This window comes from Cervus canadensis, chromosome 8 (genome assembly GCF_019320065.1).
Source record: "Cervus canadensis isolate Bull #8, Minnesota chromosome 8, ASM1932006v1, whole genome shotgun sequence".
Taxonomy (NCBI): Eukaryota; Metazoa; Chordata; class Mammalia; order Artiodactyla; family Cervidae; genus Cervus; species Cervus canadensis.
The window spans coordinates 25,936,849-26,079,909 of NC_057393.1; the positions used below are offsets into that span (position 1 = coordinate 25,936,849).

The 143,061-nt window shown below is 43.8% G+C and overlaps 5 protein-coding genes and 1 long non-coding RNA gene across 8 annotated transcripts in view; 3 read left to right on the forward strand and 3 right to left on the reverse strand.

Annotated features, from left to right (window-relative positions):
- Nucleotides 1-11,879: 11,879 nt before the first annotated feature.
- On the forward strand, nucleotides 11,880-37,291 carry LOC122445935 (inositol 1,4,5-trisphosphate receptor interacting protein). 2 transcript variants are annotated; one of them, XM_043475500.1, is made up of 2 exons: nucleotides 11,880-12,137; nucleotides 33,463-37,291. In XM_043475500.1, the coding sequence occupies exon 2, from the start codon at nucleotides 33,476-33,478 to the stop codon at nucleotides 35,144-35,146; it is 1,671 nt and encodes a 556-aa protein (XP_043331435.1). In that variant the 5' UTR covers nucleotides 11,880-12,137; nucleotides 33,463-33,475; the 3' UTR covers nucleotides 35,147-37,291. The 2 variants fall into 2 exon arrangements, with proteins under 2 accessions (XP_043331435.1, XP_043331434.1); XM_043475499.1 differs by lacking the exon at nucleotides 11,880-12,137 and adding an exon at nucleotides 12,323-13,723.
- An 11,772-nt stretch (nucleotides 37,292-49,063) lies between these two features.
- Nucleotides 49,064-70,382, reverse strand: GSTO2 (glutathione S-transferase omega 2). The gene is made up of 7 exons (XM_043476176.1): nucleotides 70,300-70,382; nucleotides 64,571-64,792; nucleotides 64,177-64,285; nucleotides 62,115-62,337; nucleotides 61,120-61,221; nucleotides 50,729-50,835; nucleotides 49,064-49,349 (listed from the first exon to the last, which is right to left on the reverse strand). Exons 2-7 carry the CDS (start codon nucleotides 64,602-64,604, stop codon nucleotides 49,190-49,192), a joined length of 735 nt encoding a protein of 244 aa, XP_043332111.1. The 5' UTR covers nucleotides 64,605-64,792; nucleotides 70,300-70,382; the 3' UTR covers nucleotides 49,064-49,189.
- Nucleotides 70,383-71,764: 1,382 nt separating this feature from the next.
- On the reverse strand, nucleotides 71,765-80,650 carry LOC122446364 (glutathione S-transferase omega-1-like). Its single transcript, XM_043476467.1, has 6 exons — nucleotides 80,160-80,650; nucleotides 79,883-79,991; nucleotides 76,164-76,386; nucleotides 75,460-75,558; nucleotides 72,773-72,879; nucleotides 71,765-71,995 (listed from the first exon to the last, which is right to left on the reverse strand). Exons 1-6 carry the CDS (start codon nucleotides 80,191-80,193, stop codon nucleotides 71,842-71,844), a joined length of 726 nt encoding a protein of 241 aa, XP_043332402.1. The 5' UTR covers nucleotides 80,194-80,650; the 3' UTR covers nucleotides 71,765-71,841.
- Nucleotides 80,651-84,256: 3,606 nt separating this feature from the next.
- Nucleotides 84,257-92,367, forward strand: LOC122446019. The gene is made up of 3 exons (XR_006270755.1): nucleotides 84,257-84,506; nucleotides 91,086-91,177; nucleotides 92,195-92,367. It is a non-coding gene; the product is annotated as an uncharacterized LOC122446019 (long non-coding RNA).
- A 143-nt stretch (nucleotides 92,368-92,510) lies between these two features.
- Nucleotides 92,511-104,601, reverse strand: LOC122446015 (glutathione S-transferase omega-1-like). 2 transcript variants are annotated; one of them, XM_043475673.1, is made up of 6 exons: nucleotides 104,322-104,601; nucleotides 104,002-104,110; nucleotides 99,578-99,800; nucleotides 96,772-96,870; nucleotides 94,223-94,329; nucleotides 92,511-93,450 (listed from the first exon to the last, which is right to left on the reverse strand). In XM_043475673.1, exons 1-6 carry the CDS (start codon nucleotides 104,353-104,355, stop codon nucleotides 93,297-93,299), a joined length of 726 nt encoding a protein of 241 aa, XP_043331608.1. In that variant the 5' UTR covers nucleotides 104,356-104,601; the 3' UTR covers nucleotides 92,511-93,296. The 2 variants fall into 2 exon arrangements, with proteins under 2 accessions (XP_043331608.1, XP_043331609.1); XM_043475674.1 differs by having other exon boundaries at nucleotides 104,341-104,463.
- A 3,874-nt stretch (nucleotides 104,602-108,475) lies between these two features.
- The window catches only part of CFAP43 (cilia and flagella associated protein 43), a 105,803-nt gene continuing 71,217 nt past the window's right edge, over nucleotides 108,476-143,061 (forward strand). The window contains exons 1-8 of the mRNA XM_043475678.1: nucleotides 108,476-108,637; nucleotides 110,148-110,401; nucleotides 119,782-119,878; nucleotides 125,886-126,053; nucleotides 128,658-128,808; nucleotides 134,121-134,280; nucleotides 138,701-138,768; nucleotides 140,412-140,543. Of these exons, the coding sequence (XP_043331613.1) occupies nucleotides 108,573-108,637; nucleotides 110,148-110,401; nucleotides 119,782-119,878; nucleotides 125,886-126,053; nucleotides 128,658-128,808; nucleotides 134,121-134,280; nucleotides 138,701-138,768; nucleotides 140,412-140,543 (1,095 nt within the window). The 5' untranslated portion in view covers nucleotides 108,476-108,572. The remainder of the gene's footprint in view (nucleotides 108,638-110,147; nucleotides 110,402-119,781; nucleotides 119,879-125,885; nucleotides 126,054-128,657; nucleotides 128,809-134,120; nucleotides 134,281-138,700; nucleotides 138,769-140,411; nucleotides 140,544-143,061) is intronic.

A 143,061-nucleotide genomic window follows, 5' to 3' on the forward strand; every position in this document is an offset into this window, starting at 1 on the left:
ATAAAGAAAGACCTAGCGGGCCCTGGCCACCCGTATCTTGTACTGGGTCACTTGTAGAGAACTATGTGTCTTCCCACTGCCTGGGAATTGCCAATGGGACAGTTTCACAAGCAGATGGCCTGCCAAGGTTGCAGCAGTTCAGTGCAGAAAACACTTTTGTTTAAGCAACTACTACAGAACAACAGCTCCCAAGGCTGGCCATAGGAGCCACAGCAGCGAGTAAGACAGTCAATGCCCTTTGGCTTTGGGGGAAAGAAAGAAAAATCTACAATTAATTCTAACATGATGTGATGGTGTCATTTACAACAGATTCTGTTAACAGCAAGCACTATGAGTGCTCAGGGAATCTAGACACTGATACCCGAGAGTATTATTTATCATGTGGAGACAGAAAGACAGAACACAGACACTCGGAACCACTGGAGGTGGACGGGAACATGACATCTTTAATTCACAGGAAAGAGATGCAGGAGGACATCAAAAAGGATAGATTAGTGAATGAGAGGATGGGTGGCTTGACAATTTATGCTGATGAAAAAAAAATGCTTTGTGTCCCAATTTTCCAGGTTACAGTCGAAGACTACTCACTACCAGGCTCCCCTTTGTTGCTGTAATTAAAAGGAACGCTAGGTGGCATCGTATTACCAAAAGTCCTCACCTTCTAGAGCCTTTGGGAGAAACTCTCCAGACTGGGTCAGCCCCTAATTTAGACAAGAGTGCTTCTGTTAATCTCAGTTCTCACTATACCCACTTAATTTGTTTACTGAGCACCTACTATATACCTTCGCACCATGGAGACCATGAAGGGATCAAGTCTCCCCTCCCTAAAGGAGCAGAAGGGGAAGTAAAACATGCAGTGACCCCTCCTCCACACACAGAAATCAGTCCAAGACACGATGCAGTAAGCACTGAAATGAGGCTGTCAGGACAGAACATCCTGTGTAATCTGGTCCCGTCAGCCGTCTGCTGCCTTCTCCCACCACTCACTTCTTGCTGCAATAGCTTCTTTTGATTCCTTGGATATGTCATGTTCTTCCCTGCTACCAATCTGGAATAATCGACCTTCCCTCTTCAACCTGGCTGACTCCCACCCATCCTTCCTTCAGATCTAACTTAGAGGACATTCCTGACCTGCTCCCAACACCACACTACCTTTTCAAGTACCTCTTTTTCTGCTTCTTGGACCATCCCATAATGGTAATTAACTATGGATTCATGGAAATAGTTGTTTCATATCTGTCCTTGCTGAACCCAAGTTCATGTCCCTAATGCACAGTGAGGCCAAACAAACTGAAATATCAGAATCTCCTTATTTAATGGGCAGACCACGCTCAGAAAGCCAGAACTCCCTGATGATCTGGGGGGCAGGGGCAGGCTACAAAGTGTGTGACTTTTTTCTGATTGGTTGGTGATGAGGTAACAAAGGTAGTGTTCCAGGAATCTCAATTATCAACCTTCAGGTTCCAACCAGTCTGGGTTCCTCCTGTTTGTGTTTAGACAGAAGTTACAATCCCCTACCTGGGTGGATGCCCTAGTTCCAGTAGAAGAGATCAGATACATTATTATGTATACCATTTGAGGAGGACCTAGAACCCTGCTTTATGGCTGTGATATTGTTTCTCTTTTGTTTCTGAATTCCCTCCACTCCCCAGTTGGTAACTGTTTGAATCTGCCCTTTAGTACTCAGGGAAGGTCTAGGAGTCTGAAGCCTTTTTCCTACATTTAAGAAAGGAGAGAGAGGCTTTTGTATCCAGGAGGGTCCTGCTGTTTCATCTTTTCTACCAGGCTGTCAAACAACAAGAGAACAAGTGTCACTTTCTTTCTTGTTCAGCCTGTCTCTATTGGTGTTATGGGCTAAACTGGATCTCCCTAAAATTCATATGTTGAATCCCTAACCCCCAGTACCTCGGAATGTGACTGTATTTGAGAAATACGGTCTTTGAAGAGGTGAATAAGTTAAAATGAGGCCATTAGGGTGGGCCTGAATGGCCAAATCTGACTCCTGTTCTTATAAGAAAAGGAAATCTGGGCACACAAAGAGACACACAGATGAAAGATACAGCAAGAAAGCGACCATCTGCAAGCCAAGTGGAGAGGTCACAGGAGAAACCAAAACCTCAGACACCTTGATCTGGGATGTCCAGCCTCTAGAACTGTGAGCAAATGTCTATTGTTTAAGCCACCCAGTCTGTGGTTCTTTATGGCAGCCCCAGTAAACTAATACAAACGGCCATCACGCCTCTCAGTACTTAACTATTAAGTGAACGACTATTGAATGAGTTCTGAAATAAGGAAGACCTGTGAAGGATGGATGGTATTAGTAAGGAAAGGTACATGGTAGATGTGGTTCTTAAACTTGACTGTAAGTGATACATGGAGACATGGAAAAGAGAAAGAATCCCAAGTGTGGAAAATAGCACAGGGCAGATTCCCAGGTAAAAATGCAAAAATCCTGCTCCAGGAAGGGTGGGGTCCATATCAGAGACTCGTGGACATCAATGTTGATATGAGGGTCTGGGTGAATGTGGAGCCTTTGGAAGACTAGCAGAAACATATCTATAAACTCAAGGACCAGGGACAGCAAAGGATGCACCCATTTGCTCTGCTAAATAATTTAAGTGTATGATCATGATCTGTAATACATATGCAAAGCCCCTTGTTTAAACCTGGATATCATTGTTGTTGAGTCACTCAGTTGTGTCCAACTCTTTGTGACCCCAAGGACTGCAGCCCTCCAGGATCTTCTGTCCTCCATCGTCTCCTGGAGTTTGCTCAAATTCATGTCCACTGAGTTGGTGATACTATCTAACCATCTCATCCTCTGCCGCTCCCTTCTCCTTTTGCCTTCAATCTTTCCCAGCATCAGGGTCTCTTCCAGTGAGTCAGCTCTTCTCATCAAGTGGCCAAAGTATTGGAGCTTCAGCTTCAGCATCAGACCTTCCAATGTATATTCAGGGTTGATTTCCTTTAGGATTGACAGGTTTGATCTCCTTACAGCCCAAGGGATTCTCAAGAGTCTTCTCTAGCACTACAATTTGAAAGCATCAATTCTTTGGCACTCAGCCTGCTTTATGGTCCAACTCTCACATCTGTACATGACTACTGGAAACCATAGCTTTGAAACCTGGATATAGCACCTCTTGTTTAGCTTCCTTAGGACTTGCTGTGTGCTGTGACTCAGTAATAAAAATAGCATTTTCTGTACATAGTGCTCACCTCTTCAACAGCATTCCATGAGGCCATGAAGTGAAACTCCAGAAAAGCAGAAAGAAACATGGATATGCACCTCCACATGGAAATTCCAGCCTGCAATACAAAATGACTGTGTCCTAAAAGAAACCTAATCCTCCAGTGGATCAGAGGGCTCCTAGAAGCAGTTTGGAGGGAGTCTGTGGGGCCTAGAATCCCCATCCAGAAATATGTTCCTCCCACCTCCCCACTCCACCTCTGGCCATAGCTGAAAGGGTCAGGAGTGGAGACTTAACCCACGTGACCAATTATCTTTCCTGGGAATTTATAATTAGTACCAAAAGTTGCAAGTCGCTCATTGTAGAACCTGGAACTGAGTATGTACCACCCAAAAGAGGCAGAGAAAGGCAGGCTGCATAGAGGGAAGAATAAATGAACAAGAAGGGGATGCCACAGGCTCAAGAGAGGAAGGAAGAATTGGGGGAGGGGCTCCCTTGGTTGTTGATGCCTTTTCAGATGCTGGGTGCAGTCCCTGAGGGGGCCCAGCACACCTGCTCTCTTGGTTTCTGCCAGATATTTTGCATCCTCCTAACAAATTCACCTTATTTGTTTGAGCAGCAAGTTTCCACTATTTATCTCCCCACCCCAACCCCACCAAAAGAAAAAGACAAAATAGGACCAACACAGGTCCTATTTGCACAGGCATTGTGATGTCGCTGGATTTAATATCCATGAAATCTAATCACTGCATTTGGGGCTGAAAACAACATGGAAAAAACTGCTCCAGTCATCAGAGCTTTTCCTCCAGGCTTTTGGGAAGATTAACAGCCCACGTGTTACAGAAAATTGTTATCATTTATCAGATGACCCCATGCTCACCTTAAATGACAAAACAGAGTCCCAGCTGGCTAGTACTCTCCAAAACTGTTTGGGCCATATTTTATTCCTTTAATCTGCTTCTTTTCCACACTGCTGCAGACCTAACTTAACAGAACATTTGCTGAGCATTTGACATCGATTCCCAAAGGGTCTTCATACAAATGCCTCTCTTGATACCCTAGGAGGCAGCAAAGCTCAGGCAGATTTATTAGGAAGATTGAAAGGTCGGGCACAAGGTGGAAGCAGTGGGCAATCTCCACTGCCTGGGATCATTTTTACAAGGAGACTGAGTCACAACCCAGTCATCTTAACTGCCCCTCTCCCACTGGGTCAAATTCCTTCTGGATGTGACTGGATAGGTAAGCTAGCTCACTCAGGGGGTGCTTCTTCCCCAAGAGGCCAGGCCAAGGTTGCAGTTTGACGTCCTACCTAAAACTAATGAAGATCTACACAGACCAACCAGCTAACCTAACCAACTTGCTGAAAAAAACTGAATCGATCCACATAACCTGTTTCCACTACAAATAAACAAATACACTAAATGAATGAAGAAGTAAATAAGAATTCTGAATAAACAGAATTTTTAAAATCACCTTAAGAGAGAGAACTGTAAGAAAAAAAAAAAAAAAATCAAGGCCCAAATCCCTTTGATGATGGGCCAGTGCTCTTGTTTTCTACTACCCCCTGAAAACATCATATTTTCAAATAGCTCTAGTCTTTACATATGCTGGTACCTTGTCTAAAATATCCTATGTCTCCTTTGTCCAGTGAGTTTTTTCAAGAGTCAACTCTGTGCCACCTCCCCAAGGAAGTCTTCCCTTGTTTGGCACACCTTCTCTGTATTACTAGAAAATCTGAGCATCCCTCTATCAATGCACTGTATTGTAATCATGTGTTTATATTTATGTCTGGAAAGGCCAGTCTTTTCTTTAATACATCTATGGTGCTGACCCATAAGAGACATTCAAAACAGAAAGTTTGTTAAAGGAAGGAAAAATGGAAAGAAGGGAGAGAGGAAGGAAGAAAGGAAAAATAGAATCAGCTTATGCACTCAGGCACACAGCAATCACTCTTGGGACTGATTAGTAACTAGCTAAAACCTATTGGAACATAAACATTTAAGATTCTAAGGTAATTAAATAAAATCATCTCCAAGTATACACTAGGCCCTCCAATAGAAATATTAAGTATCTCATTTCTCTTCCCATCTTTGATGCAAGTGTCAAAGAACCAAGGCTGCTCTTTTTAACCACAGGGTTCAATGCACAGTAGGCACTCAACAAAAGTTACCATTTGCTTCTCTTAGCAGTGAAGATAAGCATCTGTAAAGTGAAACTCTTCCCTATCTTAAAGGAATAAATTCTTTCTACCTTGTAGATAGGTTGCTTTATTTCCAATATCTGCTGCCAAATCTACCTAACGAAAAGTGCCTGCTGAGCATCTACTGTGAGCAGGTGTTCTCTGAGGCGGTGCAAGGGAGGCAAAAAACCTCCACACCTCCCCCTCCAATGCTACCAAAGGAACTCGAAACACAGCATAAGCTAAATAGGACAATGCAAACAACCAGGATGGTAGAGACCAGCCTAGAATACCATTGTGTTCTAGATTCTAGCACCATAATCTGCAAACTAGGTCTATAAAGAACCAGATTAAGAAATATTTTGGCCTTCACCAGGCCACACATTTTCTGTAGTAGCTATTTTCACTCTGCCATAAGCACAGAAGCAGCCACAGATGAAACATAAATGAATGGGCTTGGTTGTGATCCAAGAAAACCTTATTTACAGAAACAGGTGGCACTGTGGAGTTGGCCTGCCAGCCAGAGTTTGCCAACTCCTGATTAGCACAATGCCTGACATATAGTAGGTGCCCACATATCGAATGAATGAATGAATGAGGGAATGAAGATTTTTCTAAGGTAACGGCATGGTGATTTGTCTTAAAGCGTTCATGTACCATCATTAGACATTAACTACAAGGAGAGCAATGAATACCTCCTGGCCAGAAATACGCTTGATAGAAATTATCTGACAGTCTTTCCCACTCCAAGTGGTGTCTGTGGATGGAAACTTAACAAGTAAAACCACTAACAGCTTTCATAACAGAGATGTGAACCAGAAGATCAGTTTAAAGAGGTATTTTTTCCAAACCACAGATCATGACTCTTGAGTAAGTTGTAGCCTGCGTTTTTTTTTTTTTTTTTTTTTTCAAAGAAGGATAAGAGATGCAAGGAGAAAAAGAAGAGGGAATACACCAGGGTCTAGTACATGTAGTAAGCATAAGGATTGTGTCTAAGGTAACTGTCTTTCACTTGTAAAGTACTTGTATGTGAGAGTATTCACATACATGGTAGAATACATGGTAGAATGTATTTCCAAAAAATGTTGGGAAAATGTTCTATTATAATCTCATTCTATTATAATCCCATTCTTGGGGAAATTCAGTGTATTTGTACATTTGAAGGGGATTTACTTCTTCATAGCAAAGTAGTTGAAGGCAAGATTCTGGAGCAAATTTCCTGGTTCAAATCCTGACTCTCACTTGTTAGCTGTGTGATCTTGGATAAGCTAATTAGCTTCTCTGGGCCTCAGTTTCTTTACCTGTGAAATGGGAATGCAAATGATACCTATTATTGTTGTTTAGTTGCTAAGTCATATTTGACTCTTTTGTGACACCATGCACTATAGCCCACCAGGCTTCTCTGTCCTTGCGATTTCCCAGGCAAGGATACTGGAGTGGGTTGCCATTTCCTTCTCCATGGGATCTTCTCAACCCAGGGATCAGACCTGAGTCTCCTGTGTTGCAGGTGGATTCTTGATCTCTGAACCACCAAGGCTCTCCAATAATACCTATTACGGTTATTATGAGAATTAAACAAGTTATCATATGTGAAGTGTTTAGAGCACCATCTAACACGGAGTATAAATTTTAGCTATTACTATGTGGCCTTCCCAGGTGGCCCTAATGATAAAGAACATGCCTGCCAATGCAGGAGACATAAGAGACACGGGTTCGATCCCTGGGTTGGGAAGATCCCCTGGAGGAGGAAAATGGCAACCTGCTCCAGTATTCTTGCCTGGAGAATCCCATGGACTGAGGAGCCTGGGGGGCTACAGTGCATAGCGTCGCAGAGTCGGACACAACTGAGGCAACTTAACACGTACACATGTATGCTGTCACTAACCAATAATGTGACCTTGAGTACATGACCTAAATTCTCTTGGTTTCATTTTTGTTGGTAAAAAGATCTCCAAAGGCCTTGCTGGCAGCAACATTCCAAGAAGGGATAGGAAGTGGTTTCCCAACACAAACCTGGAGGAAAGCAAATGCAAATCATCTGTCCTGTACAACGACACATTGGAGGTCTCAGCAAAGCAGCCTGTTTTAGAGAAAAAACCCTGTAAGCCAATTTGTTGTTATCTCTCAAAACTGCATGCACAGGTGAATTCAGGATGGTGAGAGATTGACCAAATCAAAGAAAAAGCTCTTCTTTCCATCCATCAGACCCTGCATGACTAGCATTAGCTTCCTGTCGCTTCCACTATCATGTATTTTATTCCAAACACTGTGATAACCACAGCTGGGGGTGAACAGGACATCTGTCCCCAAGTTTGTTTGGCTTTTTTGTTTCCAACATTCCTGGCTGTGAAGTATAGTGTGAGGCTGCTCTGCAATTGTTCTGGGGTTGATCACAAGTCACCTTTCACTGTGGAATTTGAAGCCCCGTTTAGCGCCAAAGATCATTAAAAAAAAATTCCATTTACTTTCACACATACAAAAGAAGTCAACAGAAAAACAGGTGAAGTTATTACTGATTACTCACAAACAAAATGGTCAGTAATAACGTTCTGTTTAGCCCCATCTATAATTAAAGAAATGCACAGCAAGACATTGAGATATTTTTTACCTATAAGAGGCAAACTAATTAAAGTCAAAAAATAGTCAATGCAGAAAAAGATGCAGGGACACATACATTCTCACGCTTTCATGAGAGTCTAAATTGGTGAAACTTCTTTGCAGGACAATTTTGCAATAAATAGCAAAACAGTAAATATGTATAACCTTTGACCAGCCCAGAAACTAGGAAGGTATTGAACAAAAGCAGCCTATACAGAGACTTCTCCTTTGAGAAAAATAAAGCCCTATCTGTTTAATTTCTTATCTTAGACACACATAAAATTATAGTCAGGTAATCTATTCCTTGTAACCTAACACATTCCTAATTGACAAATCTAAAAAAGAGGAGGGGGGTGGTAAGAGGACATTTTATCTTGCACTAATTTTAACATTTCCCAATAAGCATAATATTGGCTTTGGAGAAGAATTTCACTCTCTACTTTTATCATAGTACAGAAATGTTTATCTGTATTTTGATGATGAATTTTTTCTAATGGCTTTTCAGATCTTAGTGATGGTCTTTCAGTTTTTCATTTTTGATCTATTTGTGATGTAACATTATTTTGATGTGCTATGGAATCCTGTGTTAATATTTTATTTAGAATTTATAAAACAGTATTCACAAGTGAAATTAGTATGTTACTTTTCTTTATTTCCCCCTTTTTAATGAGTTCTTTTCATTGGATTTTTGCTGGATATATTACCACTGACTTAAGAAAAAAAAAGAATTCTGCCCATAGAGGGTTTTTAAAATGTAAATGACTAAAATTTTATTTCTAAATATTATGTTTGTACTTTTCCAAATCTGCCCTATTTTTTCATAGTGGTATGTTCTATCCTTCCGTCTCTGTAATTATGCTGAACATAACTATTTTAGTCTTTTTCAAGTTGTTCTACTGCCTCAAGTTCTTAAGGAGCTAATTCTCCTGATTATCACCAATCCAGTCCCTCATGTGGTTCATTTCCTAGTTGGGTTTATAATTTCTTATTATAAACTCTATCTCCAATGGGAGTTTTTTAATTTGTCAGAGATCAGAAAAAAAATTGTGTTTTGCATTTGCTTCTGACAGGACTGGGGGATTCATCACTTTGGAATCAGCTTCTGTATTCTCTCTGGACTCCAGGGTTCTCTCAACACATGGGTAATATTGGGACCTCACAACTAACCATGGCAAAGGCAGGCTAGTGGTTTCAGTCTCTATAGCACATATTTTAAAATTCATCCAGAGGCCCCAAACAAACCACAAACTTCTTTGGTGTGGCCCTGGAAGAGTGGGAGACTTTTTTCTCCTAAGATCCTTCCCAGGGTGTCAGCCTTAGGCAGGAGTCTCAAGTCCAGATCTCTGCTTTTCTAGAACCCAAGGTTTGTTTGGGTACCAACCCCAGTCCTTAGCCATTTGTGCTCATATTCATGTCAAACCCATTCATAACCCTATTTGCCTTTGGGTTCCTTCTTCCTGTCTCACACCCAGTGATCCCCCTTTCTTTCTTTCAATTGTTGATTTTTGACCCAGCATTTCTGTATTCAGCAGAGGTTCCCTGAATTCTTGGCCCCTCACATTCCCAGAAGTTGAATCTTTGTACATTCCTGTCTTTTTAAAATATTTATTTTTAAAACTTTACTTACGTGGCTGTGCCAGGGCTTAGTTGCAGCATGCAGGAATCTTCATTGTGACATGCAGGATCTTTTTTTTTTTTTTTTTTTAACCTGTAGGATCTTTTTTTTTTTTAACTTGGGCTTTCCTGGTGGCTCAGTGGTAAAAAATCTGCCAGCCAGTGCAGGAGACATGGGTTTGATTCCTGGGTTGGGAAGATCCCCTGGAAAAGGAAATGGCAACCCGCCCCATTCTTGCCTGGGAAATCCCACAGACTGAGGAGCCTGGCAGCAGTCCATGGGGGTAGCAAAAGAGTTGGACCAATTTAGCAACTAAACAACAACTTGGGATCTTTAGTTGTGGCATGCAAACTATTAGCTGTGGCATGTGGGATCTAGTTCCCTGAGGAGGCATCCAACCAGGGCCCCCTGCACCGGGAGCTTGGAGTCTTAGCCACTGGACCACCAGGGAAGTCCCTACACTTTCCTGTCTTTTAAAAACCTTTTCTAGAATAAGCACAAGGTGTTATGGAAACTACATAGGGGAGGGGAGTGTCTAACCCAGGCGTGGGGTTCAAGGAAGACTTCCTAGAGAAGATATCACCTATTTGGAGACCTTAAGACTGAGCACACATTAGTGATGCAAAAAAAAAAAGTGTGTGTACATGGGGGATGACAGGTTGGAGGAAGAGGTGGCGTGAAGGTTGCAAACAGAAGATAGAGCCCATGTGAACACCCAAGGGGGAAAAACAAACCTCACATCACATTCGGAGAAGCACAAGTTCCAAGAACTACAAGAAGTTTGGTGTGGAAAATGGAATGAGATATGTTTGGTAAGATAAGTATTAAGAGAGGCCAATTCAAGAACGACTCATGTGCCTAGATAGGAAAGTGGACTTAATGCTGAGAACAGAGTGGTGCTGAAGGTGACCACGAGGTCGCGGAGAGTGAAATCAACAGGTCTGAAAGAAAAACAAATGTAATAGATTTGTTGCCCCATCAGTAAATATAAACCACCCTTAGAAAATGCTGAAACAACTTCGCATATAGGACAATCCCAGAGGGCATTCAAGCACTATTCTTGGCATTCTACCCTACATAATATAACCCTGATTTCTACTCGAAAGATTACAAGGCAGGGTAGTGGTGCTCAGTCCAGGGTCCCCGCCTCCCAGGAATTTCCCCCCCTACTTGGGGGATGGGTGGCTGAACACCTCACCCATCCAACTGGCAGACATTTTCAAAATCACCAGCCTTTCAGGAAGGTTTCCACAGATCACCCCATTCCTCACCTCTCCCCAGCAGCCCCCCAAAACTCTACCATAACTGTCTCTGATATAACGAAAGAACTGTGAGCAGCAGCAGCAGCTTGAAAACAAGAGTAACCTGGGCCAAGGGCCAGGGGGTCTATTTTTAGAACTTGTTCTCATTGCCTGTTTATCTTTCAGACTCAGCCTAATGTCTTCCAGGCGACTGTGAAAGCTATTTGGCTGGCTTGCGGAGGAGAGGAAGAAGGTGATCTAAAACCAAACAGCAGTGGCAATGGTGATAATCATTCAGACAGTGTGTTCTCATAATTTCCCCCAATGTACCCTCAGTGGCGTTTAATTCCTGCAAAGCCACTTACCTAGGATTTATTCAAGCCCTTCCCAGCCACTTCTAATGGCTGTGGATTTGGGGCAAGTCACAAAGAGAAGACAATAGGTTATGGATTTCATAACCCATCAAGTCTGACCAGGGTACTTACAGACCGTCCTGGCCTCAGTTCCTTCTTCTAAAATAGTGATCTAACATCCCAACTGTAAACACGCTTTGGACACTAAAGCGCCCTCTACAGATGAAAGTATTTAGTAACGATGCTCCTTTGTGCCTACTCACTCAGGAAAAGGCAAAGATGCACTCAATTATCATAGAATTTGGTGAGTTATTTTAATCCACTTAGAAGTCGAAAAGAAGGACCGGCGTTGTGTCTCAACTTACATTTCCCTCCAAAGGACAAAATAAGTGGCCCCTGGAATTCCACCGCTCGTAAAACGCGCCGCGGAAAACCCTTTGTCGGCGTGCAGGGACTTAACTCCTTCCTTTCCGCCCGCGCAGACAGACTTTTAAGGGCGTCCTCTCCTGACTCCCTGTCCATTCGCTCCAGTTTAAATCCAGCAGCCACATTCCGTCTTGCCCGATCACCCTCCAGTTCTGCTGGCCCCTCTGGAGTTTCTGGGGTGGTCGATGGGCAGATCTCCGCGGCGGACGCTGGGTCAGCCGCCCCCTAACCCTCACGGTCCACCTTAAGGAGCCTCCGCGGCAGGGAGGAGAGGCGGGTGTTTTGTTCTTATAAGGAGGAAAAGTTTCTTTGACATCTAGGAAATGAGTAACTCTGAAGTCCTCTAGAGCCCGGCGGATGGGGGCCAGAAGGCGGGAGCCGACCGAGGTATCGCCGCCCCCGTCCCTCTAATTGTCGGGCGGGACGCTCAGCAGCAGCCGCGGCCAGACAGCGGATTCTGGGGCCCCCGGGACCCGCGAGCGCAGCCGGGACTCGCGCGATCCCTCCCGCCTTGGGGAGCGGGAACCGAAGCCGAAGGTAAGTAGTGGGCCCGTGGCCGCGAGGCTCTGCGTCCTCCCGAAGCATCTCGTGCGCTGGAAGGAAGAGGGACCAGGCGGAGCTGCGCCGGAGATGGGGGCGGATTGGAGCGGCGCGCCCGCTCGGCCCCCCGGGTTGGGACTGACTTGGGGGACTGGGGTATGGCGCCCGAGCACAGGCGGGGGTGGGGGTGGGGGCCTGTCCTCTCTCTCTTCGCGCCGTGCGGGGTCCTGCATCCCAGCCTCTCCTCTCTGGCTTCTCCCCGGCCGCGGAGACCCCAGTGGGCGCTGCATTGGAGCCCCGCACGGCGGCAGCCTCTCCTCCCGGCTCACTGAACCGCGATGCCGGAAGCGGGACCGCGTTATTGTTTCTACCGCCCCGAAGATCCGTTACTTTGGACCGTGTGAGCAGAGCTCTGGAGCTGAAAGAGTAGTCGAGTCGCCCAGCTTCTTAGCCAGCTCCCTTCCATCCTTCCTTCCCCCTCCTGGAAGGAGAGAGTAGCTATGAAGTCTTTGTTTTCTAGGTTTAACGTAGTGAAGCCATGAGGTTGCTGGAGGCGGGATAAAGCCCCCGCCGCTTCCTCTTTCTGGGCTATTAGTGGAGGAGACCCCACGCAGTGCAGAATTTCCTCTTGGGGCTGCTGCTGGCCTCCACCTGACCTCTAGTAGCATCCCAGACCCTTTCCCAGAGTTTCCAACTTCCGGCTGCGATTTGGAGGAACTCTGATGCTCCAGGTCTGGGCTTCCCATCCAAAACGCTCCTTTTCTTGAAAAACAAAAGTGCTGTGTCCCAGGAAGGGCAAGTATTTTACTGAACCCCTCAGGGACCACACTTCGCCTTTTGCTCCTCTGAAAGCTGTGAGAACCACCCCTCCTTACACTCCGCCCCCCCTCCCAGACTAGAAGAGTACCAGGTACTGGTGGATCCTTTTGAATGTAAATCAGTTCAGAGTCCTATTTTGGTGGGGAGGAGGGAGTGGGGAGTGGGGGGGTTCTTCTTTTGGATTTGACCCAGGGTTCTTCCCTTTCATAAACTAGTTCTACTGCTGAGTGGCTGCCAAGTAAAGCAAACCTGTGCAGGGTGCAGTCCCAGGTCCAAGCCAGCCTTGCAAAAAGGCCTGGTGCACAGGTAGAATTGCTGCCTTTCACCCCTCGTCTATAGCATAATGGCTGTGCTTTTGAGTCCTCTCTCCAGCCTACAAGCCTGAAGTGGCTTTCATTGTTTGCTAATTCCCTGTGTGCTGCTGCTGCTGCTCCAGGCCATCCTGCCCTCATATTTTCCACTTGTGGGTAACCGTAAAGTGGTTAGGCTGACTCTCCAATGGAAAGAGTTTTGTTCAAGTGCCATCCTCCAGCTCGGCAATTTTCAAAGATGCAGCAGTTTCAAGCTCCAACTTTCGGGTGGCAAGGATCTGAACTTTTAACCTCATGCCATCAGCCCAGAAGTTGTCACCAAGAACGCCTCCCAGCTCCTGCAGCACGCATGAGAGAAACAAAGACAGGGTGTGTGGGTGAACTTTTTATCTGCGGGCAAAAAGTGGAGGAACTTCTGGTAGAGTCTTCTAGCAAAATTGCCCACCTGAAAAGGTATTGTCTGGGAGGAACCTGGTCTTGTGTTTTTTTGCTTCTTGGACCCCCCCTGGGATCAATAAAGGGAAAAAGATGGAGGATTCTGTCTGGAGGAGAAGTATCTCTGGGTGGAGGGCTGGAGTACACAGCCCTGTTCTCACTTGTCCTCAAGGGAGAGAATGGAATGCCATGAGAGTTGGGAAAGTGTTTCTTGTCAGGGAGAAGGGAATGACTGGCCGTATTTCCTCCATTGATGAGAAACCTAGGGGACGGTGGCTCTGGCCTTCAGGAATCTCCAACTTTGTCACTCGAGAGAAGGAGGAGACTTGCTCTGTCTAGTCTCAGAGATTCACAGGGTGAGAGAAGCAGGAGTTGGATTTTACTTACTCAGAAATAAGGAGGAACTTGCTGACAACTGGAGCGCCTCAGTAGTTAAGGCGCTGCCATCACTGTCAGGAGACAGGTGGCCATCAACAATTATGAAGGAGATGGTCCCTCCAGAGTCCCAGACTCTGTGGCTCCATGTTTGGGGTGCAGAGTCCCCTCAATTGGAGGGCAGCCCTGGGGGGCCCTTGGGGAAAGCTTTACCCCACGAGCCTGCTAAGGGAGGGATAAGTGCACCAGATGTGCTAGACAGCTGAGGAGCAGGACCTTACTTGTGGCTGGGACTAATCTTGTCTAGCTGGGGAAGGGGATGGAGCCGAGAGAGTGCTAAGAGCTGACAATAATAACCTCCAAGACTGCTGCTAGCCTGTTCGATCATCTGCATGAGTTAGAACAAGGTGCTTCCTCTTAACAAGAAGATGGCACCTTGGTATCATTTAGAAAACAGGGGCTTCATCTGGGTGGACAGAGCCAAGGCACATAGCTATGCAAACTGGCATGTGAGCTTGATTCATCCTTACCACTCTCCCAGCCAGATCTTCTTGAACAATATACCACCCATACAACCATACACAGCAGCCTGATAACCAATTATTGAAGGCTTAACATTTGCCAGGCTTTTTTCCCCCCAAAATCACTTTGCCTATATTAACTCATTTAATCTTCTCAGTAGCCCAGTGACATAGGTATTGGTATCGCCATTCTATAGTTAAGCAAACTAAGTCACAGAGAGGTATAGTGTTCAGAAGCCTGGAAGTCACTGAGCATTCACAGAGCAAGAAGCAAGTGAAGTTTCAAAAGCTAGTTTGGTTGGGGCCCCTCCTGAGAAAGAGATAAGAGTGATTGCTTTTTTCTTTGTCAGAGGAAGGAAACCCACTATCAGCTCAGATGGAGGAAGATGGAAAACTTACCTGGCAGCTGAAAGAAAGGAAAGAGAGAGGCAGGCCTGGTCCAAGCCTCAGATGTCTTTCCTTTTTAATCACTGGGCAGTGTGACATCGCACATCCAGTCTGGGGCCTGTCCTGAGGGTGATGAGTAAGTGCTGCCTGGGTGTGGTGCAGAGGAAAGGGGCCATGCAGGGTCCCTGACCTGGGCAGAGAATGCCTGAGCGAATGGACGATGGAAGAAGTATCTGAACACTGTCCTGACACTTGCAAGCTCTACAGCCCCTATCCCTGTCCAGTGCTGTTCGTCTGTAAACGCCCTTCCCAAGCTCATCCAGAAAGACTTTCCAAAACTGCATTTCACAGCTCTGTATATGTGGTCACTTATTTTTCACCCTATGCATTACAGCACTTAATTAGCTGGAATGGAGCATTTTACTATCTGCTGTCTATAGACAGTATTTTAAACAAAATAGACTTCTCAGCTAATGGGAAATTCATCATGGCCTTGGAAAGGGTCGACTGGTGCCTAGACGATTTCCCACGTCATGTAAACTGTCCCAGAATCTGGCTCTTAACTGCGCACATTTAGAAACCCTATCTCTACAATTTTCAGAACAGTTTGGACTTGAGCTACTGAGTCATCTACAGAGAACTCTTGTACACTACAAAGTGTACAAATAAAATTGCTAGCGTATTAATTTGCAAGAAGACTGTAACCATTGTAGAGCCAGTGATACTGGCTTCTTAAGTCCTGGGAAAGCCAATGGGGAACTAAAAATCAGAAGGCAGCTTGTGCTTGGCACAGCTGGATTCAGGTCAGGGGAGGCAGAAGGCAGGGGCAGCAATGGTCCAATAGCATGGACTCTGTTCACTTCTGTGACCCCATCACCAATGGAGAGATGCCTGCCAGGTAGATCAGCAGTCCTATATGTTATGTGTCTCTCCTTAGCCAGTCCCTCAAGGGCAGTGTTTGCCAGTAGGATGTCCCCCGTCCTCTTTCAGAATTTAGCATTTTTTATTTTATGTACTTATTTTATTTAGTGCTTTCTAAGCAGTAGCTCCCAGCTACGTTAAGTTGTATTTGCATAAGTTAAATAACTACTATAAAATTTCAGGGCTGTAGGTTCAGGCCACAGGGGTAAATGCAAATGAAGGAGATGGTCAGGTGGCCTGGATGGGTCAACAAGAAGTCAAGTATAGAGCAAAGAAACATGGTCCTTAGTCAACACAGATACTCAGCGAACTGGAAGGGCCAGGACTGACCACTTACTGCAGCCCCAGTGTGAACATGAGGGTGATACAGTCCTAAGCCCTTCTTTGGCTGTCTGAACCACCTGGTCTGCCCAGCTGGCCACTTTAGATTTAAAGGGTTCTCCCTGGTCTCGGTCCAGGCCCCCTCATGGCTCTTCTTTAGAAAGCCACAGCCTCCAGGTTCCCCAGAGCCAAGGAGGTATGACTCACATCGACTTTTGACTTAGGGCAGGCTTGGGTTGAGTCCTGGCTCCAGACCTCAGGAGTTGGGCAAGTGCTTTGACTGTTCCAAGCCTCGGCTCTGTCATTAGTGAAATGTGGACAACCTCTCACAGGGCCTGCTTATAAACCGCTGTGATGGTGCCTGGTGCAGACCAGTCTCTGGCTGGTATGAGCCCTTAAAGACAGTGGAGGTCAATGGAGGATCAGCATTCTCTGCCAGATTGGGACCTCACTTCCCCACTGCTTCCTCCTCTTAGCTCTGGGCAAAGGGCAAGGCCACAGGGACCCGGCCTCTCCCAGATGGTGAGAAGGAGATTGGTGCCCTGGTATGGGGTTCATTCAGAGCTGAGGGTACAGCTACCCATCCCGACCTTTTCACCAACACTAGGAGAGGGAAAGCCAGGTTTGAGGCATGGCCTGAACAGGCCCCCAGAGGGGAGAGAGGGGGAGGTTTTTCTGGGACAGGAAGAGGATCATTTGGTTGTGCCCACGAGGTGTACAGGGTCCACCTAGGCAGTTTGGAACCTGGGACGGCTTCCTGTAGGAAGCTCAAGTCCCTTCATCCACGTGGCCCACCCCATGACATCAGCAGAATGGAAGCACCTCACCAGTGACATCACTGTTGCCCAAGGCAACAGACACCTCCACCTTAAGTTATACTGGGAGGAACAAGAACCACCTAACTGTAAGACACATGCTGAAGAGAAGAAGCGCTGAAAGTGCCACATCCACAGGTGTGTTCCTCGGGATGGGCTTGGGGAAGAGGGCAAGGCTGCAAGGCCGAGGTTTAGGCTATGAGCCTTTTGGTGGAGGGTCTTCGGGCCTTGGGTTTGCTCCAGGCCCGAAGTACTGACAGCTGCCTTCTTGTTTGGGTCTCTGAGCTGCAACTCAGAACAAGAAGGATGCCTCCTGAGGGGCTTCTTGTGGCTTCCATGGCTCTGGGCCTCCCTTCTACAACCTGAATCAGTCCGCTAAGGGAATAGGGCGAGAGCAGACAGGAGTAGTGATGGGGAGGTCAGAAAAGGGGCTTTCCCTTCTTCACTTCCTCCCCCTAAAGGAAAGTAAGAAACATGGCCTCCTTCCTGGGGAGACTGACCTAAGAGAGAACCTTCATTCATTGATGGAACAAGTATGCTCTTACTGTGTACCTACAAAGTGCTTGACACTGTGCTGGGGCTTCAGTAGCCTCACGGGGCCTTGTGATCAGATACACACAGAGGAAGATTATGCAGAATCCACTGCCCCAGGGGTGGCTACCAACTGGAAATAGAAACAAGGTCTCTGAGTCTGCCTCTCACCCAGCTCTGGCATGCCCCATGGAATTCTAAGTGGGTTACATGAGACCTGTGGAATCTTTTCCTCCCCAGCAGTTTATGTAGGAATCTGAGGGTGTCTGAGATATACTGGAGAGTTGGTGAGAGGTGTTAGCGAGGACAGCCGTGGATGTCCATAGTGTCCTGCCTAAGGACAGAATCTGACAAAGTCTGAGTGTTAATGGTGAGAGGACAACAGGAAGACTGCCAACCCCAGGTCTCTCTTGCTCTGTGATATTGACACACAGGACTCAGTTTCTCTGTCTGTTTAATGGGGACAGTAACAACCAGAAGCAGATAATATTCAGTGCACTTGAGATCCTCTGATGGAACTCCTAAGAAAAAAATTCAAAGCCCACAGTGTTGAACAGACTCACTTCCAGGTGAAGAGCACAGCGGAACCCTTGCTGTGCCCAGGAGGAGGGGCTCCCCTTTGTAGCTCTCCTGAGCTTCCTCCCTCCAGGTCCCTTCCCTGCAGCGCAGATGCAGGAGGGTCTCCTACCCCTACCTCAAACCACAGGGAGGGCGTTGTCCTCATCATTGCCCCGCCGGTTGAAGCAAAACCACGTGCTCATAACAAACAGTTCTCCTGGGAGCTTGTTTCAATAGCCTTCTTAGTAGCAGTCTGGGGACCCGCCTGGAGTTCCTGAAAAGGTCCTTTGTTTGCTGACTTTGTTTCAGAGTCGCTGAGGAGGTAGGCATGCCTGGGCCAGAGGGGAAGAGAGCGGGGATGCCTGGGCTCCACCCTTGTGTGCCTCCTCTGAATGCCCCCATACATCCCTGCCTCTTCCTCCTAATGCCTCACCCCTAAACGCACTGCCCAGGGTCTCAAGAGACCTCACTCCTCTTTGCCCATCCACTGCAGAAGAGGGTTCCCCATCCTTTGAACTGAAAAGCCATCTCAGATATCCAGCGTCACATACCCAGAATCTCTGGATGGAAGGAGCATCGTGGCTTCATTAAGTCCGACTCCTTGCATCATGCTCATATTCCACCTGAATTGTCACCTGTTTTTCCCATGGACAGAAGAGCCGGTGGGCTACAGTCCATGGGGTCGCAAAGAGTCAGACACAACTGAGCACATTGAGCAAGAGAGTTTCGCTAAATGGTACAAGGAAGGAAAGCCCATAAGTGCGTGTCTGATGATTCACGGAAGGACCAGCGGCTTGAAAGTCGGGCAGTCCTGGCTTCAAATCCCAGCTCTGTGGTGTTGGTGTGGGTGACCGCCCCTCTCTGTGCCTCCTTTTGAGGTTCATTGTGAGGATGATATAGCAAAGTAAAGTTTTGCATCATGCTTGAATCTCAATAAATGTAGCGTGTCGGTTGCTATTTACTAAGCCCAGCCCTGGGTGTCAGGGCCCTGCAGCTTGTCTGGTGTCCTCCAGAAAGACCGAGCTGCTTATCACTCTTACCAAGGGTTGCTCTTCTGTTTCTTCCCGTGCCTGACTTGCATCTCACCCTGTCATCCTTCATTTGTCTTCCTTTTCTCCAAGGCTCTCAAGCAAGGAGGTGGATGTCAAAGGGAGAGGTAGCTGAGGGTCAGATAACTTGTGTTGAAGTTCATTCCTGGGACGTCACTGTGGTCGGTGGTGGTGGTTAGCCAGCCTGCAGTTAGCAGAGGGCTGTACAGACCTAAAGTGGCTGTGGTCTGTCCCTAGGGGTGTGCTCACATTTCCCAAGGCACTGACCACTGTTAGGGCTTTACTTTGCTTTTCAGATGGCAGGGTGCCTCCCAGGGGAAAAAAAAAAAAACAACTTAGAATTTACTTTATCCAGGATGCCTCGCTCCACTCCCATTTCAAATTCCTCCTTCAGGGAATACAGGCAGTGAGGTTCTTTTCCTAGTCCTGACTTCATTCATTCATTCAGCAAGCATCCATGCAGCACCTTTAGTTCCGGGTATCAGAGACCAGCACTGGTTTCTCCTTCTAGGTGCTCAGAAATGGTGGAGGAGCTCTCACTGTTGCTGCCAGATGGTCAGGGCGGGGAGCTGTGAACTTCCCAGGCGCCAAACTTCCTGCTGTCCCTTGGTGGCAGCCCCTGGGGCCTTTAGAAGAAAACAGGAGGTAGAGGTGACAACTTTCCCCTGTTCCCGAGCTTCTGGGGTTGCTTCAGGAATGTAGGCTGTCTTACCTCTGCCCAGAGGAGTCCCTAAGATGCACCCAGCAGGATTTAACAAATCAAAACGGAGACCTGGCTTCCTTACCATTACCAATGCCAATAACAATGTCCTTTAAGGAGCACGAGCATGTGACTGCCATGCCATGAAGTAGGTGTTATTGTTACAGCAAGTGGGAGAGCCAGGATTCAAATCCAGGCCTCTGATTCCAGAGTCTGGCCCTTCTCTACAAAGGAAGCCTCTACAAAGTGTTAAGCCCTTCTCAGCTGAAGAGCTTTGGGCTATTTCTTTCTGGGTGGTCTTGGGGTGGCAAGATGTATCAGTGGCAGCTTGCAGTGCATCCCAGCCTGACCCATGTGTACCTGCCATTGGTTCTGGGACACCTACTGTGTGCCAGGTGTAGCCTCGGGCAGAAGCTAGGACAGAGCGTGGGCATCCTCACGACAATATCATCACTCTCAACCCTGTGGCCGGAAAACCGTGTGGTTATAGATGGTGGTTTTGTGTAATTCACAGGGAGGGTGACTGTGTTCCTGGGTGATTCTGGGGGTCATTTTTCTTACAGTTTCCAGGTCCCCCTGGAGGAGGAGGACTGGTTTGCTCTGACTGGTGTGGCCCTGGTGAGGGAGGTCCCTGCAGCGGAGAGCCCAGCCAAGAAGCCAACCGCAGCGCTTATGTTTTTTACAGCTGGGTTGGCCTCCTTCTTGCCTTTGAGTCTCTTGCTGTTCCCCTTTATTAAGATGAAAGGGGTCTTTAGATCTTTGCAGTCACGGGGAGGCGTGACTCTGTGTGTGTGTGTGTGTGTGTGTGTGTGTGCAGAAGGCCTTAGAGCACTTCCGTTCCTCCACCTCTCTCCCCCTCTCCCAACCCAGCTGGGGCCCAGACTGTGTGTCAGGTACGCCCAAGCCTCAGGGACCAGGGTGGGAACACAGCCTGGGATTTCACCGTGGTGGGGGCCAGCACCCCTCTAAGCCTGAACGGAGTAAGAGGCAATGGGGAGGGAGGGGGGAAAAAAAAGGCGGGGAGTGGGGGAACTAGCTGTTCTGGGGCCCATCTCTCATGCCCAGAGAGGCCCAGGTGTCTCCCTGAGCTGGGCTCTTTGTTCCACCCCAGGGAAGGTGGCTGCTGGGCACTGAGAGTCTACTTAATCCCTCCATCCCCTGCTCAGCTCTGAGAGGGGCCAGTGGGTGGGCGGGCCTTCCCTTCCCTTTGTTGTCCTTTGTATTTACTCTCAGCTTCCTGCTCCACCCCCTTGAGTCCCTCCCCTAAGCTTGAGTGTTTGCTGTGGTCTGGAGCCTGCTTCCCGCCCCCTGCTGCAGACCTCCCTCCCTGTCCCAGGGCAAAAGCGGGGTTTGCCCTGAGCATTTGCTGCTGTGCTTGGAAGCCTGGGGTGTAGCAAACACAGGGTGCAGGGAGAGACGGGGGACAGTCTGGGGAGCCCTGGTGTGGCCACCCTCAAGTGAGTATTCATGTTCCCTCCGGGCAGCTGCTCTTGGGAGTGAGATGGGGCCCAGGGGCAGAGGAGACTTCCAGAAACACCAGTTTAAGCCAAGCCAATGTCTGACATTCTGAAGGGCCGCTTCGCTGTGGTACACAGTACTATACTTCTGTTGTTAAAATGCACCATGTAACTTCAAGTCTAGAAACCTGGTGTGGGAATTGGGTTTCAAGGGAAGTCCTTGGGTACACACCTGCTGTAGGAAATGCATGGAGGGTGTTTATAGAAGCCTTTAGAAAGCAAATGTCTCCATATGCAGGGTGTAAGCCAGTGGGTCCCCAAGGTCACCGTGTCCTTGGCACAGTGAGCAGGTGACCCTGCATATGGTCTGTGCCAGGTGCTGTGCAGAATGTCAAGGCACACAGGCCCACCTTGACCCCAGAGGAGCCCAAACCACGGAAGGCAGTGGGATGCGACCAGAGCTCAGGCCAACAGCTCCCTGTGATGACGCAGCAGCCTGGGGTCCACTGGGGAGACCGCAGGGTCCAGAACAGCTGGCCTGGCACAGTGTCTGGCTCCTCTGCTCTCTTCCTACTTGTGTGACCTTGAGCAATTGCTCAATCTCTCGTTGCCTTGGGCTCCTGCCTGGGAAATGGGGCTGCTGCACAGGCAGATGAGCCAAGAACAAAGCCTCGAGGAGCAAGTCTCTGTTGGGTCCCTACTTGGGTCACATATCTGGAGACACCATCTACACTAGTGCCAGATGCCCGCCTGCACTTGAGAGGTTTAGTAAATAGGCTGTCTCTTCCCCTTGTTCATCTGTCCCCTTCAAGAAAAGGATTTGTCTCGAGCGGGGGGAAGAGATGATCCAGAAGACTTTGGGAAGCGGTTTCTGATACGGGCTGACTGTGAGGACTGTACGATGGGGTTAGGTGTGGACGTTGTAGGGAATGGTGGGGAAGTAAGTCTAGGAGGTGTTCAGAGGACAGTAGATAATTTCAAGTGGCCTGGGGAGGAGGGAAGGGAACCGAGGGAGTCCCCTGACTGAACTAGAACTCAGACCTGTGCCTCATGGGCACAGGATCTCCCTGAAGTGGGGCAGGGAGACCTCCAGGGCCAGGGCTACCTGAGGTGTCTGGGAATTAGGGGAGAGCTCAGAGGAGCTGATTCCAAAGGACCACACCCGGCCAGGAGGGAGAGCCCAATAGTGTGGTATCCTCCGCTTGGAATCCCAGGTGATGGCTGGTTTGCTGCTGGTGACCAGCAGAAATGGGAAGGTGGGTGGCCAGGCTGGGATGCGCTGTGAGACTGCATTGGCCACCTAAGGGTTGTTGTAACTGAAGATCACAAACACGGTGGCTTGAAACAACAGGTTTCTGCTCTCTCATAGCTGTGGAGGCCAAAAGTCTGAAATCAAGGTACTCGAAGGACCATGCTCCTTCCAAATGCCCTAAGGAAGAATCCTCTGTTGCCTTTCCAGCTTCCCATGGCTCCAGACCTTCGTGGGCTATGGAGCATTACTCCAACCTCTGCTCCATCTTCCATCACCTTCTCCTCTTTGTCTGTTTTCTCCTTTTCTCTCTCTTTAGAAGGACAGTTGTCTTTGCATTCAGGGTGATCGAGAAGTGTCTCATCTCAAGATGCTTCATTAAATTACATGTATAAAGACCCTTTGTGCAAATTACAGCCCCATTCACAGGGTCTGGGTATGAGCACATGGACTTGTCCTGTTGAGGGCTGCCATCCAACAGCAGTAACCTGTATTCCAGGAGCCTTGTGGAAGATGAATGAGAGAGGAGGGTGTGGGCCCCGACTCAGGGCTGCCAGGGGAGCCCTTCCTTGTCTCTGTGACTGCAGCCTCCTTGTTATCCCTTAGCTTCTGAGACCCCAGGCCTTAGTCTGTCTGTCTGTCTCTCTGTCCCAAGAATTTTACTGTGATTTTCCATGATGCCCTGTGGTTCAGGGCCTCAGTGGTGGGAGAGTCAGGCTGCACAGCTGGACAGAAGGATGCCCTGTCCTTCTTGGGAGACTGATGGCCTCCCTGCCTTGTCCATCCCTTGCCGGCCGAGGGACGTGCATGGGATGCGGTGGAGGAGCGGGAACTGGAGGGATGTGGGCTGTCCCATCCGTCTGGGCAGAGTCCAGGCCACTGTCCTTGCTGCACCCGGGCTGACCGGCTGCTTGACCCCAGTCCAGAGGATGGGGTTGGCATCCTGGTGGCACTGTGGAAGCACCTCCCTCTTCTGAGAGTGAGCCTGGCAGAAACTACACTCTGGCGGGTGTGAGCGGGCTCCCTCAGGGAGTCTGGCCAGTGTGGCCACGTGCGGCCACAGCAGAGTTCCCATCAGGGGAAAGGCCTCTCCCCTCCAGTGTACAGTTCCCCACGGGCCCATCGGTCGGTAGTCCACCTCCCTGGGCGTGGGGGTGGGGGTTCTGCTCTCCCCCTTTTTCTGCCCTGCTCCCCCACCCCCACCAGGGCCAGGGCCAGTCTTGACCCCTGGCGTTTCCCTGGGTTAGGAAGGGGTGGTGAGGGTGCAGCTCTCGGTCCTGGGAACCACAGGCCTTGGACTGTAAGCTGATTGCTGCTCAGTGCCCACCCATTAGACCACAGGGTCACCCTCTTTCCTTCTCGTCCCTGGAGAGGCCGTGGAAGGCACATGTAAGTCCCAGGCACCGGCTGGTTAGGATTAACTGAGGGTGGCTGCTGGGGCCGACTAGAAGACCCTGGAATAGAGTCAGCACTGGACTTGGAGTGAAAAGTTGAGCGGTGGGGCAGGGTATTTCAGGGAGTCCTGGATGCAAAGGCGCTAGCTAGCAGGTGGCGGTGTGGCTGAGGGGGAAAAGTGAGGAGATTCCTGGGGTCCCAGGCAGCCTTGAGTGGAATGCTGTGTGGGGGAGTGGGGGGCGGCAGTGGGAGGGGAGAGGAGGCCTGTGAGGGGCAGCAGACTCTGGGTGGCCCGCTGACACAGTTTATTTGGCTCACATGGATTTCAAAGAATTTTTGACAGAGTGGACAGCAGAGTAAAATTGAGATGTTGGTCAAATGCAGATTTCTGGCTTCTCTTGGAGGAAACAGAACAGATCGTGCCATTTTGGGTGCATCGAACATGCAGTATGGTGGCTTCCCCAGAGAAGGCCTGAGTGGCCCAGGTGTCCAGCACCTGCACTGAGCTATTTACAGTGGGGCAGTGTCCCCTCCCCACTCCATCCCCACATCACCACCACTCCTGCCCCCTGGAAGGCAAAAAAGAGATAAAGGAAGGAGCCCAGTGGCCAAGAAAGTGGCAGGTCTGAGGAAGTGGCAGGCTGAGGCCAAGAAGGAGGTCCTGCCCACCAGTGGGAGGAATTAAAGGTGATGCAGTGGAAGGTGGGGGGTGCTGCAAAGACACTGAAAAGAGGAAGCCCTGGGGGCCCAAAACTGCACCCTTTCTACCCACTTTCTCAACTAATTTTGGTCCTCTTCCTTCCTCTTTGCTTGCCCGCCCCTCCCTCTCCGCCCAGGCCTCAGGCCAGCCAGCACCCAGTTCCCACCCCTAGAGCTGTTCAGTCCCCCTCTCCCTGAAGTTCCCATCCCCCATCCGCTTGCGGGGTGCAGGTGAAGAGACCCCAGCCTGAAATGCACAGGTGGAGGCTGTCTGCCTTGCCCGGGGGGGGACCTCCCTCCTGCAGCGCTGCCCTTACGGCACCGTCTGTGCTGTCTGTCTGTCTGTCCCCTGGCCCAGAGTCAGGCGGCGAGGAAGGAATGTGTGGAGACCCAGCACTCACACAGCCTGCCATTCCTCCCGAGTACGTGATAAGCCAACTCCCACTGACACTGGGCGCCTGCGCCCCGTGTGTGGTGCCCGGAGGAGTGGGGTGGGGATGGAGACGGTGTTCAGCTTCGAGCCCTCGCTGGCACTGCAGGTAGAAAGGCAGGGACACGGCCTAAACCCACACAGTAAAGAGCGGGGATGTGGCCTGACCCACAGGGGTTTGGAAAAGGGCAGGCTCCCCGGAGGAGGGACCCGAGCCGGCCCTGACCGGTGGGTGCTCTTGAACAGCAGGGAAGCTGGTCAGACACCAGCATGCGACATGGCCTCTGCCAAGAGAGAAGAGTGGAATCGGGCATGAGACAGACAGACCAGGCATAAGACAGACAGACTGCGTCACCAGGGCTCAGACAGCCTGCTCCAGGGGCCCAAATTCCAAACCAAGACTCAGGGTCAAACTTGCACTCTGCATTCCACCTCTCTTTGCTTATAGTCCTGTTTTTCCAAGGCCTAGGAAGCTTGGGGTCAGCCAACCTGATGATTTTGATGGTCACCACTGGCAGGGAAGCCAGGGAGGTGTCACCAGGTGGGAGAGGTTTCCTGTCAGCCCCTGGGGGGATGGAAGGAGTAAAGCAGATGGCGGAAGGCAGGCTTCATCAGAGACTGCAGTCCAGGAAATCTTAGAGGCTGCCCAGTGAAGCTCCCTGACCACCAGTCTCTTCACAAGATAGGGATGCCACAACCACCTCTCTGGTGTTCCGAAAATTAAATGACAAATACACGCAGAGTAATTAGCTTCCTGTCAGCTGTTAATGAAAACATCACCTTGCACTAATCCTCTTCTGCCTGTGAGGGTCCATAGTCCGCCTGGACCATTTCCACCTTCACCCACTCTCCCAGTCAAGTGTGTTTCCTCATTATGCCTCAGTTTCCCCATCTGTAAAATGGGGCTTAGATGAGTACCACTCTAAATTCTGACTTTCTTAAATTTGTGGATTTATTTCGCCTTAACAACATGTATCTCATTGGCCAGGACTGTGAAACTCCGGCACAAGCCCAGGGACACAGGAGGGGTTCAGCCCAAACTTTGGACAGTTTGGGTCTCCTTTAGCCACTTCTTTCTTGGCAGGCCCAGAACCTAAGCAACAGGAAAGTGACTCCAGTCACCCCATGGACCTAGGCTGTCAGTGCATTCCCCTGCCATCAGCCAACCTCCTTATTCCATTTTGTAAGGACACATAGGTTCTCCTTTCAGCTCTGAAGATGATGCCAGGGCCTGAGCTACGTCTGCCATGGTAATTAGCAGAGCTGATTGCATCTGAGAGGCTAGGCGCAGGGCAAACCCTTGGCGAGTGCCAGGATCTGGGCTGCAGGAACACTGTGGAGTACCCCCCTCCTCCTCCCTAGAAGCCTGCCTGGCTTGGGAAGGGGTGGGTCTCAGACTGAAGTGGGCATCAGAACCACCTAGAGGTGCTGGCCCCACCCCTGGAATTTCTGATCAGTAGGTCTGGAGCTGCACCTGAAAATTTGCTTTTCTAACAGTTAGAACTGGACATGGAATGATAGACTGGTTCCAAATAGGAAAAGGAGTACGTCAAGGCTGTATATTGTCACCCTACTTATTTAACTTATATTCAGAGTACATCATGAGAAATGCTGGGCTGGAGAAAGCACAGGCTGGAATCAAGATTGCCGGGAGAAATATCAATAACTTGAGATACGCAGATGACACCACCCTTATGGCAGAAAGTGAAGAAGAACTAAAGAGCCTCTTGATGAAAGTGAAAGAGGAGAGTGAAAAAGCTGGCTTAAAAATCAACATTCAGAAAACTAAGATCATGGCATCCGATCCCATCACTTCATGGCAAATAGATGGGGAAACAGTGGCTGACTTTATTTTTCTGGGCTCCAAAATCAGATGGTGCAGATGGTGCAGCAAAATGCAGATGGTGACTGCAGCCATGAAATTAAAAGATGCTTACTCCTTGGAAGGAAAGTTATGACCAACCTAGACAGCATATTAAAAAGTAGAGACATTACATTGCCAACAAAGGTCCATCTAGTCAAGGCTATGGTTTTTCCATTGGTCATGTATGGATGTGAGAGTTGGACTATAAAGAAAGCTGAGCACTGAAGAATTGATGCTTTTGAACTGTGGTGTTGGAGAAGACTCTTGAGAGTCCCTTGGACTGCAAGGAGATCCAACCAGTCCATCCTAAAGAAGATCAGTCCTGGGTGTTCATTGGAAGGACTGATGTTGAAGCTGAAACTCCAATACTTTGGCCACCTGATGCGAAGAGCTGACTCACTGGAAAAGATCCTGATGCTGGGAAAGATTGAGGGCAGGAGGAGAAGGGGACGACAGAGGATGAGATGGTTGGATGGCATCACCGACTCAATGGACATGGGTTTGGGTGGACTCCGGGAGTTGGTAATGGACAGGGAGGCCTGGCGTGCTGCGATTCATGGGGTCGAAAAGAGTCGGACATGACTGAGTGACTGAACTGAACTGAACTGAATATATCTCCAAGTGATGTTAGGGATACTAAGCCACAACCACATTGGAACCACTGTCCCTGGGCTGGCTGGAGGCGGAGGGCCTGGCTGCTGGGCTGCTGAGAAAGGCACCCCCACTGCTGAGGCCACAGTCAGCCAGCCCCAGGTGAGGGCAGGTGGATGACAGAGCCAGGCAGGTGTTGATGAACACATTATAGGGCTGGACACAGGCTCCTGCTGTTCTCGATTTGCTGTTGGAATTCTGCCTGGAAGAAAAGGGGCGTGGTGGATTGGAACCAGGTCGGTGGGAGCAGAGAAGATTTACAGACAAAGAAGTTCCCACAAAGAACAGCAATGAAACTCTCTTCAATTGTAGCCTATTGTTCATTCTGTTTGCCTCTTGCATGGATTGTAGTGTTTTCACTACTGAAGATCATGCCACCCTCATCCTTGTGGGCCCTGTAGCACCCAGCATGTTCCTTGCACAGTATTAAGTGTGGGAAGATCCCCTGGAGGAGGGCATGGCACCATACTCCAGTATTCCTGCCTGGAGAATTCCAACACTTTTACTTAACTAGGATGTGCTGGGCACTGCTCACAGCAACCCCTGTAACTTTCTAAGTGGTGGGTGTTACCCCTGTTTCACAGGTGGGTTAACCAAAGCCCAAGATGAGATGTAATTTTCTAGCCACACAACTAGAAAAGCCACAACTAGGCTGAAAAAGCCTACTCTGACTGTCTCCACCAAAGCACAAGTTGCTTCCACTGTGTTATGTTTGTGCGTGAGTGCTAAGTTGCTTCAGTCCTGTCCAGACTCTTTGCAACCCTATGGACTGCAGCCCCCCAGGCTCCTCTGTCCATGGCATTCTCCAGGCAAGAATACTGGAGAGGGTTGCCATGCCCTCCTCCAGGGGATCTTCCCTACCCAGGGATCAAACCCAGATCTCCTGCATTTCAGGCAGATTGTTTACCATCTGAGCTACCAGGGAAGCCCCACATCCTAGTAAGGGCTTGATAAAATGAAGTGTATCACTGTTTTGTTCTGTTTTGTTTTGGCCATGTGGCATGCAGAATCTTAGTTCCCTGACCAGGGATGGAATCTATGCCCCTGCATTGAGTGCAGAGTCTGAACCACTAGATCGCTAAGGAAGCCCCACTGTTAAACAACTCTTAGTGGCGTTTATTGGATTAAGCTGTGGTGGGGGTGCCTCGGGGGCCAGGGGGATGTGGAAGTGAGGGACCCACAGAAGGAAGGGGAGGTCTTAATTTCTCCCCAGGGTCTGAGGCGTCCAGCCAGGCTCAGAGTAAGGGTTCGAGTAGACCATTGGTCCAGGCTGACCACACGCAGCGCTCCGCCCCAGCCCCTGCTGCCCCAGTGACCCTGGACATTTGCCAGGCTAAGTTTAGCCATGAGCTGCATGGGCTGCCACACTCTGTGGGCAGGGGCGGGGGTGGAGAGGAACTCAGCAGGTTTCCTGCCTGCTTCCTGGAAGCAGACCCACAAGTGACCCAGGTTTATATTCAAAACTGAACCCAGCTGGATGTCTCAGACTACATGTATGGGGCAGCCTTGCAGAGGTAAGAGATTTGGGCTAAGGCAGAGGTGGAATACTTAAATCTGGGGGAAAGGGACCCTTTGGTGAGGAGTGTATGTGTGTGTGTGTGTGTGTGTGTGTGTGTGTGTGTGTGTGTGTACCTGCATGTATCCACAGTTTTGTGAGAGGCTCTAGCTGCTGTCCTGCCCCTGTGGTCTCCAGAAGTCCCAGCATCCAGATTCTCTCCCTCATTCTTCTGACCCCCAAGGACCCTGGGGCATTTCGTGTGACTTGGCTTGGGGAGGGGAAGTAATGGAGGCTTCTAACCCAGCCCCACCTAGTGCGCAGTCAGCAGCCCCGCCCTGTTCCCCATCACTCAGGCCACAGGCAAAGCCAGCCTGCACAAAGGGTATCAGGAGCGAGACAACAGCTGGGATCCCATCCCATCCCCAGGAGGGCGGAGGTGGTTTAAACTAGAAGTGAGTCAGAGGGAACTCTACCTCCAGGAAGATCCAAGGCTCGGAAGGCTTCGCGCACCGCCCCCCCACACACACACACCCCGCCCCCCGTTGCTGGGGGGCAGGGTGGATGGAGTGGTTTACAGAGGATCGGCCAGGCTTAGGGGAGCATTTTGTGCTTTCAGAGCACTTTTGAGCGTGTGTTCCTCCACACCCTTGGGACTGGGGTAAGGTTGGTGTGCTTGACAGGTGAGATAATAAGCCCATAGAGGCCAAGGAGGAAGGAGCTGGTGTTGTAATGTGCTTACCCCATGCTGGGCACTGTGCTCAGCACCTGAGTTGGATGGTCTTGCTTAACCTCCCCTCTCTATGAAGGAGGGCCTGCTGTTAGCTCCATCTCACAGGTAAAGCAGTGGAACCCTAGAGAAGCCAAGTGACTCACCCACAACCCCTCGGCAAGGGACAGAGTCATGGTTCAAACCTGGGCCTGTCTCTACAGCCCAGGGTCCTTTATGATTTCTGCTCCTTTTGAGTCTCCTTCATAACCTTACTATCGCTAGTGTTCCTATGGCTGCCTGTATCCCCTGTAGGGGCATTTGTTTGGCCCACTGCATCTGTAGACCCCTGTAGGCAGGTTCATCTATTATTCCCATCCCATCACAGCTAACCTTTTATATGAAAATTTGCTCAGGGGCAAGCATTTTGGACTTCCCTAGTAGCTCAGATGTTAAACATCCGCCTGCAATACAGGAGACCTGGGTTCCATCCCTGGTTTGGGAAGATCCCCTGGAGGAGAAAATGGCAACCCATATATCCTTGCCTGGAAAATTCCATGGACAGAGGAGCCTGGCGGGCTGTAGTCCATGGGGTCGCAAAGAGTTGGACACGACTGAGTAACTAACACACAAGCATTTTGCTGAGTGCTTTCTGTGCATTATTTCCTTTACAACAGCAGGTGTTATTATTCCCATTTTATAGATGAAAAGACTCAGATTCTGAAAAGTTGAACGGTTTGTCCAGGGTCACATATCTAGTAGTGCACATGCTGGTGCTAACCCAGCCTGTCCCCTCCAGAGTCCATCCTTAGCCTCTCATCGCAGTGTTGACTGCTTCAGTTGATTTGGAGTTTTGAAACTTGCCTGCCCTAGTTTAGCACATCATCTTGCAACAGGCATGAGGACATACACAGGGAGCCCTGTGGAAACTGTTCAATAGAGAAAAGGAGGACTTCCAGTTATAAGACTTAGTGATGGCACCCCACTCCCCAGCTGGTGGCACCCTACCCTGGAAACTGACCTCAAGAATCAGGTGTTGCCAAAGACTTTGGCTGTGACTTGTCAGGACCTGCTTGTGCCCACATGTGGCTGGCTATAGTACAGGCCCTTTAGGGCCTCAAAACACCCAATTATCTCCTGACTGACTGCTGCCTGGTATTCTACTATTATGTATGTTGTATGTATTAGTCGCCTGGTCGTGTCTTACTCTTTGCGACTCCATGGACTGTAGCCGGCCAAGCTCCTCTGTCCATGGGATTTCACAGGCAAGAATACTGGAGTGGGTTGCCATTTCCACTAGTACTCCACACCTTTATCCTAAAGTTCTGATCCATGTTTATCAGCCAGCCTTATAGTTTTATCCTGGACCACCCTGGTCAAATTTTCCACTGATGCTTCTCTAATGTAGAAACCAGGGCTGGCCTGTTCATGCAATTATCCAGCATGCTGCTCCTGGTCTTGGGGCAGAGAAATTGGCTGGCTGCCCCCTGCACTTTTTCCTCACCCTCCCTCCCTCCCAGCCCAACTTCCTCCACTTTCTCCTGTCCTCCATTGACTTCTCAAGTGGAAATGCCTCAGTGTCTCAAAGTTCCCCTCTTGGGCCTGATCATAACTACACTGAATTCTGCTGCTGCTGGACCTCCCCACCCCCAACACTTTTGGTTCCTGCTAATGAGGAGGGGTCACCTCTGAGCAGCAGGTTTTGCCCAAGTGTGAAAACTCAGGCTGTCTACATCCTGGCACTGCCAGGTAGAACCTGCAGAGGTGTCGTTGTTATTCAGCCACCCAGTCGTGTCCAACTCTGTAACCACATGGACTGTAGTATGCCAGGCCTCCCTGTCCCTCACCATCTGCCGGAGTTTGCCCATAGTGATAGATACCTGCTTCTTGGTACCATTAGGGTAAGAACCAGAACATGTGGCTTTCAGGGTGCAAATTCAAGATCAGGGGATGGGGCTCCTATCAGGTCTGTTGGCATGCATTGAGGCAGAGGTGGGGGCTCTTGGTTCTCCAGCAATGACCTCCTTTGTCTATTTGCTTTCCTAGCTGAGGTCCCCAACAGGAAGTGGGTGGGGCAAATGCGGAAAAAGCCAATTGTTACTTCCCAAGATTCCAGCCAGGGTAAAGAGAAGGTATAATATAAGGGTTCTGATGTGAGACAGTCCTTGGAAGACTTTAATGTGGATGGTATTAAAATGCAGATTCTGGTTCCGTGGGTCTGGGGCGGGCCCAAGATTCTGCATTTCTAACAAATTCCCAGGGGATGTTGTAGCTTCACAGTCTGAACAGCAAGTATGATAAGGGGTTAGTCCTTACCCCAAAGTCACTTGAGACCTAAAAATCCTGGAGGAATGGCACGTCTCCTTTCACAATTAAGAAGTCAGGTTAGAAATTCAGATGACTAGTGAAAGGAAAGTCAATGACTCAGTCACTATGGTTGTTCCCTAGATTGTCAGGGGAAAGATCCAGGATCAGCCAGGAGAACAGTGTCTGAATTTGGGGTGGGGTCTTCCAATCAGAAGGAGAGGTTTTCATTGAGGGTATATAAGGGCTCAAGACTGTTTCAGCTATTGCTCAGTAAACATATGCTGTGCGCCGTGCTGTGTAGGTAGTTTGCATGAACAAATGAATTCATTAACATGATGACCTTCTGGGTGCTCTGGCTCTCCTTTTGTACAGTAAGGAAACTGGGGCTCAGAGGGGTGAGTTAACATGCCCAAGGTCACACAGCTAATTCAGTGAGTGACAGGGCTGACTTTGGAACCCAGCCCTTCCATTCTTAACCACTAGGCTATACTGTACTGAGAAATCAGCCATTCACTGAGGGGGAAGAAAGGATGTCTTATACAGGATTATTTTGGTTTCAAGTGTTAGAAAAGAAACTGAATTAAACAAAAAGAGAATATATTGAGAATCCCTGGTTGCCCAGTGGTTAGAATTCTGGGCTTTCGCTGCCAGGCCCAGTTTCAATTCCTGGTCAGGGAACTGAGATCCTGCAAGCCATGTGGTGCAGTCAAAATAAAAAAGGAATGTATTGATTTATATGACCACAAGGTCCAGAGGTAATGGCTTCAGGCACTGCTGGGTCCATGTTGGCATCTCTGTCTGGCAGATCTCCCTTTGAGGTAGCTAGAGAGCCAATAGCAGGTATAATCCCTCAGGGTTCCCTCAGCAACCCTAGGCAACAGGGTGAGTCTTTTCTCCCCATTGGTCCCAACAAATCCTACCTCTGTCTCCCAGGGGCCAGGGCAAGTCATAAACTCATCCAGAAACAACCACTGTCAGGGTGAGGAGGAGTATGAAGTAGTCTTGGGCCAGGGTTATATCCTCACCCCTTGACTGGGGGTGAGTTCATCCCCACCCAAATCATGAGGACTAGGAGTAGAAAAGATTCAGTTCCCAAGGGAAGTGGGTACTGCTATTAGAAAGGACTGTTTAGGCAGACAGAAACAGGTCCACCTCTGTGGTGGTTTAGCCGGGATGCTGGTGTGGGACTTCAGGGTTCTTGTTCCCAACAAGGCTGGGCTGTGGATTGGGTGGGTTGGAGGGCAGTGGAAGGGAACGACAAGGGAGTAAGCGGTGTTGAGGAAAGCTCAGTGTGACCATCAGTGTCTCTCTCTTTGTTCCCAGGAAAGTTGCCGCCATGGCCCTGGGGCTCTTCCGGGTGTGCCTAGTGGTGGTGACGGCCATCATCAACCACCCGCTGCTGTTCCCGCGAGAGAACGCCACGGTCCCCGAGAACGAGGAGGAGATCATCCGCCAGATGCAGGCGCACCAGGAGAAGCTGCAGCTGGAGCAGCTACGGCTGGAGGAGGAGATGGCGCGGCTGGCGGCCGACAAGGAGGCCGAGAAGGAGGCACTGGAGCGGGTGGCGGAGGAGGGCCAGCAGCAGAATGAGAACCGCACCGCCTGGGACCTGTGGAGCACTCTCTGCATGATCCTCTTCCTGGTGATCGAGGTGTGGCGGCAAGACCACCAGGACGCGCCCTCACCCGAGTGCCTGGGCTCGGATGAGGACGAGCTGCCCGACCTGCAGGGCGCCCCGCTCCGGGGCCTCACCCTGCCCAACAGGGCCACGCTCGACCACTTCTACGAGCGCTGCATCCGGGGGGCCACGGCTGACGCCGCCCGCACCCGGGAGTTTGTGGAAGGCTTCGTGGATGACTTGCTGGAAGCCCTGAGGAGCCTGTGCAGCCGGGACTCGGACATGGAGGTGGAGGACTTCATCGGTGTGGACAGCATGTATGAGAACTGGCAGGTGAACAAGCCTCTGCTGTGCGACCTCTTCGTGCCCTTCATGCCCCCGGAGCCCTACCACTTCCACCCAGAGCTCTGGTGCTCCGGCCGCTCCGTGCCTTTGGATCGTCAGGGCTATGGCCAGATCAAGGTGGTCCGGGCCGATGAGGACACGCTGGGCTGTATCTGCGGCAAGACCAAGCTTGGAGAAGACATGCTGTGTCTCCTCCATGGCAGGAACAATGTGGTGCGCCGCGGCAGCAAGGTGGCAGACCGGCTGTGTGCCCCCGACTCCCCATACCTGGACACCATGCGCGTCATGAAGTGGTTCCAGACCGCCCTCACCAGAGCCTGGCGCCGCATCGCCCACAAGTACGAGTTCGACCTGGCCTTTGGCCAGCTGGGCACCCCGGGGTCGCTCAAGATCAGGTTCCGCTCGGGGAAGTTCATGCCCTTCAACCTCATTCCCGTGATCCAGTGTGACGACTCTGACCTGTACTTCGTCTCCCACCTTGCCCGGGAGCCCGGCGAGGGGACCCAGGCACCCAGCACCGATTGGCTCCTGTCCTTCGCTGTCTACGAGCGCCACTTCCTCAGGGTAACTTCGAAGGCGCTGCCCGACGGCGCCTGCCACCTCAGCTGCTTGCAGATCGCCTCCTTCCTGCTCTCAAAGCAGAGCCGCCTGACCGGTCCCAGCGGGTTGGGCAACTACCACCTGAAGACCGCCCTTCTGCACCTCTTGCTCGCCCGGCGGCCTGCCGATTGGAAGGCCGAGCAGCTCGACGCTCGTCTCCACGAGCTGCTGTGCTTCCTGGAGAAGAGCCTGCTAGAGAAGAAGCTCCAGCACTTTTTCATCGGCAACCGCAAGGTGCCAGAGGCCATGGGGCTCCCTGAGGCCGTGCGCAGGGCGGAGCCTCTCAACCTCTTCCGGCCCTTTGTCCTACAGCGAAGTCTCTACCGGAAGACAGTGGACTCCTTCTATGAGATGCTCAAGAATGCCCCAGCACTCATTAGCGAGTACTCCCTCCATATCACCTCAGACCATGTCAGCCTGCCCCCCAAAACTGTCATCTTGTAGAGCATCCACGACACAGAGGGCCAGATCGCAGGGCATCCTATGCGTTTACACCCCTGGGGGCATCTGCAGGCCCTGTCCTGGGAAGACAGCAGGCTTTATAGGGTGCCATGGCTCAGCCTGTCAGGGAAGCCAAACCCTATAACACAGAGGAAATGGAATTCCAAGCCAAAACTGGTTTGCTTTCATGCCGTTGGGACTTGCCAGTTGAAGCTATTGTCTGGGTTTAGGGACTGATCCTCTGCAACTGACTTTTGGATCACTCCCAATGACAAAGATGATGATAAAACTCTATGGATGCTGAGTTACGGGACAATGCAAACGGCACAAACAACGATTTGGGTGTGATTCTTTTTATATCCCAGGTCCAATCTTTACTTGAATATCAACAAAGGATCTACAGGAATGCTAACAGGAACCGGAGTTAAGATCCTGCACCCTGAGTTTCCAGTAACCCTTGGCCGCAGGCATCTGCAGCCAAACAGTGGGCATCAATATGGGAATTTGCAGCGTTCCATCCATAGCCCACACTATAGGGATCCCCACTGTGGCTGCCATTTTTATACTGTTTGGAGAAAAGACTCGGAGAGATTTGCAGCCCGAGTGGCTAACGTCTCTGTTGTACAGAAGTGGGTACCCGGCAGAGAGAAGTTGAAGTTGGCCGTTGTTTCAGCTCCACATCTCGCTCAAGGTGCACCCGTTTCTCTCTGCCCCTTCCCCTTGGATGCTGCATTTTGAACCCTGTATGGGCCACATACCATGTGGGTGCAAGCTCAGTGGCTCCTCACCCTCATCTGTCTCCACAGCTGGTCTCTCCAGCCAGCAATATGTTGGGAGGTGGAGGCACTGAAGGTGGAAGATGAGAGAGAAAGAAGGGCACTCACAGGGTGCCTGGGGTCAAGGGCAGAGCCTGGTACCTGGGGTGCTGGGGTCTGGCCTGAAGTCTGGCTTTCAGAGAAGATGCCCAGTTCAGAGAAGATCATAGAGATGAGGGATGCCATAGCCCTGGGTTTCCCTCAGGGTTCCAATCTTAGAGCAAAGGGTGCCCAGAAGCAAGATCTGTTGTGGAAGCCCAGCTCCACATGCAGGCCCCACATTCCCTTGGTTGGTCATTCCAGTGGGGTTCCCTCAGTGCACAGAACCCCCCTTTCTGGATGGGCTTTGCTGGCCACACAGATGACCAACACCCGAAGAGCCTGACAGAGGCTTGCTTGACTGGGACACACGAAGACAGACTATAGGCACAGCCCACAGGCCTCAGAGAGAGTACCTTGGCACTACTGGGCTGTGGTCCCTAGGCAGGCGCTAGAGCCTGCGGTCAGAGTTGGCCTCCATCTCCAGGCCTGGCTCACGGGGGCTTGAAGCCTCTCCCTCCTCTGTTTGTGGCTTCGCTAGCCCTCTGGGAGCTCTTCTCTTGGCATCGCTTCAGTCACCCTGCAGAGGGCCAAGCAGAAAGCAAGGATGAATGCTCCTTCCCCAGCACACTCTCTCCAGGGCTGAAGCTGCCCATACCTCCCAGACTCATGCCTGATTCCTTGGGGGTGTCAGGCTTACCATGAATGAAGAAAAGATCCTGTCTCTGCCCCAGGAATGCTCTCACCTAGCCTTGGAAATTTCCAGAAGATGGACAGTTTGCCTGACAGGGTTAATTTGCAGTGGTTGGCTTAGCTGTGATGAGGCATTACAGACTGTAGGAAGCTTTCCACGTGAGCTGCGGTCAGACTGAGCAGTGCCTGGGCTTGCCCCTCCCCAGGCCCATATGGTCTCCAGCAATAACCCTAAGTACCCAATCTGTGGGGATTCATTTCCAGAGTTGGGGTGAATTTCCTTATTTATTGTCACCCATGCCTTTACTTTCCAATCTTCATCCTCATCTGATGTACTTTGAAGAGACCCCAGTGACCAAGAACCAATCTCCTTAAGCCAAGATCAAGCTTCAGTCTCCCCCAGCTTCTCCTTTGCTTCCAGGAGAAAATTCACTGAAAAATTACCTCCTGGCCTCTTGTTTATACAGAGACAACAACTGAGCGGGGAAATGGGGATCTTTTATGCACCAGAGCTGCTTCTGAAGCAGGAAGCAGCAGGACTCTTGGTGTTTCATGCTGCCTTATTTATATTAAAGGAAGAATTAAATTCTTGCAAGGAGTAGAAACTGGTAACGGTATTTGTTTTTAACTTCAGGAAATCTGTGAGCTTCCCAGGGCAGAGCTGGGGAGAGGGTGGATTTCCTACTGACAAGAGGAAGCTTTCAGTCCCTTTTTTATTCTTATGCTTTTGGAAAACTTAAAAATTGCAGAATAGAGTATTTCTGGCCCATCTCAGGCAGCCTGCAGAGTTTCAGAAAGGGCCTTTGAAAGCCAGCTATAGGGTGGATTTCAACACAAAACCTTGTTTCACAGAGCTGATTGTGTGCACAGACTGTGGGGGCCTGGGAGGAACATGAAGCTTTTGACTTGAAGAAAACAGATTGCCTTATAAACAGAAGAGTTCTAGGCCTGTAGGGCACTTAGGCCTTTCCACTAAGGACAACTTTCTCCAAGGAATCTCTTTTCTTCCCAAGGATGCTAGACTTTACCCAGTGTCTGCTCACTTGCTATGCCAAATGCCCAGGACTTTTTCTGTGCATCTTGGCAAGTGAAATGAGTAGGGCTGGCCTGAAGCCACAAGGTTGGTTAGGTTGAAGGAGGACCCCTCCCTCCTCAAAACCCCAGCCCCTTTCTCTACTTTGTCAAAGCACAGCTTAAGTTGAGAACCTGCTTTGTGATCAAACCAGCACTGGTTTGTAATCAAGGCTGTCATCAGAATAACATGAAGAGCTAGGTCAAATAACATGAAGAGCTAGGTCAAATACCCAGACACCAACTTGAACCTACAGGGCACCCAGGTAAGGCTCCTAAAGCGCCCTCAAGTGAATGATGATACCCCCTAGTTGAGCATGGCTTTTCACTTCCTTTCTAAAACTGTTAGAACACAGGCCTGGTAGGAGCCAATGAGCCTGCCTGGGATCTGTGGTCCAAGGGGAATCTGGCACCCCACAGGCTTCTGAGAATGCACTATTTGTATGAGAAGCAGAGAGGATGCGGAAGGCAAAGCTGGTGAGCACTCCTTTCTGGCAGGTCAGGTTTGGGTATCACTGGCATGTGGCTTCCTGGGCCACACAGCAGACTTCAGTGGAGTCTCTGAGAGTTCAGGGCAGGAATCTGCCTTCGGCCAAGTTCCCCAGATGATGCTGGAAGTCCAAGAACCCCTGATAACTGGAGAATTAGGGAAGGCCTCATGGTCAGGCACTGCCGGACTGTTTCTCAAAGCTAGGCAGGACTGACCAGGGAAAGCATTTCAGCCAGAACCGTGGAGTAAGAGCAGGAAAGCACCATTTGTGTGTGTGTGTGTGTGTGTGTGTGAGTTGCTCAGTCATATCCAGCTCTGCCTGCCTGGCTCCTCTGTCCATGGAATTCACCAAGCAAGAATACTGGAGTGGGTTGCCATTTTCTCCTCTTGGGGATCTTGCCAACTCAGCGATTGAACCCGGGTCTCCTGCATTGCAGGCAGTTTCTTTACTTTGTGAGCCCTCAGGAAAGCACCGTGGATATAGGCAACATATAAGCAGCCCCTGCTGTGCACCACGCACCCTTCCAGCGCGGGTTTGGTGGCAGCAGTCAGCGAATGTCCCGGAAGTTCTAACTGAAGTCATTCTGCAGAGCGTGATTCAGAATGTTCTCATAACCTGTCTGGTCTCTGCCCCATGGGATAGAGCGGGAAGATTGTTTGGTTTGGCCAGTGGATGACAAGCAGAGAGCCAAGAACCAGCGACAGAGTGTGGGCCTCAGTTCACCTCCCCTGCCCCCTCCCCTGCCTCGCTGCCTCACCCCCTCCCACTACCCTGGAGGGACATCTTTCAGAGTTAACATTTTTCCTCGTCATCCAAAGATAGCTTGTTTTTCCAACTCATGGTTTTTTGGTTTTTTTTTAAACAAAAACAATGTAGTCATGATTCAAAAATGCAGCCACTGACAGAAAAATGAAGTAACATAAAAGCCCCCACTCTTGACTTCTCAGCCCATTTCCCCCAGCATTAACGAATAGGAAGTGTCTTGTGTATGCTTCCAACATCCTTCTGTGTGGGTGCATGTGTGCGTGTTAAGTCACTTCAGTCGTGTCTGGCTTTGCAACCCTTTGGACTATAGCCGCCCCCAGACTCCTCTGATCGTGGGATTCTCCAGGCAAGAATACTGGAGTGGGTTGCCATGCCCTCCTCCAGGGGAGCTTCCCCACCCAGGGATTGAACTTCTCTTACGTTTCCTACATTGGAAACAGATTCTTTACCACTAGCGCCACTTGGGAAGCACGTTTTTCTGTGTATGTATCACATATGCGGATGCATCCCTTCCCTTTTGTTCTTTTTTTTTTTTTGGCCACACTCTTCCTCATACAGCATCCCAGCTTGCCAACTAGGGATCACATTCATGCCCCCTGCATTCAGAGTGTGAAATCTTAACCACTGGACCACAGGGGAAGTCTGCCTTTTGTTCTTTTTCACGTAAATTGAACCACACCATCTAACTTTTCTTGGACATCTTTTTTGACTGTTTGATCTAACTTAGTCTTTAAAATAGCTGCTTGCTTTCTCCCTGTGTGATAGATGTACCCTAATTTACCCACCCTCCCCTGAGAAACACTTAAGTATCCTTTTTTTTTTTTTTTTTTTTTGCTGTTTAAACAACACTGCAGTGAAAATCTCTGTATTAAACCTGCTTTGAGGTGAACCTGTGCTAATAATTGCTATAATCTCTACTCACCAACTTGCTGCATATGGATTTACCACCAAGCATCTTAATTTAAGAATAATCCCCTTATTTATTCTGGGATTTATTTAATCGTCATGACTCTGGAGTGAGGAAAGGGCTTTTTTTTTTTAACCAAGGACTGAGTAACAGCTTGTATTCCACCCTGGGTCAGATGATCTTTAGGAAACAGAAATATAAAACAAGGGGAGGGCTCTTTCCCCAAGGAATTGGGTCTTAGGAAGGTAAGAACAGTGTCCACAAAGTAAGCCGGAGAAAAATGAAGACTGGTAAGTAATTGAAAGTGAAACAATATGGCTCTGAGGCCTGTGCAGGGAGACAGGAATATGAGAGCTACCGGATCAGCTTAGGGTTTGAGCTGTTAAGACAAACATACATCTTTTCATCATTCATCCAGTCACCTATTCATGTATTTGCCCCTTCACAAAACAGTGACTGGCTATCACTGGTATATGCCAGGCACTGTGCCAGCTGCTAGGAAAACCAAGTGTAAGTGAGACTCTTTGTCCTTTTATACAGGAAAATGTGAAGAGCCTCCCCAAAGAAAATCAAATCAGTACGATTGTCGTTCCATCACCAAATGCCTGTGCTAAATTCATCTGAGCCCCGGGGCTGGTTTATTTTCTCCTGCACAATGAGGAACCCCTGCTTTAGAGATGACAGTGGTGTTTTCTATCCCTTTGGTGTTTCTCTACAGCCCCACAAAGAGACCAGAAGATAAAACTGTCAACAACAAATTCCCACCAAGATGGAACCACATAAATCTCAGTGATGTTCAAAGATATTTCTTTTTTCCTAGATCAGAACAGGTAGGTCTTAGAAGTGCAAGGTGAGATTTTCAGGCCGGGAGTGGGGGTGGGGATAGGGAGTCAGGAAGAATTCAAGCCTCATCTGTCTCTTTAAAACCCACTGATCAGTAATATTTAAGGTTTCTCTTAGGGTCAGTTTATTTGAAATAGAAATAGAAAGCAGAGACCCACTTCCTGCCACTTCTTACAAGCTTCCCTTGGGCCTGTCTTCCCGGAGATGACTCACACAGCCCCCAAGCGTCATTTCTCACCTATTGCTGGAGAGAACTGAGCTGTCTTAGACCAGAAGTCTCTTGGGACACTGGTTGGACCTCCAAAGGCTGAAAATGGCCTTGGATCTCTCCCAAAAGGCATGGCTAGTGCTGAATCAGCCCCCAGGAGTTGAACCTCAGGTCTAAGAGCTCCCTGTCAGAGACAAGGAGTTAACCCATACATGCCCCCAATTCCTGATACCCCTAGAATCAGGGCCAGCAGAGGCGGCAGCAAAAACCAGTGGAGCCAGATTCAAGGCCAGAGAAGTGGGTGGCATTCATTCCCCTTGATAACACAGCTGGTGGTGTTCTGGTGGGACCCAGAAGGATTCCTGAGACGCTCTCTCCACACATCTGTCTCCTCACGGTATTTTGTAATCCTTCAGACAGGGAAGCTACTGAAGCCGCACCCCTCCAGAACAGAACAAGACTTCAAGCAGTAAGATTGCTTAGCTGAGTGTTCAACGAACCAGAGAGAGACAGGAAGGGAGGGTCCCCCTGCCCCCTTTCCTTGTGCCTGCTCAGACTGGAGGGCCATAGTGAGGTTTTGCCCCCTGGGGGGCCCAGATTTCTGTGACAAAGTCATGCAAGGACCAATGAGACAGATTCCAGACAGTGCAGATGGCACAGGGGCAAGAGCTTGGGCTCTGTGGTCAAGTCCCAGCAGTGCCACGTCCTGCTCAGCAAGTCAACTAATTTCTACGAGCCATGGCTTTGCCTCCATTTCTTCTGTAAATTGGGAATAATGCTGCCCATCTCGTGGAGTCACTGAGAAGACTGAGTGAACAGGGCACATGGGAAGCACTTAGCTTAGGATTTGATGAGTAATAAACAACAAAACAGAAGCGGTTATTACCCTTGCCCTTAGGAGGGCTCCTTACAGCCAAATTCCTACTTCGTGTCTCCCCCACTGATAATGAGGCTGTCCCTAAGTACCCCCTCTCCACATGTGAGTCTGTCTTCCCTAGGTTCCCTTAGCACACAGTGTGGGGCCTGCAGGACCTGTTTGCTTCACACCTACCTTAGGGCCAGGCGCATGCTCGGAAATTGCCCTTGACCATGGTGTCTGGGGCACTTTCCTTGGCTTCTCTGCCTCCTCTGCTTTCTTGGTCCCTTTGCAGAACAACCAAAGCTTAAACCAGCCGTTGCATAGAAACATTAGAGCCAGAGAGAGGGTAGCAGGCAGAGCATCCCTGTTTCTCGGGAAATCAGGTGCTCTTCTGGACAGCAAAGAGGGGAATCAGCTATGACAGCTGCCTGGAAGCAGCCCCTGGAAGTGGGTGCAGGTTTCTATGTCATCCATACACCCCTTCATTCTGTCATCCATCCAATCACGTCTCTGGCCTTTACAAAACACTGAGTGACTATCACTACTATATGCCGGGCACTGTGCCAGCTGCTAGGAAGTCAAAATTTAAGTGAGATGCTATTCTTACCTTGAGAGAGCTCCCAGTCTAGAGAGGTAAGCAGAAGGAGAAGTCAGGGGAGGGCAGGAGGCAAGTGGGTATGGGTGAAGGCGGAGCGGAGGACTGCAGAGGTTAAGAGCGTGGCATCTGGAGTCTGCTTCCTGCATTCAAACTTGGACTTCACCCATTATTGGCCATGTGACATCTGGACATGTTGCTTCATCTCAAAGCCTCAGTTTACCCATCTGTCAAATGGGGATAATTAGCAGTTACCTCAAAGACTGTGAGGTATCACTAGGATATGTAAAGTGCCTGACATATGGCAGGCAAGCACTCAGTAAATGGAAGATTTTCTGTTGTCTGACTCTACCCTGAGTTCCCTCCTCCACACACCCAAAGCAAGTCTTTGATGAGAGCTTCCTCCAGCGCTTCCTCCACAGAACCTCAGCTAACTCTTCCCCTTGCTTCAGGCTCAGTAGTGCCCGTCCCTGCACCTGGGAAGACTGTGTGTACCCCACCCCCTGCTGCCAGCAGATTACCAGGACAGTGTCCCAGATAAAGACCCCAAGGGGGCCTTTCTATTTAGCACATGAATGGCCAATACTTATTTCAGGATAGAATTTTTAAAATATCTCCTGCTCTGATCATTTATAAGTTTCCTCAGTATTCATCCTGGTACTTTCCTCCTTTGACAGAAATACCCAGAAACACACACACACATACTTTGAGAGGTTTTCCTAAACCCCTGAAGTGTAAATGAAATATTCCACAGCTTTGGAAGTATAAACCCAGATTTAGCAAAGTCTGGGGGCTTCCCAGTGGCACTAGTGGTAAAGAATTCACCTGCCAATGCAAGAGATTCAGGAGACATGGGTTCGATCCCCAGGTTAGGAAGATCCCCTTGAGGAGGACATGGCAATGCACTCCAGTATTCTTGCCTGGAGAAACCCATGGACGGGGGAGCCTTGCAGGCTACAGTCCATGGGGTCACAAAAGAGTTGTACACAACCAAGTGACTTAGCACGCACACCCTTGCTAGCAGACATCCACCCTCCTTGCTTCCCAGCCTCCCATCCTATGCTGCTGGGGAAAGAGTGCTGCACTCAGCCTCCCCAGGGCAGGCAGCACAGAGCCTGCTTCAGTTGCTTGTCCTGCGTGGCCTGTGAATGGCTCTTTCCCACTGGCTCCCAGCCAGGGAGCTGACTGCTGCTCTCCAACCACACCTTCTGAAAAGGCTGTCTGCTACTAACAAAGTAGGCTGAGACCTCTTCCTGTCTGCAAAGGCATTCTTGGTTGTGGTGGATCCTTGGGAGGAAATGACAGGGCAGAGTAGCCCACAGTTGTTGTCTGGAGCACATGGTAATCATCCTTTCCATTAACAGCACGGTCCCAGGTGCTTTTGTGTTCCATGCAACATCCAAGCTGTCTGGTAGCTGGGCAGGCCTTGCAAACCCCTAACACTTTAACCCGTGTAAGGTGGTAACATGCTCCAAGAGGGTAGGGAAGCTGGATTCTGAGTACTCCTCCATAACATGGGAGAGAGTATTTATTTTACCATCATCAGCAACATGGCAAGATTCCAAGATGCATGCTATTAAAACTAGGCTTTAATGCACTGGGTGCACTGAATGGGATTGGGGGAAGGTAGCATTTGAGATTAAACCTACACACCCCAAGTGAAAGTGAAAGTCGCTCAGTCATGTCCGACTCTTTGCGACCCCATGGACTGTATAATCCATGGAATTCTCCAGGCCAGAATACTGGAGTGGGTAGCCTTTCACTTCTCCAGGGGATCTTCCCAACCCAGGGGTTGAACCCAGGTCTCCTGCATTGCAGGCGGATTCTTTACCAGCTGAGCCACAAGGGAAGCCCAAGAATACTGGAATGGGTAGCCTATCCCTTCTCCAGTGGATCTTCTTGACCCAGGAATCGAACCAGGGTCTCCTGCATTGCAGGCGGATTCTTTACCGACTGAGCTATGAGGGAAGCCCCAAAGCCACCTGAAAACAACTCTAAACCATGGATCAAGCTGTGTGCAATCCTGTTTGATGAAGTGTTGGGAGAATGAACTCAGAGTTCATGTTTGACCATCCGCAGAAGCCTCCCTCGCCATGGTAACAGGGTTGTTGTCCATTCACTGAGCATTTCCCTGGCAGATGCTAAGTCCTGACATGGATGATCCCATCATTATTCAACAGCCCTATGGAACAGGTCCTTAGTGATCCCGTGTTACAGATAAGAAACTAAAGCTCAGACAGCTGAAGCAACTTGCCCATGGAATTTAATGAGTGGCCTAGCTAGAATTTGAACCCATTCATCTGACCACACAGGCCTCTTCTTATCCTCTATGGTACACCACCTCTTTGCCCAAAGAAGAATTCTTACCTGAAGTTTGCAAGAGAAAATCTAGTTGCAGAAAAGCACTAGAAGGCTGCTCTGAGGAAGATTAGAGAATAGAGGAAGCAGCATTTGCAAAGGCTCTAGAGGTCTGACAAGGCAGAGGCAAGCAACATGTTGGTCAAGACCAGATGCTCAGCCTTCCAGGGACTCACAGATGTGAACAAAAGGGAAATGGGGCTCCTGGGTGGGCCCAGTGTTCACTGTGTGTGTGAGGGGAGAAAGGGACTGAAGGCTAATCATTGAGAAGCCCCTCGGGCTGGATGGTTGACAGTTAGTATAACTTTTGATAACAAACAGAACCAAGCTGACATGAACCACAGAGGAGCCTAAGGCAGAGCGGTGATGTCCTCTTCCATCAAGAAGACCGTTGACTCCCACAGAGGAGATGAGGACCACGTGGTACATGAGGTGAGAACTTAAGGGAAAGAAACACCCCACCCCAACCTCCACCCGCACCACCAAAGCTCCAACGTGGAGAAGCGTGGAGGTACCTGAGGGGAGTCCCTGTAACAGTGAAGATGCTCCACCTTGGACCTGACCATTTAGATTTAATCCACTCTAACCCAGCCACTCTCCTTGCTGTCTGCCATCAGAGAGGTTTAGAGCTAGAGGGAATCTCAAGTAACCCTTACTCACCATCCCCACCACCCACCACCATAACCACTGCCAGCTATCCTGACCACTCCCCCCCACACTGTGTCAGGATGTAACTGGACTCAGCCCAGATGGGCTTCTGTCCAGAACCGCGAAGAAAAGAAGTCGACATGACTCCTCTGATCGTCAGCTCTGATGTTAACATCATCTATGACAATGAGTCTTTCAATGCGGTGGTTTAAACTATTTTTTTCTAATTTGCTGGACATAGAGGACACATTTCACCTTAAATCCATAGTTCAACATGCTTTTATAAGATATTCTCCACTTGTCAAAAGTGGTTCTCCCTGGGACATGGGATGATGCACAACCTCCTGTTTCTCTTTCACTGAAATTGTTTTAACCCTGATGTATTATTTCTACTTCCCCTACCCCACCAATAAAAGAAGTGGTTATTTTGAAAGCTCCTCATGGAGATGGAGCCTTATTTAATTGTCTCTTTTCTCCAGGCTAAATGTGCCTAGTTTCATCCAGAGGTCAATAATTCAGATCCCTCTGTGGCTCAGACAGATGATATAAAGGAATGAGAAAGAAGTCGTGGAAGGCCCAGCCTGCACACTTCCCCATGGGCACTCTCCTCCATCCTTTATCTCCTGGTTCTCCAAGCTTTCTAAATTAGCACGTAGAGCCTCAGAAGAGAGTATCTTTGGTTTTAGCCATCCAGCGACAGGCCTTTATTTGTTGTCTCAATAGCAGTCTCGGTCCCGTGCCAACTGCTGGCCAGCGCACAGGATTTACACCTGCAAAGATGATCAGTCCTTTAGTCCCAGGAGAGCCATGGAAGCCGAGCAAGCATCCCAAGGAAATGTGACTCGCAGACCTCACTCTGTGTTGGCTCGGGCGCCATGGCAACAGAGCACCCCATCCCGAGCAGATGGCACAGCAGACTGCCCGGTCACGTGGCGCCTGCTCTGGCAGACTGGCTACCTCCCCGAGCTGGCTCGCTCTGTCCAGCTGGCACGGAGTCACACTGGTAACTATTTACATGAGTCAAAATCCACCCAGCGGCAGCAGATGGCCAGGTCAGGATGAGACATGGGGAGTACTGGGCCGGTTTGGGCTGAGTCAGAGGCAGGAGTAGCAGACAGCTCCTCTGTGGGCACTGACAGGTCTAAACATCGCTCCACATCACTCCTGCCACTGCCTGATCTCAGCGTGGCTAGAGGCTGGGAGAAGATCCCACGTGAACAAAGCAAATGATCACAGGCTGATCTGGAGATCCTGAGGTAGAATGGTGTTGGACAGGCCTGTCCCACTCCTGAGGCACCTGTCATCACACCTGGCCATCCTCCAGGGCTCCTGATCATCTCTGGAGGAGGGCACAACTGAAGAAAGCCCGCCAAGGAGCCAGGCCTGGCCAATGGAGGCATTCCAGGATATTGGTGTGGCTGCTCTGTTTCCTTTAGAAACTAAAAAGAGTTACTATATGATCCTGCAATCCCATCCCTGGGCATATATTTGGGAAAAATGAAAACTCTAATTCAAAAGGACACATGCACCCCAATATTCATAGCAGCACTATTTACAATAGCCAAGACATAGAAGCAACTTAAGTGTGGACACTTAGAATAAAGAAGATGTGATATATATAGTTGTTGTTTAGATGCTAAGTGGTGTCCGACCCTTTGTAATGCCATGACTGTAGCCTGTCAGGCTCCTCTGTCCATGGGATTTCCAAGGTAAGAATACAGGAATGGGTTGCCATTTCCTTCTCCATGGGATCTTCCTGACCCAGGGATCGAACCCACGTCTCCAGCAATGGTAGATGGATTCTTTACCACTGAGCCACCAGGGAAGAGTAATGAGCAATATTACTCAGCCATAAAAAGAATAAAATATTGCCATTTGCAGCACCATGAATGGACCTAGAGATTATCATACTAAGTGAAGTAAGTCAGACAGAGAAAGACAAATATTATATATCACTCATGTATAGAATCAAAAGTGCGATACAAATGAACTTAGTTACAAAACAGAAACAGACTCAGAGACATAGAAAACAAGCATGGTTAGCAAAGGGGAAATGGGGGAGGGATAAATTAGGAGTATGGGCTTAGCAGATACACACTGCCAGGCATAAAATAGATAAACCATAAGGACCTACTGTATAATACAGGGAACTGTATTCAATATCTTGTAATAATCTATAATGGAAAAGAATCTGAAAAAGAATATGTATGTATAACTGAATCACTTTTTTTTTTTTCTGAGTCAAAGAATTTAATCACATCACTGTTCACAGCATTCCCTCTCCTTTTCATGTCCATGGGGGAGACGTGGTCGGGGAGTCCCAAGGGGATGGCTGAGAACTGCCCATGGACAGCACAGCAGAATGGCCCCCATGACCAGGCAGCCCATGGGCCCACAGAGCACTGACCCCACCCCACCCAGCTCCCAAAGCCGCACACGTGAATGGGCCAATCCGGGGTCTCCGAGTTCGAGGGAAAGCAGAGGCCATGAGGATAGACTCAGGGAGAGCAATTGCCAGGGGCGATCAGACCCTGGTCCTGCAGTCTGAGGTCCCTGCTCAGCCTCAACTCCCGGGATCTACCCCAGGACACATCAGGTGGCCGCTGCAATAGGAGGGATTAGAGTCAGACCACCAGGAGGACCAGCAGAGATGGTTGCTGATTTCTGGGTGTGTGTGCACATGTGCTCAGTCATGTCTATGCAACCCCATGGATGAGAGCCCGCCAGGCTCCTCTGTCCATGGGGATTCTCCAGACAAAAATACTGGAGTGGGTTGCTATTTCCTTCTCCACTGAATCACTTTTTGTTGTTGTTGTTGCATACCTGAAATGAACACAACATTGTAAATCAACTATACTTCAGTTTAAACAAACTTTTTTAAAAAGAGAAACCTTCCCACTACAAGGCAAGCAGCTCCAAACTCTAGGTTTAAAATCTCAACCAGGATAAGTGAAGAGATCAGGAGCTCTGGTGTCTATGTCATCTTTATCACTCACGTGGCCCAGGCTTGGTACACAACAGGCAATCAGGGGCATATGTTGGGGTGACTTGAAAGCATCTGTGACACAAATCCAACAGAACAACCTTTGCCTGTGACCGGGTTTAGGGCATGTGTAATTTTTTAAGGCAGGATGTCAACTCTAGAACATTTTGTGAGCCATTCTGAGTGCCAAGAGCACCGGTGATATTCTGACGTCATTAGTCCAGGGTGATACTGGGTGTTTCATTTCCTGCTTTGGAATTCTTTCCGTCACAAGACCTCGGTGTCTCCCAGGCCCACAGCCAAAAAGTTGGAGCGAGAGTGAGACTCATGCACGCCCACAAGGACTGCAGCTCTCATCTGCCAAATGGAGAGTATGTGGACTTGAAGTGCTTTCTTCCTTCTCATCTCTCTCACCAGAAAGATATGCAGGGTACCAATCTGTAGCCACAGCATCAGTGATGGGGCGGCGGCCTTGAACCTCAGCACCAGCATCAGCACCAATAACCTGGAGGTCAAACTGGGGCAAAGGTCATCGAGCTGGGAGGCACAGGGTCTCCCTAAACATCTCTGGACATTAACACTGAGATTTCTAGAGAATCACTAGACGCTATGGGCTAGAGGAGTCATAAAATGATTGTCAGAAATGATTCTGTCTCCACGTTTATTTGGAACCTTAAAGAAAATGAAGAGAGACTGACTGCCCCACCAAAAGAAGTGCAGAATCACGACAGGCTTAGGAATTCTGGGTGGTGAAGGGATGGACTGCAAGGCTCAGCAACTTAGCCCGTAATCAAAGGCAGCGGGGTTGTTCTGAAAATAGAGATTCAAGAAGCCCAGGAAGGTGTTCTTATCGGTGAGAAGAGAACAGACTGTGGGATCCTGCTTCATGGCTGCAATCCAGAGCCGGAGCGTGGGGGTGTGGTTCACACAGCTGCAGAACAGGAGAGAAGCATTAGCCATTCTGAAGGTGAAGGGGGACGCAAGTCACTTTTTAGACTACAAGCTACGAGAGATGGGTTTATTGGGGCAACAGAGCTATCTTAGTTACTCCTATCAACTGAGCACAGTCACTGACTGGAGGAAAATCTGATTCTTGAAATGGCCATGTGTTTTTAGAATCACCAAAGTTGTTGTTTTTAACCCTGCAGTTAAAATAACTTGTGGACTGAGTGCTCTGGGGAAATAAGGTGTCTGTTTTTCAGTTTACCAACAAAAAGACACATTCTTCAGCCATTCTCAGATTTTACTTTTGGGGGATTGGGGGAAAAAAAGTTTCCAAAAACACATTTTTAAAGAAATGAGTAAAACAATCATGAAACCTTGAAATAATGGAGCTGACTGGGCCCTTTCAGGGACTGATCAGGACGTGTAGGTCTCAGATCTGTAGTGACTTGCCCAGACGGTAAACTTGTTAATGGAAAATCCAGGAGGAGAGGGTTCCTAATGTGTGGTTCAAGTTCTGTCCCCAGGGGAGACAGGTTTTGGCAAGGTTTATGTTCTGACATGGTTTAAAATATCCAAGTCTGTGACATCTGACCTGCCCTAAATGAGGAGCTCATAAGATGAACCCTGGGTAAACTCAAGCGTGTGCATTATAAAAGTCCCAACACTGGAATGGTCCGGCACCCGCCATGTGACCGGCTGGTGTGAGAGCAAAGCCAGCCCAAGTTTGAGTTCTCCTGTGAGTGTCATGGGAACAAAGAACACGTCTGTCTGGGGCCCCTGTGTGGTCTCCCTCAGTCAACAGGGCAATTGCTTCTACTTCAAGCATCCCTACACTCGTGAGGTGTGTGGCTGGCCATTTTGTTTATTATCTAACATTAAGCATACATTACTTTAAAAATCATTTGTTTTTTAAGGGTATGTCTATCTGGGGAAAGATTCCTCTGGTAACTAAGGTGTCCCGTAAGGGATGTGGGGTCCACTGGGGGACACAGCAGGACCAGGCGGAGGGCCACCGAGGGAGCTGCAGACTAGCCACCAAAACCCTGTGACTGAGACCGTCCACCTGCTTCTGCATTCACCACTGGCTATGCCGGATGGGTGGGGAGGACAGCCAGCAGGCTCTGAAACACGAGGGAGGCTTTTGGATGCAGTCTTAGCAGCAGAAACATGCATAAAGTGTGTGTCTGCCGTTAGTGGCATAAGCGCACAGGTGCATTTTGAACAAGGAAGCACACAGTTTAAAACTCTACATTCCACATTCACATGAAACATGTCCAGAGGAGGACAGATGGCACAGAGATCATTGGAAGCTCTGCTACCCAGTGCGACCCTAGGAATCTATGACCATACAGCTTAATGTCTTACTCGGCTATTCCATATACATCCAGCCGCTCAAACCAGGGCCAAAAGAGGTAATCAATCATGGATATACAATCTCCGCCAAAGAAGACGGTGTTCTGATAGCCAAGAATCTGGAAGTTTAAACAGAGCAAAAGCAAGTTAATTAACCCATCTGCTAATGTATTTATAGGCACTAAATAAAAAAATCAAATTAATTCCCAAAGAAGGAGACCCAAGGCTTGGAGTCGTCTTCCATTTGGTTAGGTGAATGCTTCTTCCCTTTTTCTGAGGTTTCCTCCAGCTCCTTTAGGGTTTGTTCTCCAGGCCACACTTAGCCCCGCCCTCCTTTCAACCCTTGAGTACCCCAGCGGCTCACCTGATTGGAGGATTTGGAAGAACAGCCCCACCTCTCTCAGCTACTCCTTGTTCTAAGCTTTCTAGGGCTCAGCCCCTGGAGAGGGGGCCCTGCCTCTTGACCAGTACTGCCCATTACTGGGAGGGAGGGGCCACATAAGGAACCTCACTTGTTGTGGTCATGCTCCCCCCACCCATTCTCCAGGATCCAGTTTATCTGTAATAAAGGGGACACCATAGTCTCCACATGTCTCCTCTTTAGCCTTATTTTTCAGCCAATTCAAAACTAAGGCAAGGAAGAGCAGGGCTATCTGATGAGCTCTTTCAAATCCCAATACTGTATTTCTATCATATTTTCCTTTTTTATTTGAGCTTTTTGAACTTCATATGTGTTGGCCAATCAACATTATCAAATTTTTACATTAAAACAAAAGTTCTCATTCCCAAATGGGACAAATCAACACAGATAGATGAACCCTCAAGAAAGCAAACTCTTGACAGAGAGCTAGCCAAAGACAGTGGTGGCGGGGGGAGTGGGGACGGGGAGGTACTTGAAAATTTAAAAAGCAATAGTACTTAACAGAGGTTATTGTTGGGCCAGTTCTTCCCATTGAGAAAAGTATGATGCCAATTATCTAGTTAAGTCAAACAAAAGACTCTCTTTGACACACATAACTCATAATCAATTAAATACTTCCCTGTAGCAAAAGATCTAGATCCCTATATCCTTTATCTAGATTCCTATATCCTTTATCTGGGCTTCCCAGGTGGCGCTAGTGGTAAAGAATCCACCTGCCAATGCAGGAGATGAAACAGACGTGATTTCAATCCCTGAGTCAGGAAGATCCCCTGGAGTAGGGAATGGCAACCCACTTCAGTATTCCTGCCTGGAAAATTCTATGGACAGAGGAGCCTGGCGTGCTGCAGTCTGTGGGGCCGCAAAGAGTTGGATACGACTGAGCAATTGAGCCCATGTCCTTTACCTAGATTTCAAACTTCCTCTCTCTCAGGCTTGATTCTTCATCCTTCAGGCCAGCTTGTTGCTTCTATGAGGTAGTCTAGGGGTGGAGTTAAGAATGAACTCTGGGGCTGGCAGACCTGGTCCTCACCTGGCCTCTCATTCAACATGAAACCCAGACAACTTACTCAGCTTCTCCTCTAAGCCTCAGTGCTCTCATTTGTATAATGGTGGTAATGTTAGTGTCCACATTAGAGGTTATGGTAAGGAATGATAGAATCATGCACGAATAAACGTGAGCTCTCATGATGAAAAATTACAGAGACCCCCAGAGGTTACATCTACAGCAAGCAAATCCTTCACCACCACCCTTCTCAGAGGAGAAAGCAAATCTTGGTACCCTAAAGTCTATGTCTTCATTATCTCCCAGCATGGCATAGGCGAGTACCCCTGACTAACCTGAAATAATTGTAGGTGGCATCATTTTGTTTGAAGAAAGTGAAAGTGAAGTCACTCAGTCCTGTCTGACTCTTTGCGATCCCATGGACTGTAGCCTACCAGGCTCTTCCATCCTTGGGATTCTCCAGGCAAGAGTACTGGAGTGGGTTGCCATTTCCTTCTCCATTGTTTGAAGAAGACGGTACTAAACGGCAGAGCCTGGCCAATGAATATTTAAAAGAGGCTATTTTCGATCACATGTAGTAAGACCTGATTTACAAGGAAAAGGAACAATCCAGTTTTTATGAATTCCAGAAAGCCCTAAACCTTCTTTATGTTCAGAATCAGATAATAATTACCCAGACATTTATCACTGGCTTTGAAATGTATATGTCCAGCTTATTATTGGCCTTCATGGCATAAATCAGAATGAATTTAAACTGACTGACTCAGGAACTTTTATATAACTCTTCTGCTTGACAGAGCAGAGATGCTCTTGAGAAAGTCCTTATCAAAACAGACCATATATGGACATTTATTAGAACCCATGATAAGTCCTTTGTTAAGGTGATGAGATATTTTGAAAATGAATAGCTGCTTAGTAATTGATGTTTATTTAGTATATTTTAAAACCTTTCATTTATTCAAAGTAAGAGTATGTCTTTGAATACATATGATCATATAGATGCAATGAAGTTTTAACAGAATGGTACACTTATTCATTCAGACATTAGGAATCATCGAAATTGCTTTACTTCTATTTATCAAGGAAGTCTGTCCTCTGCTTTTTGGGAATATCTTTGTAAAACTACCCTCAGCCGTGTAAACACTCATAGGGACTTCCCTGGCTGTCCAATGGTTAGATTCCACACTTCCACTGTAAGGGGCACGGGTTCAATTCCTGGTCAGGGAACTTAAGATCCTGCATGCCCATGCAGTTTAGTAAAAAAAAAAAAAATTAAAGAAAAAAAAGTGAGTCTTTTAAAAAAAAGCACTCATAATGTAATTCAACCTTTATCAAGGTATTTATTACAATAAAAAGTCAAGATAAGTATATGAATGAAATTGATGTCTTCTGCCAGCCTCTCCCCTGCCCCTGTGATACATTTACACATTCCCTCAGACTTTCTTAAATCCAAATGTGACATCAAAATTCCTTGGAGTTCTTGATACAGCTGCAGATTCCTGAGCCCTGCCTCAAAAAGGCATTTCTCCACTAGATTTCATACAAAGCAAGTCTAAACATCCCAGTAGAAAAGCAGTCTTCCTATAAACCAAAGTCCCGGCTTCTCTACAGACACATCACAGTGACCCGGGGGCACATCCTGGCCAGGCCTCTTTGGAAGCTCATTACCATCTTTGGGACCTTCAGCAGGAGAGCTCCCTTCTCCGCAAACCTGAGACATTCCAGACATGTAAAATGACTTGTCCCCTGAGAATCACAAAACTTCAGTACTGGAAGGGCCCCGGAATTCATCTAGTATAACTCCCGTTCCATTTTTCCATTTATTTATACCATGCTCACTAGACAAAGGATTGGAGGTGCAGTGTACAAAAATGTGTACACTAAAATATTAAATATGAGAAATCATAACACACTAAGAAAGGGAAAAATAAAAGTTAGAACATAAGGTCAAAATAAGGAAGGAAAATGGTCTCAGGCTATCAAGCCAAGGCTCCTGCAGAGTTCCTTAATAAATAAAGCTTTGAATTTGACTTGAGTTTCCTGGCAGTTCAAGCAGAGAGGAAAGCATGCTGGTGAGCTGATTCTTGTCTCCTGTGTGGAAGAGACTCTCGCTTATAGAGAAGGAAACTCCATCCCAGGGAAGTAAGAGGGCTCTCTGGTTAGTGCCAGAACCAAGACAAAGACACCATTCTCCTAAGTCCCAGACTAGTGTCAACCCTGTGTCAGCTTCAAATATGTATGTTTGAGAACTGTAATCACAGAGGCTTTCCCAAGTCTCTTGTGAATTCTTTGTCTGTTCTTTAAACTTAAGTATTAGCAACAAGCTCAGAATCAGCAAACCCTGAAAGCCTCTTTCCTTCTGCCAAGGGCTGGCCCAGCTTTGAGAGTCCTGTGAGGACTCCCCCGACCCCCGCCTTGCAATCTTCTTTTTCATTCTCTCTCAATCAGACAACTAACTGACCGAGAGGTGAGATACAATTATGGCAAAAGAGCTTTTCAAAATTCTCTCCTTCCTGTCTCATTCTGGATAAGACGGTCTTCAGGAAACTTGACTTAAAATAGTTCTTCTGTATCCTCAGTTTAAACTGAGTCCCTTTTGTTGGTGTTCAGTCCCTCAGTTGTGTCCATCTGTTTGCAACCCCACGGACTGCAGCACGCCAGCTTCCCTGTCCTTCACTATCTCCTGGAGTTTGCTCAAACTAATGTCCACTGAGTCGATGATGCCACCCACCCATCTCATCCTCTCGCCACCTTCTCCTCTTGCCCTCAATCTTTCCCAGCATCAGAGTCTTTTCCAATGAGTCGGCTCTTTGCATCAGGTGGCCAAAGTATTGGAGCTTCAGCTTCATCAGTCTTTCCAATGGATATTCAGGGCTGATTTCCTTTAGGATTAACTGGTTTTATCTCCTTGCTGTCCAAGGGACTCTCAAGAGTCTTCTCCAGCACCACAGTTCTAAAGCATCAATTCTTTGGCACTCAGTCTTTTTTATGGCCAACTCCCACATCTTGACAAATTTAGGACAGTCAGAAGTAAAATAAACTGACAGTCTTAATTTCCTATGTCTTATCTTTCCTAAATGTTCTGTCATCAGGACAGGAAGCTGCAGCTTTGCCTCCACCCACTGAGCAGTGGCTACGTTAATAGCCAATGTCTTAAAAAACAAAACAAAACAAAACTCTGTTTTGCTGTATTTCTGTCACCCACCGGTCACATATAGTGATCATGGTTATCCTTAATGTTGAACAACTTTTCTCACAATGGACTCATTCTCAGAAACACTGCCCTTCAAGATGGCCTTCTTAGAAAAGATACTTCCCACCAAGGCCCTAGCCATTCTCAGAAGGCCACACAAGGCCTGGGGAAGAAACTGGGCCTCTAGCTTCAAGCCCTGGGACTTCCTTAATGTATTAACACATCTTTTGTTCAGATTAAGACGTGAGCTATTTTAGGAAAAAGCCATTTGACATTCTGGAATAGTAGAAAATGCTATTTTTTAAATTTCTCTGTTCTCCAGGTCACTGAAAAATGACTACAGATCCTTCTCTTGCTTCTGGATGTGACTCGGAAAAAGGAATGAGCATGCAAATAAACAGGGAGAGACTGGTTGGTGACAGGTGAGTACTCTGTTTCCACCTCTGAATTTGAACCCTGGAAGGGGTGCTTATCTGCCTCGAAGGCCTCTCGGGCTCCCCCAGGCGGACAAAAAGAGGTTCCCTCTAGAGCGCACGTAGAAGGAACGAGCGCGCTGGGCTCCCCCGAGTGGCCATCGTGGTGAGGCGCACTGGCCAAGGCTCTGCAGCCACGAGGTTCACCAAGGAGGAAAAGGAAATCTGCAAAATTTTTTGTGAGGGGCAAGATTATAAAGAGAAGCCCAGACTTCCTCAAACCAGACATCCTAAGAATCTTCAGTCTCCAGTCTTGGGCGCTCAAGTGCAGCGTCAATAACTGCACTTGTGGTCCTAATGCACCACCTGCCCTGCACACAGAGACGTCTCCTGGCTCTAACCAGGACAGCATGCTGGCTCTGACCTGGCTGGAGGAGGAAGTGGTTTTTCTTGATGGAAACAGTTCTTATGAAGCAGAACCAGCCCCCTCCTATAAAATACGCAAAGCCACCTGCTGTTACATCAGCAATGCAGACCCTAACCAGAAGCTGAAATACTCAATCCACTTCAGGGCAGATATCTTTTGAGTTCATACAAGATAAGGGGAGATTCTCAAGATTTCAAATTTCAGGTGTCTGCTCCACTGACATACTATAGCTAAGGCTGCGCTAATGAAGATTAACGGATTCCCTTTAAAACAAACCAAGGATACAGAACAAACTTAGAGTATAGATAAAACCCACTTCTCTGGAAAGAAGCCTGAGAAGCAGGGTCTGTGCCGAACACATCCCTCCTGTTGGTCACCACTTACAACCAGGAGTTCTCCTGTGAAGATTCAGAATGCAACCTGTCAACATTTGGTAGGTGATCAAAGGACCACCCTGAAAATTCTATCCTGGAATTCCTTTCATAGGTTTAATTCTTCTTGTTGCAATATATTTGTAAGATAATAGGGGTGGAAAGCTAGTGAGGCAAGGCTTGACAAGTCAAATATCTTTAAAGTGATGGGTGGTAGATGAAAATATAAAAGCATATTATCAAATTTCTGAAGGGGGGAGAGGATTTCCTATATACAAAAGCAGTGGAAGAAATCACAACAGGAAAGATAGCACAATATTTTTAATGTTAAATTTCTATGTTACAAAAATGACAAAAAGTTAAAGCAAAACAATGTATCTTAAAAACAGGCCAATATCCTTTACATATAAAGTACTCTTAAAAAAATTAACAAGGAAAATCAGGAAGATCTTGACAAACAGATGGGTAGCAGACCATTTTCACAAATAAAACACAAAGAAATGGAATACTTTGGAGAAAATATACCACCTCACTATCAGTCAAAGAAATATACATTAAAGCAACTATGAGAAGCGACTGTTTTAAATGAAATCTCCCGACAGTGAAAAGGGATTGGTTCAAAGGGCAATTTTCCACACACGGAGGGTAGTGGGTATACAGCACAAGTCTTGGGGGAAGCAATTTAGCAACATCCAGCTCTAGCTTCTAAACTGGTCATACCCTTTGATCCGGCAAATCTGTTCCTGGAAGTTTGGCCTAAAGACATATTTTAAAACAGAGATCAGGCTTTTTATGCAAAGGAGCTGCTGTTTCTGGGAGGCATGATTAACAATGATAAGCAACTGAAACAATCTAAATAACCCTAATGAGTGTGCTGGATACATAACTCTGGCTTATGCATATGGCAAATTATGCAGAATGAAAAGTGATTTTTTCCATCTTTAATAATTACACATGTAATAGAGAAAACTGTTCTCATTATTTTAAAAAAAAATTTCAAACATAGAAAGCAGTATAGAAGGCAAAGGCTCTCCCTTCCTATCCTTGCTCTTAACCACTTTTCTTTCCCACCCCCGGGGCTAATCCCCTTCCAGTAGTAGGCACCAGCAGCAGTCTGATGTGCTTCTCTCCAGACATTTTTCTAGGCATTTATTTACATGTGTGCATATAACCTCAGATATGCAGATGATAACACCACCATAACGTGAAGAGGAACTAAAGAGCCTCTTGATGAAGGTGAAAAAAAGAGTGGAAAAGCTGGTTTAAAATTCAACATTCAAAAAACTAAGATCATGGCATCCAGTTCCATAACTTCATGGCAAATAGATGGGGAAAAAATGGAAACGGTGACAGACTTTATTTTCTTGGGCCCCAAAATCACTGTGGATGGTGACTGCAGCCATGAACTTAAAAGATATTTGCTCCTTGGAAGAAACGCTATGACAAACCTAGATAGCATATTAAAAAGGAGAGAGAGACATCACTTTGGTGACAAAGGTCCGTCTAGTCAAACCTATGGTTTTTCCAGTAGTCATGTACGGATGTGAGTTGGAACATAAAGAAGGCTGAGCACTGAAGAATTGATGCTTTAGAATTGTGGTGCTGGAGAAGATTCTTGAGAGTCCCTTGGACAGCAAAGAGATAAAACCAGTCAATCTTAAAAGAAATCAACCCTGAATATTCATTGGAAGGATGGTGCCAAAGCTCCAATGCTTTGGCCACCTGATGCCAAGAGTCGACTCATTGGAAAAGACCCTAATGCTGGGAAAGATTGAAGGCAGGAGGAGAAGAGGGTGACAGAGGATGAGATGGTTGGATGGCATCACTGATTCAATGGACACGAGTTTGAGCAAACTCCAGGAGATGGTGAAGGACAGGGAAGTCCAGCCTCTGCAGTCCATGGGGTCGCAAAGAGTCAGACACAACTAAGCAACTGAACAACAAAAAATGAATCTCAAAGAACTATAAAAATAACATGGAAAAATGAAGCTATATAACAAGCACAAATAAACCTTCAATTTTGATAATACTTGTTTGAAAGAAAAATGTAAAAGTCAAACAGGGCATTTATTTAAAAAGAAGAAAACGTTAGAGTATAAGGCTGCCAACTTAAACTGACCTGTTTGCTTGCAGATAACATGGAATATTATACACTGGTCTCTTGAATTGCTTATCACTCAAGACAACTCATAGATATTTAAAATATTTTCAACTCACAGAAAATTCTGATTGTACAAAATCATGGAGAAAAAATTGTACACATCATCTCTATTAACAGAGAGAAAACATCTCTATTAGAATTATTCTGACAAGTTTCAATTTCACTAGAATCTCCAAGAGTCAATATACTGGTATCAAGAGGAATGTATCAAATAATTCAAGCCCAGGGGGCATCTTTCAGATTCTGATATTACCTATGTTGTAGTTATAATTCCTACTAACATTCTATGGGACAAAAACCAATTCAAATCTGGAACAATATTGCATACTCAGTGGTCCTTAATTAGCCCTGGCTAGCCCTTAACTAGCCAGAATTTCACTGATGCTACTTATTACATCTGAGAGGGTCATTAACAAGATTAAATAAGAGGACGTATGCAAAGCAACTTTAGCATCATGCCCAGCACAAAAATACAGGTTCACTTCCCTAGAAGAACCCAAACAAAGGAACTGTGCCTCCATTGTAATATTGTACATCTACTTAGCAATCTGTAATTTTCAAAGTTCATCCATCATTCAAATGCAGAGTAGGAAGGAGATAGGTCAATGTATGTTTCCAATTATCTTTGAATTTAAAAGATTTTGTTTCAAGGCTCCTTTCCCTAGCCCAGCATTTAACTTGTAAAAAGGTAACCAGACATGATAAAATCAGTTCAGCTAATCTTTGAAAATAAAGACCATAAAAATTCTCTATGGGCAAAAGCTATCAAACTTCTTTTTGAAAGCAAGGTCCCCCTCCCTCTTCAAATTCAAGCTTATTAGATGTCTTGTTAAACACAGTGTTGAAAGCAGGGCTGGTCTGGCTGAAGCAGGGTCTAAAACCACCACCAGACCTCCTCTCACTGGGCGGTCCCTCTGCAAAACTTGTGAACACACCTTTTAAGACTCTTTCATTCTATGAATGTGGAAACGAAGGCACAGAGACGTCCAGAACCTTCATCAAGGTTCTGGAATCCCATAAAGCCAAGCCTAGGATCCAAGACTCTTTCCACCTCATCCTACTTGCCTCCTCAGAGTTAAGACCGCAGTCTGTGTTCTCAGGACCAAAGGCTGACATTTCTTACACATGATGCTGAATCCATAAATGCTGAAACTATATAAATCTAAAACAGGCAGCTGTAACTGTAAATAAATTTAACAGCTTCCACTTCACAAAAGTCAGATGGAAGAATATTAGTAATCAGCCTTCTTTTAAGGGGATAGAAATAGCGTTCCCTGGCTGCCAAAGGATTACAACCCACCCATAGGGGAATTTATCAGTTTCTAGAACAAAGATAAAGGAAGTCAAAGGACCACCTTCCAGAATATAAGAGAGGTACAGGGTAAGTAGCCCTATTACTGCTAGATACATGGAAGATCTAGTAACAGAGATTGCTCCTTGATTACCCATAGACACTTTCCCCTTCTTCTTCTTCTTTTTTTTTTTTTTTAACATTTATTTATTTGGCTGCTCAGGTCTTAGTTGTGGCATGTGAGATATTTTTTGCTGTGGCATGTGGGATCTAGTTCCCTGACCAGGGATAGAACCTGAGCCATCTGTATTGGGAGCATGGAGTTTTAGCCACTGGACCACCAAGGAAGTTTGTCCCCCTTCTTTCTTAATCACAGAACTCTGATTTTATGCAAGGTGGCCCCAGCTAAGAGATTAAATTTCCCAGCCTCCCCTGCAGATACTTACAACTCAATGACTAAGTTCTGGTCAATGAAATTTAAGTAATCATTGGACAGAACTTCTAGGAAAGCCTTTAAAGGAGGATGGCCTTTTGCCAGTTTTTTCCTTTCTGTTGTCCTTTCTATAATCTGGAACTTGGATGTGATAGCTGAAGTTCCAGCCGCTATTTTGTTATTTTGAGGATGTAAGCCTCGCACTGAAAATGACAGAACAGGAAGAGAGAAAAAAGCCTCAGTCCCTGGTAACCTCATAAAGAAGCCATCAAAACGGCCCTATACTACTGTACCTCTAAGTTTATGTGCATGTGTGTGAAAGAATAAATCCTTATAATTTTTTTAATCAATACTAGAAGCCAAACACAACCCCTAACCAATATTGACCTTGGACTCAGAAGCAGAAGCTACAGAATCTGTGCAGAGATAGGTCAGGAATGTGGTGATTCTGGGAAAGGAACAAGTTCATCACATGCCCTCCCCTACCCCTAGCCAGATTTTCAAGAAAAATTCCAGAGGAGGTTAGTGGAGCTCAAGTACCCCCAAGTCAGATGACTAGTAGTTGAACTTACCAAAGTCGGACAGGAAAAGTATATAAGTCTGTGAAAGCGGTGGGTGTCAGGGTGACCAGGGTGTGGACCTGCATCACTTTATCCACCACATCTGGCCAGGAGAGGGCCCCATTTTTACCTCTTCCAGGTTGCAGAACTCCTGACGCAGGGCCAGCTTCAGATCAGCGCAGTCTCTCCCGCATCTCAATGCTACCAGACACTCCTTGGTCAAATGCGGGACCTGATCAGAGGACACAGGTTCTGAGCAGAGAAGGCGGAGGGCACTCCGCGCTCCTGCTTCGCCTGACAATGCAGCCAGAGCTCTGTCCCCCTGCCAACAGCGCCACCTGACGGCGACCTCTGTGGTTTCAGGAATCCACGTGTCACAGCACACTGGTGAACAAGGTTACTTGTTCAGCTATTTCCATACTGTGCCATCTTAGGTGGGGCATTTACCTTCTTTAAGCCTCAGTGTTCTCATCTGAAGAATGGACACAAGAATAGTACCCACCTTAAAGGGCAGTGGTGAGGATTAAACAGATTAACCTTTATAAAATAGTTAGAACAGTGCTTGGCACATCACTAGTGCTCCATAGACACCAGTCACTAATATCATTGAGTCATTTTGGTTTCTTTTAAAAAAAAACTATCATAAAGTTTCTCCATAACATTCTCTCCCAATATCAACAGTTGTCCCCTTTTCTCTCTTCTTCACATTTCCTGGACAGTTGGCACTCTTGTTCCCCATAAAGGGCAATCTCCTTCTGTGCATTACCTTTTTCACACCCCGATATTTTTTTCACCTGAGACCTTGGAAATAGTTCCTTCAAAGTATTTTCACTCTTTCAATATTCCTTGTCTCAAGTTACACAATCATAACTGCCATAATCATAACTCTTGAGGCTGCTAGTTCCACTAGAAAAGTAGCTATTGGCAAAGACTTTAACCTTTAATATCAGAGGTCACAGCTTTACTATAATTCCACACCAGTTATCCTCCTAAGGCACACACAGGTATTAAAACAAATCAATTTCACCAATGATTTGACTTTTAAAATGGATTGGAGTTTGAGAAAGACATACAAAGTAAAATAGAGTGTTAAGTGTTTTTGTTTTTGTTTTTAAATGGATATACCTTATAGAATAGTTCCAATAACATCTTTTGGCGAGCTCGCTCATAAGGGTCATATGGGTACAGCTTCCTTCCAGGATAAGCATCATCCAGGTACTCACAAGCGATGACAGATTCATAGATCAGTTGACATTTGCTGTTCTCCAGGACAGGAATTTGGCCAAAAGGATGTTTTGTAAAGTACCATTCAGGCTTGTTTCTCAGGTTAATGTTGATAACTTCATGTCTTATAAAGCAAAGGGAAAACAGGACAGAACAGAAACGAGAGGATTAGGCAGACACTCATCTTTTTTTTTTTCCAAAGTGCACAAAGACCCCATGTGAGATCTTAGTTTCTAGACCAGGGATCAAACCTGTGCCCCATGTAGTACAAGTACACAGTCTTAACCATTGGACTGCCAGGGAAATCCCCAGACACTCATCTTAAAAGCAGAAACAATCAATCTATAAAATTAAAACTTGCAACAAGTTTTTTAAATTGAGGTTTGTACAAAGAAAAGTGCATAACAACATCATTCTTCTTTTCAGCATTAGGATGTGTTCGATGTTTTCTATGCCTTATCCCATTTGATCTCCATGATTCCCATGAAGTGAACTGGGGAATCATGATGAGGTGCAAACAAGGGAAGGCAAAGAAATCATTTAACACATCCCTTCTGAGAAATAAGGCTCCTTGTGGTTCAATCTCTTGCCCAATATCAACCACCAGGAGGTAGCAGAGCCAAGATGGGAGGCCAGGCAGTCTGACTCAGAGCTCACAAGCTTAACCACGGCACCACAGATTTTAGTACATTTTAAAATCTGAAAGTACAAATCTGATATCTGGAGACATTTTTTCGTTTGCCACAACTGGAGAGAGAGCAATCTACAGGCATCTAATGGGCAGAGGCCAGGGACGCTGCAAGATATCCAACAACACACAGGACAGCTCCTCCCCCTCACCAAACACACACAGCCAAGAACCATCTGCCCCAAATGTCGGCAGTGCTGAGGGTGAGAAACCCCGCCCTAAAGAAGGATTTCCATCAATTCTCAAGCTGCCACGTCATCACTGTAGGTAAACATCAGTCTATTGTTATTTTTCTTTTTTCTTTTTTAAAAAGTAAACTTTGGGCCAACTAGAATTGAGCAAGAGGGAATAACCTGGAAAAAAGCCATAGACACTCCAGAGAGCAGAATTATATAATTTTTTTTAAAAGCCTCTGTAATAGTCTCTGCATCTCTATAACACAAAACTCTGAAGTCATCCCCTAATGATACACATTGGAGGCTGGAGTAACACTTTAGCTTTGAGCTGGCTCCCTGCAGCCTCCCCCATTCCAGTAAAGTTGCCCTGCCTTCAAAATCCAGACCTTTGCAGGAGCTAGTCTTGAAAAATTCCTTCTATGACCGGTGTGCACCCATTTTTCAGGTGTGTGGGAAACCTCTTGATAGCAGTCCTTTCTATTTCTTTGTTTGGAACTATTTGTTCATTCATTCAAAATATAGTTTTAAGTGCCTATTATTGGCCAGGTTCTCTTCTAGCCCATGAATAAGAAAGACAAAGTCCCTGCCTTCAGGAACATACATTTGTGTGTGCATGAGAGAGAGAGAGACTGTGTGAGAGTGTGTGTGTGAGTGTGGGTGTGGGTGTTGGGGGAGGGGGAGGGGCGATAGAAGTGAGGCTGGGGAGTGTGGAGGAAAAACAGATAAGTAAGGAAACGTTGTTAGTGCAATAAACGGAACAGAACTGACCTGAATATACCTGGGGTGGGATCTGGGCTGCATTTCATAGAGCTGTCAGAGAAGGCCTCCGTAGCCTCCGCGGTCCCCTCTTTCACAAACTTTAGGGAAGAAACCCAGCTCACCAGAGCCATCATTTCAGTTTACTCCGAGTGGTCCTAACAGTTTCCTGCAGAGACCTGATTCTGCATTTCAGGATGGCCCACTCAAGAACCCACCTGCCCTCTGCTAACCGTTTACTGACTTCGTCTCAGAAGAAAGTCACAGAGAGCCTGTGACACCTAAGCGGGGCGCCCCATATGGTGAACGTTTCCGAGCGCCTATGGGGCCTCCCGCCGCTCACCTGATGCCTTTGGCCCGGAGGACCAGGCGCGTCCTGTGCGCGTAGGGACAGAACCTCATGCTGTAGAGGCGGATTACGCCTTCAGGGACCGGCCCTGGGGGGCAGCTCCCTGCGGGTGGAGGGGGGTACGGGGAGGCGGATTAGCCCTGTGTGGAGAGGGGCTCACGCGCCTTCCCAGGAGGACCCCACGAGAGTCGCGGGCCTCCGCCTCCCGGGCCCCAGAGAGGACACTTTATTTATTTATTTATTTTGCACGTGGCTTTTTTGTGGAGGAACCGCGATCCTCCTCGCCGCCGCACTGGTCTGCGAGTCGAGGACCGTCAACCGCCTCTCCAGAGTCAACATCCAGCCACCCGGCACCCCCAGCCCGCGGGCAACTGTCAAGAGGACTCACCTTTCCCCAAGGTCCTGGTCGCGTCGTCAGTCATGCTCTCCCGGCGTCTGCGCAACGACCAACGCTCACAGTCTTTGCCGTGAGGCTTGCTGCCGCCGGCGCAGGGTCCAAGGACAGCAGGGTTCCGGCGCGCCCCGCTGGCCCCAAATGCAACTTTGGAGCAACAGGGCCCTGGCGGGGTCGTAAGGAAGTGATCCAGGACGGCAGCTAAGATAATTCAACCTGAGGAGACAGAGCCCCAGATTCAGAAACCAGCGTAGCAGGAGTGGGAAAAACAAACCAACCTGAGAAGTAGCCCTTGCTTTGAACTCACAACATCCTGCGCGGCTTTTTCTCTGCATCAAGAATCTGTGAAGAACAGGCATGTGAATTCCACTTATTCCAAGGGAGTTTAATACAAATTGACCAGGCTGACACTAATGTTTTCTTTCCCATTTGAAGCCCTCCCTCCTGGCCATACTCTGTACATGAGTGTACTTTATCTTAAAATAAGGCAAAGGGTTTCCCTGGTGGCTCAGTGGGACAGGACTTGGATCTCTGATCAGGGAAGATTCCATATGTCCAGAAGCAGCTGAGCCCATGCACCACAACTATTAAGCCTGTGCCCTAGAGCCTGGGAACCACATGCCATCCAACCATCTCATCCTTAAGTGTTAGCTCTTTATTATCATCTGCATCTCTCTCAAGCATAGGCCACATGGATGAGAAGCCCAGGCACAGCAACCAAAGAGTAACCCCTGCCGCTTGCCATCTATGCAGCAATGAAGACCCAGTACAGCCTAAATAAATTAATTCATTATAAAACAAGGCCAAACTTTTTCATCATCTAGCAGATAAGGAGAAAAACTTAGTGTTAAGATCTTGCACAGCCCTAAAGTGTCCCTTTAATTTTATGTCCTCACTATTTAGTTCCAGCCTTAATTTATGAGATTTTACTCATTACGAAAAACTGATAATGAATAGGAAACAAGATATCTGGAGGCAGAGACAAATCTGTGCGCGCTCTTCAACTCCCAGTATACATTTCAGAGCAGACCCTTTTTAATTACCAAGGACATACTGCCAACAGCCCAGCAATACAGAGGTCACTTGGATAGCTCTTCCATCTACATGAGATAAAGGGGGTAACTAGCCTTTGCTCTGACCCTAAATCACTGCAGATGGGGACTGCAGCCATGAAATTAAAAGACGCTTACTCCTTGGAAGGAAAGTTATGACTAAGCTAGACAGCATATAAAAAACAGAGACATTACTTTGTCAACAAAGGTCCATCTAGTCAAGGCTATGGTTTTTCCAGTAGTCATGTATGGATGTGAGAGTTGGACTATAAAGAAAGCTGAGCACAGAAGAATTGATGCTTTTGAACTGTGGTGTTGGAGAAAACTCTTGAGAGCCCCTTGGACTGGAAGATCAAAATAGTCAATCCTAAAGGAAATCAGTCCTGAATATTCATTGGAAGGACTGATGCTAAAGCTGAAACTCCAATACTTTGGCCACCTGATGTGAAGAGCTGACTCATTTGAAAAGACCCTGATGCTGGGAAAGATTGAGGGCAGGAGGAGAAAGGGATGACAGAGGATGAGATGGTTGGATGGCATCACCGTCTTAATGGACATGAGTTTGAGTAAACTCCGGGAGTTGGTGATGGACAGGGAGGCCTGGCATGCTGCAGTCCATGGGGTCGCAAAGAGTCATACATGACTGAGCGACTAACTGAAATGAACTGACTGGTGCATAAAAAAGAAACAGTCAACGTACCCATGTCATGTGAGAGCTTCTGGTAGACAATGAAATGACTCCTGATCAGGTAAATGTGACACTCGCATAAAGGAAGTATAGTATTTCAAATAGTTGACTTTCATATAAACAGATTCTAAAGGGAAAGGTCATATGAGGAATGTGAAACTCTCTAAACTCAAAGTAAATTATACTAACATGTATTTAATGCTTTATGTGTATTAACTCACTAAATCCTTAAAATAATCCTACAAGGGTTCTCTTCTTACCTCATTTAAAAAGACAAGTAAACTGAGGCTAGCAAGGTTAAGTCACTTGTCAAAAGCCTGATAACTAGTAAGAGGTGGAAGGAGGTTTATGAAGCCTGGAAGTTTGATTTCCAGGGCAAGTCACTCCATCTAGAACCTTAATCTATACCAGAGATGGGCAAACTTTTTCTGTTAAGGTCAAGACAGTAAACATTTTAGGCTTCTTAAGCCATCTTGTCTCAGCTACTCACCTCTATCCTCGTAAGGTGAAAATAGCCATAGATAATATGTAAATAAATGGGCATGGCTATGTTCCAATAAACCACTATTTATGAATAGTAAATTTGAATTTCATATACAGGTATATTTTAACAGACTATTTTTTAGAGCAGGTTCACAGCAAAATTTAGCAGAATATAGAAAAGTTTCCTACCAACCTATCCCCACACATGAACAGCCTCCCCATCAACATTCTGCATCAGGGTGGTACGCTTCTTATAATCAATGGATCTATATTGAAACATCATTATCACCCAAAGTCTATAGTTTACATTAGGACTCACTCTTGGAGAATTTCACGTAGTTTTCACATGTTACAAATTATACTTCTTCACTGAAATGTTTTCCCCTAACTATTCTTAGCTCTTGAACTGCAAAGAAATGAGCAGTGGGCTCGACTTGACCCACTGGCTTTAGTTTGCCCATCCCTGGTATACACTGATGATGACTGGATTAGCAACCAAACTGAGGATTCCATTTGAAAAGTAAAAGGTTCCTGGGTCCATCTTTCTACTACACTAGAAGAGAATGTATTTTCACATTGTGTCTCCTTATTCCCACCTTTTCAATAAAACCAACTCTGAGAGCTGGTAAATATTGTTTATTAAAAATACAGCTGACCCTTGAACAACTAGAGATTTCAGGGCACTAGTCCACCACTGTCAGCCCTTCACATCTGTGCTTCTACACCTGCAGATTCAACCAAACGCAGACCATGTAGTACTGTAGCATGTATTCAGTGAAAAAATCCATGTAAACATGGACCCTTGCAAATAAAACCCATGTTGTTCAAGAGTCAACTGTATACTTGTATTAATATATGGGAAGTAACGGGGTGAAGGGAGAAGGCAATGGCAGCCCACTCCAGTACTCTTGCCTGGAAAATCCCATGGATGGAGGAGCCTGGTAGGCTACAGTCCACTGGGTCGTGAAGAGTTGGACACAACTGAGCAACTTCACTGTCACTTTTCACTTTCATGCATTGGGGAAGGAAATGGCAACCCACTCCAGTGTTCTTGCCTAGAGAATCCCAGGGACAGAGGAACCTGGTGGGCTGCCGTCTATGGGGTCACACAGAGTCGGACACACTGAAGTGACTTTGCAGCAGCAGCAGCATGGGGTGAAGGACTATTTGATGTAGTCAGGGGAGAATGGACAAAGGGGTGGAATGTCTTTCCTCTGAAGGGAAGGAATATTATGTCAAGGTTCTCACTTGGCTCTGTATTCAAACCCTGACCTTGGCACTTAGGCAAGCTATCTAACCTCTTTGAGCTTCATCTTCCTCACCTGTAAAATGAGAACACTAAGTACCTACTTGATGGGTTTTGAGTATCAAATACAATTGTTCAGGTGGCTATCCTCAGTATAGTAAGAGTTTAGTCTACTTCAAAATTAATGATTAATCCTAGTGAATACAGACACATTTTTAATAGTATAGTACATTCTGATTTTATATCCAAAAAGATAAAATGCACTGCAATTGAGCTTTGCCTTGCACATCAGAATTAAAGTTCAACTCAGAATGCTTATTTCACCAGTTACCTATTTAACAACAATTGAATGGGCTGAATGCTTCAGGTTACATTTCAGTTTTTAATCTTACCATGGAACAATATGGTTACCCTAGAAAGATTTTAATTATGACATTTAAGTTTAATCCTATTTTCTCTTTGAGACTCAGTAATTACCGCTTGGAAATCCTCTTTGCAAATTTCCCTTGTTTGTTATTATATCATGTTTACACCTCTATTATACTGAGTCACTCAAGCAAGGAATAAATGGTAATTAGGCTACATTAAACCTACTCCAAATTGGTTTCCAGAGACCGGAAATATGATCGGATCTGTTTTGGAAATGTGGAGATCTTTAGTCCTGGGTAAAGAAGTCTTAAGCTTTCTAGGAAAAAAAAGTGCCACCACAGAAATAATCTTTTCACTCTATTTACATGAGTCTCTGTTTTGAGGAGAGGAAATGGGGTTTGCATTTTGCAATTTTTCAAAATTGTTTTGTCATACTAATCTTGGATAGGGGAAGAACTTGGAAGACATTCCTCTTAATATTTCAGAAGCTTGATTTACATGACAGATTATGTTACTGAGAGTTCCACTATTGTTCACCAAGTTCAAAGAGTTAGACAAGTGAGGAAAAAGGCTCTTTTACAAATGGGCCTAGATTTAGGACCTGTTTCCAAGAAGTTAGGATCATAAAGAATCTTGTATTCTAATGTCTCTGGGACATTAAATAAGATTACTAAAGTTGTCAGTGGGAGAAGCATCCTCTTTGCAATGGGGCGGGGTCAAAGGAGGCTTTCTAAGAACTTGATTCTCCTTTCATATCCCTATTTTATAACTTATGGGATCAAAGAAAAAATTAACAATTTTCCACTTGAATAAGCAATGGCAGATTTTCAAGATCCTAAAATAAGCCAAAATCAAACATTTGTAAAATCAAACAAAACACATTGGGTTTCGAAAAGGAATGTCAACACTTCTGATATAGCCCAGGCATAATAGCGGTGTGTCAAAAAGGTGGATACAGTCCTCTTCCAGCTTACTGTTTAAAACCTAACAGTTAATGAATGAAGAGTCTGGGGCAGAGGTATATTCTTACTTTCAGAATGATCTGAATGACTATAAGAGCTCAGACTGGATTTGAATCTCCTTTTCAGCATTTAACTAGCTGGGTGACCCTGGACGTATTGCAACTTTCTATGCCTTAGTGTTCTCATGTGTAATTCCGAGCCAATGGTGCCAATACATCGTGTGGTTTGGGGAGAATTAATTCAGACAGTAGATGACAAGGCTGTATTACTTAGGATCCCTCTATTACCTAGTAAGCATTCAACAATAGCTACTATTTTTATTATCTGAACTTAGCATGGAAGACCCATAGTTCTGACAAGACAGAACATTCCTGGGGACCAAATGCCCCCGACTGCCAGTGCCCTGTGCTGTGCTGTATTTAGTCGCTCGTAGTGTCCGATTGTGACCCCATGGACCTCACCAGGACCCCACCAGGCTCCTCTCTCCGTGGGCTTCTTCAGGCAAGAATACTGGAGTGGGTTGCCATGCCCTCCTCCAGGGGATCTTCCTAACCCAGGTCCCTACAATGTAGCTAAAATAGCGATGCCCAATGCAGGGCTGACAATCAGTGATATGGAGTCATCTTTATTTGTCTCAGTCAAATCAGAAAATGGACAACTTCCCCCCCCCCCTTTAAGTTAAAGGTATTCGCTTTAAAGACCTGTTTCTGATTCTCAGAATAGCTTTTTTTTTTTTTTTTTTAATGTTAAAATCTTTGATGAAACTTTGGTGAAGGCAGTTGGGCTTTCGTCCAGAAGTGTTAGGCAAAATTAAAACTCGGCAATCCCATTCTGGGTCCCCAAATTCGTGAAAAATCTCAAGATTCAGAATTGACCTTGAACCCCTCTCCCCTTCAAATGCTACGCAGGTCCCAGCAACCCACCCGGTGTAGGCAAAATGACAGACACCCCCAAAGCACCTCCCGGCGCGCGGCAGACGGAACCGGATATGGAGCGGAGTTGGGGGGCGGGGGGGGCGTCGCAGAGAGAGGCGGGGCCCAGGCGGAACCCGCCCCTTAGAACGCGACTCTATCCGCCAATTGGCCCCGGCGCCCAGAGCTTCACCAATCCTCCAAGCCTTTGGAAGCGCTCCAGCTGAGCGGTGCAATGCTGAGCTAATGGGCGGCTGCGTTACAGGCTCCTGGGTACCGGAATCTTGGATCCCAACGGGCCTGTGGCTGGCCAAAGTGGAAGCTGAATAGCGCCTGGTCGTGGCACCTCAGCGCCCGGGTCTACATCCGACTGAAGTCCGCCCGCAGCCGACCCGGGCTTGTTGGGTGGGGCAGGCGGACGGCAGCAGAGATGGGTCAGCCCGGAGCGTGGGCATTGGTGGTGGCGGAGGTGGGCGGCTGGAGACCTTTTGTGAAGTCAACCAGTTCGCTGCTGCCTCCTAGGGTGCGGCCCCCAGGTCGCCTGCATCACCATAGGGCGAAAGACCCATTTCATAGGTGTACTCCTGGGCCCACCCGGACCTACCGAATCGGAAATCCAGGGGTGAGCCTTAGGGGATTGCTAGGCGCTCTTACTTTTAAAAGAGTATTAGGGCAAGTCGAAAGCCCGCTCCCTAGTTCTGATGTAAGAGCCCTATACTGGGTATGTTCTCCAGCACTTTCCTCCAGCATCTTAAGACTTCAGTTAACCTCAGGACCTTAATTGAATCATCTGTAGAATGAAATGATGTTCTCCGACCTACTTTCTCACGGAGGCGATGTGATAATAGAAAGTGAATATTGAGAAGCCCAATGAGGTATGGAAGTGTATAAAGACATTAGTATTTCCGAATTACTCATCCAGCTTTAGAATGGATGTGGCCTTCTCAGCATTTAGTTATATACATGGAACACCTTTTGTGCTGGGCAGCATAGGATTTGGTAGGAAAGATTTTGAAAGGGTTAGTGATTGAAGCCTGAGAGAACCAATAGGAGACCACCTAGTCACCTGGCTTTGAGTTAATGTGGGTCTGGACTTCAGTGGCAACAGCAGTTATTACTGTTGTATGAAAGGCATGAAACCGTGTCAGACATGGAAATGAAAGAATGAGGAATTGAAAAGTTCTTAACTCAGAACCTAGAAGACAAACCTGAAAGGGCATCTCTTTGGAATGACAACACAGTATCCATGTGGAACTGTCCTGTGGGCAGTTAAAAAATCCAGATTGACTTCCAGCTCTCACTAGAGGTGATTTAGAAATTTTCCGCATGGAGTGTGATAGAACACTTAGAGTCATTTGAACACCCTGAGACAGGAAATGTGTTTATATTGCTGCAGGAGGGCCTTGAGGAAAGCCCACAGTATGACCAAATTTGGTGTCAAATCAGAGGTGATTCAATAAGACATGAGAGCACCTGGTAAAATAAAACCATGGTATTATTCATATCAGTGAAGGAAAGTATCAGCTATGTCTTCATTGCTGACTCTTGTCCCCATCAGAGTCCGTAGTCACAGGCCTCGGGGCTGTCCTGCAAGTAGAGGCTGAGGAAACCTTGAAAGGTCTTCACATCGGTGAGGAGGGATGATACTGTGGGATCCTTCTTCATGGCTGCCATCCACAGCTTAAGAGTTGGAGCCTGGTCTACACACCTGTGGGAGATGGAAACAATGAAGGGATGAATAAGGCTAAGTAGGAAGGCACTGCAAAGGCTCCTATAACTCTGCAGTTTCATATCATTTTCCTCTAATCTTTTCAAACAGTTCTTGAGAAATACTTCTTTAAGATGCACATAATCATAAAATATGAGATTTGGAAGATATTGTAGAGGTCCTTGTTTTGTGGAAGAGGAATCTAAAACTAGAGTGCAGTGACTTGCTCTGTTAACCTGAGAACTTGTCCAAACTGAGAGACTGATAGCTTTTTAAAATGAGAATGTGAAAGACAATCAAGAACATGACATATTTCTTACTCTGTGGTCGGACTGTGACTAATAGTAACTAAGCAGCTCTAAGCTCTAGGAAATGGAAGTAAGCCAAGGTGGCGGCTAAACTTTAAAACATGGAGTTCGGGAAACAGTGTGGGACTCTTGCTGGTAAATGGAAGGTGGCATTGGTCACACAATCCTGCCTGACATCCTTATGAAAATGTGCCTCCTTATGGATTTTTAACCAGGAGGGGAGAAGTAAATCACTTTGCAAACATTTTACTACCTGTTACAGAATTCCCCACCCCTGCCCAGCCCAGAGATGGGAGAAAATGGTGAGCGTAGGTACATGCTCTGGAAAGTCCAAGACTCTGCCTGTCTTCTTGTTCCCATTCATGTCAGTTGAATGAGATACATTAATTTTTGTCTATATGAAAGGTGAGTATATATTATTCCAGTTATCATTGTCCTAAATTATGCAAAAAATATTCAAATGTCTTACTCATTCAACTCCAGAGGTTCCAGCCGTTCGAACCAGGGCCAGATGAGGTAATCAATCATAGAAAGAGAATCGCCACCAAAGAAGGTTGTCTTCTTGTCAGTCAGAACCTGAATATTAAACAGCATAAGAATACTGTCCATCAGGACTAAAATGGATAAACTGTGCAGTAGTCATATGCTGGAACACTATACAAAGAATAGGAATGAACTATATACAATATACACAACCTCAGAAACTTGATACTGTATGAAAGAAGTCAGACCCCAAAGTGTATATTATATGATTCCATTTGTACAAAGTACAGAAATCATTCAAAACTAATATTCTGTTTCTTGATATGGATGCCAATTTCATGGCTGTGTTCACTTTGTAAATTCAAGCTGTACTCTTAGGCTTTGGGTAAATCTCTGCATATGATACGTCAATAAAAACTTTACTTAAAATAAACTGGACACAACTAGATTAACTATTAAACAATGCCAAGTAAAATTCTTTGAAAACCAAGTACAAAAGTATGTCTGAAATTTAAGCAGGTGAATTGATATTATGGTTTTGCAAACAGAAGATTGAGAATATTATCTGGCTAATAAACACCAAAGTATGTTATAAAACATCCATGATTTTTCTCAGGGCCCTTATAACATCCTGCATTGTAGATAGATTATTTATATCTACCTGAGTATTTATTTTTAGTCTACTATCAAACCAATCATCTGAACGGTATGGACTGCCTCTCACTTTCTACCTCCCATAGTGTTCAGCAGAGTGCCTTGCAGTTAAGGCACTCAGAATTGTACAATGAACCAATATTGTCTAGGTCTGTCCTTAAATTGTAGTGCCTGGTGATTATATTATGCATAAGTAAAATTAAGTATGATAGTTTCAGTCAGAAGGAAATATGCTTTCAGCAGCCTGAAACATGGAGATAGTACCACTCACTTTAACAGATGAGTCCTTAACCTGAAGTCTGAAATTAGATGGGAAGAAAATTATATGTCCCCCTACTAACCCCAAATTTAGTAGGTAGCATGTGGATTTTCTACTGCTTGGGGACTTGGCACCTTAAACCTCTACCTTGTTCAAGAGTCAGCTGTAGTTATACATAGAGGTTTTTCTAAATCAAGAAACATGATCCTCTTTCTGTCTGTATATATGAGACTATGAAATATGTGACTTTAAAGAAAAATATAAATTACAAAACTAATTCATTACAAATGCATTACAATTCATTACAGTCCAGTTACAAAACTGGAATATAAAAATCCTGAAAATCAATTAACATTAAGGACACTGAACTACTGATTAAAAACTCTACCCCTATAAAAGACACCGGACTCAAATGTTTTACAGAAATTGCCAAACCCTATCAAATGGTTTCAGAACTTAAAAAACCAGAAAAAGTAACCTGACTCATATTATGAGTTGGGAAAATCCCTGATATAAAAACCAAATAGCGAATTCCCTGGAGGTCCAGTGGTTAGGCCTCTGTGTTTTCATTGCCAGGGGCCTCTGGCATGGCCAAAATAACAAACAACAACAACAACAAAACCACAAAGACATGATAAGAACAAAGTAGTCTCTTTTATGAACAAATATGCAATAATCAAATATCAACTAGTTTTAAAATATATATGAAAATCCATTGAAAGCAAGTGGGTTTTACATAGTAATACTGACATGGTTCAACACCAGAAAAATCTGTCAATGCTACTACCATACCTATTCACCAGATTAAAGGGAAGATATTCAGTGAACATTTCAGCAGATGTAATAGATGCACACAAAATACTCAATAAAATCCAATACTCATGAATTTTAAATATTAGCAAACTAGTAATAGAATTTTCTTAATGGGAAAAAAAGCTTTGAAAAAATCTACAGTAAATGGCAACCCACTCCAGTATTCTTGCCTGGAAAATCCCATGGACAGGGGAGCCTGGTGGTTTACAGTGCATGGGGTTGCAAAGAGTTGGACACGCCTGAGTGACTTCACTCACTTTACAGTAAACTCCAAACTTACTGATAAAAGGTTACAATGCATTTCCATATGAGACAAGAACTGTGTCTTCCCTCAGTAAAAACTTAAGGCTGAGTGTAAATGGAAGAGAATTCCATATAAAGGTCCAAATAGCATCTCTCCCACAAAGGAGAAAAAAAACACATCTGGGTTTCCCCAAGTGTCTGTCTAATGGCAGACTCTTGTGGGAAATGTTCATAATATAATAAACATTTTAATATAACTTTATTTAAGTTTTAATGTATAAAATAATTTTATTTCTATAAAGTTTATTATATAATATTAAGTGGAAAAAAACCACAATGACTTATGTTCTGATTATAGTTATGTTAACATTTTAAATATATGTTCAAGGACTGAAAACAAGCATGGAAAAACATAAACAGGTGTGGAAATTTGGTTGAAATTTTTCCTTAATATTTTGGTGTCAGTATAATAAAAAGTTTTAAAAGCAGGCCCATGACAAAACATTTTTAGGTATTTTGGTTTGTATCTTAAATACAGCAGCTTATAGCTGCTATCTGTTGTAAACTAAAATTTCCTATTTTATATTATTTCTAATTACCTGAAAGTCATTTGGGAGATGGGAGTATGAAGAAAAGAGAAGAAATGAGTGTGGATACAATATATCACTTAATCCAGTAAGAATCAAGGAGAAGGGAATGATTACCTCCTCTAGCTTGGTAATTTCTTTTTGCAATTCTTCTTTTAAGCCAGAGCAGTCTTCCTTATTTTGTGTTCTAAGAATCCTCGATATCAAAGGTGGTACCTAGACAGAGAATAATTTCTCAGTTTATCAGTGTGAGGCTAACCATACTGACCCTGTCATATAAAAGCAGGATAGAACCCTCATAGTCTGAATCAGGGTATTCTATACACTTGAGATGTGCACCAGTTCCTGTTCAGAGAGGTTATATACTGATCCTAGAAACAGTTTTGTCACCAAAGATGCTGCACTGTTCAGGATTTTATAAGCTGCAAATAAGCCATTTTGGTGAGTCTGAATCAAATATATCTTAAAAGGACACTGAATGGCATGTACTGTACATGGAAGAGGTCTTGAAGACAATTTGGCAAAGTGAGAAGGAGAAAGAGTCTTTTAGCAAGAATAGAGAAGGGGTGGCAAGTTTGGGAAAAATAAAAATATTCAGCATGACATGAATATAAAATATTAGGAAAAGAGTGAAGAGATGTAACTTTGAAAAGTACACAGGGTCCAGATTATGAAAGGACTCGTAGGACATGTCAGAGCCAGCAAGAGCATAATCCTGTTTGTCTTTCCCTTCCAAATCACTGAACCAAGAGTGACAGCACTGATTCAGCTTTAAAAACAAAGATATTTTAAGTAGGAGCTGAAATTTCTTAAACACGCACCTTAGAAAAGGACTCAAAGACCATCTTTTGGCAAGCTTTCTCATAGGGGTCACTTGGCCACAGCTTCTTCCCTGGATATGCTTCATCCAGGTACTCACAAGTGATGGCAGATTCACAAATCAACTGACCCAGACTGGTTTCCAGAACCGGGACCAGGCCTGAGGGATTCTTCTTGAAGAACCACTCAGGCTTATTTTTCAGGTTGATGTTGATGACTTCATGCCTAAAAAACACATAGAAGACAGTAACATTTTTCTTGTATTCCTGGATAAAATGTCATTGGTCCCATCACCCACTTAGCTGATCAGACCCCAAATTTTGGAGTCAGTGTGGCCTTGATTCCTTCCCCTCTCCCCCTCTTCCTCAAATCTCATGGATCAGCAAGACCTGTCAGCTAGACCTTCAAATCAGTCTGACTTCATCTGCTTCTCAGCTTTAACACTTGCCACCTTGTCCAAGACATCACCTGCCACCTGGATCTCTACAGTAGTCCCACTGGCCCCCGTGCTTCCCCTGTGACCTCCTTATAGTTCATTCTCCACATCCATTTACAAAAGAAAATTGGATGAGGCCACCCCCCTGCTTACTTACAGCCCCTCAAGTGCTCCTCACTGCAGTGAGGATAAACTCTAAACCCCTTTCCATGCCACGTGATCTGGCCCCTGCTTACCTGTCACATATTTCCTATGACTTCTGGTTTGCTCATTAAGATCTGGCCACAATGACCTTTTTTTATAGTTCCTGAATTACTTTCTCCATTGTACTGATGATATGTAACTGAAATTACTTTGTTCACTTAATTACATGTTTGTTATGTCACCTGTCTAGAATATAAGCTCCAGGAAAGCAGTGATCTTGCGTGTCTTGGTCATATTCATAAACAAACATATAAATCAGCAAAGTTTTAAACATTTATGTGCTATGAAAAAATATAAACATTTTCAGATAGGTACTCAGTACACACTGGTTGAATAAATAAGTGGAAATGCTTCAAGATTGTCAATTAGATACACCATTTGGGACTAAGATGTATCTTAATTGCAAAAATAAATCAGCCAACTAAATTGAGTTTGTCCACACCCACTATATAGAATCAACATGATAAAATTAAATTCCTTTTGCTAATTTGAATAGAAAGCTTTTTGTCATTTTTTTATAAGAATATTAGAGAATCCAAAAAATTCAACCACAAATAAGCTCCCAGATTAAATCTCCATGCACTGATATTTTTTAAAACTGCCACATGGGTAAATCACACTAAGTAAACCCATAAAGAACAGGTGAAGTCCAGACTATACTAAGATTGCTTTTAGATCTAACTTCTCTCTTGTCTGAGAGATTTCAGGGGAAATAAAGAGGAAGGGAAGTTTCATATAATTGCTACAGCCAGGTCCATATCATTGTCAAAGCTGGATGAGTGTTCAATAAAACAGATCAGTTACTCAGAAATAATACACCCGAACATTTTTTGTTTCCTTCCTCCCCATCCACCTCAGTAGCTACAACAGCATTTAGCTACACACAACTCCACCCTCTTCCCCATGGAAACAAAGGAATAGCCAGATTGAATACTGGTGTCTGTGTGTATGTATTACAGGGTTCGTCTGCTGACAGATTACTGTACACTCAGAAACAAGCCACTGCAAGAACAATGAGGCTCCCTGCCAATAAGATTTCTGAAATTTCACACTATGAAAAGAAAAGGTAAATCCTGGGCTTTTGTAATAAAGAAGGCTCTCAGAACACATGTATTTTGGTGCTCTTGGTAATGATGATCCAACAGGGCAACATACCTGTTGCAACAAGTTGGAAGATGTGTCTTTTAGAGAAAACCATGCTTTAGTAGATTCTATCATGTGGTAAAGTCTACTACCTCTCTAATCAAAGTCTCCTGGGACTCAGAACTAATCCATGAACACAGTATGTGAGTTGTTCAGTCATGTCCGACTTTTCCCGACCCCGTGGACTGCAGTCCACCAGGTTCCTCTGTTGTTTGCACCGTTAGGTTACCACCCTTCACTCTCCATACACGCACTTTTATGATAAGATCACTTCAGTTTGGAAAACTCACCCAGTAAGATAAAGTTTTCAATCTAGAGTTCCAGATGGGCACTAACCCAGGACTCTGTGCCTCCAAATTCAGCTGTCTTGATCTTGAACTTTCCAGTTGCATGAGCACAAGACATGTCTTTTTTCAATCCAATTGAATTGGATATCTTCTATGTATTGATAAATATTACTAAATGTCGAATATTTTGCTATGTATTTAGAATCAGTTTCATCCAAAGACACAAGAGTTACTGATGATTAATCCAAAAATAATTTGATTTTTTTCTTTTTTTTAAATTTTTTTCTTTAGAATATATAGCTAATGTTTTTTAGGGGAAAGTATTGCCTGCTTAATTCTCCCTCTAGAAGGCTAAAATTGGTTTAAAAACTCTAAGCTTATAGATGGAAAGTTTCTTTGGAATGGGGGTTATGTTTTAAACTCCCACATCACAGGTATTTAATGTCTGTTCAACAGATCCCAAGGGTCATTGGAAGAGAGGCAGTTCCACTGGCTGTTCAAATCAGAGAAAAGTCAATGACTTGGATATTTCCTGTAACTAGTTTCTGTGGGGCTTTCCCAAAATCTGAATCTTAAGACAGAGACACTTTATTTTATCCAAAAACCCAAGCTATAAGAAAATGTACCACATAGTTAATTCAGCACTCTATCAGTAGGATGGTCAAGGTCTGGACTCTGTAGTAGGGTAAATTACCCACTATTCAGGAAGGGGCTATATCCTCAAAATAACAGCAAACAATATATAGATAAACAGAACGTGAATGAAGTGGGATGAAGGAGAAGGCTGTACAGAAGGAATCAGGGATGTGCTAGAGCTAAAAGAGCCACTGCCTGTGATTCCCATTCCAGTGATCTCTGCATACCACCAACTTTACTGGAGCCCCAGCTTTGCTGACCCATAAAAGGGCTGCTGCTAAGTCCCTCAGTTGTGTCCAACTCTGTGCTACCCCATAGACAGCAGCCCACCAGGCTCCCCCATCCCTGGGATTCTCCAGGCAAGAACACTGGAGTGGGTTGCCATTTCCTTCTCCAATGCATTAAAGTGAAAAATGAAAGTGAAGTCGCTCAGTCGTGTCCGACTCCTAGCGACCCCATGGACTGCAGCCTAGGAGGCTCCTCCGTCCATGGGAATTTCCAGGCAAGAGTACTGGGGTGGGGTGCCACTGCCTTCTCCCATATAAAACGGTAGGTTAATCTAAAAGAGATGTCCTCAACTGGTGCAGTCTGTGGCATTCCTTCCACTCCCCACCAGGGGAACAGAGTTCATAGCTTTCTATGCATGCAATAAGTCGCTTCAGTCCTGTATGACTCTTTGCAACCCCTGCAAGCCCGCCAGGCTCCTCTGTCCATGGGATTCTCCAGGCAAGAATACTGGAGTGGGTTGTCATGCCCGCCTACAGGGGATCCTCCCAACCCGGGGATCCTCCCAACCCAGTGATCCAACTCGAGTCTCATGTCTCCTGCACTGGTAGGCGAATTCTTTACCACTAGGCCTTTATCACCCCGCAGAAGGCTGAGAATAGTGTATTGCAGTAAAGGAAGCTGTGGGGACCCTATCAGAGATTCTCATCCCCCGCCCCCGGGCCTGCCCAAGCCTGCGCAAGCAGCTGGTTCCTGGCCGGCTGGGAGAGGCCGCTGCCTCGGTCCTCACCGGATACCCTTGGCCGTCAGGACCAGGCGAGTCCTCTGGGCATACGGGCAGAACCTCATGCTGTAGACACGGATCAGACCCTCGGGGACGGGCCCCGGGGGCGCGCTTCCTGCGGAGAGAAGCGGACACGGTTACAGCCTGGACTGCAGTGGGGACATCCAGCCTCCGGCCGGTTTCCCGCGAATGTGAAGTCTCCTCGGCCGCTCGGCTCCGGAGCAGAACCAGCACCCCACCCCAACCCCCCAACACGCGTCGGATCACGGTCTGCAGGTCTCACCCTTGCCCAGGCTCCTAGCTGATCCTCCAGACATCTCGCCGCCGCAGAGGTAAAGCTGGCGCCGGGGTTTGCAGGCGAATTAACAAGTCGATCGCCCCGCCTTCCCTTCCCTCCCTCCCTTCCTATCAGAAGTAAACCAAACCCGCGCGCAGAAGCTCTCCGGGGCGGCCCTACCCCGCACTCTGCTGCATTCCGCACCCTCTGCAAGAAGGAACAGGCCGCAGCCAGCTCGCCTGGTGGGCGGTCACGGCCGGACGCCACCCCGTAAGCCCTGACGCAGCGCCGGCCTTCCGGGTTTGGTGGGGGTTAAGTCTTAATTAAAACACCTCAGGTGGCGACTGTGCCAGAGTTCATCGTGCTGGCCAAGAGGTGCTGACATATCGAGATGCACCAATGACGCTCAAAATCCTCAGAGCCCTTCCCTGACCCCGAAGGATGGTGGCCTTCACTTTGCGGGCAAGTGGATCGGCGCCCCACCCAGACCCTGACCTCCCAGCCCGGCGCCCTGGCGGCGGAAGGCGAGTCCTGGCCGCAGTCACGTGGCTCCGATTTGGTTGCAGCCCAAGGCTTCCAATACTTCAGGGCCTGTGGCCCGGGCTCCAGTGCTTGCTCAAGATTCCAGAACATGCTCTCCCAAGGTTCCTTTCCATAGCCCAGGGAAAGGAGCCACCTGGAGAGCTTTTCCCTTTTTCTGTCTGGACTAACTTAATACGACTACTGGGAGGGTTGCTGTCCTTACTGTCACTCTTAGGACACATCCTTTTAATTTTAACCCAAAGGAAACAGCACAAATCTGGATATTACTAATATCAGAAGGATGATGATGCTTTCAAAAACCTATTAACTACGGGGATTTTGAAGCCCTAGAAGGGGTACATGCTGAGTCAAGTAGGTTAGTGGATTTAGACTATAGGTCAATGAAAATTGTCTGGCCAGGTCATCCACTCATTCAGCCCCCTCTTAATTAGGAAAGAGGGGCTTCCACAGCACATACTACAGATACTGGAAAAGAGTGCATGCTCAATTGCTCAGTCATGTCTGACTCTTTGCGACTCCATGGACTGTAGCCTGCCAAGCTCCTCTGTTCATGGAATTTTTCAGGCAAGAATACTGGAGTGGATGGCTATTTCCTACTCCCTTTGGAAAATAGTAGTCAATGTTTTATTTGACTATGTGCCATTAATTTATTATTATAAAAAAAAAGCTGAGCGCCAAAGAGTTGATGCTTTTGAACTGTGGTGTTAGAGAAGATTCTTGGGAGTCCCTTGGACTGCAAGGAGATCCAACCAGTCAATCCTAAAGGAAATCAGTCCTCAATATTCATTGGAAGGACTGATGCTGAAGTTGAAACTCCAATCCTTTGGCCACCTGATGCGAAGAACTGACTCATTTGAAAAGACCCTGATGCTGGGAAAGATTGAGGGCAGGAGGAGAAGGGGATGACAGAGGATGAGATGGTTGGATGGCATCACCAACTTGATGGACCGAGTTTGAGCAAGCTTCAGGAGCTGGTGATGGACAGGGAGGCCTGGTGTGCTGCAGTCCATGAGGTCGCAAAGAGTTGGACCCAATTAAGCGACTGAAATGAAATGAACTGCACCCTTTATTTGGGAAGGGAGAGGCAGAGTGTGTTTTTATTTTTTATTAGCTCTATTATTGGAGCAGCAGAGTGAGGTAATAAACACATTCATCTTGGAGCCTTCCTGCCTGAGTTTGATTATGACTCCATGCCTGTCTTAGTTTGCTAGGGCTGCCATTATCAAAATACCCCAAACTGAGTGACTTAAACACCAGAAATTTATTCTCACAATTCTGGAGGCTAGAAGTCCCAGATCAAGATGTGAGCAGGGTTGGTTGTCTGGTGGAACACAATTCAAGTGCTTCTTGAATCTGTCTCCCAGCCTTTAATCCTCAGTATGGCTTTAAAAAAAAACCTCTTTTCTATTCCTAGAATAGGTTGGTTTTATTGAGTATTTCCCTCTACAGTTCCAACTGACTACACAGGAGAAAGTCAATAAACATTTCTCGATGGAATGAAAGTAAGAAAGTAAGAAGTAATTAGCCTCCAACTAATAAAAAAAATAAAAAAATTTTAAAAAAAGAAAGTAAGAATTTGGCAAGACAGGAAGGAGAGGCCTAAAGAACGGAAGAGGAGAGGATTGGAGGAGAGGGAAGAAAGAAGGGAAGAGACGGCAAGTAAGGGTCTGAGAGGGAAGGTCAGAAGTAAGGTAAATTGCTGACCTGTCTATCAGTTACTTCCAGAAGCTGTCTGTCCTTGAAATAGCAGGGTAGATCAGAAAGTGTAATACAATAAATAAAGGTTTTGCATTTCAGACCTGGCTTTAAAGTCTTTTAAATTAGCTTTGTAATTTGTAAATTACTCAGCTTTGTAATCTTGGGCAAATTCTCTTATCTTCCCTTTCTTTTTCTGTAAAATGGGGCTAATTGGGGATGTGAATATTGAATGAAATTATATCTGCACCGGCGCTTGGACGGTCAGCAGTCAACGTTAAAGTCGATTGTCATTATTTACTAATATTGTAACTATTTGCTCTAGGCTGGGCCACTCCAGTACCCACTGGAGGAGGCCCGCCCCCCTGCTTCACTCGCCGCTCTCCCGTTGGTTGAGACAGCTCAGCGCTGCCACCAATCGGCTTGGTTCGAGGGGGAGCAGCCGAAAGGGCAGAACCAATGGGCGCAGGGGTCATGAGAACCTAAACAGTGGCGGCTTCCCGTCTGGAAGCTGGGGCCAGTCCCGGGCCTCCGAGTTACAGACTCTCACCGCCCCTGGCCGGGGTGAGAGACACAGGGCCCCTGGGGCAAGGCCGGAAGACAGGCGAGGCCTACAGCGTCATGTCTTTGAAGTCCGGTATCCCCGGCTTCGCCGCTCGCACTTGGGTCTTGAGAAAATTCTTCCCTCAGACTACATCCTCTCCCTTCCCTCCGCTTCTTAGACCTGCTCAATTTCAAATTCCACCTCTTCCCGGTCAACCCCCAATGCCTTCCTGCAGACTTCCTTTCTCTGTAACTTTTCTCCCGCCCCTCCCCACTCCCATCCCCAGCGCGTCCAGTTATTCAGTGGCCACTTTAATGAGAGCTCTTTCCCGCCGTTGGTTATTTTCCCCGTACTTAGGGCCATCAGTCCCTTCCGTCTGTCTCCTATCCACTGACTCTGGATTTGTTTGCACTTACACTGGCGTGTGAAAAACATAAAACGCTGTACAGGTGTAAGCTGGCATTCCACATTGTAGAGTGTTACTTGCACTGTGTTCTAAACAGCATCCTCCACGGGTCCTGATTGTACTATTTATTCCCTTGAAGTTTCTCTCCAAACCAGTGTCCTCCTCTTGTCTTCTCCACCATCTTTAAGCTTATATTTAACATTTAAATAGAGGTGGACTCTTGCCTCCTCTCAGACGCTCCTCTCCTTTCTCTAGCTTACACTCACCACGCACCCCTTACTTTAAAATATATTCCTTTTGTGTTCTCGCCTTTTCATTCATGTCCTTTGATTATTCCTTTTACTTTCTGCATTTATCTCTAAGTTTTAAATCTAAAATATGGCTACACATGCTCCTTTTTTGTAAAGAAGCAAAATTTCCTACTGGGCTTACAACCATAAAGCAGGCTGTCCTATTCGAAGTTGCTTTTTAAAGTTTATTTTTAAAATCAAAACTAATTTTAAAGGTAAGGCCCAGAATGCACCCTGTTTTCTTTGAGAATCAAGCTCTCTTCTCTGTCGTTTTCACATTTTCTTTTCCACGTTTTCAGGACTTCAGAAATCCTCCCAAGATTTTCCTAGGTTTGAACAGAGGTTGTGCTTCACTGGAAAAGCTCTCTGAAGAAGGCTTCTGAGACCTAAAGAATTTTTGGTCTGCATTTAAGTTTCTATAGTGTCTGGACTGGGACTGGTCTCACAGCAACCTCGTGTGTTCTTTTATCTGAGAGATTGTTTTGGGCAGAAATGGGGTGAAAAGGGAATAGATGAGTTTCAAAGATGTTAATGATCTATTGTTTGCTTATTTAAAAACAAAGAATGAATGAAAAAGTATTTAAAATGTATTTTATTGATGATGATTGTATCTTTTCCTAGGTAGGTGCAAGTATTCCCCAAGAAGAATGTTCATTTTGTCAAAGACAGCACTATTTGCCACCCTTGTGGGAATTTCATAGTACTTACTTATACTGAAATCAAGAAAAAGACTATACTCCAGTGTATGAATGGAATTGTGGGCATCCTGGCAACTAGTGTTCCTTATGAAGTTGTGGCTTTTTCTGACAGCAGCTCTGATCCGTCATCTACATATACAACTTCCTCTGAAATGACCAGAAAGATCAAATTAAAAGGTATCTTGCAAGACTCTTCCTTTACCATGACCAAAGGATTGTATTAAAGATGTGACCAAGTCTAGTTCTTACAAATGTAGGGTTTTTGGGTTTTTTTGACTGGTGGGGTTTTTGTTTTTGTTTTTTTTTTTGTCATAAGCATTTTTAAGGACCAATCAGGCTGATCACATAGGATTTAATTAAGTAGGCTAGAGCCTTGCTACTCAAAGTGTGGTCTGCTCACAGTCAACATTGTATCACCTAGGATGGCTGAAACTCTGCTCCCATCACAGACCTATGAATCAAAATTTGCATTTTAACAGTATTTCCCCAGTTGATTCATATGCACTTTAAACCTGAGAAGCACTGGACTAGAACACTACTAGAGCACTAACTGCTGTTTAAAAACCTTTTTAAGAACAGTTTTTTTTTTTTCTTTCCTGATGATTTATTGAAAATCTGACTGAAGAGATGTGTATAACTTCTAAAGATAAGTCTCTGAGCCTCAATTTCCTTTTCTATGATAAAGATAATGGTAGCTACTGGCAAGACTGTGCTGAAAAAATTGAAATTATATATATAACATATAACCTTATATGCTATGTATAATTAACATATATTAACACATATAAATGACATGTATAATATGTCACTTATGTAATACGTCAATCAGTGTGGTTCAGTCACTCAGTCGTGTTGAGGCAAGGAAGAAACTTTAATCGGAAAGCCAGCTGACTGAGAAGATGGCAGGCTAGAGCCTCACAATTACCATCTTATTGGGGTCTGGATGTCAGGTTCTTTTATAGATCAGAGAGAAAGAAGCAATGAGGAACTAAAGTCAAAAGGCAGAATAGAGAGGGTGATGCAGGGAAATAAAGTTGAAAGGGTGTTCAGTCTTGCAAAACATCTCCAAGGGGATGGGCTGTCTTTGGAAGGGGTGTGTTAATCTCTCCTTTCACAGATGGGTAGGGACAAACTTTCTCTCTGAGAGCTGAACAAAGACACTTTAGTTTACAGTCAAATAGAGGAGCAGGGTCCTCCAGGCAAGCCATTAAGTATGATTATAATAATAAAAGCAATGAAAAGCAAGTCAAAGAGACAGTTTCCAACAAGGAGTCAGAATTGGCATCCTCCCTGCAGCAATACAAGGTGTGTCTACAGGCATACCTTGTTCTATTGTGCTTTGCGGATATTGCATTTTTTATTTTTTTGTGGCAACCCTGCACTGAGCAAATCTATTGGCACCATTTGCTCAATTCGTGGCTCTGTCCCATTTGGTAATTCTTGTAATATTTCAAACTTTTTATTATTATATTTGTTATGGTGATGAGTGATATTTGATGTTACCATTGTATTCATTTTGGGAGGCGATGAACTATAGTCATATAAGATGGCAAACTTAGTCTCTAAATTTTTTGTATGTTCTGACTGTTGCATCAAACAGCCATTATCCTGTCTCTCTTTCTTCATGTCTCCCTATTCCTCGGGACCCAACAATATTGAAATTAGGTCCATTAATGACGTGACAGTGGCCTCTACGTGTTCAAGTGAAAGGAAGAGTTGCCTACCTCTCACTTTAAATCAAAAGCTAGAAGTAATTAAGCTTAGTGAGGAAGGCATGTCAAAAGCTGAGAGAGACTGGGAACTAGGCCTCTTGTACCAAATAGTTAGGCAAGAATGAATGCAAAGGAAAAATTCTTGAAAGAAATTCAAAGTGTTAACTCCAGTGAACACACAAATGATAAGAAAGTGAAAAGGTCTCATTGCTGACATAAGTAAGTAAGTGAAGTCGCTCAGTCGTGTCCGACTCTTTGCGACCACAGGAATCTGCAAGGCTCCTCCATTCATGGGATTCTTCAGGCAAGAACACTCAAGTGGGTTGCCATTTCTTTCTCAAGGGGAACTTCCTGACCCGGGGATTGGACCCAGGTCTCCCGCTTTGCAGGCAGACTCTTTACCATCTGAGCCACCATGGAAGCCTACATTGCTAATATAGAGAAATTTTTTATTTCTTCTGGATAGAAGATCAGACCAGCCTGAACATTCCCTTAGGCCAAAACCTGATCCAGAGCAAGTCCCAAACTTAATTCTTTGAAGGCTGAGTGAGGTGAGGAAGTTGCAGAAGAGAAGTTTGAAGCTACCAGTGGTTGGCTCAAGAGGTTCAAAGAAAGATGCTATCTCCATAACATAAAAGTACAAGGTGAAGCAAGAAATGCTGATGTAGAAGCGGCAGCAAGTTATCCATAAGATCTAACTAGGTGACTACACTAAAAACAGATTTTCAGTGTAAACAAAACAGCCTTGTATTGGAAGAAGACGTCATCTAGGACTTTCCTAGCTAGATAGGAAAAGTCAATGCCTGGCTTCAAAGCTTCCAAGGACAGACTGACTCTCTTGTTAGAGGCTAATGCAGTGCGTGACTTGAAGTTGAAGCCAGTGCTCATTTAACATTCTGAAAGTCTGGGGGTCTTTATAATTATAACAAATCTCCTCCATCTGTGCTCTGTACATGGAATGACGTAGCCTGGATAACAACACATCTGTTGACAGCATAGTTTACTTAGTATTTTAAGCTCACTATTGAAACCTACTGCTCAGAAAAGATTCCTTTCAAAATACTACTCATTGACAATGCACCTGGTCACCCAAGAGCTCTGATGGAGATGTACAATGGGATTGATGCTGTTTTCATGTCCTAACACAACATCCTTTCTGCAGCCCATGGATCAAAGAGGAATTTCAACTTTAAAGTCTTATAATTTAGGACTTGAATGTTGTGAGGCAATAGCTGCCATAGGTAGTGACTCCTTTACTAGATCTGGGTAAAGTAGATTGGAAATCTCTGGAAAGTGTTCACTGCTCTAGATGCCATTAAGAACATTCATGACTCATTGGAAGAGGTCAAAATATCAGTATTAACAGGGGTTTGGAAGAAGTTGATTCTATCCTTGATGGATGACTTTGAGGGGTTCCAGATTTAGTGGAAAAAGTTACGGTACATGTAGTAGAAATAGCAAGAGAACTAAAACTAGAAATCTAGCCTGAAGATGTGACTGAATTGCTGCAATCTTATGATAAAAATTGAATGGATGCAGAGTTGTTTTTTTATTGCTGAGCATAGGAAGTGCTTTCTTGAGAAGGAATCTACTCCTGGCAAAAATGCTATGACAATTGTTGAAATGGTAACAAAAGGTTTAGAACATTATATAAACTTAGTTGATAAAGCAGTGACAGGGTTTAAAAGGATTGACTCCAGTTTTGAAAGAGGTTTTATTGTTGCCAAATGCTGTCAAACAGAATTGCATGCTACAGAGAAATTATTCATGAATGGGTGAGTAAATCAAGCAAACTTCACTGTGGTCCTATTTTAATAAATTGCCACAGCCACCCCAATCTTTAGCAATCACCAACCCCAATCAACAGCCATGAACAAGAAGGCAAGACCCTCCACCAGCAAAAAGCTTATGACTCTCTAAACGCTCAGCTGATGGTTATTATTTTTAGAAATAAAGCATTTTTTAAATTAGGTTATATAAATGATTTCTTTAAACATAATATTATTGCACATTTAATAGACTATATTATAGTGTAGACATAACCTTTATATGTATTTGGAAACTTTTATATGTATTTGGAAACAATTTGTGTGATTCACTTTATAGCAATATTTACTTTATTCCTGTGGTCTGGAGCCAAACCTGTAATATCTCTGAGATATGCTTCTATATGGGCTGTATCTACTCTTCATGTTTAAAATACTCCCAGTTTGGTTACTTGGTATAGTCTTATCAAAGGAATTGATAGTTAATTCAAACTAATAGCCAACATTCATGTTGAATAATTAAACTCTAAAGGAATTCACAATAAAATTAGGATTAAGTCATCAAGGATACCCAATGTTACTACTGTTATTTAATATCAACTTAGAAGTTCTAGTGAATGCAACAAAATATTAACATATAAAACTTATAGCTAGGGGAAAAAGAGATAATGGATAATACAATAATCTACTAGGACTGATAAAAGAATGCTCAGTAAGATGCTGGTTTCAAAATAAGTATCCTTGCTATTAGAAGATTTAAATACTTAGGACTGACCTTAATGAAGAAAATTACAAAAATCACTGACATAATATTTAAACATATAGAGACATACTCCTGCAAGGAAAGTCTGGTTATCATACATGTAGTTCTGATGTTCTTTACAGAAAGAAATTCATAGTTTTATCAAATGTTTTAGAGACCAGGAGTACTTAAATGAATGATTCCAAGGTTCATCTAGAAGAACAGACAGTAGAGAATGGGGATAATTTGAAAGAGAATGTGACAAGGCAGAAGGCCCTCCTTAGCATTATGGTGCTGTCGACACATAGGGTGTGGGATTGGTTCAGGAGTCACTTGATCAGTGAAAGAGTTGAAGAGTGAGGACAGGCTCTGGAATACATGAAGCTAAGTATATGATGAAGACACTCCCAGAATGATACCCATACACAGTAGATGATATGAATTATTAAACAATTGTGTTTAGAAAAGTATTAGAACAAAATATCAAGTTAAGTCCTTATGTTATACTGTATATCAAAATATAAATCAAGGAAAAGTAAGAGAGAATATAAACAACAAACCTATTGAAAAATAGATGAAACTGTGGTAGAAAATTGAAATAATTTAAGGATGAGGAAGGACTTTTTGCACAAAGGAAAAAAGTGAAAATAGAAAGATTGACATATTTCATTATATACAAATTTTAAACCTATGAATATTGAAAGTGCCATGAAAAGTTAAAAGGCAAATAATAAACTGAAGAAAGTATTTGGAACAAATATGGCAAAATATTTTCAGACCATTTATGAAATAAAAAAGATATCTCATTAGAACAATGGATAGGAACTCACCCAAACCGCAAAACCGCTAATGACCAAAAACATAAAAATTGTTTCATTTGAATATTCATTTTATAAAGTGTCATTTAAACAAAGGTGAGGTTTTTCTACTTATCAAAGTCACAGTTCTTTTAAAGCTCATATTTGCTAGCACAGAGTGCAATGAAACTGGTAGCATTCTTTTTCTAATGGTGGGAATATGAATTCATACAAGCTTCCTGAGAAGTAAATATCTACTCTATATCCACTTCAAGAACTAGAATTCAGTTTAAAGGAAATAATCAGAAATATTGCCACACATTTGTGTGCAAACAAATTAAAAGCACTGTCATAATAGCAGAAGATTGAAAGCAACCTAAATTTCCAGTAATCTGTGTATGGTTAAATAAGTTAAACATCCCATAAAGAGGTACTATGCAAATGTTAAAATTCACATTTTTGAAAAATTATTAATGATAAAATGCTAAAGGTAAACAAGCAAAAAAAACCTCAATAGAAGTCATGGAATATATGATCCAAGTTCCATTTCTAAAATGAATTATTATGTAGACTATTTATTTAATCCATGATTATTATAGCTATAAAAAGCAAAGTTATATTTAACAAAAAAATGTACTTTTATAAGTAAAAACAAGAAAACACCAAAAACAAATTTATCAAATTTTGTAGTATAATTAAGGAGCATATGTTTTTCTTCTCTGAATGGTTAGTGTGTGTGTCTTCAAAAGTCTTGTGTTTTGTAAATTTAAAATAAATGTAAAGAAAATATAAAATTAATAATCTTCAATTATGGGAGGAAGTATCTGTCTAGCAAGGATAAAAAATTATTCCATTAAAGCCTCTGTCCCTCAAGAAATTGTATTTATTTTTGCATTGGATGCTCAGAACATATTGACCATTTTTATTGACCAGACTATGCTAAATAAACCCAATAAATGATAAAGCTTAGTGGAATAGTAAGTTCAGTTAAAGTGAAAAGTGTAAAAATGCAGAAACAGGGCCATTAAAAATATGTAGAATGAGCAATAGAGAATTGAATGTAAAGAAGACAGACATAGGAGAAGGCAAAACTTGTGTTTATGGAACCACAGTGAAGAACAGCAGATAAGGAGGGGAAACTAAAGCCTCACACACAAGGAGGCAGAAGCAGACACTTCCCTGTATTAGCATCCTCATGATGTAGATTTTAAACACATTGTTGCTAAGACTTTAAAGTCAAGTTTCATTTGTTCAACTGTAGGTACAAATGAGAAAAGAACTTTTTATAGTTGTTCTAAGGACTGGAAGATATTAAGCTTAGGGCCAGATATGGCCTAAGGGACAGAGACATGGAAGTAAGCTAGAATTATTGCAACTGCCCAATGTATTTCAAGTTGTTTGAATAACTTCTCTAATTACCATGTTTCACATATTTATGGAATATTTTATGGTTCTTGGGCCATTTCAAGGCACACAGGGACATACATAGTGCAGTGTGCTTTATTCTGCACTGAAGTCATGAGACAGTGACCTCATGGCCTTAGTTCACTCAAAAATCTTTTAAACATAGATCTTAACTTTGCTAATAGCTTTCTGTTAATAGTGTTAGAAACCAGCCTAGACATTGCAGGAGGCAAATACATTTGAATTATGTGAAAATTATTAAATAAGGGAAATTATAAGACTATAGTTAACCTGACCATGATGATTAAATCCTTGTACCGTATTTTATATCATAGGCAATGTTCTCCTGGACTATACTTTCCTTCAGTTACTGTGGCATCTACCTGGCTAGCCACTCCTCCCTCCCAGAATTTTAACTGGCCCTCTGGTAAGTTGCAGCCTCCTGCAGAATTCCTTTCATTGGGTCACATTTTAATTTATCCTTCTGGATTTTATCAAAGCACGTCTACATAAGAAATTGGAACAAGGAAAAATGGAAGGAATAAAAGTCCTAATCATAAGGCTTAATATAATCACTACTTTCAGGCAGCAAATTGGCAGGGCAAAAGCTAACAGAGATTAATTACTGTCTTTCTCTTCTTATTAATGTGTTATAATATTTCCTTTGTCAGGTAAAGAATATATGGATAAGTACATAAAGTTTCATCTTTTACCTATGAATTATTTTCATTATTTCCACTAATGCTGAAATTAAGACGGTCTCCATATTAGAGTTCAGTTTGAAGTAACTGTTTTTAGGGACATTAGAACAATTAAATGTTCAGAGAGTGGAACATTATACCACATTTCCCAGCTGTATAGGAAATACTTGTGAATAAGACACACGTCTGGTCTTTGCTGGGTCACTTCATGTGGTCACCTTCAAAGATGCATTCACTGTTCTATCCATAATATAAACTCCTTTGGGGGGAATTTGTCTTATTAAGGGGAAATACTTAATATTCTCAATCCAAGAATGATTGCAAATACTCCTTACATACCAGCATTTCTCATGGAAATATGTAACAATCTTGATTCAGAGAATAACATTTAGTTTATGCAGAAAAACTTTACTATGTACTGGTGGTCTTATTGTTAAGACTCCATGTTTCCACTACAGTGGATATGGGTTTGATCCCTGTTGGGGAACTAAGATCCCGCAATTGGCCAAAAAAAAAAAAAAAAAAAAGACCCACCACAGCTTTACTGAGATATAATTGATGTATAATTCACTGCGTGTATATATATATATATATATATATACACACACACACACATATATATAAACAACTTTATATATATATGTACACAACTTGATAACTTTTGACTTACCCATAAAAGCATCACCATAATTGGGATAATGAATAGATCCATCATCTCCAAATTTTTTTCTGTGCTCCTTCAGGTCCTTCCTTATTGGCTCTCACCACACATACCCATACACCATTGACTTACTCCCAGGGAATCATTGATGTGCTTATTCACATCCTGGGTTAGTTTGCATTTTCAAGAATTACACATACATTATATACTCTTTTTGGGGGGATCTGGCTTCTTCCATGCAGCACAATTATTTTAAAATTCTCCCATGCTGCTGTGTTTTAATTGTTGATTCCTTTCTATTCCATGGTATGGATATATCACAGTTTATTTACCCACTCACCTCTTGATGGTTGTATTAGTTTGCTAGGGCTGCCATTAACAAAGTACCACAAACTGAGTGGCTTAAACACAGAAATTTATTGTCTCAGTTTTGGAGGCCAGAAGTATGAGATCAAGTGTCAGCAGGATTCCTGCTGACGGCTGTGACGGAGAATCTGTTCCATATTGTGAATAACTGTCCTCATGTTCACATGGTGTTCTCCTTCTCTGTGTATCTGTCTCTTAATTTCCCCTTTTGTAAGGATACTAATCATACTTGAGTAGGGCCACATTAAATGACTTCATTTCATTTTGGAAATACCCTACTTCCAAATGCAGTCACATTCTGAGATACTGAGAGTGAGGACATCAACCTATGAATTTTGAGGGACAAAATTCAATTCATAGCAATACTTAAAGGATGAACTTTGTGATGAGGAAAAGGAAGAGGATTCCAAGGAGAGGAAAGGCATATGCAAAAGCCGTGAGGTCAGAAAAATTTGAAGATCTATTTAAGCAATCATAATGATGTGAAAAAGAGATCAGCTATGAGAGGCAAGCACAGGGACAGTCTGACGCCAGCTCATGATCAGCCTTAAGAATAAGTGCACTGTAGTTTATCATCCAATCTATCAGCATGGACTGTGATAGCCCTTGGAGTCATTTGAGCATTCTGAGACAGGAAATATGTTTATATTTCTGTACGAGGGTCTTAAGGAAAGCCCACAGTATAGCCAAATTTGATATCAAATCAGAGAAGGTGATCCAATAAGACATGAGAACACCTGGTAAAATAAAAGCATGGTATTATTCATATTAGTGAAGCAAAGTATCAGCTATGTCTTCATTGCTGACTCTTGTCCCCATCAGAGACCATAGTCACAGGCCTCGGGGCTGTTCTGCATGTAGAGGTTGAAGAAACCTTGAAAGGTCTTCACATCGGTGGGGAGGGATGATACTGTGGGATCCTTCTTCATGGATGCCATCCAGAGCTTTAGATTTGGAGTGTGGTCTACATACCTGTGGGAGATGGAAAGAATGAAGGGATGAACAAGGCTAAGTAGGAAGGCATTGCAAATGCTCCTATAACTTGCCAGTTTCATATTGTTTTCCTCTAATCTTTTCAAGTAGTCCTTTAGAAATATTTCTTTAAGATAGGCAAAATCATAAAATATGATATTTGAAAGATATTGTAGAGGTCCTTGTTTTGTGGAAGAGGAATCTAAAACTAGAGTGAAGTGACTTGCTCAGTTAACCTAAGAACTTGTCCAAACTGAGAGACTGATATTTTTTTTAAAATGAGAACATGAAAGACGACCAAGAACATTACATATTTATTACTCTCTGGTCAGATTGTGACTAATAGTAACTGTAAGCTCTAGGAAGTAGGAGTAAGCTAAGGTGGCTGCTAAACTTCAAAACATGGAGTTTGGAAAACGGTGTGGGACTCTTGCTGGTAAATGGGAGGTGACATTGATCACACAATCCTGCCTGACATCCTTATAAAAAAATGTATATCCTTATGGATTTTTAACCAAGAGGGAAGGAGTAAATCAGTTTTCAAGCATTTTACTACCTGTCACAGAACTCCCCACCCTTGCCAACCCCCAGAGATAGGAGAAAATCGTGAGTTTAGGTATAGGGCATGCCCTGGAAAGTCAAAGTATCCTTCTGTTGGCTGCTTCCATTAATCTATTTGATGAGATACATTAATTTTGTCCATAAAAAGTTAGTATATACAATTCCAGTTATCATTATCTTAAATTATGCAAAAAATATTCAAATGTCTTACTCATTTAACTCCAAGGCTTCTAGCCATTCAAACCAGGGCCAGATGAGGTAATCAATCATAGAAAGAGAACTGCCACCAAAGAAGGTTGTCTTCTTATTAGTCAGAACCTGAACATTAAACAGCATAAGAATACTTCTTATTTCTGCATCTGGTAAGGCAAGACAAGTAAGTGACAGTGGTAACTTTTGCCCTGACATAGTCAAGTTGGGGTTTGTCTGATTAGTTTAACCTTTAGAACCTCTTGGTTTGGGATAATGCAAAACAGTCTATTTTACTGGAAAGGGGAAAAAAGTCAAACAAGCCACGGAATACAAGATCTCTGCAATACACATACCCAACAAAGGACTGGTATTCAGAATATAGAAAGAACTCCTGGGAATCAATAAGAAAGAGGCAAACAATTCATCAGAAAATTGGTCAAGACTTGACTTTCACAAAGGAGAAGTTCCAAATGGCCAATAATCATTTGAAAAAGTGCTCAGCTACATGAGTCATTCAGGAAATGCAAATTACAATGAAAATGTCATACCACTTCACATCCATCAGAATGGCTAAAAGGAACAAGATGAAGTTAGTAACTCTGTGGACCCACCGCTGACAGAAGTATAAACTGGTTTAGCCATGTTTTTAACATTGTCTACTAAAGCTGAGTGCATGCATACTCTATAACCCAGTAATCCTACTTCTTGAAAATATGAACATACAGTCACTAAAACATAGGTATAAGAATGTTCATCACAGCAGTATTTTATAACCCCAAAGTGGAAATGTTTACTGTCCATCAGGACTAAAATGAATAAATTATGCAGTAGTCATACATTGGAACACTATACAAAGTATAGGAATGAACTAACTACACACAATATATATGAACTTCAGAAACTTGATATTATATGAAAGAAGTAAGACCCCAAAGAGTGAATATTATGATTCCATTTGTATGAAGTACAAAAATCATTCAAAACTAATATTCTCTTTCTTGATATGGTTGCCAGTTTCATGGCTGTGTTTACTTTGTAAATTCATCAAGCTATACTCTTACGCTTTGAGTAAATCTCTGCATATAATACTTCAGTAGAAAAGTTTACTTAAAATATATTGGAAATAACTAGATTAATTATTAAACAGATGCCAAGTAAAATTCTTTGAAAACCAAGCACAAAAGTGTATGCCTGAAATTTAAGAAAGTGAATTGGTATTATGGTTTTATAGAGAGAAGAACTGAGATTATTATCTAGCTAATTAACACCAAACCATTTTGCTATTTATAAGATATCCATAGTTTTTTTCAGGGCCCTTATAACATTCTGCATTGTAAACAGATTGTTTATATCTACCTGAGTATGTTTTTGGTCTGCCACCAAATTAACCATCTGTATAGTATGAACTGCCTATCACTTTCTACCTCCCATACTGTTCAGCAGATACTATTAGAACAAAGTAATCTACTGTATAAACAAATATACAAATATTCTTTAAATATTAATTAATTTTAGAATGTATATGAAAACCATTTAAAACAATTAGGTTTTATCCCAGTAATGCTAGCATGGTTCAACACCAGAAAAATGTTATACTATACTCTTCAGTTTAAAGGGAGAAATTTTTTATGAACATTTGAAAAGATGTAATAGAAACAGACAAAGCATTCAATAAAATCGAACACTCATTCATGGCTTTAAAAGAAAAAAACAGCAAACTTCGAGGCTCAGTTGGTAAAGAATCTGCCTGCAGTGCAGGAGACCCAGGTTTGATCCCTGGGTCGGGAAGATCCCCTGGAGAAGGAAATGGCAACCCACTCGAGTAGTCTTGCCTAGAGAATCCCATGGACAGAGGAGCCTGGCAGGCTACAGTCCATGGGGACACAAGAGTTGGACACAACTTCGCGACTAAAGAGAGAGAGAGTAATAGACTTTCTTAATGGGGAAAAAAAAAAAGGTTTCTGAAATAATCTACAGCAAAATTCATACTTACTGATAAAAGGCTGCATTTCCATATGAAACAGGAACTGTGTCTTCCCTCAGTAAAAACCTAATGCTCAGTGTGAATGGAAGAGGAATCCAAATGGCAGCTCTCCTGCAAAGCAGGTAAACCATATCTGGGCTTCCCCAAGTGTCTGTCTAATTCATGGCATCTCTTTATGGTGGGGAATGTTTATTATATAATATTAAGTAGAAAAAAAGAACACAAATGATTTATGCTCTGATTACAGTTAGGTTAATGTTTAAAAATATACATAGAACAAGCATAGAAAAATTAAAACTGGTGACAAATTGTGGAAATGTGGGTGACATTTTTCCTTGATATTTTAATGTCAATGCAATAAAATGTTCTAAAAGCAAGTCCATGACAAAACATTTTTAGGTGTTTTCATTTATATCCTAAACACAACAGCTTATAGCTATCTGTTGTAAACTAAAATTTCCTTTTTGGTATTATTGCTAATTACCTTAAAGTGATTTTGGAGATGGGAATATGAAAAAAAAAGAATAGAAGAAAAAGATAGATACCATGTATTACTCCCATAAAATCAAGAAGGGGTTGATTACCTCCTCCAGCTTGCTGAATTCTTTATGCAGTTCTTCTTTTAGGCCAGAGCAATCTTCCTTATTTTGCATTCTAAGAAAACTTACCATCAAAGATGGCACCTAGACAGAGAATAATTTCTTAGTTTATCAGTGTGAAGCTAACTATATCAGCCCCTTCATATTAAAGCACCACAGAACCCTTATAGTCCCAGAGTCAGAGTGTTCTAGAAACTTTGGTTTCTGTACTCACAGAGGTCGGGTACTTACCTTAAAAACAGTTTTGTGGCCTAAGATGCTCTAAGAGTCAAGATTTTATAAGCAGTGATTAGGAGAAGCCATCTTGTTGAGTTTGAGTCAAACATATCTTAAAAGGACACTGATAGAATTGTTGCTCACTGAATTGTTGAGAGGCTGAACAAACAGGTCTGGAACTGAACTGGACCATTCCAAAACCATGCTGGAAACTGACCTGATGGGAAGCCCTCTTTGCCACCAGTGAACTGAGCACTCAATGCTACAGTTTGTACCCCTGCCAGACGCTGGACGATGAGGTTACTGATGCCAGGATGGAATTGAATCTTGCAATCACCCCAGCTCCTGAAAGCCAGGAGCTCTGCCACCAGCCACTCTCATCAGCAGAACCAGTGCCCCACCCCAAGCCTACTTCTCCACGTGTCTCATTTCTGAACTGAACCCTAAAATGTGTGCATGTGAGGGGAAGAGCCTAGGTTCCAGGCCTTGGCCCCAGTTGCAGAGAGAGCTAGGAAGGAGATTTTCCTGATCTCTACCTTGAGACAAGCATGAGAAGACAGCTCAAAGTGGTTGACAACCTGAAGACTTGACAGGTGTAGCAGCAGATGCTTTAATGCTTGTGGTGGAGGTGTTTGTGTTTTAATGCTCCGTCTTTGGTATTGTCTCACTGCAAAAGACAGAAATCCACTTGTCCCAGTGTAAGGAAACAAGCCCTTGTAAAAGTACAGGAGAATGTCCAGAAAGCCTATCCATGTTGGCACAGCTTGCCTTCATTGGAACTGAAGGTTTGCAGGCACCCGTTCCTTTCACATTTCCACCTGGGTCTAGATGGTCTTTCATCTCTGCTTCTCTTTGACTGTCTGCTTCATATTATTTGCCAAATGTCAATTCCCTTTGCAATGTTCTTAACCTCTGCTTTCCTAAAAATTCTTTTTTTGTGTGTCTTTGGCTTGTTAAGTCTCCAATGACATAAACATACAGCTCTAAAATCTCAACACCTTTATTGTCTTAGTTTGTGTCTCATTCCCAAGTTTTCAGGAAAAATATTTTTGGTCTAGGGTACAGCTGGGGGCATTTCTGGCTTGTTGAGCTGTGGTCAGGAGGATGGGGTCATGTGGTACTTAAGGCCACCTCTTCTCTGAGTGTGAGCAGGGAAGAAACAGTGGGCATCTCCAGCTGTTAGCTCCTTTTCTTTCTAGACAATACAAGGAATCTCAGTATTATGATTCTTTAATTCTCCAACATCTTTCTTGTAAACACCATATTCCCTGTCTATCATCTTTGACAGTGGCAATCTCTAGTATTCTTTCATTCTCATTCTGCTAAGCCAGCCAATTTCCTCTTCCTTCCCTGCCGGATTTTCCCTTTTCAGTGTTTCCTTAAACAATATGTTCTCCCTACAAGTCTCACTTTCTACGTATTTTTTCCACCATTTCTTTCCCTAGAGACAAGATGTTTCCTATTATGCTGACATATATCCCGATGAACTAACAGAATTTTATAGATATTATATAGATATAACCTGATGTGGCTATTCACATTGTCTACTGTTGGTCATTTCTTTTTTAATACTAATTGTTTGAACTAATCTAATTGTTTGAATTAATACTGATGCTAATTCAAACACAGAAAGCTCTTCTACAGGAATGCCATTTACTCAGTCCATAAGGAGCTGTTGCCAACAAACAGGAGATGCTCACAGATAAACATGGTGGCTAGAAGAATCAGAGCTAACACTGAGTATTTGCCATGTATTGGACTTCAGGTGTTGTATATTAACTGATTTTTTTCAGTGGCACAGGAACCCTTATTATACTCATTTTACACATGAGTTGAGGTACAGAGATAAATAATAAGTAACTTGCTTAGAGTCACACAGCTAAGAAGTGGCAGGGCTGGTGACAGGCCTAGGCAGTGAGCCAGCAGTAATGGAAACACAGCCCTCATCCTCAGAAGCTCACAGCCCTGGTACAACACACAGGCATACAACACACTTACAAGGCAGCAGGAGTCCCCACAGAGGCACGTCAGTGCCTGTGGGAGCGCAGAGCTGGGCACTAACAAGCTTCTGGAAGACAGCAGTCTCCGGACTGGTTCCTTAGTGTTTGCTGGGGGTGGCAGGGTGGGGGTGGAGGTGGGGGTTGGGTTCCAGGACACCACACCCGCCCCCCTCCGCCAATAGGAGAATCTGAATGCTCAAACCCCTTCTATAAATCGGCACAGTACAGTCAGCCCTCAGCCTTGTGGTTCCACTCATAGAGAAGTGCAGACTGTACAAAAGAGAACTTGAGACAACCAGGCAAAGTGAGAAGGGGGAAGAGTCTTCTAGAAAGACTAGAGAAGAAGGTAGCAAGTCTGGGCAAAATTTCAGCATGACAAGAATGTAAAGTGTTGGGAGAATGTAAAGTAAAAAGGATTCAGATCATGAAAGGGCGCGTAGGACATGTCAGAGCCGGCAAGAGCATAATCCTGTGTGTCTTTCCCTCCCAAATCACTGGACCAAGAGTGACAGCACTGATTCAGCTTTAAAAACAAAGACATTTTAAATAGGAGCTGAAATTTCTTAAACACGCACCTTAGAAAAGGACTCAAAGACCATCTTTTGGCAAGCTTTCTCATAGGGGTCACTTGGCCACAACTTCTTCCCTGGATATGCTTCATCCAGATACTCACAAGTGATGGCAGATTCACAGATCAACTGACCCAGACTGGTTTCCAGAACCGGCACCAGGCCTAAGGGATTCTTCTTGAAGAACCACTCAGGCTTATTTTTCAGGTTGATGTTGATGACTTCATGCCTGAAAAAACAGATAGAAGACAGTGATGACAGTAACGTTTTTCTTGTATTCCTGAATAAAATCTCGTTGGTCCCATCACCCACTTAGCTGATCAGACCCCAGATTTTCGAGTCAACATGGCCTTGATTCCTTCCCCCTGTCCCCTCTTCCTCAAATCGCATGGATCAGCAAGACCTGTCAGCTAGACCTTCAAATCACAGTCTGGCTTCATCTGCTTCTCGGCTTTAACACTGCCACCTAGTCCAAGACATCACCTGCCGCCTGGACCTCTACAGTAGGCCCACCGGCCCCTCTGCTTCCCCTGTGGCCTCCCTACAGGCCGCCATTCTACTCATGCATGTGTACTCAGTCGCCAAGTCGTGTCAGAATCTTGCAGCCCCATGGCCACGGCCTGTAGCCCACCAGGCTCCACTGACCATGGGATTTCCCAGGTAAGAACACTGGATCGGGTTACCTTTTCCTTCTCCAGGGGATCTTCCAGACACAGGGGTTGAACCAGTATCTCCTACATTGGCAGGTGGATTCTTTACCACTGAGCCACCTAGGAAGTCCCCACTCTCCATATACAAAGGTAAGTTGGATGAGGCCACCCTCCTTCTTATTTACAACGATTGCTCCTCACTGCGATGCGGATAAACTCTGAACCCCTTTTTATGCCATGTGATCTGGCCCTGGGTTACCTGTCACATCTGTTTCCTATGACTTTTGCTTTGGTCATTACGATCTGACCACACTGGCCTTTTTTATATCTCTTGAATTACTTTCTTCATTGAACTTAAGATATGCATCTGAAATTACTTTGCTAACTTAATTACATATTTGTTATGTCACCTCCTTAGAATGTAAGCTCCATGAAAGCAGTGCTCTGCTTGATGTCTTGGTCATATTCATAAACAAACATGTAAATAAGCAAAGTTTCAAATAGATTCAAATGGTATGAAATATATAAACATTTTCAGATAGGTACTCAACACACATTGGTTGAATAAATAACTGGAAATTCTTCAAGACTGTCAATTAGATATTCCATTTGGAACTAAGATGTATCTTAACTGTAAAAATATCTGAGTCAACTAATTGAGTTTGTTCATGTCTCACTACATAAGAATCAACATGGTATTAACAAAATTCAGTTTCTTTTGCTAATCTGAATAGAAAGTTCATCAATTTTTTACAAGAATATTAAGGAATCCAAAAAATTCATCCACAAGATAAGCTTTTAGATTAAATGTCCATGCATTGATATTTTTTTTAAATGGCACATGACTAAATTACACTAAATAAACCCATAAAGAAGAAACAGGTGAAGTCCGAACTATATTAAGATTGTTTTTGGATCTGATTTCTATCCTGCCTAAAAGATGCAGGGGAAATAAGAGGAAGGGAAGTTTCATATAATTGTTAAAGTCAGGTCTCAGGTCCATATCATTGTCAAAGCTGGATAAGTGTTCAATAGAACCGATTAGTTACTCAGAAATAATACACCCCAACATCTTTTGTTTCCTTTATCCCCATCCACCTGAGTAGCTACAAAATCATTTAGCTTGAGGATTAAATACACAATCCCACCCTCTCTCCCATAGAAAGAAAGGAATAGCCAGAATGAATAGTGGCATTTGTGGGTTGTCTGCTGACAAATTACTGTACACTGTACACTCATATACAAGCCACTGCAAGAATAATGAGGCTCTCTGGCAAGGAATTATCAAGATTTCTGAAATTTCATACTATGAAAAGAAAGGTAAATCCTGGGCTTTTGTACTAAAGAAGGTTCTCAGAACACATATGCATTTTGGTAATCTGGCATGATGAGCCAACAGGGTAACATACCTGCTGCAACAAGTTGGAAGATGTGCCTTTTAGAGAAAACCAGGCTTTAGTAGATTCTGTAATGATCCAACCAGTCAATCCTAAAGGAAATCAGTCCCGAATATTCATTGGAAGGACTGATGCTGACGCTGAAACTCCAGTACTTTGGCCACCTGATGTGAACAACTGACTCATTGGAAAAGACCCTCATACTGGGAAAGATCGAAGGCAGAAGGAGAAGGGGATGACAGAGGATGAGATGGTTGGATGGCATCACCGACTCAATGGACATGGGTTTGGGTGGACTCCGGGAGTTAGTGATGGACAGGGAAGCCTGGCATGCTGCAGTCCATGGGGTCGCAAAGTTGGACAGGACTGAGCAACTAAACTGAACTGATAATGCTGTACAGTCTGCATGCATGCATGCTAAGTCGCTTCAGTCATGTCTGACTCTTTGCGAGCCTAAGGACTGTAGCCCGCCAGGCTTCTCTGTCCATAGGGATTCTCCAGGCAAGAATATGAAGTGGGTTGCCATGGACTCCTCCAGAGGATCTTCCTGACCAAGGGATCAAATCCGCATCTCTTAAGTCTCCTACATTGGCAGGCAGGTTCTTTACCACTAGTGGAACCTGAGAAGCCCCATGGTAAAGTCAGCTGCCTCTCTGATCAAAGCCCCCTGGGACTAAAAACTAATTCATGAACAAAGTAGACCTCTGTTGTTTGCACTGCCTGCACTCTTCACCCCCTTTACACACATTTTTATGGTAAATCAATCCCGTTTCCCTTTGGAAAACTGTGCCAGTAAGTAAGATAGGGTTGTTTTCAACCTAGAAGTCCAGAGGGGCACTCACCCAGGACTTTGCGCTCGCAAATCCAGCTGTGTCTTGATGCTGGATTTTTCTTTTTAAAAAAATTAATTTAATTTTTGGCTGCATGGAGTCTTTGTTGCTGTGCAAAGGCTTTCTCTAGTTGTGGAGAGTGGAAGTTACACTCTGGTTTTGGTGCATGGGCTTCTCATTGCAGTGTCTTCTCTTGTTGCCCAGCATGGGCTCTAGAGTGGGGGCTCGGTAGTTTGGTGCACCTTAGGCTTAGGTGCCCTGAGGCATGTGGAATCTTCCTGGACCAAGGATCGAATCTATGTCCCCTGCATTGGCAGGACCACCAGGAAAGTCTGATCCTGGATTCTTCAATTGTATGAGCACAAGATATGTCTTTTTTCAAGCCAACTGAATTGGATATTTGTTAATTGCAATAAGAAATTCTGACTAATACAGTAAATATTATATTTGGATAAGACAATGTTTTGATAAATGTTACTAAATGTTGAATATTTTGCTATTTGTTCAGAATCGGTTTCACCCAGAATATGATGGAAATCTTACTGAAGTGATGACTAATTGATAAATCACTTGGGTTTTTTTTCCCCCTTTGGAATATATCTTACCTTTTTTAGGGAAAAGGAATTGCCTGCTTAATTCTCCCCCAGAAGACTAAAAGTAGTTTATAAATTCTAAGCACATAGATAGAAATTTCTTTGGAATGGGAACTCTCTCTTAAGACTTCCACACCACATGTATCTAGTGTTTGTTCAACAGATTCCAAAGGTCTCTGTAAGGGAGAAGGTTCCAGTGGCTCTTCAGTGTCAGAGATAAGCCAATGACTTGCATATTTCTTGTGGAAACACCTATGTCAGTAACCTTGCTAGTTTCTGTGTGGCTTCCCAAAAGCGTGAATTTTTAGGCATAGACACTTTATTTGCTTCAACCAATAACCCAAACTATAGAAATATGCACAGTACAATTAACTTGGCACTCTACCCAGAGGAGTGTCAAGGCCGGGACTCTGAACTGGGATATAGGGCAATATAACAGGACTCAGGGATCTGCCAGAGCTCAAAGAGCTACTGCTTGTGAGTACAGTCGGTGTGATCTCTGCATACCACCAGCTTTACTGGAGGTCTAGCACTGTCCATGGGGTCGCACAGAGTCAGACACGACTAAAGCGGCTTAGCGTGCATGCATGCATTGGAGAAGGAAATGGCAACCCACTCCAGTATTCTTGCCTGGAGAATCCCAGGGACAGAGGAGCCTGGTGGGCTGCCGTCTCTGGGGTCACACAGAGTTGGACACGACTAAAGTGACTTAGCAGCAGCAGCAGCTTTTCTGATCCATAAAATGGTTAATCTAAAGGGAATGTCCCAGACTGGTGGGAGTCTGTGGCATCGGCCCCCTGCCCCCACCTCGGGGATAGGGTCTCTAAGTTGCTCTATCTCGGAAAGGCTGAGAATAGTTTATTTTGCAGTAAAGGGGCCCTGCCCGAGTTTCCCACTGAGGCCTTCCTCAGCAGCTGGTTCATGGCCAAATCGGGGAGCAGCCCCCTCCTCAGTCCTCACCGGATTCCCTTGGCCCTCAGGACCAGGAGCGTCCTCTTGGCGAAAGGACAGAACCTCATGCTGTAGACGCGGATCAGGCCTTCGGGGACGGGCCCCGGGGGCGCGCTTCCTGCGGGGAGAAGCGGACGCAGTTAAAGCCCAGAGAGTGGCGGGGACCGCCAGCCTCCAGCTGTCCCCCGAACCCAGCGGTGGAGAGGTCCCGCGCGCTGCGGCCCCGGCCTTTCCCCGGGTGGGTGCCTTCCCGAGTGGCTCAGCCGCACCCTGACCCGCGGCCGAGGGTCGCCCAGATCCCCGCTGCAGATCGCGGAGGGCAGCCTCACCCTTCCCCAGGCTCCTGACCGTTCCGCCGGACATTGCAGCGCAGCACAGGCCGAGCTCCCAATGGAGTTTAAGGTCCAACCAGGAAGTCGGTCGCCACTCCCCTATTTTTCTCAGAAGTGCCAGGCTGGGGCAGCCGCCAGCCCGGCCTGGGTTATGTGCACAGGGACCCGCGCTGCCCCGGCCCAGAAACGAAACCTGAGCGCAGAAGCCCCTGGCGACCCTACCCAGCGCGCAGGCCGGATTCCCCACCCTCTTCAAGAAGGAAGGCCCGGCTACCGCAGCCCGGGCGCCTGGAGGGAGATCACAGCCAACATTCCCACTGCAGGCGCCTTTGCAGTACATGTGAAAACTGGAGTCTTAAAGTCACCCTCCCTGAGTCTGTTTCTTCTGCAGTATGGTTGTTGGAAGGATTCGATTTTTACTAAGTTCTTAATACATAGTATGAGCTCAATAAATTGAGGTTTATTATCATGGCTACTATAAAACGGATCAATTACAGGAAAATAAGTAGATACTCTCTGTTGCAACTGCTTACCTTTACTGTAAAAACTTTCATTATTTACATCTTTCTATCCAGAGAAGTGATGTTCACTTGTTGCTTTCTCAATTTTCTTGTACATATTGCTTTTCACAGAAAGCAAATACTTGTCTGATACACAGAAGGTCGTTGATATGTTTACTTAATAAATGGAGTAATTTCCAATATGCTGTATAATCTTTTTCCATGTTTAAAGATCCTAGAAAACCTACTTCATGGGTGAACATTTTAGCAAGATGAGAAAAGTCATCTTTCAGATATCACAGAGCTTGGCTACAACCCAAGAAAAGCTGAGAAGCTGGGAGTGAGATGAATTCTTCGTGGAAAATAAATGTCCTTTGTTGTTGTTTTGTTTTCCTGTGGATGGTCTTGGACAGGTTTTGGGTTTTAGAGCTCAATAAACTCGAATAGACCATTGTTATTTTGACCTTTAAGACAAGCTGAGATCTACAAAGGGATAAAACCTCAAGCTGAGGATTAGGCTTAATCTGTCCAGGACTGGTCTAGTGATGATGGGATGGAGATTTGCAAGGAAAGAAAGTTGAGAGAGGCAAAGTGGGTTTAGGAGGATTGCACGCTTCCTAAAAATAGTGAAACACACTGAGTATCATCTTTGGAAGCTCAGGGCTGCTCCTTGCATCCCTGATTAGATAAAAAAAAAAGTTGTGGGTGTTAGATTTTATTTCTAATATCAAAAATCATTCACAGTGAGAACTCACCTGTTTTCCTCAATTGTCCCTCCAAGTCCATTTTCTGGGATAGTCTATCTTTCACCTTTCAGACTAAGAAAGAAAGAGCACTCCTCTTCCTGTAATCTGCACGGTGTAGAGGTCAGGGCATCTCCACCTGAATACCAGCCACAGATATTCCCCAGAAACCCAGTTAGAAACCTCCATTTTCATCTAAAACCCAGTCAGATTGCAGAGAGTAAGACATGCTTTTCCACTGCTTTTTCAGTTTGATTTTGTTCAGTTTCTCCTTTGCTCTAGCACAGAGCAAGTTTGGCTTCCCAGGTCATGGCTGATTCCAGCCTAGATCAGTATCCCTTTCCTAGAGTTCACACTTCTTGCTCACCTTCTATCATCTACCTACCATTTTCTCTGGGAGCAGTAGCAAGATTTGCCTCCGCGCCTTCTTTTCTAGTGATGGCTTTAAAATGCTCAAGTTGTAGTTAAAAGAATATTGTGTTTTCTGGGGTTGGGGTGGGGGTGCAGGGAGGGCTTGATGGAAACACAAATAAGTCAACTAGTGAGGGAGTGGCAACAGAAACTACCCAGAGCTTAAGAGTACTTGAGAAGAAAGTTTGACTGTTGTCCAAGCCACTTCTCTCTGTGACTCAGCAATGTGGGATTTTGTCAGCCAGCCAGTACAGACCCTTAACACCAAGCACCACCTGTGTTTGGCACTCACATTTCAGCAAAGAAATTCTTCAGGTCAGAAATACATAGCTCCACTTCTTCACCCCATGTCAGCAAAGTGCATCACCATCCCTGATTGTAATAATCAGACACCCAGGAGGATCCTGGTAAAATATTTATTTATTTATTTGGCTGTTCCAGGTCTCAGTTGCAACATGCGGGATCGTTGATCTTCACTGTGGCATGTGGGATCTTTAGTTGTGGCTTACAAACTCTTCGATGCAGCATGTGGGGTTTAGTTCCCTGACTAGGGATCAAACCCAGGCCCCCTGCACTAGGAACACAGAGTCTTCTTCACTGGACCACCAGGGAAGTCCTGATATAGGTTTTTACCTTTAACATATTTTTAACACATTGCCTCATCAATGGCTTTCAACTGGGGGCAATTTTGCACCCCCCCCCCCCCGCAAAAGGAACATTTGACAATATCCACAGACATTTTTAAAAGTTATCTTACTTATTTTCGGCTATGCTGGATCTTTGTTGCTGTGCAGGCTTTCCTCTAGTTGCAACAGGTGGGGGCTGCTCTCTAGTTTCAGTACCCAGGCTTCTCATTGCGGTGGCTTCTGTTGTAGAGCTCGTGCTCCAAGGTGCTGAGGCTTCAGTAATTGCCACACATGGGCTCAGTAGTTGCTGCTCCCTGGCTTAGTTGCTCTGAAGCATGTGGGATCTTCCCTGATAAGGGATCAAACCCATTTCTCTTGCATTGGCAGGTGGATCTTTACCATTGAGTCACCAGGGAAGTCCCCATAGATATTTTTGATTGTCACAACAGTGGAGGTGCTACTAACACGGATGCTGCTAAACATCCTGCATGAGACTTACCCCCATATCCAGCCCCAGGTGCCAGTGGTGCTCAGCTTGACAACCCGGCTTTGCTTCCCTCGTTAGAATCATGAAATCAATTCCTAACAGATCTTCCTATTTCTATTCTCCCCACTCTCCTACCCAATTGATAATCCTCCAGCCAGAATGATCTTTTATAAACATAAATCTTATCTTGACATTCCATTATTTAAACCCGTTTAATGTCTTTCCCTGGCTCTTGGGATAAAGACCAGAATTCACAACTTGGCCTTTGCCTGGCCCTTGCTCCTTCTCCAGACTTCAGTGTTTTCTACTGACCTTCCTCTATTTCAATAACACTGACTTCCCAGTTCTTACCATCTGTTGTCCTGCCGTGATACTTAAAAAAAAAAAAAAAAACTGTCCTCTGTTCCTTCCCCATCCCCCGCCCCTCAGCAATCACTCTTTATCCTTTAAATCTCAGTGAAAACATGCACACAGTAATCAACTCTGGCACTGCCCATCCAACCAGGAGAGAACTACACCATAAGCCCTCATAATATCGTTTCCCGTTTCTTAATTCAATCGACCATTCTACCTTTATGTAATGAAACGGATGTCTATTCCTCACTCGCTGGGCCCCACCAAGAAGGAAGTTCTTCTAAGTTCCACAAAGAAAGGAACTGTATCTGGTTTGCTCACTATTTTGTTCCAAGCGACTAGCACAATGCACAGTAATACTCAGTGAATATTAATATTTGCGAATGAAATGAAGACGAGAAGGTGACAAGATGAGAAGAAGAGACATAAAGAAGGGAAGAAAGAGGACCAGAAGGGAGGGAGGGAGTGCAGAAGTAATGGGGGGGGGGGGGAGGGCAAGAGAGGGAAGGGAGGAAGCAAGGACAGACTGCGAATCTTTTGACCCCTTACTTCCAGAAGCTGTATGCCTCCTTGAAATAGTGGAGGGTATATTAGAGTATGTAATTAGTAATCAAAGGCTTGAAGCTCTAGTTTTAGACTCGATCTGGCTTTAAGTCCCTCTCAGTTTTGTAGTCGGGCAATTTCTTCTCTTATCCTGCTTTCCTTTTCTACAAAATGGGTCTGATAGAGGATTTGAATATTAAATGAAATAATATCTGAACCTCCCTTGGAACAACGTCTGGCACGGTCAGCACTCAATATTAAAGCCTGCTATTGCTACTTATTATTTGTGTAATTACTTGTCCGAGGCTGGATCACTCCAGCACCCATCCTGGGGTCAGCCCCTCGGTTCGTCCTCCGCTCTTCCATTGGTTGAGATAGCTCAGCGCTCCCACCAATCCGCTCGGCTCAAGAGAGAGCCGCTGAAAGGGCAGAGCCAATGGGCGCAGGAATTACGGTATCCCGGATACGGTGTAAACAGTGGCGGCTCTGCCAGCCCAGCAGCCAGGGACCTCAGCGTAACGGTTGCAGACCCTGGCCTGGGTCAGGTGTTGGCTGCCGCCGGCCGGCTGAGAAATATCTGGGCCATGGCGCAAGGCCGGGAACGAGATGAAGTCCACAACGTCGCCCTCGGCCCGTCCCTGTCCGTGAGGTGCGGCGTCCCTGCGACTGACTCCTCTCGCGGAAATTCTTCCCTCAGAACTACAACCCTTCCCTTTGCTTCCTCTTGTCCTGTAGACCTGCCGTCCCACAAATTCGACCTCTTCTTCAGCCACCAAGTCTGCCTTCCTGCAGACTTCCTTTCTCTGTGACTTCGCTCCCCTCACTTCCTTATTCAATGACAACAGTTCCATCTCTTTCTCCTCCTCCCTGCCCCCCCACCCCCAACTCACCCTCCACCCCCCACCCCGCCGCTGTCTTACCCACTACTGCTCTCCTACACTCTTCATTTCTGCCTCCTCTTTCTGGCTATTACCTTCAATAATCTTTTCCTTTCTTGTGTGTTCCCCACCGCCCACACCCATCCCAGTGACAGCCCTCTTTCCATCCTAATGGTCTTTGGTGATTTTCTCCGCACTTAGGGCCATCAGCCCTTTCCTTCTCTCTCCTATCCGCCGACTCTGGATTTGTTTGCACTTGTAGTGGCCTTTGAAAAACGTAAGACGCTGCGCAGGTGTAAATTGGTATTGCTTTCCTTCCACATTCTAGAGTGTTACTTGCACTGTGTTCCACACAGCCTCCTTCACCGGTCCTGGCTGTACTCCCTATTCCCTTGAAGTTTCTCTCCGAACCAGTGTCCTGCTCTGGTCCTCTCCATCATCTTTAAGCTTATCTTTAACATTTAAATAGAGGTAGGCTCACCCCTCATCTCAGACTCTCATCTTTGTCTTCTTCCTCTAGCTTAACATTCACCACACACTCCTTACTTAAAAATATACTACTTTTGTGTTCTAACCTTTTCATTCATGTCTACTTACTTCTTTTACTTTGTGCATTTATCTCTAGTTTTAGATCTAAAATATAGCTGCACACACTCCATCTTAGTAAAGAAGCAATTTTCCTATTTGGCTCAGAACCACTAAGCAGGCTCTCTCTCTCTTTTTAACTTTTCATTTTATATTGGAATATAGCTAATCAACAACCTTGTGGTAGTTTCAGGTGGAACCAGGCTATCTTGTTTAAAGCTTTTTTAAAAGTTTATTTTTTAAATCAAAACTAGTTTTAAAGGTAAGGCCTCAAGGATGCACCTGTTTTCTATTAGGATCAAGCTCTTTTTGCTCTCTCTTGTTTTTACTTTTTCTTTTCCATGCTTACAAGACCACAGAAATCCTTCTGAGATTTTCTCAGAAGGAAGATTTTCTTTGAGGTTTGAACAGAGGTTGTGCTTCACTAGAAAAGTCTCTGAAGAAGATTCTCAAGGCCTGTGGAACTTTAGGTCTACACTTAAGTTTCTTTAGTGTCTGAACTGGAACTGGTCTCACAGCAACCTTGTGTGTTCTTTTATCTGAGAGGTGGTTTGGGGCAGAAGGGGGGTGAGAAGAGAATAGATGAGTTTCAAAAATGTTCATGATCTATTGTTTGCTTTGTTTAAAACAGAAAGAAAGAAAAAGTATTTGAAATGTATTCTATTCTACTGATGTGACATATTTTTTTCCCCGAAGATGGGTACAAGGATTCCCCAAGCAGAATGTTCATTTTGTCAACGACAGCACCATTTGCTACCCTTCTGGGAATTTTGTAATATTTATCAATATTGAAACCAAGAAAAGAACTGTACTCCAGTGTATGAATGGAATTGTGGGCGTCGTGGCAACTAACATTCCTTATGAAGTTGTGGCTTTTTCTGATCGACGGCTAAGACCACTCATATACATATATAACTTTCCTGGATTAACCAGAAGGACCAAATTAAAAGGTATCTTACAAGACCTTTCCTCTGACATGACTGAAAGATTTTGTTTTAAGATGTGACCAGATCTAGCTCTTATACATGAAGGCTTTCTTTCTTTTTTTTTTTTTGAAAGATTGTTTTTCCGTTTTGGTGTTGTGGTTTTTTTTTGTTTTTGCAATACACATTTATAAGGAAGGAAACAGGGTGATCACTGAGAACTTAATTAAGTAGGCTAGAGCCTTGCTACTCAATATGTGTTCTCCTTACAATCAACATTGCATTACCTAGGATGCTTGTTGTAAATGCAGAAACTCTGCTGTCATCCAATACCTACTGAATTGTAATCTACATTTTAACCAGATTCCCTAGGTGATTCATATGTACATTAAACTTGAAAGGCACTGGATTAGAATACTCTATTAGAACAGTAAATGCTGTTTGTAAACCTTTTTCAGAACAATGTTTTCTTTCCTTATGATTTATTGAAAATCTAACTGAGTGGATATCATATAACTTCTAAAGGATAAGTCTCTGAGCCTCAATTTCCTTATGCATGAAATGAAGATAATGGTATCTACTGTTAACAAATGAAATTATATATAACATATACAATTGCATAATATATAACCTATGTGAAAAAATATATATATATAATGTGTGTATATATATGTATATATAATATATATATATCACATGTTGCTTAGTCGTGTCTGACTCTTGCGACCCCATGGACAGTACACTAGGCTCCTCTGTCCATGGAATTTCTCAGGTAAGAATACTGGGGTGGGTTGCCGCTTCCTTCTCCGTATGTCATATATACAATGTCAGTCAATGTTTCCTACCATTTAAGTTATTATTAACTCATTCATAGACACAACTGTCCCAGACTGACCTCCTGCACATCTGCTGAAGCCCCATGTAACCATTCCCTCATGTAGCACATCTTGGGCAGAAAGCTCAGGAGGGCTTGAGGCTGTAGCATCTTAGTTCTGTAACTTTTGGTGAAAGAAGTGTTTGGATCATGCCAAGAAATTTATCATTTAATATTTTACTTGTGGGAAATCTGTGTTCTCAACAGAGTAAAACAACATTTAAAACATAACCCTGACTCATGCACTGGGGACTATCTACAGGCATATCTTGTTCTATTATGCTTTGCTTTATTGTGCTTTATGGATAGTGTATTTTTTAAAGATTGAAGGTTCGTTGCAGCCCTGCATTGAGCCAGTCTACTGGCACTATTTTTACAATAAGTATTTGCTCACTTCATGTCTCTATGCCACATTTTAGTAGTTATTACAATTTTTCAAGCTTTCTCATTATTATGATATTTGTTATAGTGATCAGTGACCTATTCAATAGAATACAGTTACTATTGTATTTCTTTTGGGGTGCCACAATCTACACCCATATAAGATGGCAGACTTAATCTCTAATCTTTTGTTATGTTCTGACTGTTCCACTAAACAACCATTCCCCTGTCTCTCTCTCCCTCCTCAGGCCTCTCTATTTCTTGAGACACAGCAATATTGAAATTAAGCCTATTAACAACCTTATAATATTGAAATTAGGCCATTAATAACTTCCCTGGTAGCTCAGTGGTAAAGAATCTGTTTGCAATGCAGGAGGCACTGGAGATGTGGGTAGATCCCTGGGAAGGGAAGATCCACTGAAGGAGGAAATGGCAACCCACTCCAGTATTCTTGCCTGGAGAATCCCATGGACAGAGGGGTCTGGCAGGCTACAGTCCATAGTGTCTCAAAGAGTCGAACGTGACTGAAATGACTGAGCATGTAGCACAATAACCCTACAGTGGCCTCTAAGTGTTCAAGTGAAAGGAAGAGTCACACACCTCTCCCTTTAAATCAAAAGCTAGAAATAATTAAGCTCAGTGAAGAAGACATGTCAAAAGCCAAGAGGGGTCAAAAGCTAGGCCTCTTGCACCAAATAGTTAACTAAGTTGTGAATGCAAAGGAAAAGTTCTTAAAGGAAATTCAAAGTGCTGCTCCAGTGAACACAGATATAAGAAAGCAAAATAGCATCATTGCTGATATGGAGAAAGTTTTAATGATGTGTACGATCAAATATCCTTAAATTCCCTTAAGCCAAAACCTATTGAAAAGTTCTATGAAGACTGAGAGAGCTGAGGAAGCTGCAGAAGAAAGATTCAAAGCTATCAGTCATTGGTTCATGAGGTTTAAAGAAAGACATCATCTCCATAATATAGAAGTGTAAGGTGAAGCAACAGTGCTGATGTAGAAGCTGTAGGAAGTCATTCAAAAGATCTTGCTAAGATAATTAATAAAGGTGGCTAGACTATGGAACAGATTTTCAGTGTATTTAGATGAATCAGCTTTGTACTGGAAGAAGATGCCTTCTAGGACTTTAATACAGAGAGAAGAGGTCAGTTCAGTTCAGTCGCTCAGTCATGTCCGACTCTTTGTGACCCCATGAACTGCAGCACGCCAGGTCTCCCTGTCCATCACCAACTCCCGGAGTCCACCCAAACCCATGTCCATTGAGTCGGTGATGCCATCCAACCATCTCATCCTCTGCTGTCCCCTTCTCCTCCTGACCTCAATCTTTCCCAGCATCAGGGTCTTTCAAATGAGTCAGCTCTTCGCATCAGGTGTCCAAGCATTGGAGTTTCAGCTTCAACATGAGTCCTTCCAATGAACACCAGGACTGATCTCCTTTAGGATGGACTGCTTGGATCTCCTTGCAGTCCAAGGGATTCTCAAGAGTCTTCTCCAACACCACAGTTCAAAAGCATCAATTCTTTGGTGCTCAGCTTTCTTCACAGTCCAACTCTCACATCCATACATGACTACTGGAAAAACTATAGCCTTGACCAGACAGACATTTATTGACAAAGTAATGTCTCTGTTTTTTAATATGCTGTCTAGGTTGGTCATAACTTTCCTTCCAAGGAGTAAGCATCTTTTAATTTCATGGCTTCAATCACCATCTGCAGTGATTTTGGAGCCCCAAAAAATAAAGTCAGCCACTGTTTCCCCATCCATTTGCCATGAAGTGATGGGACCGGATGCCATGATCTTAGTTTTCTGAATGTTAAGCTTTAAGCCAACTTTTTCACTCTCCTTTTTCACTTTCATCAAGAGGTTCTTTAGTTCTTATGCTCTCTGCCATAAGGGTGATGTCATCTGCATATCTGAGGTTATTGATATTTCTCCCAGCAATCTTGATTCCAGCTTGTGCTTCTTCGACCCCAGTGTTTCTCATGATGTACTCTGCATATAAGATAAATAAGCAGGGTGACAATATACAGCCTTGACGTACTCCTTTTCCTATTTGGAACCAGTCTGTTGGTCCATGTCCAGTCTAACTGTTGCTTCCTGACCTGCATACAGGTTTCTCAAGAGGCAGGTCAGGTGGTCTGGTATTCCCATCTTTCAGAATTTTCCACAGTTTATTGTGCTCCACACTGTCAAAGGCTTTGGCATAGTCAATAAAGCAGAAATAGATGTTTTTCTGGAACTCTCTTGCTTTTTCGATGATCCAGCAGATGTTGGCAATTTGATCTCTGGTTCCTCTGCCTTTTCTTAGACCAGCTTGAACATCTGGAAGTTCATGGTTCACATATTGCTGAAGCCTGGCTTGGAGAATTTTAAGCATTACTTTACAAGCGTGTGCTGCAGCTGCTGCTAGGTCACTTCAGTTGTATCTGTCTCTGTGAGACCCCATAGACGGCAGCCCACCAGGTGATGAGTGCAATTGTGTGGTAGTTTGAGCATCTTTGGCATTGCCTTTCTTTGGGATTGGAATGAAAACTGACCTTTCCCAGTCCTGTGGCCACTGCTGAGTTTTCCAAATATGCTGGCATATTGAGTGCTGCACATTCACAGCATCATCTCTCAGATTTGAAATAGCTCAACTGGAATTCCATCACCTCCACTAGCTTTGTTTGTATGATGCTTCCTAAGGCCCACTTGACTTCACATTCCAGAATGTCTGGCTCTAGGTGAGTGATCACACCATCATGATTATCTGGGTCATGAAGATCTTTTTTGTACAGTTCTTCTGTGTATTCTTGCCACCTCTTCTTAATATCTTCTGCTTCTGTTAGGTCCCTACCATTTCTGTCTTTTATTGAGCCCATCTTTGCATGAAGTGTTCCCTTGGTATCTCTAATTTTCTTGAAGATATCTGAGAGAGGGCATCAGAGGGCAGACAGACTGAAACCACAGTCACAGACAACTAGCCATTCTGATCACATGGACCACAGCCTTGTCTAACTCAATGAAACTAAGCCATGCCGTGTGGGGCCACCCAAGATGGACAGGTCATGGTGGAGAGGTCTGACAGAATGTGGTCCACTGGAGAAGGAAATGGCAAACCACTTCAGTATTCCTGCCTTGAGAACCCCATGAACAGTATGAAAAGGCAAAAAGAGAGGACACTGAAAGATGATCTCTCCAGGTCAGTAGGTGCCCAACATTGCTACTGGAGATCAGTGGAAAAATAACTCCAGAAAGAATGAAGGGATGGAGCCAAAGCAAAAACAATACCCAGTTGTGGATGGGACTGGTGATAGAAGTAAGGTTTGATGCTGTAAAGAGCAATATTGCATAGGAACCTGTAATGTTAGGTCCATGAATCAAAGCAAATTGGAAGTGGTCAAACAGGAGATGACAAGAGTGAACATCAACATTCTAGGAATCAGAAAACTAAGATGGACTGAAATGGGTGAATTTAACTCAGATGACCATTATATCTACTACTGTGGGCAAGAATTGCTTAGAAGAAATGGAGTAGCCATCATAGTCAACAAAAGAGTCCGAAATGCAGTACTTGGATGCAGTCTCAAAAACGACAGAATGATCTCTGTTTGTTTCCAAGGCAAACAGTTCAGTATCACGTCTTCAATATCACTTCAATCCAAGTCTATGCCCCAACCAGTAACGCTGAAGAAGCTGAAGTTGAACAGTTCTATGAAGACCTACAAGACCTTCTAGAACTAACACCCAAAAAAGATGTCCTTTTCATTATAGGGGACTGGAATGCAAAAGTAGGAAGTCAAGAAACACCTGGAGTAACAGGCAAATTTGGCCTTGGAGTACGAATGGAAGCAGGGCAAAGGCTAATAGAGTTTTGCCAAGAGAACACATTGGTCATAGCATACACCCTCTTCCAACAACACAAGAGAAGACTCTACACATGGACATCACCAGATGGTCGACACTGAAATCAGATTGATTATATTCTTTGCAGCCAAAGATGGAGAAACTCTATACAGTCAGCAAAAACAAGACCCGGAGCAGACTGCAGCTCAGATCATGAACTCCTTATTGCCAAATTCAGACTGAAATTGAAGAAAGTGGAGAAAACCACTAGGCCATTCAGGTATGATCTAAATCAAATCCCTTATGACTATACAGTGGAAGTGAGAAATAGATTTAAGGGACTAGATCTGATAGAATGCCTGATGAACTGTGGATGGAGGTTCATGACATTGTACAGGAGACAGGAATCAAGACCATCCCCAAGAAAAAGAAATGCAAAAAAAGCAAAATGGCTGTCTGAGGAGGCCTTATAAATAGCTGTGAAAAGAAGGGAAGTGAAAAGCAAAGGAGAAAAAGAAAGATATACCCATTTGAATGCAGAGTTCCAAAGAATAGCAAGGAGAGATAAGAAAGCCTTCCTCAGTGATCAATGCAAAGAAATGGAGGAAGAGATCAGTACCTGGTTTCAAAGCTTCAAAGGCAGGCTGACTCTTGTTAAGGATAAATGCAACTTGTGACTTGAAGTTGAAGCCAGTGCTCATTTACCATTTTGAAAATCCTAGAGCTCTTAAAAGTTATGGTAAATCTACTGTGTGTACTCTACAAATCCTATTGCCTCTACTCTACACATCCTGGATGAGAGCATATCTATTTACAGCATGTTCTACTAAATATTTTAATATTCAGTAAAATATTTAATGTTTAATAATTTAATATTTCACTATTGAGACCTACCTCTCAGAAAAGAAATTCCTTTCAAAATATTACTGCTCATCGACAGTGCACCTGGTCACCCAAGAGTTCTGATGAAGATGTACAATGAGATTAATGTTGTTTTCATGCCTGATAACACATCCCTTCTGCAGCCTGTGGATCAAGGAGTAACTTCTCCTGTCAAGTCCTATTGTTCAAGAAATATATTTTGTAAGACTGTAGGTGCCATAGGTAGTGACTCCTTTAATAGGTCTGGGCGAAGTATTAATAGATTGAAAACCTCTAGAAAAGATTCACCATTCTAGATGCAATTAAGGACATTTGGAATTCATTGAAAGAGGTCAAAATATCAATACTAATAGGAGTTTGAAAGGAGTGGATTCCAACACTGATGGATGACTGAGTGGTTCAAGACTTTAGTGGAGGAAGTCATTGCAGATGTGGTGGAAATAGCAAGAGAACTAGAATGAGAAGTGGAGCCTGAAGGTGTGACTGAATTGCTGCACTCTCATTGTAAAAATTAAACAAATGAGGAGTTTCTTTTCATGGCTGAGCTAAGAAAGTAGCTTATTGAGTTGGAATCTATTTCTGGTGACAATGCTATGAGGTTGTTGAAATGACAAGAAAGGGCTTAGAATATTACATAAGCTTGGTTGATTAACTGATAGTAGAGTTTGAAAATACTGACTTCAGTTTTGAAAGGAGTTCTACACTTGGTAAAATGCTATCAAACAGCATTGCATGCTACAGAGATACCATTCATGAAAGGAAGAGACTTTGATGTGGCAAAGTTCATTGTTGTCTTACTCTAATTGCCACAGCCACCCAGCCTTCAGCAATCACTTCCCCAATCAGTCAGCAGCCATCAACATCGAGGCAAGTCCCTCCACCAGCAAAAAGATTGTTATTTACTAAAGGCTCAAATGATGCTTAGCATCTTTTGGTAATCTCTTCTCCAGGGGATCTTCCCAACCCAGGGATTGAACCCAGATCTCCCACATTGCAGGCAGATTCTTTACAGTCTAAGTCACCAGAGAAGTCCAAGAATACTGGAGTGGGTAACTTATACCTTCTCCAGCAGATCTTCCCAACCCAGGAATCAAACCGGAGTCTTCTGAATTGCAGGTAGATTCTTTACCAGCTGAGCTACCAGGGAAGCTCCATCTTTTGGTAATAGAATATTTTAAAATTAAAAAAGGTACATTTTTAAAACATAATTCTATTGCACATTTACTAGACTACATGTAAATATAACTTTTACATGTACTGGGAAACCAAAAAAATCGTGTGACTTTCTTTATGAAAGATTTGCTTTATTGCACTGGTCTGAAGCCAAACCCATAATCTCCAAAGTATGCTAGTACATGAATGTAACTACCCTTCTTTAAAATTTCCCCCAAGCTTTATTATTTGGCTGTTGCCCTGTTCAAGCAATGAAAGTTAATTCAAACCAATAACCAGCATTCATGTTAAATAATGAAACTCTAAAAGCATTTACAATTAAGTTAGGACTAAGTCACTGAGGATACCTGTTGTTACCACTAATATTAAAACCAACTTGGAGTTTCCAGCCAATGCAACAAATTTGAAACTGAAAAATTATACCTATGGAAAAGGAGTTAATAGTGTACTAAGACTAATGAAATAATGCTCAGTAAGATGCTGATTTAAAAGTAAATATCAATGCAATTGGAAGATTTAAACACTTAGGAATGCTTCAAGGAAGAAATGTGACTGACCTCAATGAAGAAAAACATAAAAATCACTGATATAAAATATTTAAACATAAAGAGGCATATTCCTACATGAAAATTATAGTTATTATAACTATATTTCTCATATTCTTCACACAATGTAAATCATAGGTTTATCATGTTTTAGAGAGCCAGGAGTACTTAAATAAATGTTCTTCCAGAACAAAAAGTAGAGAATGAGAATAATTTGAAAGAGCTTGATGTCAAGGCCAAGGGCCCTCTTAGCATAATGGTGCTGTAGACAGGTAGATTGTGGTATTGGTGTAGGGATCACTCCATCAGTGGAAGAGTTGAAGGCTGGGGACAGGCTCTAGGATCTATAAAGCTAAGTATATGATGAAGATGCTCCCAGACATGCACACACACACACACACACACACAAAATAGGTGATCTGGATTATTCAATGATGGTGTTAAGAAAACTTATTAGAACAAAAGTATCAAGTTAGGTACTCATTGTTATCATTCTGTACACCAAAACTTATATCAAACAAAAATAAGAACTCACTATAAACAACAAACCTATCGAAAAGTAGAATATATGTGGTGGAAAATTGAAATAATTTGAGGACAGAGAAGAACTTCTTACGTAAAGGATACAACTTAAAATAGACATTTTTTATTACATACAAATTTAAAACTTGTGAACATCTAAAATACCATAAAAATTAAAAAGCAAATAATAAACTGAGGGAAATATTTGAACAAATATGATGAAATATTTTCAGAGCATTTATGAAACGATAGGGAAAAAAGACAGATATTCTGATAGAGCAGTGGAAAAAGAACTTGTCCAAACCACAAGACTAGCAATGTCCAAAAACATAAAGTCTTCCATCTCAATATTCATTTTATTTATTTTTCAACATTCATTTAAAAGAGTTTCTTAAACTGAGATGAAGTTTTTCTGCTCATCAAGGTCACAGTTTTTTTAAAGCTTATAATTGCTAGGCAGAGTGTTAAATTGATAACATTTTTGTTATTGTTGTTGAAGGTAGAGGTAAAAAGTGATATAAAGACATGAATGTAAAGAAGACAAACATAGATGGCAAAGCTTGCATCTATGGAACCACACTGAGGGGCAGCAGCTAAAGGAGGGGAAACCAGAGCCTCACATATAAGGAAGGCAGAAGCAGATACTTCCCTGTATTAGCATCCTCACTATGCACATTTTAAACATGTTGCTAAGACTTCTAAAGTCATGTTTCATATCTTCAGCTCCAGGTACAAATGAGAAAAGAACTTTTTTAAAGTTGTTCTAAAGGCTGAAAGATATTAAGCTAAGGGCCAGATACGACCTACAGGACAGAGATGTGGAAGCAAGCTAGAATTATTACAACTCTTCAAGGTTTTTCAAGTTGTTTGAATGAATAACTTTTCTAATTACTGTGTTTCATGTATTTATTCGATTTCAAGTCACATGGGGACTTACATGGTGCAGTGTACTCAATTTTGCACTGAAGTCACGAGGCAGCAACCTCATGGCTTAATTCACTCTAAAATCTTTTAAAAATGGATCTTAACTGTGCTCATAACTTTCTGTTAATAGTGTTAGATGTCAGTTAAGACATCTCTTATTCTAGGGGCCAAAGCTTTTGAATTATGTAAAAATTATTGAGTAAGGGAAATTAAACTATAAGACTACAGTTAATCTGAACATGATTAAGTCCTTATAATGGTTTTTATATTATAGGCAACGTTCTCCTAGACTACACTTTACTTTCCTTCAGTTACTGTGGCACCTACCTGGCTAGTTACTCCTCCCTCCCAGAATTTGAACTGGCCCTCTGGTAAGTTGCAGCCTCCTGCAGAATTCTTTTCACTGGGTCACATTTTAATCTTGTCCCTCTAGACTGTATCAAAGGACATCTACATGAAAAATCTGGAACAAGGAAAAGTGAAACAAATAAAAGTCCTAATCATTGGCTTAATATAATCACCACTTTCAGGCAGCAAATTGGCAGGGCAAAGCTAAAAGAGATTACTGTCTTTCTCTTCTTATTAATGTGTTATAATATTCCTTTGTCAGGTAAAGAATACATGGATAATTACATAAAGTTTTATCGTTTCTTAAATCATATGATACCTTTGAATTATTTTATAGTTTCCACTAATGTTGAAATTAAGATGGCGCATATTAGAGCTCAGTTTGAAGTAATTATTTTTAGGGACATTAGAACAGTTATGTGTTCAGAGAGTAGAACATCATACCACATTTTCCAGCTGTAAAGACAATACTTGTTAATAAGACACATGTCTGGTCTTTGCTGGGTCACTTCATGTGGCTACCTGCAAAGATGCACTCACTGTTCAATCCATAATATAGACTCCTTCTGGGGGAAATTTGTCTTATTAAGGTGAAATATGGAATGTTCCAACGATGATTGAGAATACCCTTTACATACCAGCTTTTCTCGGGGCTTCTGTGGTGACCCTGCTGTTAAAGAAGCCACCTGCCAATGCAGTAGACGCAAGAACCTTGGATTCAGTCCCTGGGTGGGGAAGATCCCCTGGAGAAGTAAATGGCAACCCACTCCAGTATTCTTGCCTGGAAAATTCCATGGACAGAGGAGCCTGGTGGGTGTCAGTCCATGGGGTTGCAAAGAGTTAGATGTCACTGAGTGCTCACACACACACACACACACACACACACACACCAGCATTTCTCATGGAAGAATGTAATAATCTAGATTCAGAGAACAACATTTAGTTTATGTAGAGTTACTTTTAAAAAAAATAAAATAACTTTACTAAGATATAATTGATACATAATAAACTATGTATATACACAACTTGATGACTTTTGACTTATTCATGAAACCATCACCACGATGAGGATGATGAGTATATCCATCATCTCCAAAAGTCTTCCTGTGCTCCTTCAGAGCCTTCCTTCAGACCCAGGTAAGCCACACATTCCTGTGGCTTCCCAGGGTAAAGCCTCCACCTGGCAATGCAGGGGACGCAAGAGACTCAGGGTTGATCCCTGTATTGGGGAGATCCCCTGGAGAAGGAAACAGCAACCCACTCCAATATTCTTGCCTGGGAAATCCCATGGACAGAGAAGCCTGGTGGGCTACAGTCCCTGGGGCCTCACAGAGTCGGCCATGACTAAGTGGGCACACATACCTGTATACCATTGCTTCCCTGCCTTCACCCCTGGGGAACCAGTGGTGTATTTTCTCTCACTCTGAGTTAGTTTGTGTTTTATAGAATTGCATATACATTATATACTATTTTTTTTCATCTGACTTCTTCCATGCTGCACAGTTATTTTTAAATTCTCCCATGCTGCTGTGTGTTTCAGTAGTTCATTCCTTTGTATTCCATGGTATATAGCACAATCTGTTTACTCACTCACCTGTTAATGATTGTTTTAGCTTGCTAGGGCTGCCATTAACAAAGTACCACAAACTGAGTGGTTTAACCACAAAAATTTATTGTCTCAGTTCCGGAGGGCAGAAATCTGAGATGAAGGTGTCAGAAGGATTGAGTCCTGCTGAGGGCTGTGACAGAGAATCTGTTCCTGATTGTGAATAACTGTCCTCGTGTTCACATGGTGTTCTCCTTGTTTGTATATCTGTCTCTTAATTTCCCCTTTTATAGGTTTACTAATCATGTTGGAGTCAGGCCACACCAAATGACTTCATTTCATTTAGGAAAGACCCTCCTTCCAAATAAGGTCACACTCTGAGATACTGAGGGTGAGGACCTTAACCTGTGAATTGTGGGAGACACAAATCAATCCATAGCAATACTTAAAAGATGAGTAAGAATGAGATTTGTGCAGAGGAGAAGGAAGAAGATTCTAAGCAGAGAAAAGGCATGCACAAAGGCCATGAGGTCAGAAAATATGGCAAATTTGAAGATTTAATTAAGAGGTCATAATGATGTAAACAAGAGACCAGCCATGCGAGGCAAGCCAAAAGGGACAGTGTGAGGCCAGTGTGTGATCAGCCTTGTGAACATGTGACCGTGGAGTTTATCATCCAAATCTGGACACTTGTGAGAATGAAAGGGGTGTGTTATTAATAATTAATGCAAAAGGATACTCATCCTCTGTATAAGGCATGCAAATTGGCACATCCTTTATCATAGAGGCAATGGGAGTCTATTAAGGACTTTTACCAGGGATGTGAAAATGACATGATCAGTCTGCATATAAAGATCTTCTGGTCGCATCAAGGAAAGAATATCAATTAGGAAGCTTTGGTGGTCCAGATGAGAGATAGTCGTGGCATGGACTGGAATAGTGAGCATAGGGATGCAGGAAAGTGGAGATATTTGGGAGGTGTTTAGGTGGCAGCACCATTGGGCTTGGTGACTGACTGAATGTTGGACATGGTGCTGAGCGAGAGGGACAGTTGAGGGTTTTACCCAGAGTTGTGACTTGGGAAACTTGGGGACATGATGGTGCTTTTCAGAAAGATATAGAAGGCCTGGGTGGAGGGAGGTTGGAAGAGGTGATTGGGGAAGATGAGTTGGGACAAGCTGAGTTGAGGGTGCCTGAGATAAAGAAATGGTGATGTCTAGTTGGCAGTTGATATATCAGTTAGGATTAAGGTTCAGTTGCTGCTGCAGAAACCCAAATCACCCCAAAGAGATGACTTAAACAAGACAGGAGTTTTTTTTCTCCCATATAGCAGTTTGGATATGAGCAGCCCGTGGTTGATCTGGTGGCTTACTGGTGTCTGGGTTCTGTCTCCCCTATTCTGTTGTTCTCACACTCCTAGGGTGTTGCCCCCATCTCTAGTCTAAAGTGGGGCACCATCCATATATTTTTGGGAGCCACATGGAAGGGAAAAGCATAATGGGGAGAGCACAAACCTTTATTGGACACATAGAGTGGGAACTGCACGCATCACTACCACTTAGAGCCCACTGGCCAGCTTAATCACAAGCCACATGGAGCTACAAAGCATGCTGGGAAATATGGTCCTCACTGTGGGTGACCATGTATCTGGTTAAAAATTGGGGGATTCTGTTACTAGGAAGGAGAAATGGAGAATAGATTTTGAGAGACGCGGTTTGCCTCTATCCTAGATAGCTAGGACCAGAGCTCAGGAGAGAGTGCTGGAGGTTAACATTTGGGAGTTGTTAGATTAGTAGTCAGAGTGCTGAAAGCGAATAGAGCACCTACAGAGAACCTTGAACAGAACCTAGAGGAACGCCAATAAGAGGGACTGAAAGGGGAAAAGGGCCTCATAGGACATTCAGAAGGAGCAGTCATGGAGCAAGGACGGACAGGGGCATGGAGGTTCCAGAACGCACCTGAGCCTGGATTCTGAAGAAAGCAGAGCTTGAGGCAGAAACTCACATGCCCCTTCTTTAGGAGAGAGTACGGTTCCAGGAAAGAGGCAAGCCAGAAAGGGGGAGGGAAGGAAGAGAGCCAATGTGAGTGCACAGTAATTCACTGGACACCACTTAGCTGCCCTGTCCCACAGGTGGTCTTTTGAGAGGCCATGTAGAATACTGTGAACACGGACAGTCCCTGGACAGTGACACAGGGGCTGGGAAGGGGAGAGGGAGATATGGGAACTTGCCCACCACTCCTGTTACCCCATCAATCAAAAGTCCCCTGCACAGGGTATTAACTCCGCCCCACTTTCAGACTTAGTGCAACCTGAGACTCTGGGTGTGTAGAGCAGGCATGAGATGAGGTGCAAGCAAAGTGGGCCCATGAAGTTAGTTGAAGCCTATGCAGTTAGACAGCCACTGAGTCAGCTAGGCAGAACAGGTGATCCAGGGCCCAGAAACAGCATGGGGCTGACAGTTTGGGGTTTCACATAAGAGCTTTGTGACAGAGAGTCCAAGAGTCATCCTAGAAGGTAGTTGTAGACTGTGAGCAGAGTCCAGTCCTGCAGAAGTTAAGTTAGACAAGGACTGAAAAGAGCCTGCCAGGTTCGGGTTGAAGGTGGATGTCAGTGGATCTTGGAGACAGACAGATGGGTGACAGATAGCTATGTCAGTGGAATGGTGGTGATGGGGTGCAGATATCCTGGGAGGAGGGGAGAACAGGAGTGACGAAGAGGACGCAGTGAGTTTAAACAACTCACTCAGGGAGGTTGGCTCCAAGGGAAGAGAGACATGAAAGTGTGAGATTAGGGGAGGGATTTTTTTAAAGATGGTACAGATGAGCTCTTCAGGGTTGACAGAGAGGAGTCAGGAGAGAGGGAGAGCCCAAAGGTGCAAAAGAGAAGGAATAATGGGTAAACTAATGTTCTTAAGAAGTCAAGATCTGTAGGGTCCAGAGCACAGGTGGTAAAACTGGCCTTAAGCAGCAGGGAGGATATGTCTTCCATTGTAACAGAAGAGGATAAGGAAAGAATGATACAGAACTTGGCAGGTTGTCACACTCGATCTCAGAAATTTGGAGGAATTCTTGGCTGATAACCTCTGTTTTCTTCACCGAAGTCAAGGCCATTTACTGAGAGTAAGAAGGAGCTGGAGGAGTTAGAGCCTTCAGGAAAATGGAGAATATTAAAAATCAGCCCTTTAGAGAACAGGAAAGAGAACCAACCAGAGAAACAAAGGCGGTTTGGAGGTTGTATTGAGGGGCCTCGTTGGTGGTAAATATGAATTTATAATATCACCGACACACATAGTCCTGTGATATTTGTCCTTTTGTTTCAGCAGCTCAGGTTTTCAGCCATATCCATCCAGGGTTGATGTGTTTTCCCAGGCATCTGAGGCAGAAAGTAAAAACAATCCAGGGAATCAGTGATACCAGCAAGAGGTTAGTTAATGTGACGGATGGGACCTCTGTGATGGGGATGGAAGGAGGTGGAAGCAGGAGAGAGCCAAGAGACAGGGTGAACTCCACACAATTTAGTTCTAGTTTGCAATTCACAACCCTGAGTGGAGTTCTGGCTCCTTGTGAGGGGACAGCTCATGTGAATTTTTCTTCTGTTTATTTTATCTAGCAAAGGACCTTGCTCATGATAGGCATTCAAGATATTCTCTCAAGTGGGTAAATGAATTAATCTGTACTAGTATTATGATTTTTGTTTGTTGTTAAAGGGGCAAAAACCAAACACTGCAACTGAGTATAACCCTATGGGATCTTCCAGGGACAGGTGGTAGTGGTTTAGTCCCTAAGTCATGTCTGACTCTTTGAGACCCCGTGGACTGTAGCCCACCAGGCTGCTCTGTCCATGGGATTTCCCAGGCAAGAATACTGGAGTGGGTTGCCATTTCCTTCTCCAGGGGATCTTCCCTACCCAGGGACTGAACCCGCAGCTCCTGCATTGGCAGGCGGATTCTTTAGTGCTGAGCCACCTGGGAAGCCTACTGTGATTTTTAAAACTCAGTAAATGATCAGCTGGCATCAGCGCATACAGGGCATCTCAACTTACAAGGAGTACTCATCTGTAGTAATAAGCGATTTAGGCGCCTACGCTTTTCAGCACATGTGATGGTACTTTCCACTTTCTAGATATGAATGGGTCAAATCCAAATTTGATAAGGAGCATGAAACAGCCTTAGTAGCACATTGCCGAGTAATATTTTAAAATAACTGTCTTGCTTTTCTAGGAGGGTATACTATAATACTAAAATTATAAGCATAATTATTTTAACCTTGATATTAAGATAATAGATTAATAAATTATGTAATAAATTCAAACGTTACGTAAGTTGTTCTCAAGTTTTGGGGATGGCCAAAAATTCATTCAGGTTTGCATTCTCTCTTATGGAAAAGCCTGAATGAACGTTATGGCCAACCCAATAATTAGATATATGTTCTCAAGATATGAAATTCAAATGAATTCATTTTCACCAAACTCAATTTTGTCTCAGGAACTGGGAATCAGGTGTCATTTTGTGCAGGAAGTCACAACCTGGTATAGATGTGAGCCAGATGACTTTTAACCCCATGAATTGGCACCAGCTGTGCTTGTCAAGTCCAAGTGCAGTAACTGTGTGGACCATCGAAAGAAGTAACCAGGAACATTATCTCAAAGCAAAGTAAGAGACTTCATTACAACATAGCAAAGTGGGGATTTTTGTTTGCATTCATGTAATGGGATTGGGTCAGTTTGGTGAATTAAATGGCTTTATACACACATCTTAAAACATCTTTTTCCATACTTTGGAGTGCTTGGTTGCATTTTGAAAGGATTCTCTTTAACTTGATTTCCCATTGAGTTTAAACATCAACCTTATTCCAACATGGTTTAATTTTCCAAAATTGCATTTACTCTTGCCATTTCAAAATATGCCTATTGTATTGAATATATATGTATTTCTAAAAGATCGTGTTATCGCATTTTGTTCCTATTACTTTGATACCCAAATGAAATCTCAAAAATAAGAACATTTTAGATATGAGAAGTGTATAGATTATATCTTCAGCCACATCGTCTATAAACAAAAGAGTTGTTGCATGTAGTGAAGTCATGGAATTGCCTATTTCAATAGGACTGGGTCAAAGAGAAGTTCAAAAACCAACGTCCTGGTGATAGTTGATGATCATGGTACCTTTGTTGAAAAGAGTTTAAAGACTTAAGGTGGTCCTGAGCCTACCATTCTCTCCACGCTCCCCAAAGTCAAAGACTAAGGGGACATTGGACATGCACATTCTTGAAGTTGCAGATTTTGAAAACTTGGCTTCTTAAAGAGAAATGTAAAGCTAGTTAATAAAGTTTTCAAACTGGAGAACCCTAAGAGAGACTCTTCTTTCTCCTCAGTATTCTTTATGTCTCAATTTCATTTTTAAGAGAATCCATTGAATAGCCGAATCTGTCTCAGGGCAGAATTGACAACACTGTACCTTTTCATAAAGTGGATAATGCTGCTATCAGATCTTTGCCAGGGCAGGCAAGTAATTTATCACATTTTCTTTTGCTTCCCTTGAATATTCTTCTCTAGTTCTGAATGTTGAGTTGTTCTAAAGAAAATAAAATGAGAGACTAAGTAAGTGGATTGTCCTGGATCAGAAAACAAGCAGGATTTGAAAATACTTAGCTAAGCCTTACATTTGAGTGGTAAATACTATTTTTGCATGATAATTTTTTAAAATTATTCATCATTCATAAAACAGAACCAAAGACGTTTTGAATTTAACACATAAAGCCATGAGTTCTCTAACCTCATCTTTATAACCATATTATAGTTTAAAAGTAAATATATGGTAAATCTGAAAATAAATTCCTGATACCAGAGGTTGTAAAGGTAGCTGAGAATAATCTACATGTATGTTAATTTTGGTCCTTGGGTTTTTATTTGAGTTAGTTACCAATATTTAAAATTTGAGAAATTTCTTATCAATTCTAGATTATGATATTCTCTTGAAATTTTGAAATCAAAATTCTCACAATTCAGCATACTGTCTTGGTTAGAACTGAGTGGTACCTGCCAGCTTTAGGAGGTGTGTACAGAGAAAAAATTCTTAGATTTTCTGTTTCTTTGTCAGAAAAACCTAGTTCTTCCCTGCTGTGTTTTTCTTCCTCACGAGTCCCCTTTACTCTCACAATGAACACTTCATTTCTCACATTTGTGGAGGAAATTCCCACCCCCCCACCCCCCCATACCAAACAGTTCTCCGTGATACCAGCTGGGTGTTTACGATTCAACTCAATTCTGACACTCTACCCAGAGATAGAACCAGATTCCACAGGCTAAGGGTTCGGTCCTACAAGACTGCCCACCCCCTTCCACTTCAGATGCTAGCTTCAGACTAGGTTGTTACCTGTACTTCGGACTAACCAGCTACAGATTAGAGATTTCAATGACCCACTCCTTGGGTTATATTAATCTGCAAGAACAACTCACAGAACTCAGGACAGCACTTACATTTACTAGTTTATTGAAGGATATGATAAAGGATGCAGATGAGCAGCCAGATGGTGATACATGGGGTGAGGTCTTGGAGGGTCTTGAATGAAGGAATTTCTGTCCCATTTCTGGGAGCTGGTTGGACTGCATCACCCTCCCAGTGTATGTGTTCACCAACCTGGAAGCTCTCCAGACTCCCTGCCATTAGATGATGAATTATTTGCTCCATTTCTAGCTCCTCTGCTCTCTCTGGAAGATGGGAGTAGAAGCTGAAACTTCCAAGTTTCTAGTCATGGCTCGGTCTTTCTGGTGAGCAGTACCCATTCAGGAGCCTTTCAGGAGCCCACCCAGAATCACCTCAATAGAATAAAAGAAGCCCCTAATGCACTTAGAAATTTATAAGAGTTTCAGGAACTCTGTGCTAGGAAACTAGGTAGAGACCCTATATATATATTTTTCCACTGTCTTATGGGAGGGAAAATACTTTCCCACCTGGTCACACAGCACTAGCCTGACCCCTGACAGCATTCAAGTTTCCAATTTCTGCTTTAGATACTAACTTTTTAAATGTTTGAAAAATCTCTATGTACTTGATTCATGACTGTGTATTACCTGTCCTTTTATGATAAATAGTTTTAAATCTACTCTTTTACTTTTATCTGGTTTCTGTTAGCTTTTTTTTTTTTTTAGTGAGTTGTAACGCCTCGCACTTTGCTTACCACTTATATGAAGTAGTTCCATCAGTGACTAGTTTCTGTTAATCTGATTATTCTGACATCTTTTTTGCCCCTACAGGTCAGTAAAACTGCCTTTGGAAGACGGATCATTTTTTAATGAGACAGATGTCATTTTTCCCCAGTCGTTGCCCAAGGATCCTATCTATGGACCTGTGCTCCCTGTGTCAGCCATCGCCGGACTCGTGGGTGAAGAGGCAGAAACTTTCAGGGTATTGACCTGGCCCCTCTCCTTGTGTGCCTGTTGGCTTTCATGACCATCCTGTGAGATAGGCAAGATAGAGAGGGTCTTCCTGGTTTTTATTACAGATTAACCCTGGAGACCATGAGAGATGAAGGCTCTGGAGTTCTGAGTTTGAGTGACTAGGAAGATGATGGCCCTTGCTAACTGAAGCAGGAGGCCCAGCTGTGGTTTCAGTGTTGGACATACTGACTTTGGAGTGCTGGGTGGCATCCGGGTGGAGATGCCAGGTGGCATCCAGGTGGAGATGCCAGGTGGAAACGGGCAACGTGGACCTAGCGTCAGAGAGAAGGCAGGGCTGGAGACGAAATAAGTTAGAGTCATTACTGCAGAGAGGATGGTGGGAGCATGGAGCATGGGGTGGGGGAATGGGGGTGAGGGAAAGGAGAGAGAGGGTGTCAGGGAAGAGAGCCAGAGAGGAAAATGTCTGCAAAAGACAGGAGGAAGAAGTGGAGTCTGAGGAGGAGCAGTCACAGAAATAGGAGAAAATCCAGGAGAGAATGAGGCCCTGGAAAACAGTGGAAGAAAGTTTCATAAGGGAGTTTGCCAACAGTTACTCTTTTTTTTTTTTTTTTTTTTTTTTCATTCAACAGATACTTATCAAGCTCCTTGTGTATAACAGTCACAGTTTTAGACAACAGGGTCATGTGGTGACCAACCAGGCATAGGCCTGCCTCTGGGAGCATCCATTCTATTAGGGAGACAGAGACAACGACATCAGTACCAAAAGTAAAGAGATACAGTGAATCATTGCAAAACGTGGCACATGTTATAACAGGATAAATGGGAGATGGGAGTGGAGGTGAGGGGGAGATCAACAGGCTGCTCAAGGAAGGCCTTTGGAGAGATGACTCTGAAGGACGAGGGGGATTCCTCCTTCTATAAGCAGGGTAAAGAGTGTTCAGGCAGAGGGAACTGCACGTGTGAAGGCCCTGGGGAGAGAAGAGAATTCAGTACTCTTGAGGAGCTGAGAAGAGAATCCTGTGGCTGGAGCATAGTGAACAGGGAGCTGGGGAGTAAGGCACAGTAATGGTCAAGAAGGAGGCCGGGAGCAGAGAATGACACCTGCAGGGTCTTTGGGATGAAAGTAAGGAGCTGGATTCTGCTGCGCCTCTGGGACCTGCGTTGTGTGAACATGTGTGTGAAAGCTCTAAGCCAAGGAGAGTGGAAGTAGAGATCCCCAAATGCTTCCGACCGCTGCAGAGCGTTAAGCTCCGGATGTTTCAAATGGTTCCATGTGATAATTAGTTTATGAAAAATCTCTGGCAAGCAAAATTTGTATGCTTATAGTATTTCTTCTAAAGGATAACTATTATTCGCTTTTCCTGATTACAGAAGATAACTAATTCCTGTTAATAGTACAAGTCTTAGCCTTGGAAATGCAACCACACTCAGCCACAGTGGGGCAGCAAAGTAAAACCAAACATGTCAGCCTTCAAGGCTTACAACTGGAAAATATGTTTCTATGTTTAGTTTTTGATACCAAAGAAGCCACATTTTCAACTATTTCAACCCCATCATTCACCCTGTGTACCAACATCATGGATCCTACATAAAGCATTTAAAACTCAGGCAATTGTTCTTATCATTTAAAAAGTGTCAAGTAAGAGAAAAGTATGCTCTTAGTATTTCCTCTAAAGGATGACAATTATTCACTTTTTCAGATTACAGAAAATAGCTACTTCTTTTAATAGTACAGGAAATGCCTATACTTTTAATAGTACAGAAATGCCTTCTTTAAATACTTAAATATGGAGTTACCATTTTTAAAAAATGCTCATAATAAACAGACATATTTCTTTCCTAGGACTTTTGTAACTCAGTACATTTCAATTTTTTCCTGAAAACAGAAATTTAATATTAAAGTTTGACATCTCTAAATTATACAGGGACTGTTACTAAAGCCATTTATTTTACATTTAAATTAGAAGTCAATTTTGCCACTATTTACTCCTTTCATCTTATAGATAAATAAGGTGAAAAAAATTGCTAACGCATTCAGTAATATCTATACGAGTGAAAGTGTAACTAAACTTAGATCTCAAATGTCTTGATTCTATTCCTTTGAATGAAATTTCTTGTGGCCCAGTACCAATGGCAAAGAAATTAGTAAGGATTTGGCCTATTTAAAGGTCTTAAAAATTGACAAATGTGGATTTTTATAAAATTACAATATTAAATAGTCCCCTTATCTCCGTTATAGCTAACACTAGAAAAGCACACAATAGGTCTTTAAATGGGCCAGCATCACATTACACAACTTATTTGGGGCATTAGAAATGGTATCCAGTAGTAGCACGGGGGAAATCAAAGGCAGATGTTATCTGGGCAGAAATTGGATCCAAGATAGTGAATTTAATCTGAAGTGTCCAGTTTTCTTTTTCCATCAACCTTGAAAAACATTGCTAAATTGAAATTCCTCTTAAAGCTCAAGTATTCTGACACATGTTCAGATGCTTATATTTTCTAAAGCAATATTAAGTTGGGCTTGAGTATTTCATGTTTGGTCTTCAAGTTATCAAAATGTTTGATTCCAGAGGACTGAGCAAGCATATGGTGTTACCAACAAATACTTTTAAACACTGTCGGCACCTTTTCTTTGAAAATTTTCAATTTCCATAATTGAAAATTATTCTTTCTGCTTACACCACGTAATATCACATTCATTTTTAAATGGCACAGAACATATTTATTGATGAAAGAAAATAATAGGAAGACAAGCCCAGGTTTATCTTAAATAAAACTGCACACAGTACTAGTTTAATATACTAAAGCAAGAAAATTCAAAGTTTTAATCCTTACCCTCTGAGGCATATATGTTCACTAACATTATGAGAACCAGACATGTGTGGTTTTTAAAAGATTTTTCAAGTTCATTGCCATACTAGGAAAGAGTCTTTCTTTTTGTGATTTATAGTCAAATGTCATCAAGATAACCAGGCAACTTTTAATTATGATGATTAAATAATGGTAGTCAGTAACTCTTTTCCCTATGAGTCAAATCTCAGTTAGATACCACAAAAATGTCATTGATCAGCAACAGTTTAATCCTTTTGAATGATTTTGTCCCTTTTTTTATGCCCACTGGGTGGCCAATTTGTGACTCAAGTTTTATTTTCTAAGGATCCAAGGCTATGAGGGCATGAAATAGACCAATCATACATTAAAGATGACAAGATGACCTATCCTTTTAAAAACTTACAATGAGAAGCGCTTCTATACACAAAGCACTTCTGCTTTCATATTTCATGGTCCATCTCAAATGACAATTCTCTCTCTGTCCACTTCCTTCACTCCATCAGGAAGAACAAATTGCTTTCTTGTAGGTTCTCTTGTAATATTTAAATATGTTTCTGAAAAAACAACCAAAAACAAAAACAAAATAAATAAATATGTTTCTGCTATAGACTACCATGTTTTCTGATTCTAATGTTTGTTGATACTACTTCTCCCTCAATAGGCGATTGTCCTATTGAGAAGAGGGATAATCTTATCAGTACAAGAGATCTCTCTGGTACAATACATGGTATATAATCAACACCCAGTAAATGTTTGTGGAAATACTAATTATGCAAAAATTTGTATCAGTTGGGAATCCAGTAGAATAATTACTTTGGCAGGGTTACACCTGCTTTACCTTTCCTAAATTAAAGAGCAGTATATGCTATTTAAATAATTGAGTATTTATTACAATGGTGACCTGCATTATCAAGAGTTTTGAATGGAAAAAATGGCTATTTATATGGGTTTACTATATTCCCCAACCATGAGACCTATTCCAACTTCCACAGCTTTATTTTTCTCTAACAGCACTTTCAACACATAATATTTTATTTATGTATATATATATAATTTTTGTTCCTTAATTTCTTTTTGTTCTATTTTCCCTCACCAGGATTAAGGCCCATGAGGGTAGATTTGTTTGTTTGTTTATTTTGTTTTGTTCTTTGCTACATCCCTGTGCTTAGAACAGTGCATGATATGTAAATGTTTGGTAGATGAGTGAATAAATGAATGAAATAAATATGAATCACTCAAAGAATATAAGAATTCTATTAATTTGGCCATTAGCTTATTAAAAAGGTTTTCTGTTCCTATGGCTATAAGGATGCCTAAAGAAAACAAAGACATTATGTTGTAGCTAATGCAATTCTAAATAATAGTATAGCATTAAAAAAAAAACCTCAGATAGTACTAAATGTTTTGTTATAAACAAATATGTAAATAGATAAATAAAAGTAAACTGTAGTATGTTTGACTTGTTTAAATAGAAAGGAAAAAATGTCATGTTATGTTACTTTATAGTACCCTGAATTCAGAATCTTAATCAGTGCTCTGGGGTGCAGAGGTGAGGGCACGTGTCCAAAATATTTTACCTCTGAGTAAAATACTTACAAGGAGGCCTGCTTTGTGTGGACATAAAGGGGGAGTGGCCTCTCCCCTGCTGGACGGAGTGTTTAAAGCTACAGGGGACATAGCACTGAGATATTATCATCTAAGGCAGAGATCAGCAAACTATCACCTGCCTTTATGTGACTTCAAGCAAGCTAAGACAATTCTTTTACATTTTTTTAAAGTGTTTTAAAAAAAAAGAAAGGGATATAACAGAGACCTATGTGGTCCACAAAGCTTCTTTTTTACCTAGTCCTTTACAGGAAAAATTTGCCATAGACCCTTAGTTTTAGTTCCCAAAGCCAGTTTTTCTTCTAGGTACATTCCATAGATTTTTGCGTTTCTCTCTGAGTTTTCCATGGAAGCAAAGTCAGGTAGGATGTTTCATGAACTAGAGAGGCCTTGAGAACCAGACCGGGGGTCCTCTTCTCATTCTCCATTACAGAGAACTAAGCAGAGGGTTGAGGCCAACCACTCCATAGAAAAATCACATTCATGCCCCCTGCCATGAACCAGGAGAGAAAAGGTTGACCCAAATCTTCCTCAAATGGGGTGATTTTAGCTAAACAATGGCTTGCTTAGATCCAAGATATCAAAAAGTCCACCAAGAAACAGCGTACAAATTATTACTCAAGACTTTTGCAAAAAACCTACGATACTAGAACTCTCAATGTGCTGGCAAAAACCCCTAATATTTGGGGAATTAATATGCAGGGAGAGAGATGGAGCACGAAGAAGTTCGTTTAGCTCTGGGTAAAGGGCAGGACCAATAAACACATGTAGACACATATTCATTTGTTTTCATCTTGGAAGTTGTTTTTGCTGAGTATTTCTCTGGCTCTTAAGCCATGACTGTTGTCTTAACACACGGTTTTAAATCTTTTCTTGAAGCCTAAAGACGATCTGTATGCTTTGCTTCACCCGACTATGCACTGCTGGACTCCAACAAGTGACCTATACATTGGCTGTGAAGAGGGTCACCTTTTAATGGTTAATGGAGAAAACTTGAAGGTAACTGTGCTTAATAAGATAGAAGACGGACCACCAAGGGGTAAGGAACTGCTTTGCTTCATCTTCCCAGAAACTGTAGCCATTGGTGATGGTTTTGCACTTGACAATGGATGTTTTATTCCGTATTTTTCTCTTTCTAGAGACATCTTTGATTCCTCCTTCTTCCTTATCCTCTAGTTAGATACCGAGTCCTCTGGGTGTTTCTTTTAGCTACCTATATTAGGTGTTCGATGCTCTAGACTTCCTACTGTCACTCTATATATATATTTCACATAATCCTTAAAACCAGTTCATAAGGAAATACATTTTTATCTTCATGATATAGATGAAGAAATGGAGGCATTAAGAACTTAAGAAACATGCCCAAATTCACATAACTAGTAAACTATAGAGCTGACACCTGAACCCAGACAATAAGACTTCAGAGTCCAAGTTCTTACTATGCTGTATCCTTCCGCATACATAGGTGCTCAGTTGCTCAGTTCTGTCCGACTCTTTGTGACCCCGTGGACTGTAGTCCACCAGAGTCCTCTGCCCATGAAATCTTCCAAGCAAGCATACCAGAGTGGGCTGCCATTTCTTACTTCATGGTGTCTTCCCCACCCAGGGATCAGACCTGCATTTCTTGCTTCTCCTGCATTCGCAGGCAGATTCTTTACCACAAGCGCCACCTGAGAAGCCCTCCTCATAATATGCCTGTTTAATCAGCTAATATGCCCTCCCCTGACTTCCACAGTAACTCTTTCTCCAGGAGACCTTCCTTTAGGACCAACCGCCATCTTGAAAATTACTTTCCATTGCCTCACTAGCATTCCTGGGAGAATCTGATCTGTTCTCGTTAGATCAAGTGTCCACTCCTGGTCCCATCAGAGTTGGCCTGGGTCAGAGAAGCCAATATCACCTTGTGTGAAGTTACATGTAGACACTTTGAGAAGGGAGTCTCACCTGGGCAAGTTCTTCAACCTGACCAATGCACTTTCCACTCTAATTCTTCTTATTCTTTCACACCTTGATTTCTGCAGCAACCATAGAACTGATTTCATTGAGCTTAATCCATAGTTGACCCAAACCAAGCATGCCATCCCTGCCAAACTGCCCTTCTTGAAGACAATTTTCCACTTTTAACTCAAGGACAACTATGGCTTAATTTCAAGCCGTCTCTGATCTTTTCTTACCTGCGCCATTAATATTATTTCTGACTACTCCCTAGTATGAGTTTTCTGATATAGCCAGTCATTTCTTCCCATCATTTCACAGACATTTCACAGCCGGCTCATTCCCTTGTCACCTTTCACTCTGAATCCTCCAGTTTCCAGCTCAAACACCACATCCTACAGCAAGTCTTCTGCATCTATACGTCTTCATACACTCCCTCTCCTGTTCCCTGACTCACACTCCACTGTGAAAGTGAAGCCATTAGGTTCCTACCCCAGCCTGCCACACTCCCCCACCTCACTCTTCCCATTGCTCTCATCTGTACTCTCTAGGCCTGGGCCACCCTCTGATCTCATGTTTACAATGCCATCCCTCAGCTCTCTAAAAAATAAGTCTCTCTTCTGGCCTGTCATTCCAGTTTCAGCTCTCCCAGTTGAGCCTCATAGAAGTTATCATTCCTATACTCTCTCTAAATTCTGCCTGCTGGCATTGGCAGTTACCTTTGTCTATGATGCCATGTCTTTCTCTCTACCTAGTGAAATTATCCATTGTGGAGCCTCTGTATCCTCACCCCAACCTACAGGCAAACTCAGGTGCCTATCTGGGGTTCCATCAAACTCACGTCTTTGTTAGAGCCTCATCCTCTGCTGTTATCAAAATATAATGCCTCCTGTGCCTGACTGTCCTTCCCAGTCAGTCAGTTAATCATTCAGTCATGTCTGACTTTTTGCGACCCCATGCACGCCAGGCCTCCTTGTCCATCACCAACTCCCAGAGTTTGGTCATACTCATGTCCATTAAGTCGGTGATGCCATCCAACCATCTCATCCTCTGTCGTCCCCTTCTCCTCCTGCCTTCAATCTTTCCCAGCATCAGGATCTTTTCAAATGAGTCAGCTCTTCATATCAGGTGGCCAAAGTATTGGAGTTTCAGCTTCAACATCAGTCCTCCAATGAATATTCAGGACTAATCTCCTTTAGGATGGACTGGTTGGATCTTCTTTTAGTCCAAGGGACTCTCAAGAGTCTTCTCCAACACCGCAGTTCAAAAGTATCAATTCTTCGGCACTCAGCTTTGTTTATAGTCCAACTCTCACATCCATACATGACTACTGGAAAAACCATAGCTTTGACTAGATGGACCTTTGTTGGCAAAGTAATGTCTCTGCTTTTTAATATGCTGTCTAGGTTGGTCATAGCTTTTCTTCCAAGGAGCAAGCATCTTTTAATTTCATGGCTGCCAGTCATCATTTGCAGTTATTTTGGAGCCCCCCCAAATAAAGTCTGTCACTGTTTCCATTGTTTCCCCATCTATTTGCCATGAAGTGATGGGACTGGATGCCATGATCTTAGTTTTCTGAATGTTGATTTTTTAAGCCAGCTTTTTCACTCTCCTCTTTCACTTTCATCAAGAGGCTCTTTAGTTCTTCTTCACTTTCTGCCATAAGGGTGGTGTCATCTGCATATCTGAGGTTACTGATATTTCTCCCAGCAATCTTGATTCCAGCTTGTGCTTCATCCAGCCCAGCATTTTGCATGATGTACTCTGCATATAAGTTAAATAAGACTGTCTTTCCCACTAATCATCAACTCTGAAGTTAGGAACAGTGACTTCAACTTTGGCTCCATAGTTTAATCCCAGAGATTGCTATAGAGTAAATTGGCACCTCTTTGTGTTTGTAAAGTGAATTATAAAACAATATTTCTCATCTCCAAATTCCTATTTTGCGATGTTTTATACAATTTAGGACTTAGTTGTATATAGTCTTTTTTTTTGACCAAACCGTACAGCATATGGGCTCTTAGTTCCCCCATCAAAGATCAAACCTGCACCCCTTGCAGTGAAAGTTGAGCGTCTTAATTACTGGACCTCCAGGGGAGTCCCTGTACTTGGTCTTTTATTGCTCACTAATATCATCCTATATACTATTTCTTATCATTTTCATGATACATATATTAAAATACTTCCAAATAAATGTTTTCTATCTTCTACAATGTGGAGGACATTGGTACCTTTAAGTTGATATAGGTGGCAAATATATAATCTCATAATCAACAGCCTCAAGGTATTTATATTTTATTAAAGAGAATAAGACAAGTCGACAGATAATTGCAGCCAGAAAAATCAAGATGTGAGGAAAGTGTCATAAAGTGCTATGGGAATTCAGATGAGGGAAAAATGCCAAATTAAGTCATGTTGTAGGTGGCATTTGAAATAGCCCTTAAAGGATAGGTTCACAGGCAGAGATGAGGGTAGGTGAGATTTTGGACAATGGTATCTGTGTAAACAAGAAAACATGGGAAAGGTTGAGAAACAAGAAGATGTCCAGTTTGTCTGGAGCGTCAAGTGTTATGCAGAAAAGTGGGAATAAAGGGATATCTACGTGATATCACATCTGACCTTGAATGTCTAACTAAGGTGTTTATACCTAATCCTTCTGATAGTGGAATAACATCAACTCTGAGTGGAGATGTACCCCAGTTGGAACTGTGCTTGCGGACATAAATTATCCATAGTTTAGGAAAGGAGTAGCTATAAGCAGCAGGCATCTAGACTAGGCTGGAGTCATAGCAATGACTCTGGTGGCAGCTGGATTAAAGAGAAGAAACTACTGGGAGGTGAACAGTCTTTGGAGGAAAGGGCACTATGCGTCTTAGCATCTGGCAAAATGCTGAGCAGGTAGTAGGCAATAAATAAAAGTCTGGCAGGTGTCTCTGAGCCTTTGCTCTCGTAGTTCTTGCAGTTTATCTACATAAAAGCTAGTGTGCTTTTTGTGACTTTCCCCCAGGAAAGTATTTTATTAATAACAAAGATCTTATAAACCTTTTTTTATTTTTACTTTTTAAAATCCACTATGTTTTATTTATTGAGGTACAAATTTACATGCCATAAAATATGCAAATCTTAAGTATACAGCTTAATAATGATATAGTTTTTGTCTTTTTTTCCCCTGGCCTCTTAAAATCTCTGATAATTTCTTTCCTTAAAAAAGGAAATATATTTACTATATAATTCCGCAATGTTACCCCCATAGATCTGATGATACAGAACATAAAAAAAAATAACAACTTGTGTGATTTATCATTAATCATTAATTTATCATTATCATCAGTAATCATTGCAAAGCAGCTTTTATTCTTTATTGTTTGAGAGGCATCATAGCACACATATTCTGATAGAAAGTTGATCTGTAGAAACAGGAATTACAAAGAAATGAATAGTCCTAGTAAAGCAGGTGAGACCAATTACTCTGTATGGCAGTTTTAATTATGTGTCCTGTTTTACTTTGTTTTTCTTTCCCAAAGTTGAAAGAAATCTTATCAGTCCAGTCACCATGGCGTATCAGAAGGGAGGCGTGCTTGCTTCTGGAATTGTAACGTATTTTTTCTTCAAAATTAATTGCTTTCAAGAAAATATATAAACACCTGAAGCTAACACAATGTTGTAAATTAACTATACTTCAATTAAAAATGGTTAAAAAATATTTCAAATAGAAAAAGAAAATATACAAAATTTCTATTTGCTGCCTTTTACTATGATGAGCCATAATATGTGATATCAAGTTCTGTCAGTTTATTAATTAAAATTCTTTTTTTTAGGGGATGCTATTGTAAAACTTTTTATTACAAATAATATATATGTATACAAAATTATAGAAAACATTATAGTCAACTATCATATGTCTGGCTTATTGCAAATAAACAAAAGTCAAATTAAAAAATCCACCACCCCAAAGCATACACACACACACACACTCAAAGGAGTTAAGTCTTCCAGAGTTCACGAACCAATAAGTGGAAGAAGCTGGAAATTGAACCCAGCATGGTAAACTCCAAAGTCCTTTCTCTCATTTTTTAGGGCACACAGCTTCAGTAAGTAAGAAAAGGGGCCAGACCATGTTACTTTTCCATGTGGTTGTAATCAATGCCAAGGTTTGAAGCCGACCTACACTAAAATCTCTGGTCTACTAGTAGCTGTCTCAAACCACTGTTAGCTTTGTCTCTTCTTTTGCCACAGATCACACCTCTAGGAACCTAAGGGCAGCTGCAAAATGCTGTCAGAATGAAAGCTCCACCAACAGGAAGCAGTCTGGAGCTCATAAACCTACATTTATTTAGCTCATAATCTCCTCTCCCCAACCTTGCAATGGACTACCTCCTACATTTAGTCTGCTTTTGTCCTTCTCAAGTCACCCTTGGTGGTTTTTTTTTTTTTTTAAATCTAGTTTAAAGGAAAGCTTGGAGCATCTGCTCTGGTGAGGGATGGAGAGTGATGCACGTTTTTTCCCCAGGTCCCAAGTCTGAACCAAGCCATCTCACAAATACCTCCTCTTAGTCATTAGGGGGTCTAATCTAGAAATGATGGCTGAGTTTGCCCAAAATCTTTTCATTACTGTAAAAATAACTTAAGTTCTTCTTGAAAGTAGTTAAATTAACCTAGAACTGTTTACAACTTACTGATCAATATTTAACCAACCCATTTTTACTGGATACTTGCCCTGTTTCTAGCACTGTGTGAAAAACTAGAAAGGAGACTACAAAGGAAATAAACAGCACACTGCCTACCTTTGAGTCATTTAGAGATTTAAGAAATGCACACAATAATGATTAAAGAACATACATTAAGGCTAAGGCCCTTTGAAGTAAGGAGACTGCTGAATACCAGCCACACAGTAAACTCTGCCTCATCTACCCCATGTCCTTTATCATGAAGAATGTGGTAAGGTGATAAATACTAAAGAAGTTCAAAGAAAGGGGAGATTAGTAAAATTTTAGGTAATTGAAAAATGTGTCAGAAAAAAAGATAAAATTTTAAAAAGACCAGGAAACATGGTTAAAAATTGGCTAAATAAAGGTAAGAAGACAGAGCATTCCAGATAATGTAAACATAGACGATGTTTCCAAAAATGAACAGTAGATGCTAATCAATAAATCTTAGCTGATTTGATGAGGAAAGTATACTATGCATGGACTAAGACTAATTTTCTTTATTTATCTCATTGTTTTTGGTTTCTAGGATGGCTTTGTGTATTCTTTACTTATTAAAGATACAGATTATAAAGTAGAGGATTTTCTTGAGGTTGAAAGGCCGGTGGAACATTTGATGTTTTCTCCTAGTTACAGAATATTGCTGATTCAGACAGACAAGGTATGCTAGATGGTGATTTCTTGATAAATTTTCAGATATTATTATCATCATCATTGCATGACAGGAATGAAGGGCAGAATGTACTGCATAATGATCCATTACTAGTCAGGACTCTTTAGCTTGCAAATGAAAAATCAGCCAATTTAAAAGTCCAGGCAACACTTGAGTGTTTGTTTTCTTCTTTTTGTTTTATATATAACTGAAAGCAAGCAAGGAATTGATAGAAATCTGGGCGCTCCCATGTTGCTACTAGCCTTGTTTTTCTGCCATATCTTAGCTCTGTTTCCTCTCTACTTCCTCCCTTTCTATGAAGATGGTGTCAAAAGAACCTCCTGAAACTCAGTTTTATATTTTTATCCTCTTGGTGACCTTAGTAGAAAGATACCAGTTGGAAAAAAATGTCCTGTAACCTGGACTTATTGTACTAACTTGGGTCACCTTTCTACCCCTGGGTCAATTACTATGTCCAGAGGGATTCTAAACTCTCATTGACCAGGCCTAGATCACATGTCTAACCTTGGAGCCTAGGTAGAGTCATCTCGGTTTAGTTCAATTCAGTCACTCAGTCATGTCCAACTCTTTGCGACCCCATGGACGGCAGCACACCAGGCCTCCCTGTTCATCACCAACTCCCAGAGTTGACTCAAACTCATGCCCATTGAGTCGGTGATGCCATCCAACCATCTCATCCTCTGTCATCTGCTCAAACATAAACTGAGATTGTGGTAATGGGTGGTTCTCTAAGGAGAGTATAAGTTCTGAAGAGAAGAAGGGAGGGAAATAAACGCAGAATAAAATCAAATGCCCAATGAATTATGCTGTTAGGAAGACTCCTAAGACAGGATTAGCAGTTTATATTGTTGGGCAATGATTTTACATAAATTGCAAGTAAAATTGAATGATTATTTGCCTAAAAGAAATTGAAACTGACATATGGAAAGACTTAAGTTTCTATAATTACCAGAAGTTAAAATAACTGTGTTAATGAGGTTTTAATAAATGAAAAACTTGAAGTATCTATAGAGGACAGAAAACAATAAAAAATGTAACCTAAGAGAAGGGAGAAAGACACAGATGGAAATCATACAAAGAAAAATATACTTACAAAGTAAAAATTAAATGAATATGTCTGACAGAAGACAGGACTCAGCCAAAGAGAGAGAATAGATGAAGATAGATTGGAAGAAGTTATTCAGAATGTACCCAAGAGATGAAAGTATAGGAAATATAGAAGGGAGGATAAGAGAAATGAATGACATAGTGAAAAGATCTAACATGTATTTGATTGGAATTCCAAAGAGGAGAGTCAGACAGAAGCAATATTTAAGGAGATATTTTCCAGAACTGATTAAAGACATGAATTTACAGCTTCAGGAGACCCAGTGAATCCCAAGCAGGATACATTAAAAAGATATACACACCTAGACTTAACAGTATGAAGTTGTTGAAAACTAAAGACAAAGAGAAAATCTTAAAAGTAGTCAGAGAGAAAACCAGATTATTTCAAGGGACTTTCAATTAGGCTAACAGCTGACTTCTTTGGCAATAATATAAGCAAGAAAGAGTAGAATGATATCTTCCATGTAGTGCAGGGGTCAGCAAACTGTGGACCCATGGGTCAAAACCAGCCTCCTGCTTGTTTCTGTAAATAAAGTTTTACTGGAACACAGTCAGACCCACTTGTTTATGTATTGTCTATGGCTGCTTTCACACTGCAGTGGTAGTATTAAGTAGTTTTGAGAGACTACATGGCCTGCAAAGCCTAAAATATTTATTGGTTGTCCCTTTATAGAAAGAGCTTGCTGACCCCCGATTTAGTGAAATAAGGTTACTATCACTGAATTTTATACCCAGGGAAAATACTTTTCAGTATAGAGATGAAAAATGACATTTTTAGAAATGAGCATTTGTTAGTATGTCATCACTAGAGAAAATTCTAAAGAATATACTTCAGGCAGAAGGAAAATGAGCCCAGATGGAAAGACTGTGATGCAAAAAGAATGAAGAGCAGCAGTAAATGTGTGGAGAAATGTAAGTGAAGACTGACTGTATAAAACAACAAAAATAATGTGAAGTCGGAGGGAAATGAGTGTGCTGTGTGGTTAGTCGCTCAGCTATGTCTGACTCTTTGCAACCCTTTGGACTGCAGCCCACCAGTCTCCTCTGTCCATGGGATTTTCCAGGCAAGAATACTAGAGCAGGTTGCCATTTCCTTCTCCAGGGGATCATCCAGACTCAGGGATCAAAACTGAGTCTCCTGCATTGGCAGGTGGATTCTTTTACCCACTGAGAGAATAAAGGTTTTAAGTTCTTCTGATGTTTATAAATTAAGTATACATGTTCTGACCTGTAAGGTAACCATAAAAGAACTGAAACATCAGATGAAATTTCCACATAATAGAGGGGCAAAGTGGAAGTGTTAAAGAAAGCAACACAAAACAAAGTAAGAAAAGAGAAGAAAAGATACACAAACAACTGAGAAGAAAATAGGAAGCATGAATTAAAGTGTAATGTTTAA

Excerpts from the sequence above, each read along its gene's own strand:
- LOC122446364 (XM_043476467.1), bottom strand. The coding sequence starts at position 80,193 with ATGTCTGGAGGATCAGCTAGGAGCCTGGGCAAGG. Across the intron at positions 76,387-79,882 it reads CTGACGGCCAAGGGTATCCG|GCATGAAGTCATCAACATCA; the intron begins GTGAGGACCGAG and ends TGTGTTTTTTAG. Across the intron at positions 72,880-75,459 it reads AAATTACCAAGCTAGAGGAG|GTTCTGACTGACAAGAAGAC; the intron begins GTAATCATTCCC and ends TTTAATATTCAG.
- LOC122445935 (XM_043475499.1), top strand. The coding sequence starts at position 13,458 with ATGGAAAGAGTTTTGTTCAAGTGCCATCCTCCAGCTCGGCAATTTTCA. Across the intron at positions 13,724-33,462 it reads AAAATTGCCCACCTGAAAAG|GAAAGTTGCCGCCATGGCCC; the intron begins GTATTGTCTGGG and ends CTTTGTTCCCAG.
- GSTO2 (XM_043476176.1), bottom strand. The coding sequence starts at position 64,604 with ATGACTGACGACGCGACCAGGACCTTGGGGAAAG. Across the intron at positions 50,836-61,119 it reads AGTTCTGCAACCTGGAAGAG|ATTCTTGGCTATCAGAACAC; the intron begins GTAAAAATGGGG and ends TTAAACTTCCAG. Across the intron at positions 49,350-50,728 it reads GATGTATATGGAATAGCCGA|CTGTGTGAACCACACCCCCA; the intron begins GTAAGACATTAA and ends CCTGTTCTGCAG.
- LOC122446015 (XM_043475673.1), bottom strand. The coding sequence starts at position 104,355 with ATGTCCGGCGGAACGGTCAGGAGCCTGGGGAAGG. Across the intron at positions 96,871-99,577 it reads TCTTTGAGTCCTTTTCTAAG|GTGCCATCTTTGATGGTAAG; the intron begins GTGCGTGTTTAA and ends TTCTCTGTCTAG. Across the intron at positions 94,330-96,771 it reads AATTCAGCAAGCTGGAGGAG|GTTCTGACTAATAAGAAGAC; the intron begins GTAATCAACCCC and ends TTTAATGTTCAG.